The 144,179-nt window shown below is 39.7% G+C and overlaps 1 protein-coding gene, 1 long non-coding RNA gene and 3 pseudogenes across 7 annotated transcripts; 2 read left to right on the forward strand and 3 right to left on the reverse strand.

Annotated features, from left to right (window-relative positions):
- Nucleotides 1-1,272: 1,272 nt before the first annotated feature.
- Nucleotides 1,273-3,415, forward strand: LOC123474381. Of its 3 annotated transcripts, none has more exons than XR_006649190.1 (6): nt 1,273-2,028; nt 2,099-2,176; nt 2,251-2,375; nt 2,457-2,537; nt 2,597-2,716; nt 2,938-3,415. It is a non-coding gene; the product is annotated as an uncharacterized LOC123474381 (long non-coding RNA). The 3 variants fall into 3 exon arrangements; XR_006649189.1 differs by having other exon boundaries at nt 1,273-1,863; nt 1,924-2,028; nt 2,251-2,537; XR_006649188.1 differs by having other exon boundaries at nt 2,251-2,537.
- Nucleotides 3,416-7,372: 3,957 nt separating this feature from the next.
- LOC116923534 lies at nt 7,373-8,747 on the reverse strand (annotated as a pseudogene).
- Nucleotides 8,748-13,546: 4,799 nt separating this feature from the next.
- On the reverse strand, nt 13,547-14,736 carry LOC123466362 (annotated as a pseudogene).
- Nucleotides 14,737-40,645: 25,909 nt separating this feature from the next.
- On the reverse strand, nt 40,646-42,807 carry LOC123474117 (annotated as a pseudogene).
- An 11,746-nt stretch (nt 42,808-54,553) lies between these two features.
- LOC116927596 (chaoptin) lies at nt 54,554-80,019 on the forward strand. Of its 4 annotated transcripts, XM_045177492.1 has the most exons (12): nt 54,554-54,888; nt 68,760-68,899; nt 71,834-72,218; nt 72,553-72,721; nt 72,796-72,906; nt 73,094-73,212; nt 74,271-74,339; nt 74,404-75,000; nt 75,075-75,623; nt 75,697-77,294; nt 77,557-77,716; nt 77,788-80,019. In XM_045177492.1, exons 3-12 carry the CDS (start codon nt 71,849-71,851, stop codon nt 78,078-78,080), a joined length of 4,035 nt encoding a protein of 1,344 aa, XP_045033427.1. In that variant the 5' UTR covers nt 54,554-54,888; nt 68,760-68,899; nt 71,834-71,848; the 3' UTR covers nt 78,081-80,019. The 4 variants fall into 4 exon arrangements, with proteins under 4 accessions (XP_045033427.1, XP_045033426.1, XP_045033430.1 ...); XM_045177491.1 differs by lacking the exon at nt 68,760-68,899; XM_045177495.1 differs by lacking the exon at nt 68,760-68,899 and having other exon boundaries at nt 75,078-75,623.
- Nucleotides 80,020-144,179: the final 64,160 nt, after the last annotated feature.

Raw genomic sequence — 144,179 nt, forward strand, 5'->3', positions numbered from 1 at the left:
TTTAGTTGGCTTACAGCGGTTATTTTCTTAAAATTCCATGCTAAGGCTAATGCTTACAGCTATTGTTGTCCTAGTTTTTAGTATTTTCACGTGTCATTGTTTTGATTATAAAGTAACAACATCTAGTGGTCTAGTGAGAATTGAAGATGAATAACATCGACGAGTTCGAACGTCACCTTGATGTTTTGAACGAAGTTTTAAATAGTGACAATGACAGTGATGCGAATGAGGATGAATTGTATGAAAAACGAATAGAAGTGAGAAGGAGAATGGTTCCGTTTTATCGTCAACGTGCTGATATTTTTGATCTATTTTACGATAATAAAATTTACAAAGTATTTAGATTCGATAAAGCTTCTATTTGGTATATCGAAGGTATTCTCTATTTCATATTATTAGTAGTCTTAAGCTACTACAACATTTCCATGTGTATTAACTGTTGCATTGGCTGATTAACCATAGGACTCATTTCCAACAAATTGGGCCGCAAGTTGTTTGTAGACCAATTACAATCAACAATCAAGTTTACATTAAACTAATAAGCAACACAATTATAGCTAAGTTAACTTTCTTGCGATGTACTCATCAACTAAAGTTTCTATTTGGAATGACGACCACGCTTTTTTTTTTATTGCTGGGGCCATTTCAATCTCGTAAGTCTTTCACTAGCACAATAAACACAGTTCAAAATACCAAAACTGTCAATCAAAGAGTCTTATAACTTTAAAAATACTAACTAGATTCTAGCTCTAGCAGACGCCTTGTAATAATAATAAAGTAAACAGCATCTATTACTGTACGCAATGTCATGAAACGAATATTCTTATTGGTCGCTATAAGGTCCGCCCTCTAAGAAAATAAAAAATTCTATGCTTGAAAAATCTGATCTTAGAATTTGAACTTATACTAAGTTCAGAAATAAAAGTAAGAAAATTTAAGCTAGAATACGTGTTTATTGAAATGACGAACTTCCATTTTTTCCTAACTTACGTGAGGAAATTTTATAAGAAATTTTAGTAAGTTAAAGATCAGAATTTAAGCCAAGGCTAGAATACGGCCCCAGATCTGTTACAAATACGCCACTAGTATCGAAAAAATCATGCACAGGCAGTTAGAAGTTTTGCTAAATTGTTAAAAGCAATATTTCACAACCTAATCCTCACGTTTCAAACAATCGCTTGATGACCTGACCTGTTACCTGCCTTGAAGCTTAATACCAACACAAGTGTGACACCGCAGAGCTATTCAGTACTAAACACTGTGAAGCTTGGCTCTCCGCTTGAGAGTCGGCTTCCGAAATAAGATAGAGGAGAACTAGTTTTATTTAGTTTAACTTACAGAGTGCGAATGTCGAGCGGCGACTAGCAAGTGAGATACTGCAGGATAAAGCACGAAAACAGTTCATTGCGCGCACACACACACACTTACAAATTTAAAGATTACTTGTTCGGTTGAACACAAAAAAGAGGCTCAATTCGGTGGGTTTTTTAAGTGATATTTTATACGGAAAAGCAAGTTCAGGTTAATTAAACACATGGGGAAAGTGGAGAATATTATAGTGTAAATTTAACACTAAGGTATGAAAGGGTACCGGGTGAGGGTTTTTCGCGTTAAGATTCTCCGTAAGAACCAACGTTGCGCATCGGAGATGTGAAATTGGTGATGGAAAAGTTTGCGACTAGCCGTTCCTTACAATACAATGTTAAGTAACCTAGTATATATAACCTAAGTGTAATACCATATAAGGACGGCAACATTGCTTTACAACTTTTGGCAATATTGCTGTTCTAATTAAACTAGTAGTCTGTCAACCAGTAGGAAACACCGTGGTTCAGTAATATAGTGTCTCTTCATTAAGTAAAAGTAAGGTAAAAGGATAAGTGAATTTGGTAGGCTAAAATAGACTTCAACTTTTTTTTAAAGGTTGATACCATCACTTTTCTATGGGTGATGCTAGAGATTTATTCTCAACACTATTAGTTCACTCGAATTCTGTGAAGTATCCAAGAAAACGTACCAAATCCAACTGTAATGTTTTAACAACCGTATATTACAAGCATTCCTATATGGTCCTTTGTATCATGTTTATTCTATACAGATTCTTTGCAAGATTGTGCAAATTTCAGTGCAGCTGACACCAGTACGGATTCATTAATAAATTAAGCATCATCATAAGGTAAAATTTGAGCATTAATCGTAATATTTTCTTCGTTTTAAATCAAACATTTTATTTTTTTACATTTACACTAGAAAGTATTGACATTGGAGGTAACGTGCCAGCTGTGGTATCTCCTACTACAGTTGAAAGAAGATCGCTAAGAAAATCGCTGCACCGTGGTAAATGCTTAAATTCAGTGGAGGGACAGGAAAAGAAGGTTGGTTTTAAAAAATGACACTGGCTGTTAAAGAAAAATCAAAACTGGTTGAGATCCTTAAGATAGTTTTGGATAAATCAGGAAAAAAGGTGGCAGCATGAAATTTCGTAAAAGAATTTTAGCTGAACAAAAAAGGAGACACCAATGGGGAAATATGCGGGGGTGATTAACATTTTAAATCTGAAAACAATAATTTCCATTAATTAAAATGTTTGGTTCAGGTTGGTCAGTCGTTCAAATATTTTTAGTACGTTGCATCAACCATTGATTACTTGAGAAATGACGTCGTTAAACTTACCGAAAATCAACTTGAAGCTAAAATAAAACACCTAAATCATATGGTAGGTTTTCATTGGCAATTAAAAAAAATACTCGATTGTAAAAGTAGAAGTCCAAAAACTGATTCTTATATGTAAAAAATTAAAAAATTATTCATATTTTTCTATGTACTGGTTCTGGATCACGGTTTGAAGACAAATTGGAATTTGTTCTTTTAACAGACTAATTTTAGAATAACGTTTACTATAATAGAGTGTTTTTTTTTTTACATTTACATTTTCAGGAACAAATTGTAATAAAAACTTTCATTCAAAAAGGAAAAGCAGAGTTGCAGGCAAAGTGTGGCAGAAGGCAATCAATGCGTTACAACGGTGGCTTCATCATGCAATATTTGCTGCTAAAATTAAAGAGCAGTACTACTTATACCCATTTAAGGAAGAATAATTTCCTTTCTCTGCCTAGGTCTTTGACAATCCGTCAAAGACTTTGTTCTTCTAATTGTAAATTATGCTCCAACGATCTTTCGTTGGAAAACATCATGAAAGCAATGGTAAATTTGATTGCTGCCGATCGCTGGAGCTCCCTGATATGGGATGAAATATTTTCACACCCAGGGTTTTTACTTAATTAATTACGTTTGTTGTGAGGTCACAGTAAGAGAAATCAATTATTCTGCTTACTACTTTGACACAAGAGTCAGCAAAAAGCAATAAATATTCACTGTTGGTCACTAATTACATTATATTTTCACCCAAAGAGTGTCTACTATTCACTACACCAAAGCGAGCGAGCAGAGTTGAAACGAGCTTCACGAGAGCTTGAGCTTTAGCTCAAAAGCTCACTCATTTTGTGAGCTTTGAGCTTGAGCTTCGCTCTTTTTGAAAAAGTGTGAGCTTGAGCTTGAGCTTTTGCCTCATGAGCGGAAGCTCACGCTAGTGGCGCCATCTAGCGGCCAAAATTGAAAGTGGTTGCCAAAATGAGACAAGTCTCCACGTTTGGAGGTGGAAAGCTGTCTGTGCTACTTGCTAATAGTCTAGCCTATACTAGTTGCTTAAGCAGACCGTTTTCTAAACGAAGGATCTCTTAAAGCCTCCCTTAAAGATTTGGATCGTTTTACTACCATTAAGAAAATTTTGTGTAAGTGTCTGCCTGCTAACAAGTTTTTATTTATTTGTGACATTCGTCATTTTGGTAACAAGAAATTAAACATAATTTTAATATTCAGGGAATTCAACAGCGCGTCACCATCCTCCGCTGCATGCGAACGACTTTTTAGTACAGCAGGACTCGTCTTTGTACCGAAACGAAGTAATTTGTCTGATTCCAACTTCGATAAACTCGTCTTCATGAAACAAAACGGTGTGTCATCTAGGAAATGGAAGAGTTCTCCATCGAAGACTCATCAAAAATGATCAATGATTCGAACTTGGCGTATTTTATTAATTACTTTTCTCGGTCTATCCATTTGAGATTTGTCATTCTCATTCAATGTTAGACCATTGAGCATTGACCACTTTCTCGTGAAAGCACATCTGAAAAAAATACACCGTTTTGATTGTCAGTTATCAAAGGTAATCTATTAATAAAAAGAACTTGGAAATGAGCTTGAGCGAACGTGAGCTTGAGCGAAGCTCAACTTCTTTTGTGCGAGCTTGAGCTTGAGCTCCGCTCACTTTTAGGCCGTGAGCGGAGAGCTTGAGCTAAGCTCACGTTTCGGTGAGCTAGTTTCAACTCTGCGAGCGAGACTTAATAATTTATGGAAAAAATACACGGATTGGAATAAACTTCACTGTGTATTCATCTAAGGACATGCACATTAACACAAGTCCTAGGTATTACTCCCGTGACGAGACACTTGCGGATCCCATCTTTTATAGCAGACGTTCGTGAAAGGCACGAAAGCATTGCTCGCGGTGATGTTTCGATCACGTGATGGTGGTGTGATGCAGGTAGGTAAGTGCCTTCCTTGTACGGTGCGTCTACGGCGATATCGGCTTATCTGGATGATGGCTTAATGGCTTGACACTTCAGGAGTAAAAGATTTTTAGAGGCTTGAGCCTCGTTACATTCCTCCCTCTTTTAAAGAAATGGCTACATTGAATATACGGTGAGAGGGTGTCTTTATGAAAGAAGTGGCTACATATGGATAGGTGAAGATAGTCATCTTTTTTGATTTTTTACATGCTCTTTTTCCAAAACCGAAAAATTGACTTGCTACATGAATTGTTTCCTATGGTTTTTCGGTTAGGTGTTCTCTAAGCACGGTTCCACTGTTATAGCGTCTTCTGCTGCTGAATCAGCTGCCAGACCATTTCCCGTATGGGATTGGATCAATTGAAACGGTACGAGTTCTAACGTCATTAGATTCGGATTGAATATCCACGAATCGGTTCGATAAGCAAACGCGTCTTCTTCACGTTCGCATTTTTTATTCCCGTTTGGTTTTGCGTGAATTGTTGAATGCAATATCGAAAACTACTTAACATAATAAATCCATTAGGTAAAAACTTAAAATTTGGTCCACTATTCACTGTCCTATGATATTGTTCTTCTGCACTTGCCTTATCTTCGAAAACGCATGGGGGAACTGTAAATTTTCCGCTTCTTGGCATGTAAGCCAGACAACGATTAGGATCACTAGATAAAATTAATAATCCGCTGCCAACGTTAAGTTCGATGGTTCAATAATCATGTAGGACATAAGAATGTTTTTCTAATTCCATTTTTTTTTGCGTATGTTTGGTAAAATGTTTAAGTCGCTTAATACGTCTTGAACTTAAATTATCCTAGCTAATATTTATATGGTTTGATTACCTGAAACGTTCTTTTCGGATCTGTGAATTTGTTAGTACGTTTGTATTTTTCCTTTTTTTTACATAAGCTGCCATGTTGCTAATTCCGGACAGCAAACCACATACGTAAAAAAATGAACTAAAAAAAATGTAAAATTACTTCGGGGCCAGAGAGAACCAAACACTGTGAACACTGTGTTGTATAACATGCCATTTAGTCTATTTCTGTTGTTTAGAATTAGCGTCACAGTAGCTTATGCAAATAACCAGAAAAACTCGATGATGAATGAGTCGAATACTTTCCACCTGCTATAATTATGATTTTAACAGTGTTATAAAGTACACTTCACGGAATCGAATTGTATAAATATTGGTAGGGATAATATAAATATTAGACACATAAAGTGACTTGAAAATTTTTTTAAAAAGGCGAAAAAAATATATTAAAAAAGTAAAATTCGTAATTCCACAATCAGTATTGAACTACTGACCTTATAGTTAGGAGCAGAGTGTCTAGCAACTAAACTATTACAGACATCACATACTGAAAATGAATAGCATGTCATGTTATATGTAGTCTGCTTTCCAGAATTAGCAACGTGGGATCTTATGTAATAAAGTGAGAATACAATCATGAAGATTTTTCATGAAAAAAGGTAAAAAAATTCAACTACCTTGTGAAGGCCATTTTAGGGAATCCAACCACATAAATATTAGTAAGGATAATATAAATTAAAGACATATTAAGTGACTTAAAAATTATTCCAAATATACGCTAAAAAACGGAAAATTTGAAATATAACTTCTTCCATCCTCCGCGAGTATTGAACCACCGATCGTTTGTTTTGCAGCGAAGTACCTTTCCGCTAAGGTGTTATAGATATCTGAAACCTCAAAGAAAACGCATTTTATGCCGTCTGCTGCAGTTTGGTGTATAAAATTAGCAACATGGGAGCTTAAATAAAAAAAGAGAGAGAATACAATGACTAATTTGATGAAGATTTTTCATCAAACATAGTAATGTATTCAGTTGTCTTGTAAAGAACATTTCAGAGAATGTAATGATATGAACATTAGCTAGGATAATACAAGTTTAACACATAAAAAGCGACTTAATAATTTATTAAAAAATTCGCTAAAAAACCATAAATTGCAAAAAAAAATATTTCCTTGTTGACTTTAGAACAATCGACCATATTGTTGTCAGCCCAAAACCTTTCCATTATGCTATAAGAGACATTTTTCAACTAACATGAAAAGCATCTGATTTTGTGTTTTCTGTAGCAGTCTACTGTCTGGAATAAGCAACACGGGAGCATATGTAAAAAAATGAAAATGCAATCATGAACTAGATTAACATTATTCATCAAACATGGACAACAAATCAACGTATGCTCACAAACTTAAGACACAGGTTTGTCTTGGTTTTTCCCAAAGTAACAGAAGAAGGGTTGACTTAAGAAAAAAGATATTTTTTATTTTTTAATGGTTATAGACCTAACATGGTTGCTGCATGCAACAATTGATTTCATCACGCTTGGTTCGAGGTGTTTTCAGTTGCAGGACGGTATCATATATATCATAAATCATAGATCTTAAAACATAGCTTTGTCTTATGTTAAAAACTTAGTAATTTCATTTTTTTTCTTTTTTTCAAGGAAAAGTAATTATAAATTGTTGCTTTTATTACTTTGTTTTATTTTTATCGATTTAAAATCATGTTTTATTACTTAGTTTGCGAAAAAGAGCGAAGCGAGACTATTGTAGCTACTCTTTCTTAAGACATAGCTTTGTCTGAAGTTTATTTAAAAATTTAAGTTGATTAACTATAAATTTTCTTCAAGTTAAATTAATTTAAAATATTAGTTTTATTTATTTTTTTTATTTTCATAGATTTATAATTAAGTTTGTATTTTTTACGTTTATTTAATCATCATCAGAGTCACTAGAATGTGTTTCAGTCTCCTCATCAGAAAATTCAAATTTTGTGTAAGAATTGTCAGTTTCCTCATCAGAAGTTTCAATTTCAAATTCTGTGCCAGAATTTGAATAAGTTTCACGTACGAAATTCGAAAAATCGTTGTTTCAATTCAAATTAAATATTTTTAGAAAGAGTTGAATTTGTAAATTAAGATGCTCAATTTGTGAATGTGCCATGACTGCATTTCCTTTACAAAATGTTTCGTTCGCTTTCTCAGAATGTGTTAATTGTTTTAACGATGCTCGCTTGTCAGTCAAGAATCTAATGTAGTTTATCATTTCGATCTTAGTTAGCTCAACTTCCTCCTTTGCTATTTGCAAAAGTATCCAACAATCAACAACATGATATTTATCGGCATACGAAACTGTCGAAAATATGAATTTAATAATTTGTATAAGTGGTAGATTATGCTAATTTTTCGTTTACGTGTTGGAAACTTAGTGTCGTTTTCATTTATGACTGCTTCCCAAGGAAAAATACCTTGATTGAAATACTCGTAAGAGATTGGTAGGTCTTTATACTTTGAATTTAAAAGGTCAATCGTCTGTAAAACTTTTTTCTTAGTTTCAATTAAAATTCGCCTAAACTTTGTCCGAGCCTTCGAACTTTCTGTAAGGTTAAAAGTTTTTTTCTGAAGATAAAACATTTCTTTTTACTTGAAAAATTATTAATATAAAATAACTTGCTTCTTTAGAGATTTTAATGTGAACCGTTTTCAGCTGAACATAAAATCCTTCCAGCATTCTTCTTAATTTATCAACAGGAGTAGTCTTTGTTCTTCGTTGGTCAATGAAGCTTTTCTTTCCAGTTCCTTGTGAATCAATGGGAGATCACCATTTTCAAGGTTATATGACTGTAACAATTCTTCAACTTTTGTTACGCCTTTTCTGATTTCCTTCCTAGCCTACAAATCAAGGTGGTACTGCAAATATTTGCTTGTATTGTAAAAGTTACTCACTCTCTCTAATTTTTTGCGTAAGAGGAATTTCATGTTCTGAATTTTATTCCAGTTCCAATAGAGGATTGCTAATGTTAGAAAATCCGCTCTGTCTTCAGATTGCATTATTTCAGTTAAATATTGTTTAAGGATAACAGTTTAAGATGTCTTACTAATTTTTGACATATGCTTGAGAACATAAGCATAAAGATACAGTTTTGAGAATACTTGCTCGTGCTCCTCTCCTCTGCTTAATCGAAGTCCTTTTGTCCATCGGGGATTCCAAAGCACCTGTTATGAATGTTGGACTTCAGAAAAATATTTCTCTTACTTAAAAATTCAAATGGTACCTGGCAAGGTAATTGATGTGCCATTTGATGCATTATCGGTAAAATTCCTGTCATTTCTTTTGTTAGCATCATATATACTGGAAATTCCGGACCAACTTTCTGATGCATTCATTTCCAATATTGACACACAACATCGTAGCAAAAGAATGTAGCCTGACTCTTCCATGCTTCGTAATGCATAAATTCGTATGTGTCCACGATTCGCCTTTAAAACTATTGATGGCATACGGCCCTATACAGTGCTTGCAAGAGCGAACGACGAGCTCAGTCTCGTTATATTTTTTATTTTCGTTGGAATCTTATCTTGCAGCTTTAAAAGCCGATCCCCCACACATGTTTTTCTTTTTCGACTGAAAAAAGCAAAGAAACAAATTGCACTACAATAATGTTAAATTAATAGAATATTGCTTACTGTTTGAACTTTGTTGTGAATCCTTTGACGAAAACTATCAACTTCAACATCCGACTTGTGATGACGCCATCTGGCAACAGCGCACCCGTCGGCTCTATATATAGGGGAGAACTTCTTCCCTCTGGGTCAGTCTCTGTCTGCTCTTCATAGAGTACTGGTCGCAGGTGTATCCAATACACGTTGATTCAAGCCGCATCCTATTCTCTCATTCTAAGTTCATCACATGGCGCAGATGGTAATTGTTTCAATGTTAGTACATTTATCGTGACAATTTATTGGTGAATTTCCCGACCAGAGTGATTGTGTACTGCAGTTTATGTGTCGTCACGACAGTATCGTTTTTGACCGCATGACTGCGTACGGCACTGCCCAGTTGACTCTTGACTATTGTTTGGCCTAACATTTTGCCATGTTCTAATCCGTGTTCATCAAAAGGCATCTGACAGTTAACTATTGATTGGAGGTGAAATTCTCGCTCATATCGGTCCTTTTTCATGATAGCGATCGTGATTTATGGGCCATTGAGCTGTTTTTTGTTTTGTTTTTGGAACATTTTTTCGCCATGCTCTAGTCGGTCCTTGTCATGGTAGCAATCGTGATTGATGGGCCACTGAGCTGTGTATTTTGAGTTTTTGTCCCCACATTGCAGTGGTATTTGTCGGCAACAAGCGTCCGTCTTTTTTCCGAGCTGGAGGAAGTGAGTGAATGGCTTGACATTGGCTGGCTTTGGGGCAATTACCGCAACATGGCGACTACGGCATTCAAGCCGTATGGTAAACCTCCTCCTTTTGATTTAGATGAATACAAAGACTCCTTTGAATTATGGCACAAGAAATGGACCATTTTTCTCAGTTTGTCGATGATTGATTCGGCACTCGACGTAGATGATCGGGACTTATACAAGGTTCATACTCTGCTATCGTGTTTATCAACCGACACACTTCAAGCTGTACTTTCCATGGGCCTCACCGCCGATCAGCTTGACGACCATACGGTTGTCATCGACCATCTCCGTGCTCGTTGCAATGCCGGCCACAACCGCCACGTGTGGCGCCAACAGTTCGCCGCCAAAAAGCAAGGCATTCAACAAGCAGCAGACGATTGGTTGTGCGAGTTACGTGATTTAGCCCGTAAATGTGAATTTGCGACAGATTGTTGTGCTAGCTGTGAACCAACCCGCATATTAGGCCAACTAATTTTCGGCGTAGAAAATGACGAAGTTCGTGTTAAACTACTTGAACACGGAGCAACTTTATCACTAGATCAGGCGCTGACAATTATTCGAACTGCAGAAGCCTCCAACAAGCAGTCGAAGAATTTAAAGACAGGTGATGCTGCGGCAATTCAAGGCGCGACTTCTTCTTACAAGCGTTTCAAACAAAAATCCAGCAATCCGCCAGTAGATGGCAGCAGTTCAGCAGGCGCAAAATTCGCGGGCTGCCGGAATTGTGGATCAAAGACACGCTGTAAGCCTTTGACGGCCTGTCCGGCCCAAGGGAAAGAGTGTAAAAAGTGCGGCCTACTGAACCATTACTTTAGAGTTTGCCGGAACCCAAAAGCAGTTAAAAAACAACAGGGCATTTACATTGACCCCTCCCCTCCGACAGTGGGGGCTGTGAACGCGAGCGATTTAGTGGAACTGGCCGTCAATCCGGAAAAATGGACATCATCGTTAGTGATCAATTTTCTCCCAGATACAGGTGCTGACCTAGACGCCATCCCAGAATCCCTCTACAAGTGGAAGTTTAGCAAGGTGGCGCTGCAAAAAGGTGTACAACCAGTTACAGCAGTTGGGAGCCCGATTATCAACATTGGTGTGTTTAGTGCGGTTATTGTGTGGACGACACGTGACAAAGTGTCCCGATCAGTAAACACTGCCATTCACGTGTTGCGCGAATTGAAGCAGCCAGTGTTGTCCAAAAGGAGCCAACAGACGTTGGGAATGCTTCCAGCCGCCTATCCGCATGCATACGTTGGAATGGTGGCGAGCAAGCCACCTACTGACAGACAACGACAAGCCGATCTCAAAACTCTCATGAACGAATGCCCACGGATTTTTGACGGAACCTGCCACCAGATGTCGGGACCACCATGCCATTTCCAGTTGATGGAGAACTCGCAGCCTCTGGCAATGAGGGGCTCTTGCCCAATATCCGTCCCTTTGCTGCCAAGAGTTAAGGCAGAGTTGGACAATCTCGAATCTGCTAACATCATCCGAAGAGTGATAAAGCCCACAGCATGGGTACATCCGTTTATAGCTCTTCCGAAGAAAAATGGTGACATCCGTCTGGTAATCGACTTTCGTGAGTTGAACAAGTGCATAATTAGGCCAAATTTTGAGACGGCCACACCTTTTCAGGCAGTGCGCACCATTCCGCCCGGAATGAAATTCTTCACAGTGATTGACGCGCTAAAAGGCTATCATCAGGTACCGCTAGATGACGAATCGATCGACCTGACAACATTTTCTACTCCCTTCGGGCGATATCAGTACCTTCGTCTTCCGTTCGGCGTCTCGCATGCAGGTGACGACTACTGCCGTCGAGTGTCGGAAGTGTTTGATGATCTCCCGAATTGTCGACGCATCGTTGAAGATATTCTCGTATACTCCGCAACGTACGATGAGCACATCGAAGCGGTACGAAAATTATTCCATCGAGCAGCAGCTCACAACGTTGCCATCAACACCACCAAAATAGTGTTCGCCCAGCCCGCTGTTACTTTCGGCGGTTACGTCGTGGATGCTGACAGTTTTCGCCCGGATCCAGAGCTCACCCGAGCTATCCACGAGTTTCCAACACCCGGCTCGATTACAGACGTCCGTTCATTTTTTGGACTTTGCCAGCAAGTTGGCAACTTTTCTGACCAGCTGGCCGCTGCATTAGATCCATCATCTCCACTGCTCAAGACTGGTTACACATGGGAATGGACCACTCAACATGAAGAAGCTTTCACGGCAGCAAGAACACTCTTGTCTACCGTTCGTGATTCAGCGTTTTACGACTCAAAGCGCCCGACAAGTCTTCATGTTGATGCATCACGGCTTAATGGACTCGGATTTTTACTAAAACAGCTCGACGATTCAAAAGTGTGGCGTGTTGTGCAAGCGGGATCTCGTTTTCTCTCTAGTGCTGAAACACGTTATGCCATGATCGAACTCGAGTGTTACTGTTAAGTACTGCATGGGCTATGAATAAGTGTCGTCAGTTTCTTGAAGGACTTCCTTCGTTTGAATTAGTGACGGACCACAAACCATTAGTGCCCATTCTGAACAGTTACGCTCTAGACAAACTAGACAACCTCCGTTTGCTTCGTTTACGCCTTAAGATGCAGCGCTACTCATTTATTGCTCGTTGGGTGCCCGGAAAACAAAACTCCGACGCTGATGCCCTCTCTCGAGCGCCGGTCGATAAAGCAACCACTAGTGATGAACTGGGTGAAGGATTGACATCTTTTCAGGGAAAATTGCTCTGATGAGTCTTTCCGGCAATCAGCTATCACAAACTGATCCGAATCTCGACCCAGTGTTAGAAAAGATTAAGTGTGCTGCAGCCATCGATCCGGTTATGGTAAAACTGAGAAATCAAATCATCTCCGGTTTTCCAAACGACAAGTTTAATTTAGACAGTGACTTGCGTCCCTTTTGGAGTGCAAAATAACGTTTAGCAATCGATGACTCAGATGACATGATTGTAATAGGACCTCGTGTCGTTATTCCGCATTCTATTCGTGCAAAAATCCTGCGTGATTTAGTGCAGATGCACCAAGGTGCAACAAAAACACGTCAACGAGCCCGTTTATCGGTATACTGGCCGAACATTGATAACGACATTGTGAACGCCACCAGAAATTGTGAAACGTGTACAAAATATCTACCTTCACAGCAACCAGAGCCGTTTCGATTCCGTCCACCAGCAACGCGTCCGTTTGAACAAATCCATGCGGATCTAGGCGAAGTCAATGGCCGCCATTTTTTTGTGATGGTGGATTCATTCAGTGGTTGGCCTCATGTGGTTGCATTTCGTGACAGAAAAACAACAGCACACAATGTCATTGGCCATATCCGTAATTTTTTTCTAGCGTAGGAGCTCCAGTCACCTTTTGGTCGGACAACGGGCCGCAGTTTGGTGCAGCAGAGTTCCAGCGTTTTCTCACGGATTGGGGGATTACTTCCCTCACGTCTTCACTATATTATGCTCAATCCAATGGCCGGGCTGAAGCAGAAATCGACTCAATGAAGACGCTCATCCGTGAATCATGGATAGCTGGCGCATTTAACGAAGAGAAATTCGCCAAAAGTATCCTGCTTTTCCGAAACGCGCCGCGATCTGGTGGTGCAAGTGCAGCACAGTTGATTTTCAACCGTCCGGTGCGTGACTGTCTGCCAGCTCATCGCCTATTATATATATATATTCGATTACTAAGTTCTCGAACCTGGATTCCACATCGTCCATTCTATGGAAAAATTTAAAAACTGTATACCTACCATTGTCATAACTTATAAATAATGCTTACACTCTTTCATTTTCTAGTTTCCTCGCTTTTCCGGCAGAGGCCAAACGCCTCAGCTTAATGATAGCATCAGATGATCTCACTAAAGGTTTTGTTCCGCAACTGTTGCAATAAATTTTGTTCCTTTTAAATACTTCCTGGTCAATGTAGTGGCGACATGTTTCCCACTCTCTTTCCGCAGTAGTGAACAATGGTATATTGATTGGTCCACTCTGCAAAAGCCGAATCATTTTTATATCGTATCATGGTCTTTATTTAATTTTAGTGTGTTATGTTACGTACCCAGCCATATTCCTCAGATACTTCTTCAAGAGTGTGAGCGTATCTGTTCTTCGAAGAACCTGGACATTTGTGGGAAATGTGGTGGCATAGAAGAAGTGCCTCTTCTGAAAACAGGTATGTGACCGTTTCCGATAAACTTGCCGGGGAAAACCCAGAAAATACATAATGATCGATTGTTGCTTTCGTTAGATAATCACAAGTATCGCAAACGAAAGTTGCCCCCTTTAAAACAAATCGACCTGTTAAAAAGGTTTGCGAATATTAGAAAATATTTCTAATATAGTTTATATTCAGCGTAATTCTTACCTTACTCAGTGACAACCACGATTGATTCTGTAACATTGGGAATAAGTGACATCGATCCATGGCAGCTTAGATCGCAGCATTCATGAGGTACGAAGCATGGGACGCAGACATCTGTAAAATAACAAGAAAGTTAAAAGTTAGCTATGTTCGCTGATTTACCTTCTTATTCCCATACCTTTTGTTATAATGTTTTCCTCTGCATTGACAAAATGATCTGGTTGTAATATTTCTAAGCGGTCGCTAAGCCGTCGATGAAATGGCATACCAGAGTGAGTGTTTGTATCATATTGATAAAAAAGGTGTTTCTTGCAGGTCATACATCTTACAGAGCAATGGTTGAGGTCCTCGTGACACTGGTCACATTTTGAATAATACAGTGGCTGTCTTGAAACATTTTTTGTGAAAATTCTTCTTCTATCATGCCGTCCCCATGCAGCTATTGCTTGCCGTTCTTGCCATGTTTGATGGCGTCTAATCTGCATGCTATCTAAGTCTTTTTGAACCTGTCTCCTAAGGTCGTCTATAAATACACAATTTTAGATTATTAATAACCAAAATAACATTCTATTAAATTTTTCATACTAACCAAGAGCTTCTGGGCTGATGACTGATGGTACATCATCACACAGTGAATCATGTGCTGCACTGTTAGAGGGTGAAAAAAATGGTGGCTGTTATAGGGATGATGAACAATGTGGAAGGGCATCACCAAAACTAGGATCTTTTTTTTTGTCGACTTTTTCCCACATAAATAAAGCACTTTCCGGCAATAGGTTTTTGTACGGTTTTCGGTTTCTTTTTATTTGCCTTAGACTTAGAAAAAGAAGAAAAACCTCTCTTTCTCTTGGAATCAATGCACTTGCCTTTCTGTTCTGTTGACGAGGTTTCCGAATCACTGTCTGATGAGTTTCTGCATCATTTGATGATGAACTTTCTAAATCACTTGATGATGAACTTTCTGAATCTCTTGATGATGAACTTGCTTTTGTCATTGTAAATATATTTGTAATTGGGCGGAAACTATTTAACAAACGTATTTACGAGCCAAGAAATGAAAATGTAAATTCGTCTGCAGTTTTAGTTGTTACATTAATGAACCATAGATGTCGCAACCCTTTTAATACACTTGCTTTGTGCTATTTAACTAGTGAAAAAAAATTATTTTAACCGATCTCCTGCAAAATTATTTTCTTAAATGAGTTTCTTTTCAGTAAAATGTTATATAAATAAAAACCAAGAAAATGAATCGGTTTAAATATCGATACATTCTTCATGGCGGCTTTTTTAAAGAAAAACTGTACCGTGTACAGATCCTGCTCCCGTCAGGTGTCTAATCTGTCATTAGTTATGGGTATCAAGTGCAGTTCATTAAAGTGTACATTTTACATAGTGGGTTTTTGGTTTCTTGTAGGCAAGATCAAATTTTACTGGTTACAAACAAAAAAATACGTCATTCGGTGATATTCAACGGGTCGCACTCGTAAGTATCCGCTGCTCATCCGAAACATGTATGCTTGATTTATATCGTTCTCATTGGATACTAGAAGTACCTACCTCACGATAGAGAAGGAGAGTTTACCCCGCAATTATTACCTGAAGTTGTTAGAAGGTCCAACTGTTTTAAATCTTTATAAGCACATTTAAAACTATTAAAAGAAGATTGCTATATTTTTCACATTCAAGATTAAGTAGTTCCTGGAGTTCTAGCTTTTCCTTTTGTTCGCCCCAATAAATTTCCCCCCCCCCTTGGATTGCAATGAAATTGGCCTATGAGCGTAATCCTCATAAAATCGAGAGACATTCATCCTCTGAAATAGTAAATTGACCAGCATGGAACTAGAGAGAGTCAATCAGAAACTTTGTGTAAATTCTACGTTATTGCTGAAATTAAATCTTTTGAAATTTCTGTTTGGTATAGATTTTGCTGATAATTTTATATTTTGATCAACTTCTTTTCCATCTAGGTGCTTTAAAATTACCTAACAAAAACGGAACACGTATAAGCTACTGCCTCCATTATCTTGGCAAATTTCTTGAACTAGACTGGCTAAAATTGGAGCAAGCTCGGTATCTTCTATTAATAAAACATTCTCAGCGTTTTTATTATAATTGTTATAAAAATGGGAAGAAATTTTACAGATAGACAGATTTTCTCTGTTACTTTCTGTAGTTTTTCTACTCGTAGCCTCAAATCATGTGCCTATCTATGTATTGGTTCCACTCCGAAACTGTTCCAATTTTAGCCAGTCTAGTTCAAGAAATTTGCCTTAGCAATTGCTGTAAACATAGAAGGCAAGAAAGAGTTACTCTTATGAAAAAACAATAATAGACGAAAATGGTAATCAATCAAAAGAGTACTTTTAAACTTAAACCGAGCTATTAATCTATTGCTTTAAGAAAACTTTTCTTGAACTTAAAAATAAAATTTATCTTTAAATTTGCTATTAATCGCTTGAAAAAAAGAACATATAAATATCATAGACGCTCTGTTAGAAAAATTATAAACAAGCATGTCACAAAATTACTTTAAAATATGAAGCCTAAAACAATTTGGGGCAAAATGGGATCATTTACAACAATACACAGCCCTGGGGAAAGCCGATGGGAAAATGTGCGTGGACGCCCATGTAAAATAAGCAGATTCAAGTATTTAACATAATTACGTATTTCCACAATCTCCCTTTGATTATTTTCGATTTACTCGGAGCAAATCCAAATGCAAAAGCAATAGAAAGGAAATTCAAGTTAGGCATCATCTCATCTCATCTCTAATGAAAATGGTAAGAGGAAGTTAAATTACAGTGGTTTTTCCTGCTCTATACGGGCTGCGCTGACGGGTTAAATATGGAGAGACTACTCCCCGTTTCTCGTCTTTAAAAAAACGACGATCCACTAATCACGATATTTATTCAAGGGGAGTAGGAGGAAGCCAGAGAAAAGAGAACGTCTGCTAAGTGCAATATAACATCGATAGGGTATAGATGTACGCTTCCCTGTAGGAAAAGGGTGGGTTACAGATTTTTCTTTTTCAGATTGAATATCAAAAGAAACCTAGGAGAACAAGTAAAAAAAGGTAAAAAGAAATGCTAGACTGTAGACACAGTGTGCGGCAGGCATAAACTTTATAATAGCAGCTATCTCTACTCTTTTTTTACGTAACGAATAGTAAGAGAAGAATCGAGTTGGCCAAGGGTGGGGTCCCATATTGAACTATTTATTTTTCTATTTGATGTCGTAATGTTTGTAACATCGTTTGACGTTTTCTTCTTCATTCGTGTTGTAAACCATTTGTCATCATCGATATATGTATTCAACATTATATGACAAACTGGAGGGCGAATGGAATTTTACTGAACCACAATTCATAAAACCCTTTTATCATTTACCGCGTCGAATTCCAACACTTCTGACTCCTCCCATTTCCACGTTGACTTCCGCGCAGAATCGGAGAGTGACAAAAGTTGTGAGGAAGAACAAGACGTAGCAAGGAGGAGGCTGAATGAAGCTTTGATAGAAAAAAAAAACAGTTACAGAATTTAAGGAACATTAAAGGAAGAACAGTAAAACGGCGAGATACGGATCAACAACAGAGACTTACTGCGTTCAAGATAGGTTTTCGAGTGTTTTAATGCATTTTTCTTATTTGTATACTAATGAACGATGTTTATACGTCGTATAGGAGTCTTACAAAGGGAAAAAAGAGGTACCTCAAAGAAACAAGCCATGGTCGGCTCTTGAGTGGCAAAACCATTGGAACTCCCTCGATCAAAGACAACAGGACAATCTAGATCGCAAGAAGTCTCACTGCCATATAAGTATTGGTTCTAAGATTAATGAGATGGCAGCGAATTACAATGTCTCAGTAATTTGCTTAATCCGTTTCCCCAATAGAACTCAACACACCAAGTATGTGTTAGTAAGCGGAGGTGAAATTAAATATTCCAAATAAAGAGACGATCTTCTAAGTGAACAACTCTGGCATCGATATTGAAACAAAAAAAAGTAGTTACTTATATAACTCAGCCGTTAGTATTAAAAATATCTATTATTTACTATTTTAAATTATGTTTTTCAGACAAACGAAAACAGTTATGTGAGGAGAATGGCCTGTGGCTTGGGAGAGCCAGTAAAAGAAAAAGAAAAGAGAGAACAGTCGAAAGGACAGAGAAAGAGAAAAGTATGCAATCAGATTTTGAGAGACTAGAGAAAGAAGAAGACGAGGAAGTATGGGACAATCGAAAGGGGAAACCGTTAACAAATATCTACAAAATATACACACAAGTTTTAAAGATTTATATGTTATTTACATTAGAAAAAGAAAAAAAGACAATCCGATAATGAGAGCATAGAAAGTGGAGAAGAAAATAATGAAAGATTGGACAGCGGAATAGAGAACCAGGTAATAAATAGATACAATATATACAGTTTAATATAATTTAAATTTACAATAGCAAATAGGAAAATCACACAATGAAATAGTAGAAATCGAAGAAGAAAACGACGAAAGATTGGACAGGGGAATATGGAATCAGGTAGGAAGTATATACAAACTAAAAAAAACAAAATTTAAAAGAATTTTTAACACTGTGTGTACTTTTTGTGTGTGTTAAAAATATAACTGGCAGTAACCTAGTCCTTATTTTGATATTAATCCGGTCAGGCAAAAGGAATACAATGAATTCAGAAGCAGAAGATTTTTTAAACTTTTGATTTTAAAAAATAAAATAATACGTCTTCTTCGGCAGTATTCTGGGCTGACCGACGGACGAATTATTTATAATTCCGGACTAAATATATTTATTCTTAAGAAACAGCTTTGTCTTAAGTTAGATGCACGTTATTTTTTAAAAAGGTTGGTTCATCTTTGAAAGAAAATGTATTTGTAAAATTTTTTTTACATTCTATGAACCACAAATTTCACAACATTGTCAGCATGAGTTAGTAAGTCCTTCAAAGTCATTAATACTGGAACATTTTAATTTCAATTCGTTTGTAAATAGTTCATATTCAACCGCTAGATAACGAATGGGAAGAGAATATTTTGTTAAAGAAAATATATATGATGTAAAATCGACCATTCACAGGTATGAATGAATTTGATTGGCTAATTAAATTTCCTGTGCAATTTTTTCATCTGGTTAAAATTTTAGTAAAATGAAGGGAGACCCGGGTCGGATCGATTTGGCCAAAACTTGATCCTCAAGACGCCCCGAATGCCCTTATCAAAAACCCACCCAAATATGAAGTAAAATGGAACCAGTTTTTTTTAAATTACTTTACTTGAACGATTATTAATGAAATCCACAATTTTAAAACATAAGAAAGAGCTATGTCTTAAGAAAATATATAGCCTATGAAAGCCTCGCTTAGGGCGTAAATCGATAAAATTATTTAAAGTTAAAATTTAAAATTAAGGTAAGTGTGATGAAATCTCCTGTTCAATGAAGCAACCGTTTAAGGTCTATAATCATTTAAAAAATGAAATAATGTTTTCTTAAGACAACCCTTCTTCTGTTACTTTGAGAAAAACCAAGACAAACCTGTGTCTAAACTTGGTGAGCATGTGTTGCAACAAATTGTACTGTCTTGTAAAGGCAATGTAAGGGAATGTACCCCATAAATATTAGTTAGGATAACTTAAGTTTAAGACATACTGAGTGACTTAAAAATTATAAAAAAATACGCAAAAAAGGGAAAAAAATCATAAAATAATATATGCGTCTTAATGAGTATTGAACCATCGAACTTGATGTTTTTTTTTGTTTTTTTTTATGGCAGTAACTAACACTTTGATACAATCGCCCCGAGTTTTAAGTGAGTTTGCAAAATGGTAAACAAAATTTTGTTTCTTTTTTTTCCACACAATTAAACTGAGATTTCCAGCTAAAAATATTGCTTGGTTTTGGCTTTTCTTAGGTTTGTCGGGGAAGTCAAATAAATAAATTTGTTGTATGATAGACCAGTTTCGGATGCTGCGTTGCTAAATTTTAAAAAATCCAGGGGGGTTTCCATTGCAGGAGGAGATAGGAAAAAAGGGGGTTTTGATTTATTTACCCTAGTCATACTTTTCCAATTCAGGAAATGTTCTAGAATACTACACTTTAAGACATTCTGCGTCTTCTCCAGTTTTTATAAATAATTAATTATCCCTAGTTTATCCATTATCCCCATATCCACATTTGAATCACCCATGTTTACATATTTTCTTGACACTAGAAACGCAAAAAATACTAAACAGCATCCCTAGCCTTTTACTTGAATTAATTTTCATGGATAAACTAGGGATGATTAATTATTTATAAAGACTGGAGAAGACGCAGAATGTCTTAAAGTGTAGTATTCTAGAACATTTCCTGAATTGGAAAAGTATTTCTACCTATCCTTTTACTTGAATTAATTTTCATGGATAAACTAGGGATGATTAATTATTTATAAAGACTGGAGAAGACGCAGAATGTCTTAACGTGTAGTATTCTAGAACATTTCCTGAATTGGAAAAGTATTACTAGGGTAAATAAATCAAAAACCCCCTTTTCTCCTATCTCCCCCTGAAATCGAAACCCTCTGGATTTTTTTTAATTTTTCAACGCAGCATCCGAAACTGGTCTATTGGATGGTGTTGTAAATTGATGTTGTGAGCCTAACACCGTACCACTGAGCTATCACAAATTTCCATCTTCAACAATAAAAGCATGTCATTTTGTGTCATCTGCTGCAGTCTACTGTATGGAATTAGCAACACGGGAGCTTATGTAAGAAAATTATAATGCAATAACGAATTAGATGAATTTTGTTCAACAAATAGAGTAGCGAATTGAATAGTTTTATAAAAGACACTTTAGGTAATCTAACCATATCAATATTGGCTAGGATAATTTAAGTTTAAGACACATTAAGCGACAAAAAAAATCGAACAATTCGAAAAAAAAGGAAATCTGACGAAAAAACATAATCTCACATGAGTTTTGAACCGTCGAACTTATCGTTGCCAGCGCAACACCTTATCGGTATGGTGTTATAGATGTGTACTGTAACAGATAGCATTCTACTATTATTAATAGCATAGTTATTTTACATCGTCTACTGCAGTATACTGTCCAGAATTAACAACATGGGGGCTTATGTGAAAAAGGAGAAACGCAATCACGTATTATATAAATATCGTCAAGTTTTAAAAACTTCGATTTTGACTACACAAAAAGGGCAATTTCAATTAACTTGGTGATACTGATAGTGGTCGACGGAATGTCAATTGAGAAGGATTTTTTATGATTTTTAATATCGGACATTAAGCCATACTTGCTATAGTTTCAACGTGATTTAATTTAAAATTCTACCATTTAAATTTTTTATATTTTTATTTGTAAATTTCTATACTATTGGCTATTTTTTTAGATAAATTAATCGTTGTATTGATTAAATAGAATTTTGTGTTTTGGAAGGTTTCCGATCTAGTGTTCTTTGGGTTTGAGCAGACGACATTTTGTTTTGAAAGATCAATGTTATGGTTATTTTAATCATTAATTTCTTCAGTTTTTTCTCATTGCACCTCCTTTGTTGTCTTCAGCAATTCGATTCAGAAAAAAAACTAAATCGAATACAAAAATTAGTTTTTAAAACTATGACTGTCCGGAATTAGCAAAAATGTCCGGGGAATTATAAAATTTGTCCGGAATTAGCTGATCGGCCATGCAATTAGCGGTGTCCAAATTTGCGTTTTTATCCTATTTTGTCGTGCTCTGTGGAGCGTCTTATCAAATAATTCAGGTCAGATATCTTTTCTACTATTGTGAATGGACCACCCAACTGCATGTAAAATTTTCCTGTCTGAGATTTCATTTCTTTTAATAAAACTCGATCTCCTGGCTCAAAAGAACATTCTTTTAAAGATCGGTCGTAGTTAAGTTTTTCCGTAACTGTGAGACAGTTAGTTTACTCTTCGCTAGTTCTAATGCTTCATGCCACTGTTGAGTGTAAATATTGTTTTAGTCTTCTAAAAGACGATTGCTCATTGGCGGTATCAGATCAGTTGGCTCGAGGGTATCTCGCCCCTTTAGAAGATAGAATGGGGTTTCACCGGTGCTGGAGTGAGGCGGCCGGTTATAGGCCGCAACAACATAGCCGAAGTGCTCATCCCACACGAATGGGTTGTGAGCGAATTGAGAGATTAACATATTTCCTAGTGTCATGTTAAATCTTTCTTCAGCTCCATCAGTTTGTGGGTGATAGGCCGTAATTCTCAATTGTTTTACACCCAACTGCTTGCATAACTCCGTCATTACCAATGACTAGAAATTGGATCCTCTATCCGTTAGGATTTTAGAGGGCAACCCTTCGCTATTGACAAATAATGAAAATAAAGCTTCCCAGCTGCGTGAATCTTTTAAGGAGCAGCTACTAGAAAAGCTTCCAGCCTGCTATTTAAATGTGATAGATGATCTGAACTCATCTGGCAAGATAAAGGACAAGTGATTTACGACATGTGTGGGTACCTCATCAAAACACAGGATTTGATAAGGATAGATTGAGGGATTCGTGTAAGAGAGGTCTAGTCTGACGTCTGAAAATTTGGATGCAAAACACAGTCTTGACGCACACAAACATTTAGGATAACACAATGTTGCTAACTACTCTAATTAAACATAAATAGAAACTAAACAACATTACCTAAATTAGTATCTAATATCCGTAATTAGTAATAGATGTACACACACCAACACTGTCACAACCGAAAGAGTTACAATGATAAAAGTTTTCGACTGCAACTTGGAATTCTCCTGAGTTGCATGTATTATTTTGGAAGAATAAGTAAAATGTTTACATGCAATAATTTCATGCTATTAAATTATAAATAAAAGTGTTTAAATATAAAACATATATATGATGACAATTAATAATGATGTAAATAAAATTACTTTTTTTACAATAAATAAAGTATTGTTGAAAATTAAGATAAAGAATGGCTGTACCTTGTTCAACCGTAATTTATCTACTTAGACTGGTTTATTCATAACACAGCTAGAGTCGAACCATCAGTTAAATATTTTGCAGTACAGCGCTATACCACTGAGCTACCCAATACTGCTTATTCGTGATACTTTACACATTGTATAGAACCAATTTAAACATAATACAATTTAATGATGGCTAAAAATAATATATGTGTTCGTAGACATAATGAGATCATGTAAAATGAAATATCATGTAATAATGACAATTCATAATGATATAAATAACATACATTACAAGTAAATATATGTATCCATAAGTGTCAATGTCGCATAAATTATCTGCTGGAATCAATTATAAGGCCTAATTTTGTGCAAAAAATTCAGATAAAGTAAATTTTAGTATTTAAAGAAGTCCATTTTTGCGTAAATTTGTATTTTAAATTCATCTCTCTTACCTGTTTTTTCACTTCAACTGAATAGAGGTCCGGACCTCCATTCAGCTCCTCAATTCACTATACACCCTTCTAGTTTTTGGCTCCTCTTCTTTCATTTGTTGCAATGTTGTACAAAAAGCACACGAAAAAAACAAAAAAAATTCAGGTGAATTTGAGATGAATTAGGTACACCACTTTTCTCCCCATGAACGCCATGTTAATACCGGCATTTCCAAAAATATAAATAAAATACTTCAAAACATCCTTAAATTAAATTGTTTATGCCAAACAACGCGTTTTTCTTTACTCTATTAGAATAAAGTGCATATTTTTGAATTATTTTAACTAAAAAAATGCTTCCCTATACCCCAAAGATGTTACACTCAAATTGTGAGCATATTCATTACACCAACGAATTTTGGCGGAAAGTGATATGGTCTGACGAAAATACGTTTTCAACAGACGGTTATTTTCCTCAGTAGGTACATCGACTAACAGGCGGTCGATATGAGCCGTGCAATCTTTCTCGCAGTAGGCATAGCACTCGAAAAACCATTAATTTATGAGGCTGCGTTATTTTCCATGGCTCAGAGGTGTTACATCGTATTAATGGTAGGCTCAATATGCACAGTTACATGTACACTTTAACAAATCAACTAGTGCCATTTGCAAGAGAGATGTTTCCACTTCCTGATAATGAGGACCCGCATTTGCGCGAACTTCCTGAAAACCAGGTACAATATGGATTTTTCATGCATGACGGGTAAGAATATGGTTTTTTTGTTAAAAGTTTTAAAAAAGGGAAATTTTTTAACTTATTTTATTAAAGTTGTCCTACTCATAACGCAATCATTATTCGTGATTGGTTGGCTGGGGAAGCCTCCCATCCTCATCGAATAAAGAAATTATGGTGGCCAGCGTTCAGTCCTGACTTAAACCCAATTAAAATTTTTGGGGTTGATGGTGAACAGGATGGAGGCTGTTAAATGTGACACTCAAGAAGATTTGTGGGAATGGATCATGTAAGGTTGAGAAGATATGGCAGACCAAAGGAACTATTGGGAAAATTTGATTGACTCGATGCCAGAAAGACTGGCACGCGTTATTGAACTTGATGGTGACATGACAAAATATTAACATTTAAACCAATGTCAGTATGCTTTTTTTCCTTTTTATCAATTACAGATCCATAGCCACGGCAATCTTGCATTGAAAGCTGGTTGCGTAAACCCCAGTCTACACGTGAAAAAGGAAGGGTAAAAAGTGGTCGGAAAGATGAAAGACATGTAAGAAAAAAAAAGAAAAGAAAGAAAAGATGAAAAAGATAGAGCATAAGGGGGGTACGGTAAACACCCTGGTATACCTTCCATAAAGGTAAAATAAAATAGCATAGAGCAGTTTGTCTGCTAAAGAAACTTCCCGGCATGACTGTAAATGGGTCTATATCCTTTCATTTTGTTTGGACGAAGGGGATACTATGGTGCCTACCATAACCTCGTTTTCTTTCCATTCTTCTCTTTCTCTACGTTTCAGTCAATTTTCCTACTTTTAATGTTGCACCTTTTCGCGGGTTGCAAAGAAAGAGAAATAAGAATAGCATAAAGGGGTAAGGTAGGCACCAAACCATCCCCTCCATCAAAAAGAAATAGAAGGATATAGACCCATTTTCCTGCTAAAGAAACTTCCACGTATGACTGTATTGCAAAGAAACTTTAAGGAACTTAATGAAAATGAAAAACCAAAAAGGCAGAATGGTAAAGAAGATAAATGATTACAAGTTAAATGAAAAAAGAGAATTAGTTGATAAATATGACAGATTAGTGGTACCACAAGTTAAAATAAGGAAAATAGTGGAAGATAATCATGATCATATGTTAGCAGGACACTTAGGAATAACAAAAACTTTATCCAGACTTTAAAAAAATTTTTGGCCAAATATGCGTTCAGACGTCACACCACACGTTAACAGTTGTTTGATGTGTGCACGACGGAAAGCAGTTGGTACAAGTAATGCCTCATTGCAGCCTTTGCCACCCGTCAACTGGGTCTGGGAAAGGATTTCCATGGATGTCGTTGGACCGATTTAAGAAAGTGTGAAGGGAAACAAATATATTTTAGTTTTATAAGATAATGCCAGTCGATCTGTTTTTACATTTCCAATGAAAAATCAGACCGCCCAAACAAACGCAAGAATCTTAGTAAATAAATTGATAACGAAATATGGAGCACCAGACACTGTGCTAACAGACCAAGGAACGAATTATCTCTCACATATGGTTAATGAAATATGTGAATTATTTAAAATTAGGCAAATGAGAACTACAGCTTACCATCCACAAACTGATCGATTAGTAGAGAGGTTTTACAGAACGCTATGCGACATGCTTGCCTGTTACGTGGTAGATGAACCCCAAGAGTGGGACAAATATTTACCATTTGACACCTTTGCGTACAACACGTCCAAGCAGGCAACGCTTAAGGATAACCCGTTTTACCTTTTACACGGAAGAGAACCAGTACTATTGAATGACATTAAAATTAACCGGCATTTTGAAACGCATGAAAACGAAAGTGAAATGTATAATTATCAATCAAGGAAAGCGCAGGAACTAGCTAAAGAACATCTCCCTGAAGCTCAGACCAAACAGAAAAGATATTATGACGAGGGAATGAAAAGCATTAAATATGACATCGGAGATTTAGTATTGCTGAAAGTCCCAATATCCACAGGAAAGTTTATAAATAGATGGAATGGACCCTTTAGAATAACACGGCATTTTTCTGATATAACTTACGAAATTCAAAATATTGATAGCGAAAATCAGGAATCCATAGCACATGCAAATCGTCTAAAATTCTATACCCCGAGGGAACCCATAATTATTACAAAAAAGGAAGAAGAAGGCAAAGTAAAAGATACAAATAATTCCAAACGAAGCCCTAGAAGAACAGAAAACATCCCCAAACATAAATATATCTTAAGAAGTAATAGACATCAGTTAGGTAGTAACCCTACCCTAACTGGACGTTCAAAGGAAGCGCTACAGCAATCGAGTCGACTCTGAACAAAGCTGTGCTGTGGCTTGCTTGCTACCACCATGTTTATGAGATCCATGTTAAACATGTGTCAGATTACTTCATGGGTAAAAACTCTCCTTCTGAAGCGCTCTTGGTTCGATTCCAGAAAGAATGGTCGGAAATGGATCACGACACATCCTGTTTGATTATGATGTTGAAAAAGAACTTCAAAAAGTCGCCGATGAAGTGTTTGATCTGTCCTCCTGTGTCTGTTTTAATTGCTTGGTAAGAGTATGAGCTTGGAATTCGATCGCTTGTTGTGTTATGGTAGTTGAATGAATTAACGCGAGTCCTTGGTTCTTGAGCTCAAGAATTTTCTGCTCAGCTGCAGCTAATTTCTTTGAAACTAATTTATATTCTAGATCCTTTTCTTTCAAGCGGGTTTTTAATTCTTGTGTCGTTGTTTTATCCTTTTTTGTTGCTAGTTCTAGTTTGTAGCTGTTAATTACTTGGTTAATTCCTATTAATGCTGTTTTTAGTAAATTCCTTTCCTCTACTAGTTTGTTTTTCTTTTTGCTTGGTAAGCTGTCATTGAGTGGTATTTTGTTAGTTGATTTTTCTCGTCGCTTTCTTTGGGGCTACTATCTGCATTCTCCTTCGTTTAACTGGTATTACTACTCCCCTTTCCCTTATTTATATCCCTTCTGTTTTCTCAGCTTCTAACGATGGATAGACCTTATGAGTTACTCCTCTTGAGTCAACTGAACGTGGTCTTACTGGCCGCTTAATTGGTTTTACAATTTCGTCTTTTGGTGCTGATGGCTTATATATGTCTACTATTAAGTCTTCAGCTGACATTTAATTTTTCTTACTTTGATCGCGGGGAGTCTGAGACGCCTTGTAGTCGTCTGCGATTCTTGGTGTTTCCGTCGTCGGTGTTTGCCCTCCCGATGGTTGCTGGATTCGAGTCCGACGCACTTCAACAAAGTTCAAACTGGCACGTTCACCAAATGTGGTGGGTGTATAATTGATGGAACAAATACACGTATTGGAATGAACCTGACTAACTATTTATCTATGGATATGTACATTAACACAAGTCGTAGGTATTACTTTCGTGAAGAGACACTTGCGGGGCTCGTCTTTTATAGGTGTTGAAGACGTTCAGGAAAAGCCCGAAAGCATAGCTCGAGGTGATGTTTCGATCACGTGATGGTGGTGTGATGCAGGTAGGTAAGTGCCTTCCTTGTACGGTGCGTTTATGGCAATATCGGCTTTTCTAGATCATGGCTTGACACTTCCGCAGTAAAAGCCTTTAAGAGGCTTTAGCCTCGTTTTAAGACAAGAAGTGACACTAGACTAAATAGAAATTAGGTTAAAAGGCGACTAAGGTTAAATGATAGGAAGGGCAAGCTGGATGAATATTTCATGAGGCTATCTAGGGTTAGTCAAGCACACTATAACTTGTCATTTTTTTATATCCTTTTAAAAAAGATCGCACTTGGCCTCCCACAAAGTTAAAATGGCATGTCATGGTAGACTTCGGCGATGACATAGATGCAGAAGTACAGGATGGAACTGCTACTCACGCTTTAGTTGTTATATTCCTACCATGCAAGGGCAATTGGGTTCAACCGATTACCTGCTTAGCTTTAAAAAATGCAGCTAGTCCCAGATGCCTCCGTGAAATTATTATTAAAGCTATCGTATTGCTTTACAACAATAACACCATTGTAAAAATCGGGTTTGTGTCAGGGTTGCACGTTAGGAATCAGTGGGAAAGAATCAACAGACAGGGTCAAGAAAGACAATTCCTAATTCATTAATCCTCCATTGGTTTGATCAGTTAAAATCTACTGATTAACAGATGTATCTTATATATTGATGTGTACAAGGAACCATATTCTACAGCTTGCAGAAGCTCAGTTATATAAAAAAATCTTAAATGCTTTGCCATAAATAATAACGATTGTTAACTTTTAGTTTGCTGCTAGAACTGCTGACTATAAATACTACTGGTGGCTTTATGAATTAGAAAGGAAAAATGATTTTCGGAGAGCCCATAAACTTACAGAATTTCATCGGTATCGTCACATTCTGATAAAATGAATGTCAGAAAGGTGGTGCAATTGCTGACTGACAGTTGTGCCGGTAATCCAGTGATACCGATGCCACAATAGGTTTAAAGTCTTTTTAAAGGATCTGAAGCACCGAACAGTTTACTAAACTAGGAACGATATTTTTGACGTCTTGGATGACAGATTTTTCGGAGAAGGTATCCTACTAGCTAACTGGTGGAAAAAGTAGAAGATACTGCACACTTTTCTGACAGTCCTGGACATCACAAAAGAATGTTACAGCACGCTGAATGATCCAGATATACTTGTTAAAATGTTTGTATCGGACACTACACTTCAGAGTTGGCACGTGTCAGTTTTGAGTGTCATTAAACTGACCGAAGAAATGTTTGGTGCCAATTACATTACGGTTCTTACTGGTAAATTTAACCAAGATACGATTGAGGTAATAATAAGTTATTTCAGACTATATAAATATATAATGTAGCAAATACATATTCATGATTTTTTCAGGTCTTTTTTTAGAATCGTAAGTTGTATTGATGACACTCCCACTTCCTATTCATTGAACCAAATATTCAGAATTATTTCACTGTATACTGTGGCTTCAGGTCGTTTGAGGTAACGTAGACAGCGCAGAAAACATCCGCATACTAGTGAAGTACCAAGAAGGTTTGGTAAGCAATGTTAAGGCATGTGAAAATAAAGCTTCCCAGCTGCGTGAATCTTTTAAGGAGCAGCTACTAGAAAAGCTTCCAGCCTGCTATTTAAATGTGATAGATGATCTGAACTCATCTGGCAAGATAAAGGACAAGTGATTTACGACATGTGTGGGTACCTCATCAAAACACAGGATTTGATAAGGATAGATTGAGGGATTCGTGTAAGAGAGGTCTAGTCTGACGTCTGAAAATTTGGATGCAAAACACAGTCTTGACGCACACAAACATTTAGGATAACACAATGTTGCTAACTACTCTAATTAAACATAAATAGAAACTAAACAACATTACCTAAATTAGTATCTAATATCCGTAATTAGTAATAGATGTACACACACCAACACTGTCACAACCGAAAGAGTTACAATGATAAAAGTTTTCGACTGCAACTTGGAATTCTCCTGAGTTGCATGTATTATTTTGGAAGAATAAGTAAAATGTTTACATGCAATAATTTCATGCTATTAAATTATAAATAAAAGTGTTTAAATATAAAACATATATATGATGACAATTAATAATGATGTAAATAAAATTACTTTTTTTACAATAAATAAAGTATTGTTGAAAATTAAGATAAAGAATGGCTGTACCTTGTTCAACCGTAATTTATCTACTTAGACTGGTTTATTCATAACACAGCTAGAGTCGAACCATCAGTTAAATATTTTGCAGTACAGCGCTATACCACTGAGCTACCCAATACTGCTTATTCGTGATACTTTACACATTGTATAGAACCAATTTAAACATAATACAATTTAATGATGGCTAAAAATAATATATGTGTTCGTAGACATAATGAGATCATGTAAAATGAAATATCATGTAATAATGACAATTCATAATGATATAAATAACATACATTACAAGTAAATATATGTATCCATAAGTGTCAATGTCGCATAAATTATCTGCTGGAATCAATTATAAGGCCTAATTTTGTGCAAAAAATTCAGATAAAGTAAATTTTAGTATTTAAAGAAGTCCATTTTTGCGTAAATTTGTATTTTAAATTCATCTCTCTTACCTGTTTTTTCACTTCAACTGAATAGAGGTCCGGACCTCCATTCAGCTCCTCAATTCACTATACACCCTTCTAGTTTTTGGCTCCTCTTCTTTCATTTGTTGCAATGTTGTACAAAAAGCACACGAAAAAAACAAAAAAATTCAGGTGAATTTGAGATGAATTAGGTACACCACTTTTCTCCCCATGAACGCCATGTTAATACCGGCATTTCCAAAAATATAAATAAAATACTTCAAAACATCCTTAAATTAAATTGTTTATGCCAAACAACGCGTTTTTCTTTACTCTATTAGAATAAAGTGCATATTTTTGAATTTTTTAACTAAAAAAATGCTTCCCTATACCCCAAAGATGTTACACTCAAATTGTGAGCATATTCATTACACCAACGAATTTTGGCGGAAAGTGATATGGTCTGACGAAAATACGTTTTCAACAGACGGTTATTTTCCTCAGTAGGTACATCGACTAACAGGCGGTCGATATGAGCCGTGCAATCTTTCTCGCAGTAGGCATAGCACTCGAAAAACCATTAATTTATGAGGCTGCGTTATTTTCCATGGCTCAGAGGTGTTACATCGTATTAATGGTAGGCTCAATATGCACAGTTACATGTACACTTTAACAAATCAACTAGTGCCATTTGCAAGAGAGATGTTTCCACTTCCTGATAATGAGGACCCGCATTTGCGCGAACTTCCTGAAAACCAGGTACAATATGGATTTTTCATGCATGACGGGTAAGAATATGGTTTTTTTGTTAAAAGTTTTAAAAAAGGGAAATTTTTTAACTTATTTTATTAAAGTTGTCCTACTCATAACGCAATCATTATTCGTGATTGGTTGGCTGGGGAAGCCTCCCATCCTCATCGAATAAAGAAATTATGGTGGCCAGCGTTCAGTCCTGACTTAAACCCAATTAAAATTTTTGGGGTTGATGGTGAACAGGATGGAGGCTGTTAAATGTGACACTCAAGAAGATTTGTGGGAATGGATCATGTAAGGTTGAGAAGATATGGCAGACCAAAGGAACTATTGGGAAAATTTGATTGACTCGATGCCAGAAAGACTGGCACGCGTTATTGAACTTGATGGTGACATGACAAAATATTAACATTTAAACCAATGTCAGTATGCTTTTTTTCCTTTTTATCAATTACAGATCCATAGCCACGGCAATCTTGCATTGAAAGCTGGTTGCGTAAACCCCAGTCTACACGTGAAAAAGGAAGGGTAAAAAGTGGTCGGAAAGATGAAAGACATGTAAGAAAAAAAAAGAAAAGAAAGAAAAGATGAAAAAGATAGAGCATAAGGGGGGTACGGTAAACACCCTGGTATACCTTCCATAAAGGTAAAATAAAATAGCATAGAGCAGTTTGTCTGCTAAAGAAACTTCCCGGCATGACTGTAAATGGGTCTATATCCTTTCATTTTGTTTGGACGAAGGGGATACTATGGTGCCTACCATAACCTCGTTTTCTTTCCATTCTTCTCTTTCTCTACGTTTCAGTCAATTTTCCTACTTTTAATGTTGCACCTTTTCGCGGGTTGCAAAGAAAGAGAAATAAGAATAGCATAAAGGGGTAAGGTAGGCACCAAACCATCCCCTCCATCAAAAAGAAATAGAAGGATATAGACCCATTTTCCTGCTAAAGAAACTTCCACGTATGACTGTATTGCAAAGAAACTTTAAGGAACTTAATGAAAATGAAAAACCAAAAAGGCAGAATGGTAAAGAAGATAAATGATTACAAGTTAAATGAAAAAGAGAATTAGTTGATAAATATGACAGATTAGTGGTACCACAAGTTAAAATAAGGAAAATAGTGGAAGATAATCATGATCATATGTTAGCAGGACACTTAGGAATAACAAAAACTTTATCCAGACTTTAAAAAAATTTTTGGCCAAATATGCGTTCAGACGTCACACCACACGTTAACAGTTGTTTGATGTGTGCACGACGGAAAGCAGTTGGTACAAGTAATGCCTCATTGCAGCCTTTGCCACCCGTCAACTGGGTCTGGGAAAGGATTTCCATGGATGTCGTTGGACCGATTTAAGAAAGTGTGAAGGGAAACAAATATATTTTAGTTTTATAAGATAATGCCAGTCGATCTGTTTTTACATTTCCAATGAAAAATCAGACCGCCCAAACAAACGCAAGAATCTTAGTAAATAAATTGATAACGAAATATGGAGCACCAGACACTGTGCTAACAGACCAAGGAACGAATTATCTCTCACATATGGTTAATGAAATATGTGAATTATTTAAAATTAGGCAAATGAGAACTACAGCTTACCATCCACAAACTGATCGATTAGTAGAGAGGTTTTACAGAACGCTATGCGACATGCTTGCCTGTTACGTGGTAGATGAACCCCAAGAGTGGGACAAATATTTACCATTTGACACCTTTGCGTACAACACGTCCAAGCAGGCAACGCTTAAGGATAACCCGTTTTACCTTTTACACGGAAGAGAACCAGTACTATTGAATGACATTAAAATTAACCGGCATTTTGAAACGCATGAAAACGAAAGTGAAATGTATAATTATCAATCAAGGAAAGCGCAGGAACTAGCTAAAGAACATCTCCCTGAAGCTCAGACCAAACAGAAAAGATATTATGACGAGGGAATGAAAAGCATTAAATATGACATCGGAGATTTAGTATTGCTGAAAGTCCCAATATCCACAGGAAAGTTTATAAATAGATGGAATGGACCCTTTAGAATAACACGGCATTTTTCTGATATAACTTACGAAATTCAAAATATTGATAGCGAAAATCAGGAATCCATAGCACATGCAAATCGTCTAAAATTCTATACCCCGAGGGAACCCATAATTATTACAAAAAGGGAAGAAGAAGGCAAAGTAAAAGATACAAATAATTCCAAACGAAGCCCTAGAAGAACAGAAAACATCCCCAAACATAAATATATCTTAAGAAGTAATAGACATCAGTTAGGTAGTAACCCTACCCTAACTGGACGTTCAAAGGAAGCGCTACAGCAATCGAGTCGACTCTGAACAAAGCTGTGCTGTGGCTTGCTTGCTACCACCATGTTTATGAGATCCATGTTAAACATGTGTCAGATTACTTCATGGGTAAAAAACTCTCCTTCTGAAGCGCTCTTGGTTCGATTCCAGAAAGAATGGTCGGAAATGGATCACGACACATCCTGTTTGATTATGATGTTGAAAAAGAACTTCAAAAAGTCGCCGATGAAGTGTTTGATCTGTCCTCCTGTGTCTGTTTTAATTGCTTGGTAAGAGTATGAGCTTGGAATTCGATCGCTTGTTGTGTTATGGTAGTTGAATGAATTAACGCGAGTCCTTGGTTCTTGAGCTCAAGAATTTTCTGCTCAGCTGCAGCTAATTTCTTTGAAACTAATTTATATTCTAGATCCTTTTCTTTCAAGCGGGTTTTTAATTCTTGTGTCGTTGTTTTATCCTTTTTTGTTGCTAGTTCTAGTTTGTAGCTGTTAATTACTTGGTTAATTCCCATTAATGCTGTTTTTAGTAAATTCCTTTCCTCTACTAGTTTGTTTTTCTTTTTGCTTGGTAAGCTGTCATTGAGTGGTATTTTGTTAGTTGATTTTTCTCGTCGCTTTCTTTGGGGCTACTATCTGCATTCTCCTTCGTTTAACTGGTATTACTACTCCCCTTTCCCTTATTTATATCCCTTCTGTTTTCTCAGCTTCTAACGATGGATAGACCTTATGAGTTACTCCTCTTGAGTCAACTGAACGTGGTCTTACTGGCCGCTTAATTGGTTTTACAATTTCGTCTTTTGGTGCTGATGGCTTATATATGTCTACTATTAAGTCTTCAGCTGACATTTAATTTTTCTTACTTTGATCGCGGGGAGTCTGAGACGCCTTGTAGTCGTCTGCGATTCTTGGTGTTTCCGTCGTCGGTGTTTGCCCTCCCGATGGTTGCTGGATTCGAGTCCGACGCACTTCAACAAAGTTCAAACTGGCACGTTCACCAAATGTGGTGGGTGTATAATTGATGGAACAAATACACGTATTGGAATGAACCTGACTAACTATTTATCTATGGATATGTACATTAACACAAGTCGAAGGTATTACTTTCGTGAAGAGACACTTGCGGGGCTCGTCTTTTATAGGTGTTGAAGACGTTCAGGAAAAGCCCGAAAGCATAGCTCGAGGTGATGTTTCGATCACGTGATGGTGGTGTGATGCAGGTAGGTAAGTGCCTTCCTTGTACGGTGCGTTTATGGCAATATCGGCTTTTCTAGATCATGGCTTGACACTTCCGCAGTAAAAGCCTTTAAGAGGCTTTAGCCTCGTTTTAAGACAAGCAAGTGACACTAGACTAAATAGAAATTAGGTTAAAAGGCGACTAAGGTTAAATGATAGGAAGGGCAAGCTGGATGAATATTTCATGAGGCTATCTAGGGTTAGTCAAGCACACTATAACTTGTCATTTTTTTATATCCTTTTAAAAAAGATCGCACTTGGCATCCCACAAAGTTAAAATGGCATGTCATGGTAGACTTCGGCGATGACATAGATGCAGAAGTACAGGATGGAACTGCTACTCACGCTTTAGTTGTTATATTCCTACCATGCAAGGGCAATTGGGTTCAACCGATTACCTGCTTAGCTTTAAAAAATGCAGCTAGTCCCAGATGCCTCCGTGAAATTATTATTAAAGCTATCGTATTGCTTTACAACAATAACACCATTGTAAAAAATCGGGTTTGTGTCAGGGTTGCACGTTAGGAATCAGTGGGAAAGAATCAACAGACAGGGTCAAGAAAGACAATTCCTAATTCATTAATCCTCCATTGGTTTGATCAGTTAAAATCTACTGATTAACAGATGTATCTTATATATTGATGTGTACAAGGAACCATATTCTACAGCTTGCAGAAGCTCAGTTATATAAAAAAATCTTAAATGCTTTGCCATAAATAATAACGATTGTTAACTTTTAGTTTGCTGCTAGAACTGCTGACTATAAATACTACTGGTGGCTTTATGAATTAGAAAGGAAAAATGATTTTCGGAGAGCCCATAAACTTACAGAATTTCATCGGTATCGTCACATTCTGATAAAATGAATGTCAGAAAGGTGGTGCAATTGCTGACTGACAGTTGTGCCGGTAATCCAGTGATACCGATGCCACAATAGGTTTAAAGTCTTTTTAAAGGATCTGAAGCACCGAACAGTTTACTAAACTAGGAACGATATTTTTGACGTCTTGGATGACAGATTTTTCGGAGAAGGTATCCTACTAGCTAACTGGTGGAAAAAGTAGAAGATACCGCACACTTTTCTGACAGTCCTGGACATCACAAAAGAATGTTACAGCACGCTGAATGATCCAGATATACTTGTTAAAATGTTTGTATCGGACACTACACTTCAGAGTTGGCACGTGTCAGTTTTGAGTGTCATTAAACTGACCGAAGAAATGTTTGGTGCCAATTACATTACGGTTCTTACTGGTAAATTTAACCAAGATACGATTGAGGTAATAATAAGTTATTTCAGACTATATAAATATATAATGTAGCAAATACATATTCATGATTTTTTCAGGTCTTTTTTTAGAATCGTAAGTTGTATTGATGACACTCCCACTTCCTATTCATTGAACCAAATATTCAGAATTATTTCACTGTATACTGTGGCTTCAGGTCGTTTGAGGTAACGTAGACAGCGCAGAAAACATCCGCATACTAGTGAAGTACCAAGAAGGTTTGGTAAGCAATGTTAAGGCATGTGAAAATAAAGCTTCCCAGCTGCGTGAATCTTTTAAGGAGCAGCTACTAGAAAAGCTTCCAGCCTGCTATTTAAATGTGATAGATGATCTGAACTCATCTGGCAAGATAAAGGACAAGTGATTTACGACATGTGTGGGTACCTCATCAAAACACAGGATTTGATAAGGATAGATTGAGGGATTCGTGTAAGAGAGGTCTAGTCTGACGTCTGAAAATTTGGATGCAAAACACAGTCTTGACGCACACAAACATTTAGGATAACACAATGTTGCTAACTACTCTAATTAAACATAAATAGAAACTAAACAACATTACCTAAATTAGTATCTAATATCCGTAATTAGTAATAGATGTACACACACCAACACTGTCACAACCGAAAGAGTTACAATGATAAAAGTTTTCGACTGCAACTTGGAATTCTCCTGAGTTGCATGTATTATTTTGGAAGAATAAGTAAAATGTTTACATGCAATAATTTCATGCTATTAAATTATAAATAAAAGTGTTTAAATATAAAACATATATATGATGACAATTAATAATGATGTAAATAAAATTACTTTTTTTACAATAAATAAAGTATTGTTGAAAATTAAGATAAAGAATGGCTGTACCTTGTTCAACCGTAATTTATCTACTTAGACTGGTTTATTCATAACACAGCTAGAGTCGAACCATCAGTTAAATATTTTGCAGTACAGCGCTATACCACTGAGCTACCCAATACTGCTTATTCGTGATACTTTACACATTGTATAGAACCAATTTAAACATAATACAATTTAATGATGGCTAAAAATAATATATGTGTTCGTAGACATAATGAGATCATGTAAAATGAAATATCATGTAATAATGACAATTCATAATGATATAAATAACATACATTACAAGTAAATATATGTATCCATAAGTGTCAATGTCGCATAAATTATCTGCTGGAATCAATTATAAGGCCTAATTTTGTGCAAAAATTCAGATAAAGTAAATTTTAGTATTTAAAGAAGTCCATTTTTGCGTAAATTTGTATTTTAAATTCATCTCTCTTACCTGTTTTTTCACTTCAACTGAATAGAGGTCCGGACCTCCATTCAGCTCCTCAATTCACTATACACCCTTCTAGTTTTTGGCTCCTCTTCTTTCATTTGTTGCAATGTTGTACAAAAAGCACACGAAAAAAACAAAAAAATTCAGGTGAATTTGAGATGAATTAGGTACACCACTTTTCTCCCCATGAACGCCATGTTAATACCGGCATTTCCAAAAATATAAATAAAATACTTCAAAACATCCTTAAATTAAATTGTTTATGCCAAACAACGCGTTTTTCTTTACTCTATTAGAATAAAGTGCATATTTTTGAATTTTTTAACTAAAAAAATGCTTCCCTATACCCCAAAGATGTTACACTCAAATTGTGAGCATATTCATTACACCAACGAATTTTGGCGGAAAGTGATATGGTCTGACGAAAATACGTTTTCAACAGACGGTTATTTTCCTCAGTAGGTACATCGACTAACAGGCGGTCGATATGAGCCGTGCAATCTTTCTCGCAGTAGGCATAGCACTCGAAAAACCATTAATTTATGAGGCTGCGTTATTTTCCATGGCTCAGAGGTGTTACATCGTATTAATGGTAGGCTCAATATGCACAGTTACATGTACACTTTAACAAATCAACTAGTGCCATTTGCAAGAGAGATGTTTCCACTTCCTGATAATGAGGACCCGCATTTGCGCGAACTTCCTGAAAACCAGGTACAATATGGATTTTTCATGCATGACGGGTAAGAATATGGTTTTTTTGTTAAAAGTTTTAAAAAAGGGAAATTTTTTAACTTATTTTATTAAAGTTGTCCTACTCATAACGCAATCATTATTCGTGATTGGTTGGCTGGGGAAGCCTCCCATCCTCATCGAATAAAGAAATTATGGTGGCCAGCGTTCAGTCCTGACTTAAACCCAATTAAAATTTTTGGGGTTGATGGTGAACAGGATGGAGGCTGTTAAATGTGACACTCAAGAAGATTTGTGGGAATGGATCATGTAAGGTTGAGAAGATATGGCAGACCAAAGGAACTATTGGGAAAATTTGATTGACTCGATGCCAGAAAGACTGGCACGCGTTATTGAACTTGATGGTGACATGACAAAATATTAACATTTAAACCAATGTCAGTATGCTTTTTTTCCTTTTTATCAATTACAGATCCATAGCCACGGCAATCTTGCATTGAAAGCTGGTTGCGTAAACCCCAGTCTACACGTGAAAAAGGAAGGGTAAAAAGTGGTCGGAAAGATGAAAGACATGTAAGAAAAAAAAAAGAAAAGAAAGAAAAGATGAAAAAGATAGAGCATAAGGGGGGTACGGTAAACACCCTGGTATACCTTCCATAAAGGTAAAATAAAATAGCATAGAGCAGTTTGCCTGCTAAAGAAACTTCCCGGCATGACTGTAAATGGGTCTATATCCTTTCATTTTGTTTGGACGAAGGGGATACTATGGTGCCTACCATAACCTCGTTTTCTTTCCATTCTTCTCTTTCTCTACGTTTCAGTCAATTTTCCTACTTTTAATGTTGCACCTTTTCGCGGGTTGCAAAGAAAGAGAAATAAGAATAGCATAAAGGGGTAAGGTAGGCACCAAACCATCCCCTCCATCAAAAAGAAATAGAAGGATATAGACCCATTTTCCTGCTAAAGAAACTTCCACGTATGACTGTATTGCAAAGAAACTTTAAGGAACTTAATGAAAATGAAAAACCAAAAAGGCAGAATGGTAAAGAAGATAAATGATTACAAGTTAAATGAAAAAAGAGAATTAGTTGATAAATATGACAGATTAGTGGTACCACAAGTTAAAATAAGGAAAATAGTGGAAGATAATCATGATCATATGTTAGCAGGACACTTAGGAATAACAAAAACTTTATCCAGACTTTAAAAAAATTTTTGGCCAAATATGCGTTCAGACGTCACACCACACGTTAACAGTTGTTTGATGTGTGCACGACGGAAAGCAGTTGGTACAAGTAATGCCTCATTGCAGCCTTTGCCACCCGTCAACTGGGTCTGGGAAAGGATTTCCATGGATGTCGTTGGACCGATTTAAGAAAGTGTGAAGGGAAACAAATATATTTTAGTTTTATAAGATAATGCCAGTCGATCTGTTTTTACATTTCCAATGAAAAATCAGACCGCCCAAACAAACGCAAGAATCTTAGTAAATAAATTGATAACGAAATATGGAGCACCAGACACTGTGCTAACAGACCAAGGAACGAATTATCTCTCACATATGGTTAATGAAATATGTGAATTATTTAAAATTAGGCAAATGAGAACTACAGCTTACCATCCACAAACTGATCGATTAGTAGAGAGGTTTTACAGAACGCTATGCGACATGCTTGCCTGTTACGTGGTAGATGAACCCCAAGAGTGGGACAAATATTTACCATTTGACACCTTTGCGTACAACACGTCCAAGCAGGCAACGCTTAAGGATAACCCGTTTTACCTTTTACACGGAAGAGAACCAGTACTATTGAATGACATTAAAATTAACCGGCATTTTGAAACGCATGAAAACGAAAGTGAAATGTATAATTATCAATCAAGGAAAGCGCAGGAACTAGCTAAAGAACATCTCCCTGAAGCTCAGACCAAACAGAAAAGATATTATGACGAGGGAATGAAAAGCATTAAATATGACATCGGAGATTTAGTATTGCTGAAAGTCCCAATATCCACAGGAAAGTTTATAAATAGATGGAATGGACCCTTTAGAATAACACGGCATTTTTCTGATATAACTACGAAATTCAAAATATTGATAGCGAAAATCAGGAATCCATAGCACATGCAAATCGTCTAAAATTCTATACCCCGAGGGAACCCATAATTATTACAAAAAAGGAAGAAGAAGGCAAAGTAAAAGATACAAATAATTCCAAACGAAGCCCTAGAAGAACAGAAAACATCCCCAAACATAAATATATCTTAAGAAGTAATAGACATCAGTTAGGTAGTAACCCTACCCTAAACAAAAACCCTATCACCTCATTCCACGACCCACGAATGTCTTGTACTCATCTCCGAACCCTAAACCCTACAAACCATCCGACAAACACGCATTATAATTTACGACAAAGGAATTGGACGGATAAATTTTAAATGACATTATTTCTATTTTATAACAGATGGAAAAGACACTTCTATTCCTTTGCCTTTTAGCCAGGGTTGGACGCAGTAGTAAAAAAATTTACCGCTATGCGGTAGCTGTAACCGCAAGATTTGATTTTCTACCGCAGTTGTGGTGGTCGTTTGCGGTAGCGTGGCTAGCTAATAAAAAATCAACTCACAAATCACAAGCATTCAGGTTGCAATGAACGTTATTCTCTTGTATTTCGGATTGAAAAAAGTAGTTTATGAATCAATGAACTTGTTTACTTTTAATAATGGCATGCGTTCAAAGTTTTTGTCTGACAAACGACTCCTAAGTGGGGTAAAAATCCTTCCTGCAACGCTGAATAAGCGCTCGATGGAGGCCAACGAAGGAAATGCAGCATTGTACTTGATAAATAGGGCCTTCATGGTTGGGTATTTGTTCAGGCTGTTTATCTTTGTAGACTGGTCGGCAAGGAACAAATCAACCTTGATGGACTCCGCCGGTACTGTGGTTGTCAAAATTGATTTGAAGAAATCTTTCTTGGTCTTCTTTCTCTGCGGGCTGTAGTCCGAATCCTCGCTTTGAATACCATCGGCCGCTGAAGAAGACTGCTTCCTGGTAAAATGAAAATGAAAGCAATGTCCAGTTAACGAACACAGCACTACATCAGGGAACTAGTGTAACTGTATAGATACCTAATACACAAGTCCACCTGGTCCTTCTTGAAGGATCGAAAGACGTCTATAAGACGCTAGACATTAGCATCACGATCCTCGCATTCCGGCATCCATTTTACCTTGAAGAGATGATGTACCATGGCGGCGATGTGCAACTCTTCGTCAGCCAAACATTCAGCAAATCTTCGCTATCCATTGTGTTTAGGAGAGGTTCGCAGTGCTTGATGGCGCCTTTCTCCTTCCGGTTTTCCATCTTGTTAAGAAGGATGGTAAGCGTAGGAAGTAAATAAGCGATAGAGATGTTGACGTCTGCTTGAAGAACGTCCAATGCTTCTCAATCACTTTGACGTATTCACGAACGAATTCCTCTTCGGCTGGGCGGAAATACGCAATCCCGAATTGTTCAAAAACTGCTTTAAGTTCGGTCGGTTTCTTTGTGATGAAGTACTCGACTCGTTGCATGGCATTGAAGTACGAATTCCACCGAGTTTCATTATGAATGACAAAGAGTATCCCAAGGCTTTCTACGATCGTGTCAGAAGCCTTAGAGCTTCAATTTTGCTTGGCCCAGATAGCAGTCACTTTCTTCTCGGTTGCCTCCATTAGGATCTTGAGAGCCGGTTCTAGATCTTTATAGATGTCGTACTTGCAAATCAGGTTCAATGTGTGACATGCACACCGACGATGAGGGGGTAGGATGTAAATGTTGTTTGCGTCTTTTCCACTATCGAGGATTTCCGTTAAGGAAATTGGATTCATGTCAGCATCAGTATTTCTTGAATTTCGAATTCACTCTCTTGTTCCGTTGTAGATTCTCCTTGATCCTCCTTTTTGTTACCACGGTTACGATCAGATAACGACTTGATCTTATCATCGGTCTCTTCAAAATCGGAAAAATCATCCTCTAGAAGAGCGGCGATGTTGTCTTCTCCGACCACCTTGAAACAGATAAAATGAGATAATGATTATAAATTCAGTATCGACATTGTAAGAAAATGGTTGGTAGCCTAGTACCATCCTGTTTGACCTGTCAGGTTCTTGATGCAGTGTCGTCCTAGAGGTGGACGCGGTCTCAACGTCCAATGAAGCTGCCCTTGGAGGTGCATTTTGAGTCGAAGTGGATCGCTCGATGGTAGAGGGGAGAGACGAGGCTCCATAGAGACGAAATTCTTTAACAAAATTGCTTCCGTTGTTCGTCACCATTGCTCTCAATTTGTGAAGGATGTCGTACTCTTCGTACACAGCTTCTAGGAGCTTGGCAATCACTTCAAAATCGCAATTCTTTTATGACGCGCCTAACAACAAGGCATACGGAATGCCTTTTCAGGTCGGGTGCGATCCAGTGGGCAGTGATGCCGATCCACCAACAATCTTTCCCCTATGCTACAGTAACAATTACCGGAATGAATTCATCCAGGTTTTTCTATGTGACAGGTTTTTGGTAACCTCGAAAAGACAAGACCTGCTGCACGAGGGCTGGATTACGACCTGTCTCGTTCTTTTTATTCGAGTGGTCCCTGAGAGGTTGGACGCCCATCAACTTAGTAGCATCAATTTCCTTACAAAGTATGTTAAACTCTTCCAACTTTTCCTTGTGAGCCGTCTAAAGACAAACAAATGCATAAGAAAGACCATCTTCAACAAGTTGACGTACCAAGTACGTCATACTTTGATGTGAGTCCGCAAGTTTCCTCTAAAGTTGTTTATCGTTGATAGAGTCTTCCACATTCTGGGACAATCCTTCACTTGACAAACGTACAGGGAGCTTCCATTTTTCGTCGAGGGCTTATTAAACATGAAGAATGATTGTTGGTAGGAAAAACTTTTGACGTTATCCTCAGATTCCACAAAATATTGTGTAATCTACAGCAACATGACTAGATTGATTCTATGTATACCTTTTTAGAAGTGGACACTAGTAGCATCTTCACGATCCTATGTGTCACTTTCTCGGCTGGGACTCGCAGAAGACAGAATGCTGATGTCATCACGGGAAGTGTCCAACTCAACATGTGTGCCCATCAACTCCAGTACCTAAAATGAGAAAGATGAATAACAGGAGATGAAAGATTAGGAGCATTAAATGAACTGTTTGCTCACGCTGAACAGAGTGAGTACTGGTAGAAGCTGGTACTGAAGCTTCCTTCGCAGTGGCAGGTGCTGCGACAGCACCATCATGAGTTTGTGCTGCATCAGTTGGGTTGCCTGGTTGTGAATGAACGATTATTTTCAATACAGTTACAGAATTAAGAGTAAAGTCACAATTTGCAACTACTGAACTACCTGATTAATGTAACAAAACACTAGTTTCATTCCTGACTGGTTCACTGCGTTTACCTCGTTTGTTTTGCTGGGGTCGTTTCCCTCGACTAAAATAGAGTTTGGATACTTGCAATACAATCATTCATAGTAACACTGACAAGTTTGACTTACCCCATGATGATTAAAGACTATATATGTTAAATAAAACGTTTTTCAGTAACTGTATTGAGAATCACAATCTTTATAGCTGAACAGCAAGCGTCAGGGGCTGAGGAAATGACGTGCTGCCATCTATTGTTCATCGAAATGTAGTTCATTTTCTGGCTGATAGATGGAGTTTTACTACCGCTACCACGCGGTAGTATACATGGCATGCGATAGTGCGGTAGCTGTTAAAATTTTTAGCATGCCGTGGTAAATGATTGCGGTACTACCACTTACCGTGCGGTAGGACCCCGGTAGATTTTAACAGCGGTGGTCCAACCCTGAATTTTTAGCTATGTTTCAATCTGCACACACCATTTATTCTTCCGTTTGCGACTATAAAAACGTAAAAACAAGGGGAATACTTGATATAAACTCAACGTATTATTGTGACAAAGATAACTTAGAAATAAATCATCAGCGGAGATTTCCGACCAATTATACATTAATGACAAAACAAAAACCTATAAAAACGTGGAAAGGTTGGACTTCTAAACTAAAAAGATCACCAGATCATTTTGGATAGGATCATTTGACACTGTTTTTACACAAGAAACAAAGTTAATCACCTTTTATAATTCTGGGAAATGGTAAATGATAAAAAATGTGGTGGCAATAATATGCATTCTACCCCTACCACAATTAACTTTACAGCAACTCCAACAAGAGAAGGAGCATGGTACGCAACTAGAGAGTACATTGTATTTGTAAAAGGTTTGAATCCACCCTCTTTTGGATGGTGGACCTTTTACTAAATGAAGAGAAGAATAAAAAAGAGAAACGAAGGTGTTTTATCCACAATGCTAATATATTTTGGGTTAAGTCTAAGGCCGATAAGATTACATTTAGTAAATAACATACCCAATTAGAAAATTAGAAAGGGAAAGCGAAGTAGGGGAAGTGGAACTGGCAAGATGACTACGTTGAGAGAGTGGAAGAGTGGAATACTGGATTTGTCTTAAAGCAATTGATCCATTTGCAAGCTGTCACTTGACTGACGAAACTTCGCATTTCGTCAAGTCACCCAGATACTGATGGCACATGCAACCTCAGCACATGCAGACAATCAGAAGATGTTTACTTAAGAGATTGATTGTGACGCGCGTGCAACCAATCAGCCAGTTGTTTATTTAATCGCACGATATACGTTGCGCGCGTGCGTCAGGGGCAGGTGTTCAAATGGGTAAAGCCGAAGCGTCGATGACTAACAGCTACGAAGTGATTTTGCTACGCGGTTTACGAAATTTTAATTTAAGGGAAGAGAAGTAAAATGCCGTTATAATGAAGATATTTAATTGAAGGCTTCGTTACATATTGAATTGCCTGGAAGAAGAAATGTCATTAAGACAAGAATCACCCAACCTTGATCAAAAATCCTTTTGGAATTTTATATGTAACCCAACAAGATGGCAAATAGTTCAAAATCATAACACTTAAGTTTGGGGAGAACGATCAACAAATGTTTCGAGTTCACAATTTTTTTTTGAAGTTGAAGGATATTTGGAATAAACAAACACTAACACAAGCCATCTACTAGATAGCACCAGACAAGTAGAGATAATATTCCTTAACAAACCCGATAGAGAAAACAAAGAATTAACTCAACCCGGGTATAAAGTATAAGGGAAACATTTCTCATATTTCCACCAGAAGAAAGCACAAAGTTATACCACCTATACATTTTAACTCTACCCTTCTGCTTAGACCAAACTAACATAGATACAGGACAGGCAATGAATATAGTACCAATAAGAAACCCCAACCCTAACTAAATCGCATTAGAAATGTGATATTGACGACCCACTTCCTGTCAGTACTGACCTAGAATATATTTTAGACAAAACCAAAAGAATCCAAAAAACCAACTCCTGTATCACAACAACTAAAATGAACCAAATGATCGCTGAAAAATGCTCTGACAAAACAACGCGGTGGATACTGGATATGTTAAACTATCAACTTATATCCCAAGAACAACATCTGTGTACAACACTTCGAACGCAAAACGAGACAAAAAAAATAAATTGGAACTTGTCAAATGCAGCAGACCAGAAAACCTCGACGAAAATCAACAATGGGTTTTCGGGACCATCAACACAAACCCAAAAATCCTAGAAAATTTTCCAGAAAGATCAATCGACGAACTACAGTAGGTGCCAAAAGTATCCGAACACTTCGCGTTTTCGGACCATTTTAGCATGGGTTCAAATGACGGAGCGCGCTTAGCGCGATTGAGAAAAAGAGGGTTTAAAAATCCACCTAAATCAATGAAAATAATTTTGTGGCCTAATAATAGATAAAGGTATCTAAACAAATTTTTTTTAATTTTTATGACTTGTAGTCGCTGGCCGGCATATCAGTGAACAAGTATCCGAATGCGAGTTTTTCCGCCGTGCTTGCTTATGGCACTACGTGTCTTCTTAATTATTTTTTAAAATACACTAAATATAAGACTATCAAAGGCTAACTAAGTTTTTTATGTGTACAAATACGTAATCTACTCCTTCCGGCCACTTGTTCTGCTTAAACTTTAATCCATTTTTGGGAATTAATTTTTCCGTGGCAGGCTATGTGTCATTTTCTGATTTTTTCCTGTCAGAAAAATAGTTATGCATGCGGCAACTAGGGGCGCAGGTATGCGCCATTCTTTGTGAGATTTCGCGCATTTAGAGACAAAGGCTACCTAAATTTGCATGATTTTCAAGTAGAAAAACAACGCACTACACACACAACACTCTCTAAATGGTAAAGCACTACCAATTACCCCATCCATAACTATAAGAGACGTCAACGATGCGACGTTACGAAATAAAATGAGTGAACCTTTTAGTCATGAAACAAATCTCACGATGTTTACGACAACTGTTACCCCTAGTACCAGAATCACAGCAAAACCAACATCTACACAACCCAAACCACCAACTAACACGGTCAGAACCGTGACAACCACATCAAAAACTACAACAACCACCACAAGACCAACAATAACCACAACCACAAAACCAATCACAACAACAAAACCCACCACAACAACAAAACCAACAACACCGAAAACCACAACAACAGCAAGATCACCAACAACGACAACAAAAAATCCGACAACTACAACAACTAGGGCCACGAGTACAACATAAAAAATAAGTACTAAAACCTCGACATTCATCGTAGCAACAATAAATTCAACCAGGGTCACCACATCAACCACAAATACACAAGCATCACGACTGATACCATACCAAATTATCTCTACACCGCCAACAACAGAAAAAGAATCATGGCAGACTCAACAAAGAAATGGCAAAAACTACTTGAAAGAGCAACACCAAATTAGTTACGAACAAGTAAATATACGACAGAACAGATTACCAGAAACGTGGAAAAACAGGAGAGTGAAGCATTGAAATTAACAACGCTCGATGAAGATAGGAAGCCGGAAGCAAGGACGTACGAGTCACCGATCAATAAAGAATCTAATTACGGATTACCAAAATTGGTCAGCGAACTTAATAGACACCTTAAATTTGAAATCAGTCAAGCAATACAAGAAATCACGAGCAATACAAAATCAGCACAGAAACTGAACACGAGAACAAATTCGCTAAAGAAATCAGAGAAGTTTATTTCCAGCTTTCAAAAATTAAGAGAACATAGGCAATAATTTTGGCGCAAACAAACGGAATTTTAGCAGCTGCCGCTTAAGGAATACCAGTATGCAGTCGACTGTATGGTTTTGGACAAGCCATGACTCTACAGCAGTGCGAACCTAAAAGGATTTCACTAACCGCTAAAGAAACAAAGCGTGGGTTCCAACCATTTTTAATTATGGAACTAGCTATTGCACGATTCGAACGGATAAGTGGTCAATCCACCCGTATTCTGAGTGTTTTTGGAAAACACAGCTTGTAAACATCAATGGATACCCTCATGCCTGGGAACACAACGGAACAAACGGTAAATGGATTAAGCAGGAAGCGACCATACACACACCGAACTTGGATCTAATAAGAGAATTCGAGGAACTTCACTTAAACGACTTTGACTTCGCTCTAAAAAGTCATCCAGCCCATGATACAATGGAGATGCAGTAACTAAATATATTAAATGACCTAGTAGGACGACTACAAGAGGGAGAGAAAAAATCTCGGTAAAATATCATGGTGACCGAAGAACAAGATAATTAAATTGCGAATATCTTCTCTTGGTTCGACACACTTAAAATTATGGGATTATCCGTTATAGGATTTATACTATTCCTAATCTGCCTACGGATCTTCATAGTTTGCAACCCTTTTCCGTGAGTCATGCAACAAATAGAGAAGAAAAGAAAATTACGAAAATCAAAAGAAAATAAAGACCGACATGAAATGGGTGCAATGCTACCAGAGGGCGTGGGAGTGAAATCATTCACATGAGAATTTGCACCACTGCCTCTGGCATCCACTTCACAAGATAGAGAAATGACAAACAAAATAAGGAAACCAAGTGCGCCCAGAACGGAAAATTTGTGACATTGAATGACGGAGCTTAAAGGGGAAAATGAGAACAAGAACTGCACCGGCAGTCATACAACATGCACGTACGTCGTTGGTTACGGAATGGTATGGGAAAACCTATGCCGCTGCACTACTAACCCAGCCCAAACTATATAACAATAAGGGAAATTACGATAATAAGTGGCAACACCCATAGTTGCATACATCACAAAATGATGCATGCTTTTAATCAACTATTACCACAGCAGCAAAATCTTTTAAAAAATCGAAGGGGCAACACAATGAATTAAAACTAACACAACTGAATGAAGGACTGAAAATGCAGTGATTTTTTTTACTAAGTTGTTGCTGTATTTACAACAGGAAAAGACAAAGAGTAATTGAAAAAAAAATAAAGAGAAGAGACGAGACGAGATAGAAAGCAATTCATACGGCCTCGTAGATCAAGTTCAAGCTTATTTAACAACGAACATCGGAATGGGATCCAACAACGCAGACTACATTAAAGAGGAAGGCTAGTCGGACAGCAACAACGGCAACGACAGTGACAGTAGTACTACAACTGTTCCTTTATTAGTAGGAGAAGAACACGGAAGCGGTTATAGTAGCTGCACCGAGAACGAATTAAATAACTTTGAATCCGAAGAAGACAGCGGAAGTGATAATGTATATATGTTCCAGTATAGCCCGCTATCAGACGAGGATCAGCCAGAGGAAAAGAACGTCAACCCTGACGACGTATCGGAAGAAAGCCTACAAAGTCCTGTCTGTCAGGAACCTACAAGATCGTGCAACAATTCCAAAATGAAGACAGTACCCATTTTATCTTATAGAAGGACAGGAAAGATAAGAATGGAGAATGTAGCACAAGCCCAACAAAGAAATTGGAACTGGATCTACGGAATGATTTATGCACCTCAAGAAACCATCTGAGAATTCCTGTCTCTAAAAAGAAGAAGAAAAAGGGAGGAGAGAAACTGGAAGAAGCGTTAAGTGCCTATTTTGTCAACGGGCAAACTTTGTTGCATGGGACTGTAACGGAAGAACGGTTTGACGTAACGGATGTAATGCTAGAATTTGAAGCTGATCCAGACATTATAGAAGATGGACAAATGATAGTACACCGAGCCGCTGCAACAAACAATACACACCTTTTACGTGTTATAAGTTACAACAATTGCAAATTGCGCGTCTGGAATTCCCTGGGATAGACCCCGATCATGGTTGCAATTGCACCTAATCAACAAGAAAGCATAAGTTTCCTTTGGGAAACTTCACTCATCAGCCAATCAGGCCAAGCAGAAACTGTGTTGCACTATGCAGTTCAGTTTAACTATAGGGCCATCGCCATAGGAGCCTGTGATCCGAGACGAGGAGTCGACATCAATCAGAGATCATTGTCGAGAATTTAGTCCGCTCTAATGGTTGTATGGGAACTGTTACCGAGTTGCCATGGCAACTCGGCCGGGCTTCGCGCCCGCCTTTAATTACCCCCCCTTTTTTTATCTATTGTTTATCCTAATTCGCGCATCTTTATTCATTTGTTTTTGCGTAAGCGATCGGATGACGTGTATTAACGAGGCAGTCACATTTTTGCCGTTCGAGCTTTTATTATGTATTCGCGGCTACGAAATTTCTAAAAAAACTCCACTATTGTCTTTCCCCAAACAACGTTACACTGAAATGAAATTCGTAAACAATTCTATTTCCCATATTGGTGTGAGGAATGTTACGAGCCGAAAGCCGCTTTTACTATATTACACTCACACTATCTTTGCACTGAAGTTTGAGTGATGTGTAGTGTAAGTCACTCAACTAAGTCCCTCCCGCTTCACCTTGTTACGGTTGACATACGTCAAGGTCAACGTACATCACGGTTGACGTATGTCACGATTGACGTGTGTTACGTTCGACGGGAACACAAGCGGATGTTGCATCCGGAGGATGCACCATCGGTGGATTCACCACCGGCGGATGCACCACCGGCGGATGTTACCACCAGCGAATGTTACTATCGGCGGATGTTTCACCAGGTGAAAGCTGCCTTCCAGGAGTATATAAACTCGTTTCTATTTCTTGTACTTTCAGAGCTGTTTTGTACTCTCAGTAAAAACGTTGTACTGCGTACCGAGAACCAAATACATACTTAAAGCAGATGTTACAAAGTGAAGGGCTATTACTAATAGATGCCTTAATATCTTGCCACTTAAAAGATTTTGGTTAAATTACCTGCTTTCTAAGCAGGTAATTTAAACAGAATTGTTAGGTCACAGAGCTCGAAGAGGGGCCGAGATGGAACCGTAAAGATAACTAAAAAGGAACTGTGTTGTGAGAGGAAAGTCACGGTCTTTTATATGGAAAAGACGCGGTCGTGACCCGAATAACGAAAACAGTAGGAAAGATGGCTCCGTGCAATAGCCACCCTCGACTCTAGTTGACAGTTCTGTCAACTCATTTAAGTCAAATATTAGGGAGGTTAAGGGTTACCCATCCGCTAGGATGAGTCACGAGAGGGCGAGAAGAATTATAGTTTTAGGCCGTACGATTTACGGGAGAAAGCGTAAGTTTGAGATATAAATTAGTATTAAATAGTCCTGTGTTAAAGCCACCCCCGAACTGTGGTGACAGTTCGGACAGGTCACTTAACTAGGGTTTAAGTGAATAATTAGTAAAAATATTTCTATATTTAAGGGATATTTATGCATTGTGATTTTAATCTAAGAAGGGTATGAATATTCTGGCACGTGCGGTGCAGGTGCAAGAATATTCTAGAATTAGGAAAAGGTAGGAGGATGTTCTGGAAGTTTTCGGCTAGACGACGGTGCTCCCGTGTTAGTCGGCTGATGTAAGAATGTCTTCGGGCGGCGCAGGTGTCTTTTGGATATTCCATGGAAATAGGTCTATTCTGTTGCTGCTTGTGGTTTTAGGGGGGGTCTAGTGGAGTCTGTGTGACGAGGGATGTGAGGGAGAGAAAGTGAAGGAGCCATGCTTGCAGCACGATATAATAGGAAAGGTACACTCTCGGCTATCCCTAAGACCGGTGGGTGTTCAGTAAAGGGTCTCAAGATTCCCCGCCAGGTTTGCTAGTATAGGAGGCCCCTCGCCTCTCGGGGGTATAGTAAAAATTGGGGTTTTTGGTTCGTTATCTATAAAATTACCAATCAATGTGTCCAGAAATTGATTTCATTTAAGCTTAATTTAATTCCCTATCCTTAAATACCTAATTCATCTAGATTAGGCAATCATTTATATATTAAATTTGTGATTGAAATTCACAATTTTTTGAAATTTGCGCCTTTCGCAACGAAAAATATCCGTTAATCAATCACGGTATTCCGATTGAAGGACAAACATATTAGGGCGGGTTGGCGATCGTAACAAAGAAAAGTAAACAAAAGCATTGCCAGAGGCCTTGCCTAATTACCTAACTGATTTTTATCCTAGGTGTGGGGGACATTTTTATTTGTATTGTTTATGTAAGAATGAAGGATTCAAAAAAAATGTAGTTTTCCCTTAGGTTTGGCAAATTGGTTATCCTCACAAATAAGGATTTTTTAACGGGGAGGCACATTTTTTCCATTTTGGCCTCAAGATGAAGAGAATGACTGCAGTTGTTAATTTGCAATTATTTTTTCGACAATTCGACAATTGTAAAATCAATTTATATGGAGCGTTAATGGCCAAAAGTCCAATTCATATACATAACATATAAGATTTTAAATTCTATTAAAATTTTCCCGAAAATTTTTCTATCACCCTGCACATGTCTCACAATATAGTGCATTGTATAATGCACATACATCAATCAATGTGGCACAGTGGTAAAATATCAGACTTCTATGAAAAAGACGTATGGTGCTATGGGTCGAATCCCCAAATTACCACCAGCTCAAAGCTAAACGAATAGTAGTAGGTCGAAGAGAGATAATAGTTTTAAATTATCGACAAAAAATTAAATAGTTGGTATTAAATAAAATTATTAGAAATAAAAATTTTTAAGTTAATGTTATTCAATAACAATTAAAATAATGTCTTAACCGTTTATGATATTACAAAGTACTGCATGATGATGAAGGACGTCTGCACACATTTAGACAGACAGACCTTGAAAATACAAGAATGCAGTAGGGGTAGAAGGGGGAAACCAGACGTCTGGACCTTGAGAATGAAGGGGGTGGATACACCCCCCAAATTTTGGGAAAATAAAGATAAATCGACAATAGTATTCGGATTACCACTGTTTTCCCGATTTAAATTGTCGGTAAAAAAATGCCGACAAAAAAGTCTGGACGTTGATTACCGAGTTATTTCTCGGTAAAAACCTCGAGATATTTCTTAGAGAGCAGCACATCATCCTTTCTGGTTGGGAATATTCACTTTAATTCAAGCGCGCAGGATAGCTACTACCTAAAGATGATCCTATTTTGTCGACGCTCCCCAGTTGACTCATATTTATTCGTCCAACTTTTGTCGATTCGAGTTTTGGTCTTGCACTACACTCAAAGCACCCCTTTCCTTGCCACCCTAGCGGTCGATCATGTAATGGCACAGCCTAGATATAACAAACTTGAAGTAACAAAACTATAACAAAACCTTAGTATAGCCCAACTTGTGTCCATACAACTCGACTAGAAGTCATCAATCAGCGCAGACTGTACTAGTATCTTGGCGATTGACGCAAGGGATGGCGATGCAATTTACATTGCTTGATTGTACACGTTTGTCTACTTTGAACGCTAGCGCCTACGAAGATGTACGGAGACTGATGATTCCATTCAATTCTTTTGATGAAAGAAAGGCAAGAGAAAATAAATAAATAAAGGACCTAATAATTCACATAAATTTTTCACTGTCCGCTAATTCAAATGATGAGAATGAGTTTCCGATACGACCATGTAAAAAGAAATCCGGTCTTAAAATTGCATTACCAACACAGTACTCCACAGGTTGAAACAACAACCAGATGCGCTCTTAATAGGGTGTACCCTTTTCCATAAGCAAAGCAAGATTTCATTCATGATTCATCAATAACGCCAAAATTGTCTACCTTTTCCATGAATAAATCAACTAAAACGTCTTTGTGAAACTACCAAAAAATGCTGTTGGGAAAAAAAAAAGGCGAAACAAAAAATCTTTAAATGCGTTTTTCGGATTGCGCAGGTCCCCTTCCGTGAAAAACACGTTTCCTATGGCTTCAGTGGGCCCTCCCACAGGTCGCTCGTTGACTCTAAAAACACGAGAATATTTCGACGATCGTTACTTCTTCCAGTGGTGCAATTTTTCAAGCTTTCTCCCCCTAATATTCTTCGGTTTTTTCCGTAACCGTTTAGGGATAATTGTTATCTGCTTTCTGTGGTCTAAACGTTGTATTGGCTAGAACAGTTAGAGCATGTCTACTGAACTATATGATGCTCAAGGACGGGGAGATTTTGCTCCTTTCATCTCCCAATCTAAAAGCTTTAGAGCAATGCTATAAAACTGCTTTTGTATAAAGTAGATTGGATTTTCGAATAGAACAATAAGCCGAATTCGTATGGAACGCAAGGAGGATCCTTCCCGAATTGTTCTCTGCTCCCACGTGATGTTCTATTTAACTAGTATGACTTAGTCTCAAATGCTCTCAAATAATAAAGTATTGGGGCTACTTCAGTTCGAGAAATTTTTTTAAAATATTCGAAGTTCTAAATATTAAAAAATAATAATAATGAATTTAGAAAATAGTGTTGGTTTTTGTTCTTTTTCTTTTTATATGTTACCTTTTGTCAGGTCGATTCCCAACAGATTTTCTAATAAGATTTTACGTTGATCTTTTTAATAGTATAGCTTTCCAGCGTCAAACAGAGTAGCTACTTATAAGAAGATGAACCGATTAAATCAGAAGATTGAATCAGTGGGCAACTTACGCCAACTGATTTAGCCTAATTGCTACATAACCGATGGTGTGGCAACATGAAAACGAAAACATATGGGATTCTTAATTTCTCTTTGGGATTTTAGATCTGTCATTACGAAATCTGCTGTTTGCATTAGTTTATACCTTTTTATAGACAGATCGTAATTTCAACGTGAGAAATGAAACTTATCAGCGGTGTTTTATTCGCTAGCGTTCGCACAGCCGACTCAGGGAATGGTATTGATCGGATAGATCCCGTTTTATTTCTTCGACGTATCGCATCACATAGGAACTATTGAAATATGACATAGAGATAGCTTAACTAACTTTTGAAGAAGAACGTTGGAATACGAGGCCTACAGGTGGGAAATGACATACACTTTTCCCAAAAAAGGAAAGGTAAGAAAAAAAAACAACAACAAACTATGAGACTAATGTATGTTTGCGAACGATTGTAGACGATTGCAGTACTGCCTTTAAAAAGCAAAGAGTAACCCACCGTCCTGTGTACGGAACTCTGCGGCTCACGTAAATGCGTGTGGTGCGCATTCGGCGCTTACCGTGCGCTTGCGTAACTTCGTTCTGCATTGAGTCACCACAGTCCAGTCAGTTAGTAGGCGATAACCGCTCAGTTCAGACGTGCTTGTCTCTGTCTGTGTAGTCTGAATACAAAACTTTGACCGATAATAATATACATTATTCTTGAGACAACCAGCTTTAAAATCTATTTAATGGTTCTCGTCTTTCTGAACGAAGGTGCTATCCATGTGTCTATCCAAACGACTAGCTGTCGGTGGCTAATATCAACCGGTACCTGACAAAAAAAGAACTAACAAGGGAGGGAGTAGTGCAAAAATTTTGAGGGTCTCACTGTACCATCCAAATTTTATTGAGAAGTTCGAACAAGGTAACGTGACTGACTCTGCCCAGCATCCAATAGGGAATATCAGGTAAGATCGGTGTTAATAACGTTTACAATTTACAGCTTAACGTCAAGCGTAAGATGCTGTAGAGTCGAATTAAGACAACTATACGATTTCGCGTACATGAAAATGTCGTGCACTCGAAATTGAAAATTTGCTATTAGTCCACAACTTCATAGCATTGCCGGATAGTTAGTGGTAAGAGAAAGCTCGCCAGTATTGAGTTTCTGTTAGTTCCGCTTGGCTGTGTTGTTAATTATCTATTGCCCAAAGCTTACGTGTTTCCGCGGAGAAGCATACAATGGAATATCAAATGACAAAAGCTCGATATTGAAAATGTAATATTTAATGAGCGACGTGTTTTATTAACATAGCGTCACCTCACGACTGGCTGCAGTATAAAATGCACAGGCTGTGTGGGCCATTTGGGTTGCTTTCCGCGCATATGCGCAACAAGTACAAGCAGAGGTACTACCGAACTTCGGAAAGAGCCTTTTTCTACCTTGTCTCCTATCGAGGTCTTTGAACTTGGTCAAAGCAGGCACTTGCGCGAAGCTTTCTTCCCATTTTGTTTCGTGAGGGCAATTCATTCTTTATCGATCAACCGTGTTTCAAATTGAATAGTAAACAAGGAAGGAGCACGGATTCGGATTGCTTTAGCTTAAACAATCGCAGCGACGTTTTCCTATTTTATTCTAAATCCAGTTCCACATAATTTGTCATTTTCTGGACTTTGTTATATACAAGAGCACTTCTCTTAATGTTCTGAATGCTTACAGTTATTACATTTGCGTGAAAGTGAGATTCATTTTGCTTCTGACTTGCAAGTTGGTTGTACGCAGACAGACGAAAACGATATTAGCAACCGTGATTATTGTGTAACCAAGTAAGCAAAACGAATCCCCAAAACCTGATAATCTGGCAAGGTAAACGCTAAAACCTTCCTGTTATGTCTTGCTCGGCAGACGACAGGTCTTTTCATAATTTAGTGTCTTTCTTTCACCATGCGCATACAACGCGACCAGCCGGTCTGCCCACTCTTTAACTCCCACACAGGATTGACAGTTAATTACTTGTTCAGTTGCTTCTTTTCCACCGTTGGCATACGTACAAGGCCAAACAGGCTATATGGTCCGACGAGCATTATACTGACGTCATTTGCCAGCTTGTGGACGCTGCCTGTACATTTTTTGTTTTTGTTTTTTGTTTTGTTTTGTTTTTTTGATTTTTAAAATTTTTTATATACATATTTATTTTTTTTGCCTCTTTCATCAAATGGGCATTGGTTGACAGGCATTCGAACATAAAAGGGGGGACGACTAAAATCCACTGTGACTTTGGGAGACCGTGAGGTAATATGTCTCAAAGCCTAGCAGGGTCGTAGTTCTTACCCGACTGCTAGTTCGTTTTTGGCTTTTGTCCAAGCGATGAAAATGGCCCCTGCGTAGTTTTGAAACGACATTTGCATGTTTTTCTTTTCTTTTTTTCTTCCCCCATTTCACTGTGTCCTTTTGGATACAGATTTGGAAATGGCAGGTAGTGGCAGTACAGACAGTTGTGCACCGTGCTATAAAACCGCTACTTGGTTTGGAAAGGCGTCTTGCTTTGGTGCTGGGTTGGCGACCAATCGATAGTAACATTGTCAGCGATTCGGTGATGTTCGTTGATCTTTCTTCAGGACATAAAAACACTGGACCTTCGAGGGTGGGGCAGGGGATGTAACAACATCGGAGACATACACTATTCGCTAGCTTGTCTCCAACAAAACGGAAAATAAGAAAAGGTGTGGCTCCTGTTACCGGCAAAAAAAAACCTTCGTTTTTCCTCACCCTAAGGTGATACGAAAGGTATATTTCGTCTCCCTCCCGCTTTCCCAATATTTCCTATTGTTCTCCACGTTACACATGGCATGGCTGGGTGCGGATCAGCCTACCTGTATCGACCTAACAAGGCCATTTTGCAGGAAAGCACTCCCTTTATAGTGCTGCTGAATCCCCAAACTCAACCGTAACTCACAACAACGGAGTGAATGCAACAACCTGACGTACGCCTGCATTTATATCAGTCTCGTACGCAAAGCTTCCCAGAAAAAAAAAGAAAAAAAAAAAAAAAAAAAAGAAAAAAAAAAACTTTGAACGCTGACTTGGAAACATCAACCAAAAGCAACGAACATGTATTGAAAGAAAATCTTAGCGTAGTTTTGTATAGTTAATTCAACAACTTCGCTCTATAGAATGGAGATTTTTATGATTTCATATTTTTTTTATTTTTTCTTTTTTTTTTTTATCATGCAATGTTAATTAATTTACGGCTGACAGCTGGACTATGCAATATTTGATAAGGAACGGAAATTTAAAATTCTATCATCAATGGCCCATCACAATGACATATTGTCAAATTTTCGAATCCAACTGTTGTCGCTATCGCATTACAATAGTTGACAGTCCATTTGGGTAAGGCATGGTTCGTAGGAAAACCAATTCGTTACTGCGTCACATGGAAACAAAGACTTTTGGCTAACAGCAACTATGTTTATAGAAAAAGCGAGAGAGAAAAAAAATGTATGTCGTCTACCACGGGCGAACGATTTCGTGAAACGCTGTTTACAACGAGCAAAGAACAAAAAAAGATAAACAAGCAGGAATAAAGAAACCCGAAGGTGACATCTTGATAAGGCGTTTCAGCTTTGGTGCCAAAAATTCTTTAGGACGACGTGCACAAGTCTCGCCAGAGCGGGAATAGCTAATGAACAAAAGGGGACCGTTATGCGGCTGCAGCGTTGCATGTTGCAGTGCAAACTGGCCTCATGCCTCAAACTTGCGAATCATTTTTGGTCTTTTGCCCTCTAGACATATCTACCATTGAAAAGCTCAAGTATGTATTGACTCAGCTCAGGCTCGTCTCTGGCTCGTCTCTGGGCTGAGCCATATCTCTCCTTTTTTTTTGCCAGCATCGTTGATGTCGACTTATCCCAGATCCCAGTCTTTTGAAAGAAGAAAAACGAAATCAACACCTGTTCATCCCCACTAGAAGTCCCGTATAAAATATCATGTCTATTTGCGATCCTTTAGCGCAAAACTTGGCTTTGGTTCTCTAAGTTTCCTTCGTCTCGTTTGCTCCATTTCCGACAGCCACGTGCGTGTCCTTCCCTGATTTTTGTTGTTGTTGCTAAAAGTCATGATGCTCACCAGGCACGCAGTGGTACGTAGTAGAGCCACAAAACGTTATCAAGCCGGACAGACTACTGCACGCGCAACATTTTTTAGAACAAAAAGATATCCAGCGTGTCTTTTAGTTTCTGTTTAAAAGAAATTGGTAAATTGATTGCGCCCTTGTATGGACTGCGCATGCGCTCCATTCAATTGTGGAGTTAATGGGATTGTAACGAAGTGTTACTCCCACGGAAACAGATTAATATACTCAAGATAATTTCTGAAGAAATGGCACTGAAACTCATTCAAGCCGTTTGCTTGTAACCCTAAACCAATCAGTGATTCACCAGCACACACCCTAAGGCGACTGTCAGGAATGTTACGCAAAGCCCAGAATTGACATAAGGCTAGCATATACGATCGACTAACAGGCCGACTTCAAAGAACAACATTTACGACATAGTTCTATGGACAAAATGTTAGCATATTATGCCTGAAATATCGCATGTGCTGTACCAATCACAGCACCGCTTTAATTAACGATTGAATTATTACACTATAAGTGTCTAGTGGATAACTGAGAAATTATTTCGTTTGGCTTCTCTTGTTGGTATTTATTACCATCAACGCACTCTAGTACGCCTATCAGCATCTCTTTCGTCATAGCCAAAATAAAATATAAAATTATTTGCGAAGAGTGGGTCATGAGGAAGAAGTCATATATAGCCTATCCGACAATGTCTTGTGCTGCAGGTCGCTTCGCTGCTATAATGGGATGTCGCGAAGCGTTTAATTGAATTAGCAGCTGATTGTTGACGTATTCGACGACTTTCACTCGTTATTATAAAATAACTGTGCAATCTACTGATTTAGTTGATTTTCCGTTTCTCAGGCACGTGATTTAATAATAAATGAATAAATACGGCGTACGATGGAAAAGAATAAATGAACCATCTGGTCCATCTCTTACAATTTCAATATGATAACTTGACTGGTGCGCATGAAAATCGACATTTAGAAAGCTTTCGAAAAGCTGGTCGAAAGGTGACAAATCTCAGGATATCGGCGAAAAGCCAAGTTGCACTGGGAAAAAGTAGGCTAGTAGAAAAAAACGTCTATAAAGGCTAGGGCTCGGCCCCGATCACATTCTAATCGGGGACACCGCTAAGCTTCCCCGATTAAAATGAATCGGGGAAGTTCGGTGCGGGGATTTCTTTTTTCGGTGCAGAACGGTGCTATAATCGGTGCTGCACCGATAGCACCGCTACAGCCATAGGGGGTTAGTCTTACTAGTGACCTTGAGTTCTGATAGGCCAACGAGAATCACGTGACTTGGGTCACATTTTTTTCTTGTTGGCCGTAGGGCAACTGCCAATTTAGAGCACTATTCATTGATAATCGGGGAAGGCACCGATCACCGATATCACCGCACCGAGCACCGAAATCTCTTCCCCGATTAAGATTATCCCCGCACCGGATCGACTAAAAAACTCCCCGATTAGCGCGGGGCCGAGCGCTAATAAAGGCTGACGTAATAAGTTTTAAAGTTTATTGCACATTTTCGAGAGTTTATTATAGGGCATAGTTCCAAGGTAAAACGAGAAAGTAAACAAAAACGTTTTTAACATGGAAAAAGCGTTCTTAACGAAAATGATGAGGGTAAATGTAGATTCCCATTTCAGTTTCTCTTATCATTTTAAAAGATCAGATTCAATGTCTAATTCCCGCAGGCCTCCTGAAAAAAACAACAACAAAAAGAAACCTACAGTGCATTTTGTTCTTGTTCCACCACTACACATTTTGAGTCAGTTGAAGATGTTGACCCCTGTGTTGTTGTTGTTGTTATTGACAACCACCTAGTCGATATAAGTTTCAAAGAAAAAAGTAAATAAAATGTATACAGTACTCTAATTTAGTGTAATGGCATTTTGAGAAAAAGTGCGGTTCATATCCGACCCTTGTTCGTATCCTCTTCCTTGTTGTCAGATCCAATCGATGTTTGGTGCCATAAGAGAAAATGTGCGACTAGCGCGGGTGGATCTAGGCTAGTTTCCATAGCTCGCGTAAAAAATAAATAAATAAAGTAAATATAAATAATGACGTAGAGCTCTTTTTCCGATTTCGTTACTAACCAAACTGTCAAGCTGAAAGGCAAAATGGGAACTTTCGTGACATATGTTGATAACTGGAAAGACGGGGAAAAAATGATGCATCAAATTGCAAGCAATACAAGCTATGGCATCAGCGGGTGTCATGATAATAAATAGGTTTAGCGTAAAAGTTCTTCTTGTTTTGACGTGAAGAAGTAAGTGTAGGCCTTTCCCTAATTTTTTTTTTTTTTTTTTCTTTTTTTTTATAAAACTGGAAAAGCTTTTATCTGCGTAAGCGACCTGAGAAGTGATGAAGAAACGACAAATGATTATCATGTCCTAACGTATTTTGGAAGACGCCGGGAAGAAGAGATGCGTCATACAAATAGGCCGGGAAAGAGCTCCATCCCTCCATCATCCGTTTTTGCATACGACGCATACAGCTATGAAGGTTCCAGGGTATAAGAAGAAACTCATAAAAAAATTAGAATGTCAACTTGGAAGTAGCGAGGATGAAATTTAGCAGGATATCGGAGTTGCGAAAGCCGAATCTTTTCCTATTCTATGTGCCATTCTTACTGACTACATTTTAACACTTGCGCAAGGATTCTCTTCTTGGACATAACGAATAACCTTTGAACTATTATTGACACATAAATAAAAGCGAGATAAATTTCGATAAACTATTTGTTGTAAAAAAAATCTAATTAAATGCACCGTGGCCATTCCACATTTGTTTTCATGATGTCACCACAAAGCTATACGCCATGTGTTTATTTGCGTACCAGCTTCACAGGCTAGTTGGTAAAATGAAATTTAACGTTCTACGAAGCATTGAGAACTATTTCTGAAACTTTTTCCATGCGAAGATAACAAGGCGTCTACGTGAAGTGCACGCCAATGGAGAAAATCAGAAAGAAAAGCAAATCGAAGTAAGCGCGCAGAAGGATTTGGGAGGGTGATGGCAACTTATTCCTATTTTCTATCAGACTCCGAGAGTGATTTTGAATTTCAAATAAAAATCGTTGAATTGTAAGTCAAAGTTCAGAATCTGAAGCAGCAGACTTTCCGTACGCTTGGCATTTCAACAACGGAAACGAGCAGTCAGGGATGAAGGTGTATGAAAATAAAAAAAGCGGAAAACGATGTGGGAGCACCGAAACTGGAACTTGGAAAAATAGGGGATTAAAAGCACTCAAAATAAAAATAACTTTGAGAACAATGGAATGCTGTATGTAGGCTATAAGCCTATACTATTCTCGCGGCGGCGGCGTCGCGACTCTCTTTACTAGCAACATCCCGTGTTTTCTTTCAACTGAAACCATTTGGTAAGCGACGGCCCTTAACACTTCATGGGGGAAAAAAAAACGGAAAAAACAACAAAACAAAACAAAAGATGGGTAACAATTGAGTTCGCACGCACATCGGGAAAAGCAACCTTTTAGGTAGGGTTTTGTACTTTCGTTTCACGTTTTTTTGTTTTTGTTTGTTGCGAGCCAAAGTGCGTCCCTCAACCAAGACAGTCATTTTCTATCTCCCAAACATTTAATATGCAGAAATAGCAAAAGGATGTCACAGTATTATCAGCTAACACAATTTTCTGTAGAAAACCATGGTACAAATTTAAGCGGCTAAAGATAGTCAATGCAACCGAAATAACTCACAGCTCTATCATTCGCGAGTCACGGGAAGAACAACGCATAATCGGCTTTAACTGAGAACAAGCTTTGAGAGATACTCGAGGCTATGGCCTTTTTCCGCCTTTTTTGGCCCACACTCAAATTCATGTCACTGAGTTGTTCACTTGTTAGAGCCAGCAGACGTGCACCATAAAAAATTCTGACGCATAGACTAATGCAAAAATTTGAAAAAAGCATGACAGAAAAAAAATTAGTAAAAAAAAAAAAAAAAAAAAAAGTGTTGGCCATTACATCGTGAAATTTTTCAGAACCCAAAAAAGACCTGAATCGCTAATGGATCACATTTATCTTGTTGAATTTTGTCACCAATATTTCACATTCCTGAGACCAATACGACAGAGCTATATTTGGGAGCTCTATACTTCGTTTTCCTCCTTTTTTTTTTTTCCTGAGGCCTTCGCTATACACTTTTCTCTACACATACTGAAATCAAAGTGATATGCTGGGTGGCTAATCCCTATTGGGCTTTTGGGGTGACCGTCCTGCAACACATAACTTTCGTGCTTTTCATTTATTTTCCGATTTACTCATTGCTTTCCTACGGTTTGCTTCATTTATATCTATTAATGTAATAATATTAATGTTATACCTATTAGTGTAACATCCTCCATCAGCTACACAACACTTTTAAACAATTTCAAATGGACCAAACAGCAGCCAAAAATGCAGGCATGATACGCTCCCCTATGCTCTTTGGGGAAAACCGAAAGTTGGTAATCTAAGCCAACAGTATCAGCATGATAGTAAAAGAAACACGTACCAAGTTGCTCTAAAGTGGGCACCATCCACCATCTCCTGCTTTTAGGTGAGCGAAAAGGGCACCCGGCACTCTAGAGCTAAACACCAGATGACAGTTTCAAGTAAAAAACCCTTCGTAGATTCATGAAGTTCGTCGCTTTTCAGGAAGAGATATCTGACAGTAGGGCTCGGCCCCAGTCTACCCATGGATTACTCGTGAGTAGCTTAATACCGGGCGAGACACAAGTAAAATGTATTTTTTTCTTGTTTTTTTTTTTTTTGTTTTTTTTTTTTTTTTTTTTTTTTTTTACCTTCGTGCAAGTACTTTCCGGTAGTAAGCTGGTCACGAGTAACCCGTGGGTAGACCGAGGACGAGCCCTATCTGCAAAAGCAGATCGGTGATATTTGGAGGAAGTCAGCGCTACCCGCGGCAGCGGCCATGTTTCAGGTCGATAGTTTCAAGATTGACTTTTTTGCGCTTTTTCCCCTAAACCATGAACTATGAGTGCATGAGCAAGTACGAAGGAGTACAAAAAGCGAAAAGTGCTTCTAACTTCCAAGGAACAGAAAAATGTTGGGAGGAGCGGATACTGTCCGGCACAAAACCATACGACTGTTTTAAGAAGACTTTCCATGCATCTACACTGTTTCACTGTTTAAGGCATTGTGCTTGAATGAGTGGTGAAGCCACTTTCACGACTGAAACAAGAAGGCTCTTTGACGTTTCTTTCCGTTTGGAGCGATTTCTTCTTCTTTGTGTGTTTAGAACCTAAAAACACTCGTCAATCGCCATGTAGCTTTCGAAGCCTTTAATCTAGGCAATTCGGATTCTTTTTCCTTCGTTCAAACTACCACGCCCATAGCCTCATAAATTCATTTCCTTAAGTTAAAATGAAGCTCTTATCCCAAATTTCGCCAACCACTTGCATAAACTACAGAAGTATTCAGTTAATTGTTATTATTAATATTTTTTATTTCTCTTATTTTTTTCTTCCTCTTTCTATATATACAGTATATATATAGACATTTTTTTCTTTTCTAAGAAGAATTTATTTATTTGATTTGATTTTTGATTTCAGACCCATAGAATCTAGGGTATTTTTTCTGGACGTCTTTCTTTGAAATTTCTCCCCCTCCCTCCCCCCCCAAAAAAAAAATTTGGCACTGCACCACAGACTAAGAGGTAAAGACTACGATCTGCTATAAACCCCTTGAAGACATGCACGTCCTATGCCGTATGGTGGCGCGTCGATCAGATGATCTGAAAAGAATTATTTTTCCTCGTCTCCCTGCCGACTTGAGTCTTCACACACCGTAAGTTTGTAATTAAACTACTTAACATTCCAACAATGTTTTTTTTTGTAAATAGAGCTTAGATATTCCCCATTTAGTATTAATTATTTCATATTTTTATGTGTTGTCTACACATGGTCCATAAAATACTTTATTACACCCCCTTTTTCCCTTTTTCCCACCCCCTTTTTCCCTTTTTCCCACCCCTTTTTTCCCATCTGAAAATGGGAAAAAGGGGGTGTAATAAAGTATTTTATGGACCATGTGTAGACAACACATAAAAATATGAAATAATTAATACTAAATGGGGAATATCTAAGCTCTATTTACAAAAAAAAACATTGTTGGAATATTAAGTAGTTAAATAACAAACTTACGGTGTGTGAAGACTCAAGTCGGCAGGGAGACGAGGAAAAATAATTCTTTTCAGATCATCTGATCGACGCGCCACCATACGGCATAGGACGACCATGTCCTTGACCATTCCTCTCAACCCTATCCCAGTTCGTAGTCTTTACCCTCTTAGTCTGTGACTGCACCAGAGATACGCATTCTTATGGAGCAAGAACACTAGGCATGCCACATGGCTATATGGCTCCTTTAGTTATGCCGGAAAAATGCGTAGACCCTATCTGGAAAAAATTTCAACAATAGTTGAAACCCATCATCAGTCATTTTGCCGCATTTTGCTATTTGTTACTGTTGATTTTGACCGTTAACGGCCTTCTTCGATAATCCGATCAACGGATTTTTACGTGTGATCGGCGATCGAATCATTTGTCAATGATTTGGTAGTCGATCAACTTTTTACCGGTCATTTTTCCGACGACATTTTCTTACCATTGCATTGCACGAACCAATCTAAATGTCAACTAAATTTAGAAGAGGTTCTATTTTTACTGCTAGGTGGCGCGCATAAAATGATCGCAGGATTGATCGGATCGGCGATCAAATCCCAATTACTTTTGATGATTTTACGAAATGCAAAATTTGATTGCGACTACGGCAAGCATTGACAGCGCATAAAATAAAACAAGAATCGTTTAAAATGATTTTAATTTCCATTCTCATGATTATAACCTTGTTTGAAATTTTGATTAAAACAGTCGACACGGCATTTATTCTACATTTTGAATCAGGCTTAATCACTAATGTGGAAACGACATTCTCGTACCGAAGAACAAAAGAAAAGTTTCAAAATTTCAATTACTTTTCGTCCCATGATAACGAATTACACGACATATTGGCATTGCGCAATATTGCACGACAAACGTAGATCATTAACACATGTATATACGAACATATTTGCATCAAAGGAACTATTTCTTAAAAAAAAAAAAAAAAAAAAAAGTCAGACAGCATTGCCAACTAGCCGCGTCACCATTTAGACTCCTTCAAATGTCCCAAAATGTGCTATGTTGGCTGTCTTTTGGTTGGATTATACTTGACGTGAAAGCATTTAACGCATTGAAAGATTTTCATAATTCAAGGAATTTTTTTTTCATTTTGCTCCATAACTATTGTTAACAGAAGGGAAAATTACAAGAAACCGATTAACAGGCCTCGAGATTAACGCGCTAATTTTCCGTCAATAACGGGTAAAATTAATTCAGAAAACCTTTGAATCCAATTATCATGCCAAGCCATAAGACTAATTGGAAATTAATAGAAACTGAAAAGTGGAGGAAGGAGGAGGAAGGAGGAGGAAGGAGGAGGAAGAAGGAGGAAGGAGGAGGAAGGAGCGGGTAGGGGGGGAGGTTAAGGCGAAAAACAAATGAGTGAGACTGCTCGGGAAAAGCAAATAGTTTTATTAACCGCTTCATGAGATTAGCTTATGCTAACGTTTCTGTTCTATTCTCACCGTATAAAAATGTGAAAGATGTGGTCTACGAGAAAAGAGTGTATTTTAAGAGTGTAAAAATGATAAGTTGCCCTCAAGGAGAACTTAACAACTGCGCCCGTATTCATCTCCATAAGAAAGAGTGACGTCACGAACGTATAGTGATGCTAAAACTTACGAGATAAGTTTTTACAGCAATGAATTCGTTAAAAAAACATGTCGCAGGAAATACGTCATCCGTCTTCGTAAAATGGATGAAAGAATTCCGGCAGAATCCATTAGATAATCTACTTTACTTTTTTATATTGAACAGTAATTGCATTGTGCTATGCTTGTTTAAAATCTTGGAGCCGTGCACCAACCCTCGATATTACGTTTGATCTAAACGTTTGCAGTACATACGTTTTTAGTGTTAAACGTTATACGTTTTCTTTTTTGTGTTAAATTACACAGCATTTAGGAAAACTTGATCTACTTGGCTGAGAGGCACAGGCTAAAGGGCGAGAAATTTCATTTCTATGATAACCTCCTTTTGTTTTTTATTAATAGCTTTGGTGCCGTTGGTTCGAATCTTTGTTCCCATGCTACTCATTTATGTAAACGCAAGCAATGCGTAATGACAAAGAAACACAATTTTTCTTGAAAACTTGGGAGAAAAAGTCACAGCTACGGAAAATGGCAGATCTCTGCTAGTTCGATATTTGGGTACCCACATTTAGTTGTTGAACCTAATAGCTTTCAAGCAAATATTGAAATACTATGCTAGATTCCTTTGTTTCAATTTTCTAAAATTTGAGTTGACATTGATTTCAAAGGTAACCTAAAAATTTGTTATCGAGCAGTTATTTTAAAACCAAGTATAGACAATATTGTCACGGGATATTCGGCACAAAGGAATAGAGTCGAAAGAGTCGATGGATCTGGTGACAATTCAAGCAAAAGCGAAGGCTAAATTTGTTGCTGCTAGCAAACGGATAACAGCCAACTCGCTCAGCCTCCCCTCATTGGCTAATACACGACCAAAGATAGAGTGGATCTAACCAATTCATTAAAACAACAATGAAGTTACCCAAAGTTAGACCAAGGTAAGAGAAGACAACTAAGCCTTACTTACTTCAAGATCAGAGTTATAGACTCTTGAAAAAGCACACTTTTCTCTTGCAAGTAGGGATGGGGTTGGGATGCTGAAAAGGTAAAACGTTGGTTTATTGCAAATTTAATCGTAAAGGTTGTCAAAAGGACTTTCTCCGGAAAAACCAAAGAATGACCTCGGCTACTTGTCTAGATAGGAAAAGAAGACATAAAATTCATTGAAATGGCATAAGCATTTCATAACATGACAATATCTTATTCATTAGTTAGGATTACTATAGTTGACTGATTATTTAATTCTGACATGCCGACGATAGCACATATTTTTTTTTGTTTATTTATTTATTTTTTTTTTTCGTAGGGGTCTATTTCATAGCAATGAGGCTACTTATCCGATTACGTAATGTATGGAAGTCAAGCTGACAAAAAATTGTGGCAATTTTTCCAGCCTTGTCTGGTTGGAAGATTGTGACTTCGTAGGCACCAGCACCTATCTGGTTGCCATGGCGACTTTGCCGCTGTTTACTTCTAAGTATTACTACAAGCTCTATATTTAGCCTGTTACACAATGTAGTTAGGCTCAACGGCGGTTACTAGTTTTTTTTTTTACTGGGCAAACAGAATTTTTTTTACATACTGTTTCTCATTTCTGACTTTTTCCTATGCAAAAGCATTGTGTGAAACAAAGAGTTGCTGTCATTTCCTATCTCAATAATAGTTAATTTTTTGCTTCTTATTTTTATTTATGCAATATAATGTGTTTTATATTTTGTAAATCTTGTTATATTTACTGGTTTATTATTTAACTAAGCAAAGTGGTATTTTGGGAGATTTTTTCATTTTCCCAGCTTTGACTTTAATTATAAATAATTCTATAAACATTTAGAATTACATCACTACATTTCTTGTAGTGATGTATGTGTTATGGAATGAAACGAAGAAATATAAGAGGTATTATGTCGCATAAATATAATTTTTTTTTAAAGCAGTAAATGTTGAGATAGGCAATGACTGTAACGCCTTGGTTCACCCGTAGCCGTTGCACGAGGAAAGAAAGGTGCATATTGAGGAGGTAATAACATACCAGCGCGTCCGAGCATGCTAAATACTGAATTTTACTTGCGCACCCATTGAGGACAGGTTGCATTTGCTCTCTAAGGCCGTTCTCATACACTTTGACTAGGGTAAGACTTAGCCTAATGTCCAGAATAAGTCTTCTTTTTTGTAAACGCGAAACCCCAAAAATGGCGGAAGCGTCGTCAAACGTTTGAAAATTCAGTACAAGGTATAAGGTAAGACGATTTGTGTGTTATTTTCAAAAGCAGATGAGTTTTGCGAGGAAATCTGCAAGAGAAGACAGAGTGAACTTTCGTCTTTTTTCCAAGAGAGGGTCGATTTGACGGGTGTTACGAAATATGGAATTTTAGCGTAGAAATGTATATATTTCTTATATATAAAATATAACGAGAGATAGCATACTGAGCAAAAGGAATTCTGGAGAATTGGTCTCGTTGGAACTGGATTGTTAATGACTTGATTAACGTTTTGCGTGTATTTTTAAAGCACTGTGCCGATTGTTCAGGTCGTAATGGAACCATTTAAAATATGTTTACTATACTATCGTCGGTCTAGTGAGAAAAAGACCACACGTGGAACTCACTATCAGTACCCTATTATGACAAACAAGAACTCGATAAATTCAATTACAATGAGGTTTTTTTAGCATACTTTCGATAAACCGCTCAAGAAAAAAAAAATGGACGATACAGTATATAATGTGCTCCTATTTTATCCATTCGTAAAACCCCGTCATTTAAGAGACTATCAATGATATTATGTAAAGACATTCCATTTAAGGTTCCTTTATGTTTTTAAATTTTACTAGCGCACTGGTCAATGAAAATCAAACCTTCACTATTGCCTAATGAAATGGTTTTGATAAGTATAACTTGAATACAAAACGTTAACATAATGAATTTTCATTCAACTTCAGAAATCAGTATCATAGATATGGAGTCGTTGAAAGAACTGCCAGAGGCACGAAATATACCCCAAAACAAATGGTTTTGTTAACATACCGAAAAATCCATCAAGAACGACAGCTATTGATTTGCTGGGAAAGTCTATTGGATAGTAAGTTTATGTTAGCTTTTGATTACTTCCACCCAGAGTAAAGTGACAAAAACATGGGAGCATTTGTTAGCGTTAAAATTGGGGGCAACAGTAAACGGTATAAGGGGTGGTCGATACCACTATAGGTGACATTTGTTGAACGGGTCAATCGTTCCTACGCCGGTCAAGATAAGCTACATAAAGAGTTTTAAGCTATCGATCTCATATAGCCAACACGTAGCCACCAGCGTACAAAATTACAGCAATGAATTCATTTAATTTCTGCTTCTCATTTTCCAAAAATGTTATAGGGGAGAGTGGGGCTAGTTGGCAGGAGGGCAAGTTTGCAATTCTTAATTTAGACAAATTGTGTGAAAGAGGTTTTATTGAAATAATTCATAGTCAAAGATGTTTATCGTTTGCACATTTGTGCAAAGTTTTATGAATTTATCCCAAATAGTTTAGGAAATAGAAAATAACGAAATTTTTTGCGTCAAATCCACAATAGTTGCGTGCTTGGTATTCATCAATTTTATCTTTTCTTGGTATGCATATAATTTTTAAAAAATATTAGTTTTATAGAAAATTGTGTCCTCTATCGAACTGTAACAATGGATTTGTTTTAATCAATTACAAAGGAGTAATAAAAATTTTTATTTGAATAAACCCCGGGTTGGGGCAAGTTGATACATTGCAACATGGGGCATGTCGGCATAGGCATTATACATGCATATGTATAGTACATGGCCTGTCAAAATGTCAGGGAATTGTTAGTCGAATTTTTGCTAGATATGACTTATGGTGAACAGTGGTATGCATTAAGGGCCAAAATTTGGCAAATTTTAAGTGTTTCTCTTTATACGATGTTCACCTGTGAAATGTTTGCCTGAATTATGTATATTATTTTTTATTTTTTGCATTTAAGGCTATTAATCTTTATGTAAGTTATCACAACTTATTTCTGAGTTTCCCACTCTAAAATAACTATAGGATTTTTGTTTATTGTAATGTTATTCTAGTTTGTTTACAACATCAACATTTCACTGAAATCCGTATTTAAAATACATGGGGCCAACTTACCCCACTACCACTGCCAACTTACCCCGTTAGTGGGGCATGTAGGCAAATTTTTTTTAGCTTTTTGAACGTTGATTTCGATAAGAATTCTTCAACGTAGATCAAATTAAAAAATAGCACGAGAAAGCTGGTTATCTGAGCTTTCTTTTACATTTTTTTAGGTGTCAAAATATGAAAAATTAAAGAAACCAGAGAAGAAATTAAAAAAATTGTACCAACTAGCCCCACCCTCCCCTACCTACACAAAAATAATGTGTTCCTAGAAAAAAAATGTAATGTATTCTTAAACAATTTTTGCGATTTCTCACTCATTAACATAGTTGATTGATTCAGATGTAAGGTATGTCACTTCCGAAAAATTTCCGGTGTTTTCGTTTTTCACTCCATCAGCCCAACCATCGTAGCAGATTCAACAACTGGGATTAATCCCGCTTTGGAGATAGAAATTTGGTAGGGTTTTCGAATGCTTATCGATCGAGACGCTTAATATTTTGATGAGCTAAAAGCTTAAAAAAAAAAACACAATATGGATAATACCTTAAATGGACATTTTTAGTAAATCGTCGAAAACGAAATAATTTCAGGAGTAGACCTATTTTTACGCGATTCCAACATAATCGTATTCTGAGAAGTTTGCAAAAGACAAAAACCCCCGAACGCCTGAAGGTCAGTTTTATCAGTATAGATGTAGGCCTACAATTAGTAATTAATGTCTTATGACGTACCATCACCTACCACATACCTTTTTAAAAAAACCTCTGCGAATGTGGAAGTCCTCGTTCATTGAAAATTTCTTTCCTCGGCGTGTTGGGTTCGTATTTTAGTATTGAAATGAGCAAATGACCCTATTATCCTTGAAGTTTTGTTGGGATATTTTCCTAATCTTGAGTTTGCCTTACTGATCATGGTTGATGCCGTGGCCAAACTGACTGACGAATCAGTGTTATATAAGGCAGTTGCCTATCCTTTTCAGTTTTCTGATATTGTTTCACCATTTTATTGAGCAAACGTTTATTTTTTGAGATTGAGCAAACGAGGAATTTTGCAGAGTAAACGTAATATAAATAAATATACTGTATGTATTTTAGATCTATACTATTTACCGTGTCTATATATTTATATAACCACTTTTTTGGGGAAGTAATTGCGTAACTCCTGTTGCGTCGAAAATAATTATATTTTCCAAAGTCTATCTTCATAGAATGAAGAATAACAGAGGAAAATATATTACTTTTTATTTTTTACATCTTTATTTTCTTGTGACAAAAATAAACTGAACCGCATAGAATACTATAGTATCTCGGGCTTGCATTGCAGCGATACATTCTCTATAATGTAAACATGCCTGTCGCGGGAAATAGCTATATTTTCATGCCATCATTCTCAGGTTCATCAAAGGTTCTCAGGTTGCAAAAATAATTGTTGGAAAACTTCAAAAACCAAAAGTGTGTGAAAAGAACTTAACTCCATGAAGTTTTTCTATGAAACTAAAAAAAATTTAGTTCAGAGACTTGGGGCTTTTGACGTGGTGTGTGAGTCTTTGGGGGCTTACTGGTGATAGGACATGTTGTTTTACGTAGGCTACGCGTGTATCATAAACTTTTTTTCTTTTTTTTTCAAGAAGCAATTAAACACTTTTTTGTAACCTTAATTACTATATTTTGAAGAGATTGGTTGGTAGGGAATATGTTAAACGGCGATGGTGTCATGAAAACATTGTTTTCATTTTTCCGTGTCGGAGACGGAAAGTTTCCGAAAGGAATATTGTAACTAATCGTTTCAATTTTACCTATAACAATGGTATTAACGGGTAGCCTATTACGCACATTTCCGTCTACAGACACATCTCACAGCCAAGATATTATTAAAATTATACAGGAAAACAAAACATACATGGAATATACTCACGCTAATCCCATGAAGAAACTAATTCTACCGACATCAATTGCATTGCTGCTGTTGCCCTGCCTCTCTTTACTATTGCTGGCGGTGACCGTGAAAGCGAATACGCAGTATGTCGTTCCTTGCAGTTTCAACCCTATGTGTTCGTGCAAGATGTCACAATCGTCACTCATGGTCAAAAGAGACGACTATTTGAGGGAAATGGATCTGCAAAACCGAACATCATCCGAGTTAGCTGCGGATGCTGGAACACAGAAAGAGAGTAGACTGGAAGATGACATGTCCACTGTCATGAAGTCTGGAAGCATGGAACAAGCATTCGACGTGTCATGTGTTGGCGTCCCGTTTGCATTTTTACCAGGTACGAGAGCGCTGACAGCTCTAATCATCATTCAAATTTCCTTCTCCAAATCCTTTTCTAAAAACAACTATGATCCAGAATTGAGGTTGAGAACCATCATTTATTATTAGCCTGTTAACCTTATTGCGGGCCTTGTTCTATTAATTTAATATCAGCTGCTTTGACTTCGTCCTCTTACTGTGAATAATTTCCATAGTAGCCTACATCGAAAGATAAAAATTGTTTTTTTTATGTTAACATAATCTTAAACGGTTATTGCAAATCCGTATCGCTTTATGATGTATGTGCTGTGTGAATTATACATTCTATTCTGTTACGGGTGGTCGCAATTCAGCGTTGCCATCTGGAAAGCTTTCCCATGTGGACATAGTTAGCTCTGGGCTAGAAGTCGCTGAGCTTATCTCTCCCTCGAGGATTTCTTCTTCCATTACTCCCCGTATCCAAATCGAATCATTACGTCTTATGAGCAACAAAATCTGCCACATTGGTGATAATTTATTTAGGTAAACTATAGTTCATAAAACGTAGCCCTTATCTTAAGAAAATTTTGATGAATGGCCATTTTAAACAATTTCAGAGGTATGGAAGACGATCTGAAATCGTTGGATCTGAGTTATAATGAATTGGATGAGATTCCAGTTGGTCCGCTACATACTCTGCGGGCCCTGGTGTGGGCTAATTTTCACAGGTAAAAGTTTTTTTTATAAAATTTAAATTAAACAATATTTAAAACAATTATCTTTTTAAAAATGTAAATCCTAATCCGGCAGCAACTGTTCATTTTAAGTGTTTTTTTTTCTTGTTTTTTTTTTTTTTGTTTTTTTTTTTTTTTTTTGTTTTTATATCTTAATTTTTCTTTTTTTTAAATGTTTTAGTAACCAGATTTCGTCACTAGAAGGGCTAGGGCAATTATGGACTCACTTATCGTCCAGCTTAGACGCCCTTTTTCTGGGAAACAATGACATTATGGCCCTTCAAAGATCGAAAAACAATGGTAAATATATTATTTTGCTCATTAAACGTCTCCTAGTCAAAACAAACTATTCGTTTTCCTTCCCTTCCCACAACTTCCGACATTGATCGATCAAATATAACTATGCAACTGTTCATTACGCAAAAGGGTCAAAGCACAACAACAAAATACACTTAACTAATGTTAATGTGGCATGTTATATGCTCACATTCATAGAGGTAGAAGACCAGCTGGGAATCGAGTTTCCTATACAGATTACTAGATTGAACATTTGGCCAAACTGGTAAAGAGTACCAATATCTGGCACACGTAGGCTAGTAGAACATTTCTCAAAACATCGAGAAGTATCCAACTGGAAGTATAAACAAGGCGATAAACTGAGGTTAGAGAGAAGTCATTTTACTCGAGACTCAGAGACAGCCAACAGAAAAAAATGTTGTACACTTCTTAGTACTTGTAATACTATTTACTTGATAGGTATCATGGCAAGCTACGCAGAAAATAAAGCCTATCTACAGGTGCCCTATTTGGTTTTCCTAAAGTTTCTCAAAAAGTTAACTAAAACCGATTTTAATAATGGATGAGGTCCATTTGAGCCTAAAGAATTGGGACGCATTGCTAAAGGTTATCGATTAAAGCAGCAACAATAAAAGTAATCAACGAAATAAAAGTAATTTTTGCTGCATACTATCGTTACCTTTACGTAAAGTTCGTGCACAGGTATGAATGGATAGCGATTGAAATTTTATCCCCGCTTTAATCATTAAACCGTTGTATTTTGTGTTTGACGTTGTTGACAATCGTTGGATTGTTAGTTTTGAGACTTCCTAGAGATTTTGATCGGATGTTTTTGTTTTCATTGTGTTCGTTCTGATTCCACGTTTTAAAATTCTAAGATGAAAATATTCAGTGTTTTCTATTTCATTTTTAAGAGTATTCAGTAATATTCCTCGCGTATAGCTATGCACGTCGCAGTAGGATTTCATTGTGCAATGAAACAATTTTCATAAAAAAAATATGTCCCAGGTTTCGAAGTTAGTAATAAAAATTTTACGATTTTTATTTTTTGTAAATTGAAGATCAAGGATGGGACGGCTGGGGCCATTCTCTTGCATTGCTTCGGAATCTTAACTGGCTCAACTTGGATGGTAAAACGCTAAATGTATATTTTAACAGTTAGTTCAGCCAGTTTTATTATTGACCAAAACTTAGGCAATCAACTAACCGATCTACCAACAGACACTTTACCACGCCAACTTCACACACTAAGTGTTGCGCATAATCGCATAATAAGGTTCCCGAGCAAGTGTGTTGAACAACTTCGTGATTTGCGATGGCTAGATTTGCGCGGAAATTTCATCAGTGAATTACCGATTGACACCATTCGTACAGAGCCGGGCTACAAGCTGCGATTGAAAAAGTTAGATCTAGGAGAGAACTTGATTAGTTCCTTGCAAGGAGGAGCAATGTTCAACCGCAGTCTTCACGTTCGCGATCTCTACCTCGACTATAACCGAATACCTCGAATACCTGATTCGGCCTTTCGTGGTACGAACGTGAAGGGCTTGTATCTTGCTGGGAATGGGCTGTTTAGTATTGACGAACGGGCGTTCCACTCATTATCATCAACCCTGACACTACTAGATTTGGATAGGAACAAATTGAATACTTACCCGGCGGCGCTCGATCATCTGAAGAAGTTACGGTTCCTTTATTTGGCAAATAACCGTATGTCTTATTTACCTCATGGTACTTTTGCTAGCTTCGGCTTGCAGCTAGAAGAATTGAATTTAGCAAGTAACAGATTAGGTAAGCTTTGGTTCATTTCAAATAACCTTTGACACGCTTCAACATGTTTGACTAAACCGTTTTGAACTATCTAGAAGACTTCCCAGCCACTGCGCTTCGAAATTGTCCGAAATTGATTCACCTAAACCTAGCTTACAACATGATTGAAAATGTAACGAAGGACATGTTTTACGGTTGGGCAGAAAGCCTGGAAATTCTGAATTTGAAAGGAAACCAAATCAAGGAATTGCCTTCACGTCTCTTCCAACACTCAGTTAAGATTCGCGAACTTAGCCTGTCTTTTAATCCTCTGAAGGCTATCAGTGATGATGCGTTTGTAGATATCGCGGATACGCTAGAATCACTACAACTGAACATGGTGTTTGAGGAGGCTTTGTTCCCCGTTGAATTGCTGAGATCTTTACGGCAACTACGATGGCTATCGTTGGAATCTAATGGCATCGTGTCATTACCAACTTTAACGATGGATCTTGATAAACTCCAATACCTGAGTTTAGAGGGAAACCGGATCGCTGCATTAAATAGCAAGTTTTTCAGAGGTGCAAAGCTACGTTCACTTCAAGATGTGCGTTTATCGCACAATCGCATCCACATTCTACCTAAACATGCTTTCCACAATCTGGGTACTGATTTTTTCATATTTAATGTTCATATTTTTACGGTATGTAAATGCTCGTTTTTATTTTCCTTATTTAGAAGCAGTCACTAACGTCGCACTAGCAAGCAATCGCATTCAAGTTATTCAACATTCTGTATTTGATCACCTACCAAAACTCGTAACACTGAGTTTAGCAAACAACCAAATCGACAGACTGGAAGCCGGCGCCTTTCTACGACTTCCTAGCTTACTCAAGATTGATCTTCAATCCAATAAACTTCAAGAATTTAGCTGGGATGCCCTATCAAATTGCACTAATGTATTCATGGCGGCAAGTCTCAATCTATCAGACAATTTGATCACTAGTCTCCAATCCGGTGGAGAACTCGAGACCAACCGGCTCTATATAAAATCCATCGATTTGAGTCATAACATGCTAGCGATTTTTCCTAACACAGATTTCCTATCTGTAATTGCCGTTGGTGGCTTAAAGAGACTACTACTTGGGTATAATAAGATCAAAGCGCTGCCTGATCGGATGTTGTCTACAAGTTGCCAAAATTTGCAAGTGCTGGATGTGCAACACAATCTTATTCAAGATGTGGGGCGATACACCTTGACGGGCGCCACTAGCTTACAGAGCGTTGATTTCAGCGGAAACTTGCTGGAACAGCTTCCAATGGGCTTCTTTGCTAACCTAAGACGATTGCGCATTGTTAACCTCTCGAATAACCGAATACGTTCAATTTCCAACGACATCTTTGACGGAACGGTCATCGAGACGTTAGGTATCGCCCATAATTACTTGACCAAATTCCCCAGTTCTCTGTCATCTATATCTTCAACGTTAATTAACCTGGACGTTTCACACAACCAAATCGATCACTTAGATGCCGTGATGCTATCCTACACACCTAACCTGGTTTCCTTGAACTTGGCGCACAACAAATTGACTTTGTTGTCCGACAATGTTTTTTCTTACCTGAACGGACTGGTATCTCTTGACTTGAGTTACAATGCCATCAGGGCTAATTTCAAAGAGTTGTTTCATGAAATTCAACATGTCAAAAAATTGAATCTGGCAAGTACTGGTGTCAACAACTGGCCGCATCTGCCATTACCAAGTTTGATTGCTTTAAATCTATCGTACAATGCACTGGATTGCCGGACGATTAACGAGATCCCAGCCAACACAGTAATTCGCCTTGGACGCATAAGAAGTCTTGACCTGTCGCGGAATCGCTTCACCGTTGTTCCAAGCTTCCTGTGGCAATATATGCCTCTACTCAAGCATTTGGACCTTTCGTTTAATCCCATCCGTAGCATCAACCGTGACAGTTTCGCCGGCTTAGTCAGAGTACAAACACTTAATCTTCAATCAGTTGGAGTTCCAGTGCTCGAAAACGTCGACAGCGATTCGTTGCATTCGCTTTTCTCTCTGACTCAAATAAAGATGCAGACGTGGCCTGGATCACATCTTTCCCAGATATTGGGCGGATTGCGTGGTTTGCGGAAACTGGATATTGAAGTAAGAGGACCTGTTCTTTCCTCCCAATTGAACTACATCGCCACAGTTGACGCAGCACCTAAGTTGAAAGACATTGAAGTCTCTGGATCGTTTCTCAAGACAATAAATCCAGATGTTTTCGCTAACACTGGAATTCACACATTGCCAGAATGCAGCATTTCCTTCAAGGTATTGAATGTTTTGGTTTTACTTTTAAGTGCTTGGATAGTACCGTAGTCTAGCCTTAAAAATGCGGCTGTTTTTATTCGCGTAATAATGGGTTGAGAAGTGAGGGAAAGGGAAAAGGGTGGAGGGTGGCCCCCCCCCCACCTTTTTCCCTCATTTCTCACTTCCTCTCTCTTCTCACTTCACGGTGAGGAGAAGACGTTTAGGTTTAAAAAATTTTTTTTATACAAATATTAAAAACACTAACATGTTTTTATGTATACAGCATACTGCAGTGAGGTATTTACCTGAGGGGTTTATAAATGGCCTAGAAGGATGCACTGCCCTGACTTTAGATTTGAGGAGAAACGCCTTGCAAACTATCGGCTTGCAATCTATTAAGACTAATAATTCGCTTTCGGCGACGTCCACCAAACACCTCGCAGGTAAAAACTTTTAACACATACACTGAAAAAGGAGAGTAATTTTTCGTAATTTTCTGAACCCCAAATAAAAGGTGGCCTTTGGTTGGAAAGCAACCAACTGACGTGCTCCTGCGAAAACGCTTGGATTGCAAAATGGGTGACAAGATGGAATTTAGAGACAAATTCCATGGGACGTTTAATAACAAGATTGCCTGATGAAATTCTTTGTCGAGATCCTGTCAATCTCAAATTCAATAATCTATTTGATCAACCTGTCAGCATAGAGACATGTAGTAATTCAGCAATCACTACTCTTTGCTTATCTGTTCGAGAACAATTTCCTTTTGTATTTCTCGCTTTGGTATCCATTCTGTATGTTTTGTGAAAATCGTAGAAAGTTCAGCGTAAAGGAGAACCTTCTGCTACCCGATTGACACTCAGAATATGAACAATTTCATCTCCTTTGACGTCTAAACAACAGGCATGCGTACATCTTGGTATAGGTGTTTGAAATCTAAAAATCAACTAGGCCGTGAACCTTACCAAGTATTTTAATGTACTGTACGTAACATATTTACATTTAACCAAAAGAAGGTTAATGCAATATTAGTAGAAGCATTCATTTTTGACAAGCAAAAATAATTATGTGTATACTCGCATATCTGTTTTACAAAAAATAGCCCATGGTTTGCGAGTAAGTTTAAAAGACAAATCTCTAAAGAGGTTAGACTTTTCCACTTTGGGGAGAAATGGAGGAATCTATACTGAATTTTTTTGCTAATGTTATGAGAACACTCATTTCGGATTTTGTGAGGTATTAACTGTATTTACCATACTACTATAAGTATTTTGGGATGATTTATGTTTAAGCCAAAGCGCAGATTTGGAGGATGGGATCAACAACTGACCAAGCTCAACAAACGGATTAAGAACAAATTGTAGAACTAACAATGCGGATGTTATTCGCCTTTTTCATGGCAGTCAGCGTTGATAACTGAGCCGTCCACAGGGAAAAGTCAGCAGTCTTAATTTTCATTTAGAGTTTGTGGATTTTTCAGGATAATGAACATTAATATTTGCATTTGCATTAAGACGAAACCCACTTAAGACAAGAATTCGATAAAGTTCATCATAGAAATAAAAAATCCTCAGCAGAGATATAACTAATGTGACGGAAAAAATTATTTCTTAACTTGTTTTTGCTCCAATTTGGTTGTTATTTCCCAACAAGATAACTTGAATGTCATGTATTTAAACTTTCCGCACCCGTTTTTTCCAAATCTGACTTTTAATTGAAAAGAAAACAAAGAGAAAAAAAAACTACAAAAATAACCAAAAAACCAAAACACATAACACAAATAAAAAAAAACAAAAGAAAAAAAAACAAACAAAAAACAAACCAAAACAAAAAAACAAACAAAACAAAACAAAAAAAAAAACAAAACAAAAAAAAAAACAAAAAACAAAAACAAACAAAAAAACAATAAATCAAAACAAAAAACAATAGTGTTGTTGGTATAATCGTCCACTTAACTCAACTTCTACAACTATCCATGCGATTTATCTGGTAATGATTTCTTGTTTTCTTTAAGCCTCTTGTGTTCTACTGTGTACGTGTAACCTAAGATAAAAAAAAAACCTATCTTTAATGATCGGATAGTGTTTTTTTGACAGTCAATATCTTCATAGTTCTTTCTTTGTGAAAAGAAAAGCTGGGATGTTCTATTCCCCTTTGCTTAAAATAATTTCCGAAAATAATGTATATGTTGATACATTTTACGTTGGTTTGACAAGCCTTTCGTTATTCTAAGCCTTTAGACTGAGGTCGACATTGGTAGTTTTTCAGACTTTTTTATGGTACATAAAATAGAAATTGCATTACTTATGCTGGCTATAGGCAAATATTTATGTGTCACTAACGCCTAATTTAATATTTATTTTACCTATTCGCAAAAACGTCGGTCTGGCCTATTTCATCTCCGATTTTATTTGTTACGAAGGCAACTCGACCAGGATAAAATTTATTTCGAATTGCTTCGCCATTTGTAGTTCCGGGAACTGGATACATTAATGTTGTATATGTTAGATGATCTCTGTGTCTATGATTTGCTTGAGCACACATTTCACTAATCACTGAACCATTTTGATTATAAATTAGTATTCAATGTCATAACGGTGCAACCCTGTGATATATTTATGAAGTGTTGAAGCATACACTGTACTAACCATTTCTATTTTCACACTGTATATAATAGCAAATATGAAATTATTCGTGCTATAGAGAAAATGTAAACAAATAAATCAATAAAATATCTCAGTCGTCATCAACTTTAATTATTTGAAATGACATTTCCAACATTTTTATAAGAAAGTTTTCCAAGTCCATAGTCAAGATACTATAGACCAAGATCGGATGCTGAGTTGCCAAGGCTGAATTCCGACCTGCGGTATTTGTCCTCTCGGGCCCTATAGAAGGGAAATAAAAAATAATATATTTAATTAAGTTTTAGTTAGTTTTATTACAAAATCTTTTGGAATCGTGTGCTATACCTCTGTGCTGATATAATACAAAAAATTTTATTTTAAGGATCGGCCTCGAGCCAATCGGGGCGCTTTTTTGCAAATCGGGTTTCTCATTTCGGGCCATCGAGGCGTGGCTCAGGGTGGAAAATTCTTCTCCCCGAATTTAATTGGGGTTTGCAATCAATTGGATTGCAATCAATCAATTCATCAATGCAAAAAACATTATCGATTGACCCGATCTATTCGATAACAACCCCGATAATAGCTCGTTCTACCCGCTTGCCCCGATTTTTACTCTGAAACCGAAAGAACGGCATTTTTTTTTATTGCTTCGGGGCAACGGGTTAACCTCAAATTTTTCCCCGCACCACCCCGGTTGAAAAAGTCGCACCTCATTTCAACCCCGAATGCACTTTATCGGTGCGGGGCGGATAACTCGATTAGAACTAATTGGGCCGATCACTAAGTTTCATTATTAATTGTCAAAATTTCTTGAGAGGGGGAAAACTTAACCGTGTTCAAATTTTTCCCTTGAACGTATTTTTATTTGAAGTCCAGCATTTAAAACGAAAAATAAAAAAAATAAAGGAGTAATTATCTATTTGCCGGATGGTTTATTTTAAAATTTATTACAAAAAATGAATAAAATATATGAAAGTCGTGAGTTTGTTTGCACAAGCTTTCCGTTTAGCTTACGGGAACCAAACCATTGAAAATTAACTCACAGAAAATAAATATTATTCGGCATCTAATAATATTAAAAGCAAGTATACTTATGATAGGATTATAATTTCAAATAATAAAAAACTACTTTAAACTTAATAAATCATGCTGAAGTTTAAAATTCAAAAAATATTTAGCATAAATTGTTTAATTTCAATTTATACACCTCTGGTTTAACCTAAGTTTGACATCATCTTGACTTCTTAAAAATGCTGTATGTGATTTGTTATCGAAAAAGCTCAAGTGTTTTACAACGATTCGATTGTATTGTTCGAAAATGGTACATAATATATCTATAGATTGGCACAGTGGTTAGTTAATGGAGTGGTTTCCGGAAGGGGAATAAACATGTATGAGGTAGGTGCATTTTAAAATATTACTAAAATTACATAAATAAAATATGTGGGAAAGAATCTACTAATCTACTGGGTAGGGAGTTTCTACGGGAAAAGGGGGGATATCCTCAGCTTCGGGGTTTGGTGCACCATGATGGAAATGGGCACACACCATTTCCATTGATCCCTGGATCGCTGCCAATCGGGCCTTGAATCGGAAGGCACCCCAGGATCTTCCGTTGATTCCGAGAATCGAACGGATTTCGTCGTTCCTGGGGTACCATGATCCAAGAGACCCGACAACCAGGGGGAGAATCCTCCCATGCGAAGAATATTTATCATATTTCCGCTGGTAGGCATTCTCCATACTCCCTGGTTGGTCATAGCAGACCACGACGTCGACCATCACCCGGGAACCGGATAGTTGAAATTCAACATCCGGTCTTAACCTTTGCCCGGGGATGGCATTGTTGATCGTGACGTCGTGTCCCTGCTTGACTAGCAGCCACTCCAAGAGATCTTGGATGGTGTTGTGCCTCTTGGTGGCGAGCTGGAGACCTTCTTCACAGTGGTTAAGCACATGAAACCCGGTCTCGTTTTCCTTTCCGCATCGGCGGCAACTCGTATCTTGCTCCTGTGAGCAAAACCACGAGTGCCCCCGAAGAGGAAGGATGTCGAGCCGGGCTCTGTGAAGATATCTCCAGTCGCGGAAGGAGAGGGGCGTACGGCAGGATACCAGGCGAGCCATGTCTTTCGACTTGTCTTCCAGGGAGAGGCCAGTGGCAACTACTCCCTGGTGGCTCTTGTCGGAAATTAGGTTCCTGGTATAGCGCTGCCGAGCTACTTTCCGAAGTCCCCGGACTGCCTTGACTGGGCTTACGGAGACGTCATCGGCGACAATTTTTAGATTTTCGTCGCCGGATACATCAATCCGCACTCCCAGTCGTTTGGCAGCTTGGCGGGCAAGAGTCCAAAGATTGGACCCTGCCTCCGCGTACCTCAGTCTGTAGAGCCCCCCATCCACGGATCCTGAAAGATATTCCCCAACTGGCAACACTCCTGGATGCTCGTTTCTGAACCCTCGCCGGATGGTGTCATGGAGCTGCTCTCGGCATATGTTCCTCACTGTAGGGTCTCTACAAGTGAGGAGCTGAGCAGCCCTGGCGATGGTCCAGATATCGGCATCATCAGTGAGGCGGCATGTTCCTAGGCCCCCAACCCGCCGGTCCGCGTAGAAGAACGGGACCGTTGCGTGATTGGGAAGGTTGCAAATAAGGCCTAGAAACTTCCTACACTCAGTGTCCAGTTGGGTAAGGCAGTCTTTCAGGACCCGACCCGAAGCGAGGTGATGGGAAAGGGAGGATTGGCACAGTGGAATAATATTCGTCTGTGATGCGGGAGACCCGAGTTCGAATCCTGGTATAGGCTAATGATTTTTCAAGAATAGATGTCCAATACATGTCATATTTATAGCCAAATGAAAGCCCGTTCGGATATCCTTAGAATGTCTGACGGCGCTGTTGAGGGCGGTTAAAACAAAAAAAAAATACATCCATAGGACATCCAAATCGGATATCGGGCTGTCCGGAGGATATCAAAAAGATGTACTCAACATCCGACCCCGACATCTGTCGGACATCCGACGGACTGCCTTGTGTTATGTGGGTGAGTATGAAGTCAGGAACAATGTACGTTGGTCTCTATATATCGATATAAAAGTCGTGACCTCCCACCCCCTTCATGTATATAGTCCGCGTACTCTTCCCAGTATAAAACCGAAGCCGTGTAACTCTTGTTGGTGGACAAGAGTGTGTAGTGTATTACTTGAGATGTTAATATTGCTTAAAATGTCTTTTAAATAGTATCGGACAACTTCCGATCTATTGAATAAATGAAAAATGGAAATTTGACGTTTTTATGACTTAAGTCATGACTTTTGACGTAGGGAAATTGTTTGATGACGTTTGACGTTTTGACGTTGACTTTTTACGGAGGAAACTTCCGTGACGTATGACTTTGACGTTTTTTTTAAACGTCAATTTTTTTGGTTGACGTACCATTCACTGATCCATACTAAACGGCTAAGTATGAGAGGCCAACCGGAAATCCCTTCCGAAACCGTACTCCTCACGTTCACGTCCCAAATCCTAGACAGGGTGAAAATCGCCGCAAATAGTTTCAGGGTTCAGATTTCAATCCCTACCCCCTTCCGTTGCAAAAAAGTGCTGGCGCCTTGGCCACTCCACCTCCAACAGTCTACTGCAAAAACTGCGGGAAATTTCAATAAAGTGACTCTACGTGCTCCACAATGTGCATTAACTGCAACAGCCTTTCCCACGAAGCAGATAGTGAAAAATGCCCGGAAGATCTCGAAATGAAAACTATTTTGAAATTATCCGTTTGCTAAGGCATCTCCGTCAAAGAGACCCGCGCTCATCACAACAGATCCTACAGTCATGCGGTCCAAACAAGCAAACGTAACCCGATCCGACCAGCACCCTCCCCCTCTCCAACACACGAAACTATTCCTCAACTTGCCGTCCTCCAAGCCGAACTACTACTTGTCCGGGATATAACAATCCCGAGCATGAACAAATCTATCAGCAATCTCTCTTTCGACCTGGGGCCGTATTCTAGCCTTAGCTTATTTTCTAGTCTTGAACTTCGAAAATATTTTATAAAATTTTCTTACTCAAGTTAGAAAATATTGCAAGTTCAATATTTCCGAAAAACCAAATTCCAGCATTTTTTTCTTGTTTTATTTTTTCAACTTAAACCCAGTTAAAATTATAAAATCAAATTTTTTAAGGATGGAATTTTTTTCTTCTTGGAGGGTGGAGCTTGTCGTAATAAGAATTTTCGTTTCATGACATTTTGTATTGTAATAGATGCTGCTTAGCTTATTGCTAGAAAAATTTGCAAGGAATCTCCTAGAATTTTTTGTTCAGGTTACAAGACTTTTTGAATCTGTACAATTTATTGTAATTTGAACTTGTATTAGTATTTCATTGTTCTAGTCAACAAGTAACGTGAAATAATGGACCCAGCAGCAGTTAAAGACAAAGCATGGTCCGCCTTATAAATAAAACTTTAGATGATTAATGTATTGCAAGAAAGGTATTTTTTCATATTTATATATTGTCGCGGGGGGACAATAGCAGATGTACTTTATCTCATCCTAGAGACGCTACAGCCGACGCTGTAGTTACGAATATTAAATCTTGTTGTGATGTCATTGGGCATTAGTCGGTAATAAGTAGAAATTCCAGAATAGAATAAGAAAGTACATTAGAGTCGGGTGACCTTAGGGAAAGGGCGTATTTTCAAGGCTAGTATAAAACCCACTATTTTCTCTCTCATGATTGCTCTTCTTCCACTAGACGCGTAGACGTTCGGTTAAGTGTAACTCTTTCATTTCTTATTCCGTGTATTCTTTTTTCTGTGTCAAGTAAATACAGTGTTGTTGCCCACATTCACGTGCAATGGAACGTGAGAACAGAAATGAGGGATGGAGGGTGAAATAATGACAACGAAAAAATGACTTAAGGGGAAAAAACGAATGGCTTTATTCACGACGAACCGCGGAGCGTCCGGTTGGGAAACGGGTTTGGAAGCTGGCTTCTCGCGTTGCTTACGTAAGAGGGAGCCAACGTAACTGCTAAGCAGGGTTTCACGTTCAGAAAGGAAGTGAACGTGCACATTTTTCAGATCCTTTGCGTTTTCCTTCAGCTTCTCGTCGAGTTTGACAACAGCCTTTTGGTGGGTTAGAACCACATCGATGGCCGCCGTTTGGGCCTTCAAAAGATCCTGCCGAAGTAGCTGCAGGTTACTCGCACACTCAACTTCACGTTCACGGGACTTCTTCAGTTTTTCTTTCACCGATGCAGAAGATGGAGGTGAATTCTCGGCCATGATGCACGTTGAGAAAGGGAGGTCAATTTAACGTGTGTTCACTACAAGTTCAAGGAAAAAACTGTCGTCTACTAGTCTGGAGAAACTAAACAGTTTCCCTAAGTGGTCAAGGGCTAAGCAGTAGGCGACCTGATTTTTGCCTTTGCCCTTTGAACTGGATACAGATGGCTTTGCTGTCGGAAAATTTTACACCGTTCTTGCAGTGACCTCTACGATATTTACATTAGGGATAACATTTTTTTTTACAGTTTTACATATGGCTTTATAGTAATTTTACATTTAACGATTTCGACATTTGACAATTTTGACAACTCATACCTTATTTACATTTCATACAGAGAATTTTCCCTTTTATACAAGAATTTACTATTTACACTACATTTTTTACTTCACGACACCAATTTTGACTCTGGCGACCCAATATTTTCGTTTCTTGCGTAAACGTCCTGCTCTTTGGCCGTAGCCATAACACAGAGCTTAGTCACTGGACGAATGGGTTTCGATGATCTCCGCTTGCAAGGCCAGCAGGTGTTGACAACCGATTTGATGACGTTACGTCCAGATATTATCCAGTAACGTGAACGTAAATCTGCCAGCAATCTTTCAGATTTCATGTAGAGATTCCGCGTGTGATGATCCCATACAATCCGCTGCGTAATGAGTTGATCGGCTGGAAGCAGGATGGGATGCTTTGTGGAATAATCCACTGGAGCCTGCAGTATACGTCCGTCTACATGTAGCTGTCATGTTTCATCCAGGAAAGGGCTGAACGTGCGTAGTTTCGACTTCAGAGGCAACTCCAAGCTCTTTCTTAAAGCGTAGATTTCTTCCGCAAATGCCAGTTCTTGAGTACGTTTAATGCAGAGTGCGAGGGCCGTCGACATTTCTTCGGCCGTCAACTCTCCCACGGTTGGCTTGCAAATTTCCATCCTTGCTCTGGCGTTGGTCGCGAACTTCCTGCACCAAGCGATAACTCTTTGGATCTTCAGTAAGCTGGAGTATCTTCTTACACAGTCATAAATCGGGTGAGTTTCATCCTCCGTTTTGACGGCGAAGACTCGAACTACGTTTACGTCACTTTCCTCCGGCTCTGCGATCTCTTTCCAAATATCCCACTCCGACGGATCGAGTTTCAGGAACGATGGACCTTCGTGGAATTTCACCAACTCGTCGACGTTCTTCGGGTCGATTCCACGACTACACAGGTCCGCGGGATTGTTAATTCCGGAAACATGACGCCATTGTCTTCGATTCGGGTTCCGGAGGATCTTGCCAATCCGATTGTTCACGAAGGTTTCAAATCGGCAAGTGCGGGAATAGATCCAACGTAAGACTGTTTGAGAGTCGGTGTGGAAGGTAACTTCACGTAAGTCGATTTCGAGTTCCCGACAGATTACTAAAGCGATGTTTAAGCCTTCAGCAGCAGCCTGCAATTCTAATCTTGGGATCATGAGTCCTTTTACTGGTGTTACGTGAGTTTTAGCCATGACGAAGGATACGTTGATCGACTGATCCTCGAAGATGAAACGGAAATACGCCACAGCTCCAAATCCTTTTGTGCTTGCATCCGTGAATACATGTAGGTGCTGCTGCGTCCAACGTCCACGTTGATGTCGAAAACATCTTGGTACCGTTAACAACTCCAGGTTATCCAGATACAACCAGTAGTGAAAGCGTTTGCCTAATTCTTCGGGGATAGGGTCGTCCCAGCCGATCCTTTTCTCGTACGTCCATATATCTTGCAGAAGTGACTTCATTATGAAAACAACAGGAGCGACGAGCGAGTCCCAACGGGTCGTAGACACTGGATATAAGTGACTAAGTGTCACTTACAGTGCTGCCCTCACGGGCAGGAGAATGAAAATATGAATTGCAAGAAATTGGTTAGTGTGCGCAAGACTCCCAAATGACTGGGAAGATACAGCAGCACATCCGGCTGCTGGAGAAAACCCGGCTACACCCGTAATACCCGGCTTACGTTCGGTGTTTCTAAAAGAATTTCAGCCAGATAATTACGGTCTTTTTCAAGAAACGAGACTCAGAAGTAGAACCCAAGGAGTGGATGAGCCAACCATTAGGTACTACTACGAAATTCTTAATCTTTGCAGACTGGTTGACTCGAACATGTCAGAAACGCACCCGTTTGGAACATCTTTTTCGAGGACTTCGACCAACGCTTTTCAGAAAGAGTTATCCACTGAAGCCCAAAACATGCGAAGAATTTTTGGCGCTAGTAAAATCCTATACAGAAGCATCACTCATGTCAGATACACGAGGATGGAAGGATACCACAACGGAGCCGCAGAAGCCTCACGAGCAGTTGCCAAACCTTTCTGTGGTCTCTCCAGACCAACAAGCAGATTTTATGAAGACGATGCGTGAATTAATTCAGGACACTTGCGAGAAGTTCATTTCAAAAGAGAAAAATGAGCAAGTGAAATCAAGGGGACCTTTTAAACCAAAAGGTCGCACCTTAACTGGAAAACCGCAATGCTTCTATTGCAAGAAGTCAGGACACATTGCTCGCAACTGTTTCAAATATCCGGAATCAGAACAATACAAGGGTCCACCCAATGACGCTGCCTCAGGAGGAAATCTTCCCATCAACTTAGCAGTTCCAGATACGCTGGAAGAAAAATTTGATCACCCAAAAATTTTCGTGTTCAACTTGAATCCTGCGAGATTAATTAAGGAAGCAGAAAAGTGTGGGAAAGTAACTGCAACAGCGCTGATCGATACAGGAGCTGCGGTCACAGTAATTTCACCCGAATTACTAGAGAAAACGGAATTTGTCAAAAAACCTCTTGTTGGACCGAAGATTCGTCTTGTAAATGGTCAAACCCTGTCACCACAGAGTACAGCGGATATAGCAGTAACCCACAGAGGCAAAACTATAAAAGGTAACACAATAATTATGCCAATTTCAGGTTTTGAACTACTGTTAGGATATGACTTCCTGCAACATTTTTGAGCTATCCACATTAATACGAGTCAGAAGAGTCATCATTTACGACGGGGAAATCACCGCTTTCAGAAATCACTTCTCTCTAAGTAGAACAGTCACAAGAAAGCCGGCTGATCTCAAGAGATAGTCAAGAAATACCAGCATACACGGTGAAGCAAATTCCAGCAACTGTTTCCAACAAAATAGAAGGTTTATGTATCTTGACACCATCAGGTCCCCTGTTGGCAACAACAAGCCTGTCTACTGGTCCCGCAATCGTACGAACGGACTTGGAAAATATTCCAGTGGCCAACCTGTCTCTGAAAACGGTATGGCTAGAAAAAGGAGTGACGTTGGAAATCCTAGAAAAACATTCCGAAGCTAAAGAGACTGAAGAAACTCAAGAAGTTTCAACACTAGATGATTCGGTGGACGACCAAAACTCAGACACAGAGAAAGAAGAATGGTTAAAACATCTCAAAGGAAGAATTGGGGAAAATCTAACAAAACAAGAGAAAGAAGAGACAGTAAAAATCCTCAAGCAATTCGTCCATTGCTTTGCACTAAACGGAGATGATTTGGGATACTGTTGTTTAGACCAGTGATTGTTGGGAGAAACCGTGTATTACCTGAAGACGTAATCGAGAGACGATGGGCGCACAATGTTATGCGGGGACGAGCTAGTCCAGACTGACCCTCCGCTCTTACTAACGTCGTCTGCTTCACACACTCTGTGAAGTCAACACAACTGTTCAGTAGTCAAACACGACATCAATACCGCTAATGCGCCCCCAATCCATCAGCTTCCATATAAGAGTGCCTGGAAAGAACGAGCTGTTATTCAAGATCAAGTGGAAGGAATACTGCGTCGAGGTGTCATAGAACCTTCTGATAGCCCTTGGTCTTCCCCAGTGGTTTTAGTCAAGAAAAAAGATGGCACTTGGTGCTTCTGCGTGGACTATCGCAAGCTTAACGCAGTAACGCTAAAGGATTCATACCCCATCCCCCGTATTGCCGATACATTGAGTCGGTTGGAAGGCGCCATATTTTTCTCAAGCATGGATCTTCAAGCAGGATACCATCAAGTCCCAGTTGTTAAGAGTGATAGACCGAAGACAGCTTTCATCACTGCAGACGGATTGTACCAGTTTCGTACTCTTCCGTTCGGTTTAACAAACGCCCCTGGTACTTTTTAGCGAGCCACGGACATCATCTTAGCTGGACTTAGTTGGACGACGTGCCTCATATACTTAGATGACGTCATAATTTACTCAGCAAACTTCCAACAGCATTTGCAAAAGCTTTGTCTAGTGCTGAGTTGCCTTTCTCAAGCTGGGTTGAAGTTGAAATGGTCAAAATGCTCATTCATGGATCACGCACTGAAAGTGTTGGGACACCTCATCTCAAAAGAAGGTGTGGCACCAGATCCTGAAAACTCGAGGCAGTTCAAAGTTTCCCATCACCCAATGAAGGCCATTTAACAGCAAACAAGGTGAAACGAGTACAAAGCTTTCTTGGCCTGTGCTCGTACTATCGACGTCACAATCAAGGTTTCGCATCAATCGCACGTCTGCTTACTACACTAACGAAGAAATAAATTCCCTTCACGTAGGGAAAAGATCAAATTGGCAGCTTCAATGCTTTGAAACAAGCACTTACTTCGGCACCGGTATTGGCGAATCCCAACTATGGTCTATCAATGGAAATCTTTCCCGATGCCTGTGGTTACGGCATAGGAGGCGTTCTGGCTCAACACATTAAAGAAGCAGAACGTCCTATTGCATACGCCAGCCGCCTTCTAACAAAATCAGAAATGAACTACTTAATTACCGAAAAAGAGTATCTTGCACTAGTGTGGTGTCTTTCCAAGTTCCGATGTTTTGTGTGGGGTTGCAAAGTGAAAGTGGTGACCGATCATCAGGCTCTTTGCTGGTTAATGAGCAAAAGAGACCTTGCAGGCCGTTTGGCACAATAAGCTTGTCGCTTCAGGAATACGACATAACTATTGTATACCGCAGTGGGAAAACGCATGAAAATACAGACTGTCTTTCAAGATATCCGTTTCCAGTTGCACAAGAGCTAGAAGATGATCGTTGTTTTATCGTGGGAGCAATCACTTTCCCTGGCCTTTCCGAAGACGAAGACGAGTCATTGGCCGAAAAACAGAAAGCCTGTTGCAATTGGAATCAGCTAATTGTGAAACTCTAGAACGGAAAATCAAGAGTAAAAAATTTTGTAATTCACAACGAAAAGCTGTACAGGGAAACTTTAAAAAATGGAAAGAACTACAGAAGACTGTGCGTACCTGTCGATTACCGTGAAAGAATACTACAGACATACCATGACGACGTTGTGTCTGGTCACCTTAGCATCAATCAATCAATCACCCAGGCACTCTACATAAGATTTCTGATCGTTTCTTTTGGCCGAAAATGGCATTCGACATAACTCGTCACGTATAGAGCTGTGTCCATGGTCAAAGCAGAAAAGCAGTCCCAGACAAACCTGCAGAACTCTTACAATGCATCAAAGTAGAGAGACCATTCCAAAAAGTAGGCATTGATCTACTAGGTCCATTCCCACTATCTACCAAAGGAAACAAGATGATTATCGTGACAGTGGACTATCTAACGAAATGGGTTGAATTGAAAGCCATTCAAACTGGAAAAGCAGATGATGTCGCAGAATTTTTTGTTAATCAAATTTTTCTACGTCACGGAGCTCCAGAACCAATCATAACGGATCGAGGAAAGTGCTTTCCCTCAGATCTAACGCAAGCTGTTGTCAAGAAATTGCACACAAACCACAAGACAACTTGAAGTTACCACCCTCAGGCAAATGGAGCGGTGGAAAGGATGAACCATACATTTGCAGCTATGCTTTCAATGTACGTCAGCAATGACCAACGTGATTGGGATCGCACTCTACAATACGTATGCTTTGCATGCAATACAGCAAGACAAGAGTCGACGAGGTATTCACCATTTTTTTTTTGCTCTATGGACGTGAACCCAGACTTCCCATTGATTTGGAATTGGATGCCGATCCCAACCCATTGCTGACAGAAGAAGACACTGCAATAAATTATGCAGATCGCCTACAAGCTGAAACAAATCTAACCGAAGTAAAAGAAATCGTAAAGAAAAGAATGGAGCGAGTTAAAGAAAAACAAAAAGGAGCCTACGATGCTCGCCATAGAGAACTCTCTTTTCATACAGGAGATCTAGTTCTGGTCTACAAGCCATTTCGCAAAGTAGAAAAACCAGAAAAGCTTCTTCACCGCTGGTTGGGACCATTCAGGGGGTTGAGACAAACCAAACCAGTGAACTACGAAGTAATGTCCACAACCGGTCGGGGAAAATCAGATATTGTTCACGTCACTCGAATGAAGTCATTTCACGAAGCCACTTTGGAATGGGAGTCACCGCAGATATCCATTCCAGATAGCACTGAGAAAGCCGCAGAAAAAGACCAACAGAACAATGGTGAACAACAGGAAGAAGCACAAGACCTACCTGATTCAGTTCATCCACAACCTCAGCCTGAAGAATAAGTAACAGTACCTGAGGAAATTAACGTGTCACCTGACACTACCGGTAATGAAGTGACCTCCTCTCCTCCAGACCAGATCCCTGGAAATGCATCCCGAACGCCCATGCAAAAAAGAAGACCTCCAGCTAGGTATCTTACCTTTTTAGTGCCGTTCTTTATCTTCTTGCTGGCCCCCTCAACAAACAGCTCACTAATCCTGAGAGAAAACGCCATTTTTAAACCACAAGCCGATGTTGCTTTTAGTGAATCATCTTGGACAATCGTGACTGACCTTGATTTTGGATTACCTGATACGTCCACGGTGTACCTAAAAGAAAAAATTCTGCAACAGCAAGAAGTAGCAGAAAGATGGAAGAATCAAGGTTCAAAAAAAAGCAGCCAAGAGAATCACCAGCAGAATGCAGTCTTTCCTGAAAGGAATGGAGAACGCGGCAGATCGATTATCGAACATTAAAAAAGCCTTGAATACAAACCAAAGAAATCGTCAAAGTTTCGTCGACGGGGAGGAACATTCCTTAAATGTCTTTTTGGGGTGTCGACATAGAAAGATTTGAAAGAGCTGAATAATCAAATTCAACTTCTCTCCCGAAATCCACATTGTCGACAAGCAAGCAACAGTTTTGAATGAACCACTGTTGGAAACAAGAACTAACGCAAAATTAATTAGAGAACTACGAGGCCAATACTCCAGGCTGAAAAATGTGACCACAAACATAATGGAAAAAATACCTGACATGGAAGACATAGAACTGGGTCACTTCGAATACTTTTTCCAACTGGATCAAACATTTGAAGCAATGAATCAAATCTTGCTGTGGCTACAACAACTGGCTGATAGCCTCGACGTTGGTTTTAATCTCCTAGCCAACGGGCATTTGGCCCCTCAAATCATCTCTCCAGCTAAATTCAACGAAGTCATCAAAACCATCAATGGTCAATTATTAAGAGGATGGTCTATTTCTAGCAACGAACTTTGAGTCGCTTACCGGGAGTCTACTGTCTCAGTTGCGGCCATGGAAAATTCATTTCGCCTCTTCATACATGTTCCTATTTTTTACCACGCCCAGCAGTACAAGCTCTTCCAGATTATCAACCTTCCAGAAGCAACAGATAATGGAACTCATGGCGTCTTGTTCGGAAATTTACCAGGTTACCTTGCTGTGTCCGCAGACCTCGAAACGTTTTTGGAACTTTCCAAAGATGATGTTCAAGACTGCAGCAAGATAGGACGCCCTCTCTGCAAGTTCCACACCGGCATCAGTAAAAGAACTGGTCGAAAATCCTGAGCAATAGCTGTGTTTCTGATAAATACACCCAGAATTAACACACAATGCAGGAATAAATTTTCGGAATGGAGCGGCCCTGAAGTCGTTTACATGGGAGCCAACCAATGGATTTATTCAGCAATAAAGCCCCATGAAATTGTTTTTTCGTGTCCATCTGGTGGTGAGCAGCCACCACTAAGAACAGCAACATTACCGCCTGTAGGAATGTTTGAAATACCTTTGGGATGCACTGCTCGTACAGAAGAGAGGTTTTTCCTAGCTAGTATGGAAGGCAACATAATGGCACCAAAATTAAAAAACAGTTGTCCTACCGACAGTTAAAATTTTCTCTCAAGATGTAAACACTACTGCGAGCAAAAAACATACCTTCGTGGAACTTCCACGAGAAAAGACATCGTCAATAGACATCATCAGTCAACTGTTACATCGCAATGCTCAAGCCAGCATTTCAACGGAAATGACAGGGGAGCAAATTCACAATCTCACCATTGCATCTGAAAAACAGAAAGAAACGTCTTCTATACGTTACCCTTACGAATTGGTGACTGCAATCTTACTTCTTGCCTTAGGGATAATTTCCCTAGCATACAAATCGTATACACTCGGAGTACGATTAGCCGCACATGAGCTGTACGACAACCCCCCCACCCCCCGGAGACAGCGGGAGGGAGGAGATAGAGACGCAAGAAGTGTAGCCATTTTATTGTGCTGAAGAAAGGAAAAGACTGTTTCAGTAAAAAAAAAATATATATGTATACGTATTTTTGTTAAAATTCACAGAAGAATTTACATCACTCTTCGTTTAATTGGTCTTCGACATAGTCGAGGAGAGAAGCCAAACTATGGGAAAACTCCCGTAGTAGGTGAAAATCTTCCGCCCCCGGACTTACCATGTTGAACGATGTCAAAACATCGTTCCATTTTTGACGCGCCGCGAGACGGTTGTCCATTTCAGCCTGTGTAATTTCAGTGTAAAAATCGGTTTGATGCGGAGTTGGGTGGTAAATTTCTTCATCCGATTCAAACCACCAGAGAAGACGCGCATGCGTTAAAGAAAACAACTAGTGATACTTAGCGTATCCGGAATACGTGCTAGAACAAAAAGGAAAAAAGAAAAGCTTCTATTAAAAGAGAGCAAGAAAATTGAAAAAAGAACATTTTTCCTTACCTGAAGTAGTAATCGCCAAACCAAACGGTGCTTACAGATGGCGAAAAATTCAAGCGAGCACCAGTTCGTTGAACTTCTGCAAGCACCGTAAAGAAAAACACACGGTCACTTGAACACTCCTGTAGCGACTCCGAGGATTATCAAACGTCGCGTCAACAAACGCACAAGGGCGCACTCAAACACACGAAGATTCTCTAAAACGTCAGAGTACGTGAGCATTTTACTGTGGAGGCTGAAAAAACACTGAACAAGGAATCTGGAATTGTCATCTTATTTTTATTTTACTGTGATTCATCCTTTCTGATAATCTCTTATCAATGTTTACTTATGACCTTCGTCTTAAAGATGTTTCATCTCGCGCTATTTCCTCTCTTCAGCTATCCTTTAATGACTCTAGAAAATTCTTCGAGTTCTTATGCTGTTTCCAGTTTCCGACCTTTTATCATGTTGTTCCACTTTCCATACTATTTGTAGTACAGTCGGGTCGCCTGTCAGTCGGGGGACCTGTCGCGAAGGGACAATAGCAGATGTACTTATCTCTTTCTAGAGACGCTACAGACGACGCTGTAGTTACGAATATTAAATCTTGTTGTGATATCATCGGATATTGTTCGTTAATAAGTAGAAATTCCAGAATAGAATAATTAAGTACATTAGAGTCGGGTGACCTTAGGGAAAGGGCGTATTTTCAAGGCTAGTATAAAACCCACTATTTTCTCTCTCATGACTGCTCTTCTTCCACTAGACGCGTAGACGTTCGGTAAAGTGTAACTCTTTCATTTCTTATTCCATGTATTCTTTTTTCTTTGTCAAGTAAATACAGTGTTTTAAAGTCCAGTGTGACAATATATTTATATACGTTTTCATATTTCATTTTTCATATTTATATATATTTGCATATATATCCATATTTTATTTTTCTTATTTATATATATATTCATATCATATTTATTCACAATATCTCACGATACCATGTTACTTTTGGTTTTAAAGAAATGTTTTTATTGTATTTGTTTGTAGTTTTATTGTTGTAAAATTGAAAGTCAAAACATTGATACATGGAAAATGCTATATTTAAGGAAATCAAGGACAGCAGTAGCTTTTGGCATTATTCAAAGCAGGGAATTTCAAGAAAATAGTCGCTGTAAGCCAACTATCAGTTGGCTTACAAAATTTTTCTAACTTAAGCATAAAAACACAATTCTGAAAGATTTCTGAAGTAGAAAATCTAAGCGAAACAAGGCTAGAATACGGTTTCTAGTAAATTCAAGCATAAATTGGGTTTTTAAGAAAAAAACTGTAAGTTAAGAAATAAAACCTGGCTTAAGCTAAGGCTAGAATACGGCCCCTGGTGGCAACAAAGAAAAAATTATCGAATTTTTACTCGCGCTTCGATAATCTAGAAAAGAAACAATAATCTAACGCAGCAACTCAGTTCTCCCGCTTCGATAAACTAGAGGAGCTTCTAACAAATTTAGCACACGCTTTCACAACACCCGCTTTTCATCTTAATCCTTCCCCTCCCGTGTATGGCAACAAAAGATTCCCGCTTGCGTCACCAAGCCCCAGCCAAAATCCCCCTTACTACTCCGCCAACTTCACCCATCCCCTAGGCAGCAAATATCAACCAGCCGAAGAAATCGAATGGAATCAAAGTGATGACACTAATTACTAAAGAACTTAAATGTATGCAATGGAATGCTAGAGAGCTGACAAAGTCAAGACTGGAAGAACTCCGTTCCCTCCTAAACACCATCGTCCCCGACCTAGTGTTCCTCAATGAAACTTATTGGAGTTATTACTTTTGTGTTAAATTTAAGAACTACCACGTTATAAAGAAGAACCGTTAATCTCGCCGAGGTGGAGGGGTAGTTCTTTTATTTTAAAAATCCTTACCAGTTAGTGCTCAACCCTTCCCCGAATCTTGCTCCACTGAAGTTATTTGTGCAAGAATTACCACCGAAACGGGATCAGTCGAATGTTTTTAAGTTAACTCTCCCAGAGGCGACTGCTTCCCAGATATCTTAACTCCCCTACTCTCAAGTCCGAATCCTTTCATCATAGCGGGGGACTTCAACGCCCACCACAGCCTATGGGATTCGAACACAACCGATAAGGCCGCAGGAAAAACAATATACACCGCGCTGATAGACACCCGGACGCAACAATCATTATTCCTATCGACTTATTAGGTACTAGAATCGACCCTGGGTCCGACAAATCCTCCACCATCGACCTTATCATTGCTTCTACCCAGTTTGCCCTGAATTCCAACATCACCCTGGGCCCATACTCAGGAAGCGACCATCTACCTATCATCACCACACTAAATGCTCACCCTACCCGCCTTATCAATAATCCATCATCTTGGATCTTCGAAAAATCAAAATGGCCCCAATGGAACTCCGAACTAGATTGCTTCCTCACCGCAAAATCTTTCCGGAATCTCCACCACACCACGGGATCTCCCCCCCCCCACCACCCCAAAAGAACTCCGAGGCCCATGGTGGAACAACGAATGCCAAGCAGCAGTAGCCGCGGCCAAAAGAGCCGAAAAAGTATGGAGCCAGTCACCATTTTCATCCGACAAAAGATCTGCATGGAAAAAGTCTGAAGTCGTAAAAAAAGACCGATTCTCAATGAAAAAACGAGGTCTGATCATCCTTTATAAGCAATCTTAACACCCAAGATAGCCGAAGAACAGCATGGACGTTCATGAAAGCCACGATCGGCCGAGGAAACAACGACATCCCTATAGCTCCCTCAATAAAAAATTCTGGAGGTGTTACTATGACATCAACCAATGAAATCGCCGACTAGTCCCTGGATTACTTCGCGACAACTCCCATTCTCCCTCCAGCCGACATCGAAGATAAATCAAGATTGGATCCCACAATCCAATCCTACATCTTAAACAAATCTCCCCACGCCATGAATTCCCCATTTCCCCTTAACGAACTAGAACGCGCACTTAAAAAAACAAAGAACAAAGTGACCGGACCTGATCTAATCCACAACGAAATGCTCGCAAACTTCTCCCCTAAAAATAAATCGAACGTCCTCCGTCTCTTTAACATCCTCTCCATTAGCACCTTTGTCCCTGACGCTGGAAATCAGCTATAGTCATCCCTCTACTTAAGCCAGGGAAACCGGCCAACAAAACCAGCTTCTACCGCTCTATTAGCTTTAAATCGTGTCTAGGGAATGCATTTGAAAGAATAGTCACCAATCGCCTCAACTAGTACATCGAGCATAACAACGAACTCGGCACAGAACAAGCTGGCTTCAGAAACAACCGCAGCACTACCGACTACCTCGTAAAAATCGACCACGACATAAAAAAGAGCTTCAAAGAAAAAAATCAACCGTTTCTGTCTTCTTAGATATAAATAAAGCTTATGATACGGTTTGGATCCATGGCCTACTCTACAAGATAACTAAAAAAGGTATCCACGGAAACTGCCTGGGATGTCTGCACAACTTTCTGCTCAACCGCTTAATCTGCGTCCGACTCGGCTGCAACACTTCCGGCCCTAAACAAATTCATAAGGGAGTCCCCAAAGATGCCGTAATTAGCCCCCTTAGGGTGTCCCATTCCCGCATTATTTTTGATATTGAAAGTGGGATTATGGTAAAAGTGTTCGAAAATATTTAAAAAAAAAATTATACTTTTGTTTTCTTTTTTTTTACTTTTAGGGGGTGCTGTTTTAATAAAAGCCAAAAAAGATATGTTTTTTAATTATTTTAATTTTTATTGACATCATGAATTAATTTTTAAGTCATGGGGCTGGGATATGTCATTCCCTAAACCATAACCTATATTTCCCCCCTTGATTTATCAACCTACTCCTCTACGCAGACGGCGTAACCATCTATGCCCCGGTTAAGCACCCAATGGACGCCAAACTCATCCTCCAACCGTTAATAAAAAAAGTTACCAAATTGGGCCGCCAGTGGAAGTTCAAATTCTCGGCTAGGAAATCAACTACCGTCACGTTTACCCGATCCTACAAACCAGGTGACGACGCCCTTATATTTCTCAACGGAAACCGTATCCCTAACGCACCAAAATTCAAATTCATGGGTGTTTCTCGATTCCAAACTACTTTGGAAAGATCACATCTCCCACGTCCTAAACAACTGCATGAGACTTAAGAACGTGTTTACATTATCATTAATCCACCTACGCATCACACGCACCCCGCCCTAAAATCTGCCCCATGAGATCACTCTGCAACCTATTCAAAAGTCTAGTTTGCAGCCGTACGGATTACGCACTCATAATGAATGGCTCAGTCTGCAAAATCAACCTAGTGAAGATCGACGTCATCTGCCGAACCCTACTCAAGATGATATTGGGTTCCAGATCCTCAATCCTCACCGAAATCATTTATGCGGAAACGGGCAGAGAATCTACTGCTGAAAGAAGAGATTGGCTGAGCACGAAGTACACACATCAACATCAACCTGAATCAAAACCACAAAGCCTAACATACATGCTCGCAAAAAAATGTTCGAGGACAACGAGTCATGGCCTAAAAGATGTACCCCAAATATCAAATCAGCGTGTTTGACTATAAAAAATGATAAAATAAAGCTTTTCGAGTACCCGCCAGGAGTTATGAATCAGACATTCAAACAACCCCCACCATGGTCCCCACCTTCTCTTAACACAAAATGATTCCCAATGGGAAAATGCAAACCAACCGCAAATCCATAAACAGTTTCAAACTTATTCGTCAAGCTCCGCTCGAACATCATGGCTCCTGACATCTGTGTTTTCACTGACAGCTCCGTCTCCCAAAACCACACGATATCTACATGCACCTTCTACATCCCCAGCCTCACCATGTCCCGATCCTGGCGTTTAACACAGGGTTCAAGCATATTTACAGCTGAGTTCACGGCATTCGCAAAGCACTAGCTTCCATTTACTCCTTTGACCCACCAGCCTCCAGCATCCACATCTTTTTTTATTCCAGCGCCACAGTCAAATTCCATTCTACCCCCCCGAAGAATCGATGCGTCGCAGAAATTATAAATTCTCTCGCCTGCCTCAGGTCAAGCAGATCCAATACTACCATACACTGGATCCCCAACCACTCAGGTATAGACGGAAATATAAAGGCGGATAAACTTGCCTCGGAAGAATTTATCACCCCATCAGGCAATGTAATCACTAACAAACTCTCCCCATACGGGGAACAAATATCAATCATGAGATCACCATGGGAAAACAAAACCCTCCTTAATCTCCTTAAATGCAAAAAATATAGCATCCAGATAAAATCCAGACTGGGAATTATTCCCTGGCACTACACCAAAGCCAATACCACTTCAACATGCCTCCACCGACTTCGACCCGGCCACACACACCTTAACTCTTTTCTCCATAGAATTGACTCTGACGCCGACCCTAGCTGCAGGTTTGGCTGCCCTGCCATCGAGAACGCTAAACATGTCCTGATAGATTGCAAAAAACAGGACTTACCGTAATACCGTCAAAAACTGTTTTGCTTCTTCCATTTAGCCAACATCCTCTTTAATATACACAACGTATTGGGCCTCTCAGCTACATTTAGTCCCACCACGCAGTTCAAGATTAGCAATCTCCTAGCCTCCTTTCTCACCAAAACTGACCTCTGTTTTGTAGCCCAAACCCTCAACTGGTCACCTCCAACCAACCACAACCTTAAACTAGGGGGTAGAAATATCCATGATGCCTACGAGCATCGCCTCATAATACTAGGGGACCAGGCAATTTTTTCGGTTGTGTGGTTTCAACCAAACTAGACGGGGTGGAATTCCTACCACTCACTTCCTGCAAACAAAAAATTTGAAATAGTACCTCGCAACTTACCACCATTGAGTTCAATCAGGCAGCCCCACTCTTTTACCCTTCAAAATATCATCAAGTAATTCCATTCATTACAATCAAACCAGTAAATTCAACAAAAAAAAAACAATTAGTCCAATCTCTCACAATAAGAATAACTTTAGACAAAACCCTTTCTGGAAAACCTAACTTTAGACAGAACTCTTTCTGGAAAACCTCCACCGTTAGGGCCAACCCTGTACAGCTAACTGTCCAATCTAACCATCCTGAAATCGGGTCTACACACGTTCGCCAAATTCTCGAAACTAGCTATGTTTGTATAGCCTAGTTAGACGCGAGAGAACCTTTTATAGCCCGGTGATTCGCCTACGCGTTGGCGAACCAGCGCTAATAACGCAACAGCGTTGGCAAATACAAATTGGGTTCGTCAACGCGTTGGCGACCGAAGAAGCCTTCGCAAACGATGTGGCAACTAGCGACACTACCGCAAAGCAGCAAACTGCTGAAGCTTTGGCAAATCGGACATGCGGTCCGTTTTAGGAGTGGCGACATTTTATAATTGGTTCACGAAAGCTTTGGCGAATCCACTTTCCGCACTTTTTGTGTCTCAAGGGTGCAACATCATTTTAAATAGCAGTATACCGAAGCCACGGTGGCTTGGCGTCTTGGCGTCTAGCGTATGCTGGAGGAAGAAGGGGTGAATTAAATTTTATGTTTTCAAGAAAATGGTAAGATTTTTGTTTATATATGGGTTTGATAATAATAAAATTCAAAACACTAGTAATAGTAATATTTTTGAAATCAATATTAGAAATTGAACCAGAATATAAAAAAGTGAAAACTGTGAAGACAGGATCATCTATTGGCATCTTTCAAACAGGAAAACCTGAAAAATTGCAAGTTTACTGAAATGTCATCGTATAGTATACAACCACTGTTTGTTTTATGTTCATTTTCCATGTCTGATATGATATTTATAACTTTTCTGCAATTTATTTAATGAGGATTAATTGATTTGAGAGGATGAGGATTGATTAATTTAATGAGGAACCTGCAATGAAGCGGCCATTTGGTTCAGTTTTCAACATTACTTCGGACCTTCCTGTGTCTAGTCTTTCATCATCCCACTATATTCCTACTTCCGAGTTGATTTTGAATAATAATGTGCCAATTGGAGAAGGAGCTTCTGCCAGAGTTTGCTCTACTATGTATCGAAACCAGTAAGTTGCTCTGAAGCTCTTCATGTTTGACAATCCAAGACTTCCCCAAAGCTCATGGTTACTTATCAAAGAGGCAGAAGAGCTGCTGAGATTGAAACATAATAATGTTGTCAAGTGCTTTGGTGTCTGCACTGAGAAAGTAGGACTGGTCTTAGAGTGTGCTAAAAAGACGATTACCCCTGGTACACTTGAATGTGACATCCACTGTTTGAGGCAACTCATTGATACAGTTTTCGAAAGTTTTCCTCATAATTTGAAGCAAGAAGCTGTCCAGGCCTCATGTGGTCTGGTGTATCTCCATAAAAAAACAATGTAGGTCATGGAGATTTGAAAAGTGCCATTGTCTTGGTAACTGAAATTATGACTGATTTTTTAAAATCTTTAAAATAGTCCTATTTCCCTTTTGCCAGTCCTATTTCTCCTTAGAGTTAGGCCTTTTTTCTTATTCTTACTCTTACATGTTTCTGGACAATGAGCCTCCAAACCGGTAGGCAAAATGGGAGGGAAATGATCGAAATAAGTGGGTTGGCTTATATCCTTTAGTCAATGAAAAAAATTTCAGCGCTTAATTCACTTGCAGCTTAAGAACTCCTTAAAATGAAAATTTTTTTCAGTATTTTAACCGAAATTTTTTACAATATATTTATTTAAAAAAAAAAGAGAATTTATTCAATTTAAACCATCTGATAAATGAAATTAGTTTAATATTTCGTCCACCAGCCGTTGGCTTCAATGCATAATTGAAGTCTTTTGGTCATTGAAAGCGCTAGTTTTTCACGATAAGCGTGATTATCAGTAAGATTTTGCCAAGCGGTCTGTGCATGGGCAAAAACTTCTTCTTTGTTTCGGGAATCTTTCGCGTCGAATTCACGCACAATATCCCCCCACACGTTTTCAATGGGATTTAAATCGGGCGAGCGGGCAGGCCACGGGAGAACCTCGATCCTTGGATGGGCAGCAAACCAAGCTTTTATTACCCTTGCTGTATGGATAGGGGAATTGTCTTGAATGAAAGGGATGGTTTCTTCCGGCCCATAAGTTTCATTGATCCAGGGCAGGAAATTGTTCTCTAGGATCTCAAGATATTTTTCTTTCGTAAATCTGCCTTCTATCGGAATTAGTGGGCAAGACCCAGCGGCAGAAAAACAGCCCCAAACAGGCATTGTCTTGCGTCCACTCCTATTAATTGTCTGGATATGCTCCCGTTGAAATATCGTGCCCTTTTTCCGGTAGACAAACACTCTACCGCATTCGTCAGACCTTTTTGGAATAGTGAAATTTTTTAAGATAACATTACCGTAACGTAATTTTAATAATAATAATACCCGAAAGTTTTTTCATCAGAAAAAACTACTTTTGACCAATACACAGGGTCCTTATTAATAAACTCCGCCGCGAAATTCAAACGATTTTCCGAGTTGCGCTGCGTAAGATCGCACTTTTTTGCGGCAACGCAAGGAATAATGCCACGATTTCTTAGACGACGACTTATCGTTTGGGAACTTATAGGTATTGCGAGGGAATCTAAGCAGAAAAAATTGGTCTGATGAAGCAAAAATAAAAAAAATAACGCTACCCTAACCTGCAATAACACTAGCCTTAACAATAGGGTTAGCAGAGGCAAAACGCACTATTGCGTTATCTTGCTAGAGTGTGGTTTTATTCTTTAAGCCTGTCCCTCTTTTTCTTTTGACATTTTCTTCTTCAGAAAAACGATTTTGCCACCTTTGGACGGTTGATCTTGAGCAACCAACTAAATTAGCGATTTGCGCTTGGGAATGCCCGGCTCTAGTCAAACCAATTATTTCACCACGCTGTGCTTCACTTAGGTTTTTTGGTTGATTTGCACGATACATTTTAAAGAAGCACCGCTATTCTAATCACTTTTTCTAGTCACTTTTTCTAGTCACTTTTTCTAGTCAATTTTCCTAGTCACTTTTTCTAGTCACCTTTACTTATTTCTAGTCTGAAATAGTCTGTCACTTAAACAATAGCTTTTCATTATTGAAATCACACAGCTTCTTTGCAAAGGGTTGCAATGGTTTCCAATAAGTTTTCATGTTGCGAGAAAATATGGAAAACGGAAAACTTGAGAAAAAAGTCGGGTTGGGGGAAAGGTAACAATTCAGAGGTTAGCCTTTCCCCGATTTTTTTCTCAAATTCTCCGTTTTTCATATTTTGCTCGCAGCAAAAAATATTGAAATCATGGCAACCGTCTCGCATTTGCAGTCAAAACAAAAAAAAAAAAATTGCATGCTTTTTTTGTTTGTATTGTGCAATGAAAAACAATGCCATCTAGCGCTCACAAGGAATTTTTATTTTTTGGGCTACCGGGGGGGTGCCTCTTTTTTGTGGAGGATACTGTACGAGCTACTTCATCCTGCCTATCTACATCCGTGGGAATCAAAATTTCCTGTAGATTGTGCTGAAGGACTCCCTCAGGCTTTGCCTTTGTCAATCATCAATGCTGTGAAACGGGGTGAGAGGCCAGTGGTGACGGAAACTTCCGATTATGTAACTTTAATGCAAAAGTGCTGCGCTCAAAATCCGCAGGATCGACCAACATCAAGCGAGGCAAAATAAGCTATTCAAGATATACAGGTAAAATAGATTGATTATCGATGGGAATAAGCCTACTTTGTATGTTGTATAAAATAAGCTACCCGAATCAAATAATAAAAAATCACTTTAAACTTAAAAAATCAGGCTGTTTTAAATTTAAAATGCACAAGTTTAAAATTTAAAAAAAAATTTAGCCTAACTTGTTCAATTGCAATTTATACACTTCTGGTTTAACCTTAAATTCGACATTATCTTGACTTTTTTAAAATTTTGGTGGTGATTTGATATCGAAAAATGTTTTACTACTATTCGATTGGATTGTTCGAAAATTTATTTTGGAACAGTATGATAAGATTTGACTGGTGCGGGAGATGCAAGTACAAATCTGTTGTGTTATTATGTGTTTATGTTTATGTGTGCCAGATGTTGCGCGGCTTAGACTGTAAGAAGCAGCGGGTCGAAGTGGGGCAGTGTCCTTTCGGTTCGGCGAGAGTTCAGAAGCTAAGTTCTTGTCTCGCTGAATACAATTAATTAATCTCGTGTTTTGCTAACAAGACTAAACAATCTAACATGACGCAGTTGGGTAAACTTTCCTACAAGTACTTTTAGTTGGCACAACTTTCGTTGACATTCCCCAGCCGAGACTTTAATTTTATGACGCCCCATTGTACGTGGCTCATCTCGCTGAAGCTTTGGAAAGCCGTAATTTTCCCCCTTTGTTCTGTTTATCCCTTCGGGCCCGACTCGCGCATGGTGCCGCCATTTTGTAGTCACTGTGGAACAAAGAAATCGATCGCCTTTCGTGCATTCGCCTCCATCTTATTCAGTTTTCACATTCTTGCCGTATTGTTTGCTGGTCCCTATTCATGGCCGTCGCTCTCTGAGCCATTTCGGTCTGAATATCGTTGGGACACTCATGTTAATTCAGTGATTGTCGTTCATGTGCATTTTTCTCTCTGCTGGCTGTTAATTTGTGGTGAACCCTGTTCCTAATTCATGTTCTTCGCTCTTTGGGCCATTTCGGTCTGAACATCGTGGTCCGCCGAGGGTTCCCCCATTCGATCTTTATGCCACGTCGTCGCAATAGTGAGCTGAGCCGAGCTCTACGACACGCAGACATAGAGGAGAGACGTGTAGCCGAAACAATAGATCGTGAGCTGGCGAGACAACATCGACGGGTCGTGATTCGTGAACCAAATCGGCGCGTGGCGTTCCGGCGGGAGCCACCTGCTGCTTTACCACTCGTCACATACATTCCATCCTAGCCCCCCACATCAATGGATCACAATTCAAGAGCCAACCGCCTGCCGGCAACTTGCTCCCCTCGTGGCGGCCAGAACTCCTACGCAGGGCCAAGATATAGCAACCTTTGCACACGACACCGAAGCAATTGCGCACAGTCTCTCCACGGCCGGGCATTTTCCTGTCGCCCACGGAGACCGAGTAAATGCTGACGACACGCTACAAATTGCAGTAGACGATAAGCCATTGTTTGACGAATAAGATTACACATCTCATGGTCGTCCGCCCACATGGGCCATTCGGTCTGAGTGTTACATTTAATCTAATGGTGTAACGTTTTTATTCTTCTTCTACAACAATATAATTACTCAGCCAGTTCTTGATATCTGCATTTCATCAATTCACATCTAGACATACCATCCAACTTCCGTGCATGAGTCACGAGAATCATTTGCGTGCGCGCCAACCACAGCAACGTAGTTACGGCGCTTCCCGGCCCGCTCGTCTACGACACCGACGCACAATGGCGAACGTGCAAGACGCTCTCGACGCCGTGGTGGCCGTAGGGATCGGATTGACATGATGGAGGTGGGCCAAATTAACATGACCACGCAGCTGGCAACTATCACGCAACACTTGGCGACTTTAATTGGCGTCCCACCTCCTCCCCCGGCCCCTGGTGCGGGAGTTTCGGTACCGCAGCCCAGTCCGCGTTGACGTCTTGACCTCATGGAAAAACTGCACGGGGATGCATCCACCCCCCTTCTTCGTTCCTGCCGCAATCGATGGGACGATTATGCAGCACTCAATCAGCTATCGTCGTAACCAGAGTTGAACAGATGACAGCACTTCAGATGTGCCTCAACCCGTGCACCCCCCTCGACCCGTGCAGCAGGTAGTGGAAATCGTATTGGGAATCGTACCCACAACGCCTACTACGCCCAACGACGAGTTGGATCTCATCGCGAACTACGTACGAGGAAAACGTAACGTGGCCCTGGACAGAGTTGCTTTCGAAGAACATCGTCAAGGCTTGGCAAAGTAATTCGACGATTTTTATATTAGCCTCCGGTAGCTCGCAGACGCCACAGATCTGTGTGGCACTTGCTTGGATAGTCACACGACTACCCGCATAATGGCGGGAATTCGTGATTCTGAAACAAAGAAGAAGCTCCTCGCCCTTAGCCCATTCCCGACGACCCAGGCAGCAGTTAATTTATGCAAAAGCGAGGAATCGGCTCGGACCAACGAGAAGGTCCTCAGCAGCCAGACTGGTGTCGCCTCCATTCAAACCAAACTGGGGGGATGGCACTCGGCGTCAGATACCCCCTCTTGTGCCGCGTGCGGACGTTCGTATCATCCTGCCGGCCAGACCTTCCCTGCCATAGGGAAGACATGCCACATTTGCGGCAAAGCTAATCAATTCGCTCCCAGTTGTCCCGTGAAATCCAGCAAATCCAGATCGCCCGGCAGCAGCAATGGTTCTCGTCAAGAGAGTGGTAGTGGTGCCAGTGGCCACGGAAACAAAACGGATGGCGGCATTGGTCAGAAAAGCAAGATGACACACATCCACATTGGCAATGTGAAAGCTACGCACCGTGACCGCCGCAACTCCATAATATCTGTGGAACTATTAGATGGTAACGGAGTTTCCACGCGATCATCAGATAACGTCACCCCTGATCCGGGAGCGGAAGTTAGCGTAGGCGGGCTAGATTTTCTATCCGCAATGGGGCTGATGGAATCAGACCTCTCATCATCATCTTTCGATATTGTTATGGTGAATAAATCGGCCCCTCTCCTCTCCATCGGCCAGTGAAAATTCCGCATCCGCTATGGCGACCAATCGGCAACCATCACGTTGGTCATCTGCCCGGAAATACAGGGTGTTCTGCTGAGCTGGCTGGATTGCATAGCCTTGCGCATGTTAAACATCGATTACCCGCTCTCGCTCCCAACCTCTCGTTTACCAGCATCGGGACAGACAATAATGGAGCCCGCGTCACACCCGCTAGAGGTTGACTCCGTTTTTCTCGGAAGTTTAGACATCCCGTCTCCGTCTACCGAGCAGAAAGCAGACATCAAAGCGGCCATCGTTAATCATTTTACCGAAGTTTTTAATGGTTATTGTCAGATTCCCCTACACTCGTCTTGCCAAATTCTCACGACTTTTATAATCCCTTGGGGCCGATTCAAATTTTTGCGGGTGTCAATGGGACTTATTTGTACTGGCGACGAATACAACCGTCGGCCTGACATGACTTTCGTCGACCAAGTCAATACCGTGCGCGTCGTGGACGATTTACTCCGTTTTGACCGTTATTTTCCAGTACATGTGAAGGGAGTGTGTTGTCTCCTTTATTGCGGCCCGGAAGGCCGGCGTCACCCTCAACCTGGAGAAGTTTCAGTTTTCTCAGCCAAAGGTATCATGGGTGGGATACGAGATTCAACATGGTGGCATCACCGCCGACCCCAGTAAGCTGCAGGCTATCTCCCGTTTCCCGCGCCCAAACAACATAGTGGAACTCCGAACCTTCATGGGACTCGTGGAGCAACTTGCTGGATTCTCGGCGGATGTCGCCGTCGCCAAAAAACTGCTCCGCCCGTTGCTATGCTCGCGAAATCTCTATATCTGGACTACTGACCACACAAGGCGTTTTAGGCAGTCAAGAGGGCGCGGCTGGCACCCCCTATCCTGGACCACTTTGACCCTTCACGGGAGACATCCCTCCAGGTGGATGCATCCCGAAAAAAAGGGATAGGGTACGCCCTCTTGAAAAAACACGATGAACAGTGGCGACTAATCGATGCGAACTCCCGCTGGTACACGGACACCGAGTCCCGCTATGCAATTGTTGAACTTGAACTGGCAGCGTTGGAATGGGCCATTCGGAAATGCAAGTTATACTTGATGGGCCTCCCGACGTTCACGCTAGTGGTGGACCATCAAGCGCTAGTTCCCATTTTAAATAATTACACCTTAGATGCCGTAGAAAATCCGAAAATCCAGCGCCTGAAAGAACGTCTTTCCCCTTTCATTTTCACAATCATCTGGCGCAATGGAAGGGAGCATGCTATCCCGGATGCCCTGTCCCGGGCGCCAGTAAACGACCCTGCTTCTGACGACGAAGTGACCAATATGGATGTCACAGCATTCTTCCATCAAACCATCATTACCCGGATCGCAGCAATTTTCTCCGGAGAGGAAACGGATTTAGGCACGTCGGATGTATCAGACATTCATACTCACCTACCCGACCCCTTAGTTTACGAGATCCACGCAGTAGCTGCGGAGGACGGGGATTACTCCGCGCTAATTTCAGCAATCGATTCCGGGCCGCTATGAACGATGGGGCGTCGCTGTCAGCAATTCCACACCAAATTACAGCCAAAATAACGGCCACGCCGAAGCGACGGTCAAGGCCGTTAAAGAGCAGGTCGAAAAAATTTCCCCATCCGGGTACTTGGACACCGTGGAGTTCCAGCAGGAACCCCTGGAATTCAGAAATACCCCTCGCGAAAACGGCCTTTCGCCCGCACAAATGGTGTTTAGACACCAGCTTCACTCAATTGTCCCGGCGCATTGTTCGGTGTATGCGACGTGTTGGAGTCTGTCATAGATGCGAGGGATCGCCTGGTAGTCGCAACCGCCGACTCCAAGATGCGGTACGATCTTCGCTCACGCAGCGGCACATACGTACGCGTGCAGGACCCTGTTTCGAAGCTATAGAGCCATGTAGGAGTCGTCGTGGAAATCGGGGGTTATCGCGCATACCCCTTCAAATTCGCGAGTGGTAGCGTGTTGTGGCGAAACCGGCGATACCTGCGTCGTCTAGTAGAAGCCGACGGAGGCAACGGCGGCGACGGCGTAGCCCTGGATCGGGCGGTCGACCACGGAAGCGACGGGCATGGTGACGCGTCTCTAGCCGCGGAAGAGCTGGACATGGATGGAACCGATTCGACAATGGTAGTACCGCGCTTCTCGCCCCTCATCCAGCCCCGCAACGTAGTGGGCGTAGTCAGAAGCCGAGGATAATTGTCTTCATGTAATCCACGAACATATCACGTGTGCGTGTAAACTCCCGTATTCTTCACAGCGTGCTTGTGTTTTTTTATTTCTTTGTGTAAAAAATGTCACGGTCTATTTTGGTTGTAGTTGGGTTTTGTGGCCACCAGATGTCGCGCAGCTTAGACTGAAAGAAGCAGTGGGCCGAAGTGAGACTTTCTCCTTTCGGTTCGGCGAGAGTTCGGAAACTAAGTTCTTGTCTCGTTGAATACAATTAGTTAATCCCTTGTTTAGCTACCCGGACTCAACAATCTAACAAAATCCAGACACAGTCTAATGTTTTTCCAAGATTAGAGATGCAACAGATGTTACATTTATAGGCAAATGAAAGGCAGTTTGAATATCCTTAGAATGTCCGACGGCACTGTTTAGGTCGGTCAAAACCACTAAAAGCTACATCCGTCAAACATCAAATTTGGATGTCGAGTGGACATCAATAAGATGCACTCAACATCCGACCTCGACATCTATCGGACATCCGACGGACTGCCTTGTGTTTTGTGGGTAGTCACATCACTGTAGCAGGCAACGGTTTTACATTGAACACGCCAAGAGCTTTAAGTTCGACTTGGGCTCGTAGTGTGCATTATCGGAAGAATCGCGCTTAGACTTAGAATGCTGGGTTGCCAACTTCAGTGAATCAAAAGATAAATAGTTTTTCTCCAAAGTACCCGACATAGAAATTTGCTCCAATGCCTCACTTTCTAGCTGTGGAGCGTGCTGCCATGCGTAAGGAATCGGGACTCTTGAACCCTATCCGATATGCAAAATCATGTTGATGTGCTAAAACTAATTGCAGCTATCTACGCTATTCAGTCGTACGCTGCTTCATCAAGAGATATTGCTGTTCGCGTTTCCTAGACAACACAACTGCCGTCGCATATTTAAACAAGTGTGAGGTATAAAATCTGTCGCACTTTCAATGGCAGTCAAGGCTCTAACGGATTGGTTTGGAGAGCGAAGAGTAGCCGTAGAGGCGGTTTACCTTGCCAGCAAGCTCAATGTGGAGGCAGACGAAGAATCACGCACAGAGGCGGATGCATGCGTTGGAGGCTGGATCTGGCAGTCTTTGCATTCATTAGTGGGATTGGGCCATCTGATGTTGATCTGTTGGCCAACCCTTGGAATACGCAATTGCCTTCTTTGATTTCCTAGAGACCGCAATCGGGAGCTATGGCAACAAATGCGTTGACTGTGAATTGGGGCGGGTTGTAAAGTTACGCCCTCCTCTTTTGCCTGATTTTCATTTGTTTCGACAAAATCAGGCGTGAAAAAGCTTCTTTCGTTTTTGTTTCCCAGTTTGGACTGGCCAACCCTGGTTTCCACCCTTGCTGGAACTATTGTCCGAAATTCCTTGGATATTACCTTCAAGCCAAACGTTTTTGACATCCACTCTGGAGGAGGCGCCCTCTCTGTTAGCTTCCAGCGCTCTACACCTGGTCGACTGGAATCTCTCCGTCGTATCTTAGAAGAGCGAAAGGTCTCACCGCAACTGGACGGGTTACTCGTGGTAGGGCGCCATCCCAATAGAAATGCTGCCTATGAGTCGGTTTTGCACAATTGAATGCATTGGTGGATGGGAAGGCACAAAAATCCCATGTTTGAGTTTCTGATGGACTAGCATGCCTTGAGCAAGTCCTACAGCACTTTCGACGTTCACCGTTCCATGCTTTAAAAAACCCTGAACAGTGTAGAAGGATCTTCAATAGGACAGACCCGCTAGTAGTCGAGCTATTAAGGTGTTGTTACAACAAAACTCCCCCTAAACCTAGGTGTATTGTGACGTGGGATCCGAATCAGATTTTTCCGTTCGTCTCGTCTCTGGGAGAGAATCAGCTTCTACCTCTATCAGTGCTGGGTTGCAAAACGGTTGGCTTGGATGCTTTGGCGTTTCTAATGTGAGTGTCAGAAATCACCACAATGGACTGATACTCCGTCGTTTTTACGCAATATTACGCCTTTTACTCTTTGGTGTCACCAAGGCCACTTCAGTTTCTAACGTTAAAAGCCTGATCGGGACTAGAACCTATGCCCCTTTCGGGCACTAAAATGTTTTAAGGAAGGCACTTAGCGTTTCAGAAACGAAATTAATAGTGTCCGAGTTGTTATTGGCCTTACTGCACCACATAAGTATTTTCTGAAAGTCACCGGGATCAACAGTGCCATTTTCAGCGCACATTCGACTATTAGCACTGCGGCCTTTAAGGCCCTTTAGGGTGTTGTCGCCGTGGACATAATCTTACGGGTAGGGCAATGGAATAGAGAGTCCACGTTTGTCAGTTTTTTCAAGAAAAGTGCAGGACCGTCGGTCAGCACAGCGTTTTTTGGAACGCAGCCTTAATTTAACTTAGGGCTTTGAAGTCACCCTTAGTGTTTAGCAAAATGATTTTTGCTATGCAATTGCGAATTGTGAAGGTAACGCAAAGCGATCCCTATAGAAAATAAGAATTGCATAAAAAACAAATGTAGAAAAGACCCTAAAGGTATGTTTTCCCACCCGCACCCAACCAATGTTTATTCAATTATTTCTTGAAATTAAATTATTTTCTTTCCGTGTTTTGCTCTTCCCTGCATCGAGCCAGGATACAATCGACCAGGGCGAGCAAGAGACTAAACTACAAAAACCAACTAAACACTCTTAACTTATATAGCTGCTGGTGAATTTGTGTAAAACATGAGAAATGCGAATATTTTGCTGGCTCATTTATTATACTTACGAAAGTAGCCTACGTTCGACCCCAAGTGCATAGACGCTGTATTTTAGCTATTTAAAGACATTTCTTACCTCGCCCCCTGCATCCGCTCCCTCCGATCAGAGGTTTTTAGCTCTTGTCTAAGTATATCGCAAAATTTCCCTCGTTCGGGGCTTGGTCGATGTGGTGATTCGAGAAATTTTCGCTAGTATTTTAACGAGCAAGCTCTCTTCAGTTACGATGGTTATCGCCAACGTGATCATTTTTTCAGGGACCGTGAATTTAGAAAGCGCGCGTGGCACTAGCGCCAGCTTCACCGTGATCGCATTGTTTTTCGTACCAGATCACCTAGAAGAAGATTACACTTCAGCTTCGCTGATGAGTCATCTTAATTTTTTTATAGGAGTGATAGGATAGGTGATAGGAGGTAAGCAGTATGATTCTTCATTTGAGCCGAACCAGTTATCGGTATATTACGACGACTCTTATGCCTACGCAAGCGGCGGTGCTGAAGCCGATGCGGACTGCAATGGAGATAGGCAAGAGGTAACAGACAAGTGGTACGAAGAGGAAGAAACGGTGGAGCGTGGATGTTCGTAGCGCCCCGGTTGCATTGAAAACCCACCTACTGAAGCTTTCCCGAATAGGCCTTTGCTGGCGAAAACGGACATCGCCTTGACAGTGTCACCTCCCCCACAGCCGCTAGCTGAAGCTTCACAAGAAGCGGCATTGTTTTCTACTCCCGTTGTTCCTAAGGAAATTTGCCGTGAGATTGCATCACTCTTGGCGGTTGGCGTTTCGACGGATCAGTCTACGCTGGTGTCGAAAGAATTTCCGTTTCGGTCTGAAGAAGAAGATTTTTCTCTAAAAACCCCAAAGTTAGATAGGTGGATAAGCAGACGCGCGAAGGAGAAGAACGTCCTGAAGACTGTCAACTCAATGAAGGAAATGTTAATTAAAACTCAATTGAAAATTATGGACATCGACCCACCATTGATCGATCTGTACTCGCGAGTGTCAGCTACCCCGGATGATATACCAGCAGGTTTTCGTTTGCACCATTCCCTACAGGCGACTTTGCAGCAGTGGGATAGGGCTTTTGCGCACATTTCAAGAAAGCGAAGATAATCAGTTGTCAGCGCCACATCTTCTTAAAGACGAATCTGCCTTTACTACCGGAAAGGAGACCCGCGAGCACCTTTTTACAGGTGAATTTCTTAGCCTTATGCTTTGGGAAGCAAACCAAGATGAGACTAGCAAAACGTGATTAAGCGGCAGCTGCCGCTTTCCGTTGAAGAAGAAACTCGATAAGAATGGTTCGGTACAACGAATTCGTAGATAATCCAGCTCCACGAGATTATGGGGGAAATTATCGCCCAACAGTTCGAGGCAGAGGCAGAAGAAGAAACGATGCCGAAAGGCGTTGCGACACGGCAGCTCAAGAGGAAGGTTTCAGTTGTCAATTCCGTCATTTTCAATTCAATCATCAAGTCATTTTTCCCCAGCGGTTCCTTAACTAAAAACAGTGGAAGTCGGCGCTAGCTTGCGTTATTTTTCTGAGAGTTGGCCATCATTTACTAACGTCCCCCTTGGGTTCTCTATGCGGTAACAAGAGACGTAACAATTGTTTTTATTTCGCAACCAGTGCAACGCGTCCCCCCATGTAGGGTGGCCATGTCGGAAGAAATGCAGGCCGTCTGTGATGCTGAAGTAGCCAACCTGCTAGACAAAAAAGCTATCTCCGAAATCACAGGTGATTCAATAGGTTTGGTGTGCTGGTTCTTTTGCGTACCAAAGAAGGTTGGGGGGGGTTTCGGTCGATTGTGAATCTGAAACCCGTCAACAAGTTCATTAACTATGAACATTTTAAAATGGAAAGCTTGGAAACAGTCCTGTTTCTCGTTAGGGAAGGGGACTGGTTCATCAAGCCAGATCTGAAGGACGCATATCTAACGGTTCTGGTGCATGTTGCTCACCAAAAGTACTTATGAGTTTTGCTGCATGGCCTTTGTTCTTTCCCCTGCCCCTCGAATTTTTACCAAACAGCTGAGGGTAGTGTTGGCCTTTCTGAGACGAGATGGACTCAGATTAGTTATTTTTCTCGATGACATTCTACTTTTAAACATTTCAGAAGAGGGGGTTCGCACTGATCTTGTGAAAAGGTTGGACCCTTTGCAAACTTTAGGTTTCATTATAAATTGGGAAAAATCCTTAATCGTCCCCACCCACGTGATTGAATACTACGGTATGGTTATCGATTCTGTCAAAATGTCATTCGCGCTTCCAGTCTCAAGGTTCGGGAGGTAAAAAGGCTGTGTGAGGAGACTTTGGACGCTAAAACGTTATCCTTGCGTAAGATAGCTTCCATCTTGGGCAATTTTACGTGGACCATTCCATCCATTTCCTTCGTCCAATCGCACTACAGAAGCATGCAGCGCTTTTATTTAGTGGAATAAAAAAGGCAAATGGCAATCTTAATGAGAAGTGCAGTCTATCAACTGAGGCAGTGGCTGCCTTGAAATGGAGGATCGTTAATTTAGAGCTTTTTTTTAGTAACGAGAGCTCTCGGTGGAAGCAGTTCATTTAGCGGGCGATCTGAACATAGATGCGGATAAAGAATCCCAATCCACCTTCGACACCAGCGATTGGATCTGGCGACGATGCAAATCCCTTGTCAACTACTTTAATCTTCGTATTCGAGTTCCTAATAGAGCTTAATGCGGCCCGGAAATCATACAGCATGATCAACGTACATCGGTTGATGCTGTCTAGAACGCTTCCACTGGTCGAGGCTATCCCGTAAGAAAGCGGTCTTGTTGGCCTTAGCATAGCTTCTTCGGGTGTCGCAGCTAGCATCTATTAATTTTTCATCCGTCATATTCTCAAGTAGTGATATGAAATTCTCGTTACTAAAACTAAGGAAGGCTCAACACAGCGGACCCCAAAGATCGTACGTTTAAACTACCGCTCCTTTTAGAAATCATTCAAACATTAACTCCTTTTTTGTCTCGTTGAACAAGCCACGTCGTAACGTTACACCCAACATTATTAGTGGATGGATACGTTTATCTCTCACGTCCGCCGGGGAAGAAACGTCGGTATTTTCTGTGCACTCTGCGAGGGGGCCGCGTCTTCGAAAGCGTTTACTGCCGGTGCGTCAATGGATTCCATCCTTAAAGCTAGTCATTGGGGGTATGGAAGCTGCATTCAGTAAGTTATACAAGAGAAATTCAGTTTCGTCGGTTGCCGCAACCATTTTTAGTTTGGCAATTCGACAATGTTTCGGCGCTCAACTTGATTTGAAGTCACTCTTAGGGTCAAAAGTAGGTTTCTTTTGCAAGCAAAATTGAGAATAACCAGAGGGATCACTCAGCGATTCCAAAATATATATATATACCCACCCATCCCTCCCTTAGTCGTTACTTAGGTGGTACGCCATACATTTACAACATTTTTGATTGTTCATTAACCTGCCGTTCTCAATCTCGTCCAGCCAGACGGGTAGCATGGTAACAACCGGGTTCCCAATGGATAAACAAGATCGGCTCCAGTTATTTCTTTTCACCGGAAATCAAGTCTTTTTCTTGATGTTCGTTTATCTCGGCTTTTTTTTCTGTTGTCACCAGTTTTTTGCCATATGAGAAATTTTCAGTTTGCTATCCTTTGTTTATCCCCTGTTTTTTTTTTTTGTTAACAAGCAGGTTTTGTTGTAGCTGGTATGTTACTGGTTTATTATCACAATTATTTTGCTTTCCTCGCCACCATGTACAGTATCCTGCACAAAAATCCGAACACCGATTTAATTTTTGAAAGCCACCTATTGGCGGGGTAAAGGGTTTTTTGTTTGTTTTTCTTTAAGAGGGAGGGTAGACGGGTTGATGGACACATAGGGCAGGGTTGGGTAAGTCTAGACATTTTTTTTATGCCTTAAGGTATTACGCTTTAAGGCAAGTAACAGGTCAGGACATTATTGCAACCCCCAGGGTGGTGTGTTTTTTTTAAACGACAGTTGGAAATGTTGGACTTAGGCTGTGTAATACTCCTTACCCAAATAAATTATATAGCTGCCTGTGCACAATTATATCGATACCGATGGCATATGTGTAGAGCCTCTGATTGCGACGCCGTAGATTAGTGTTCGATTCCCAATAAGGAATTTCTATATAATTGGTATCGTTATAATATTCTGTATTCGAATTTGCTGGGAATATTAATTTCTCTAGAACGAAGGAGATTATTATTTTTAAAATTATCTAATAAACAAAAAAAGCACATATTGTTCGATGAAAATTTGTTTTATATATAAACGACTAGTAAGTTTCTGGTAAGTTAACCATATTAACTCATCACCTCAACTGGAATCGAACACCAATCTCCGGCCTCACATTCAGAAACGCTACACCTACGCCATTGACAGCGACGTAACCATTTACAGGAAGCTGGAACATAAGGTAAATTCTTTCGGTAAGCAACATTGCCAAGCCCAAGCCCTAAATTTCCAACTGTCGTTTTAAAAAACACACCACCCTGAGGGTTGCAAAAATGTCCCGACCTGAAACTTGCCTCAAAGCGTAATACCTTTAGGCACCTTTTTAAAATGTCTAGACTTACCCAACCCTACCCTGTCGTGTCCATCACCCCGTCTACCCTCCCCCTTAAAGAAAAACAAACAAAAAACCCACTACTCTGCCAATAGGTGGCTTTAAAAAATTAAATCGGTGTTCGGATTTTTGTGCAGGATACTGTACCTGCATCTTGGTTACTTGCCTTTCCTTAAAAAAGTCCGATCGGAGGGGGCGGTTGCAGGGGGCGAGGTAAGAAAAGTCTTTAAAAGGCTAAAATACAGCGTCTACACCCTTAGGATATCTCTCATTACTTCTCGTATAATTATAATTACCTTTCGGGATCGCTGAGCGATCCCTCTGGTAATTCTCAATTAAAACGGTGAAATTGACACTAAATACGTCTGCTTGTGCAAAGGGGAAAGCTAAAACAACTGGCCTTTGTCGATATCAGCCACCAAAAAAGCTCTGTTTCACAGTGCCCCTGGCAGCCTACAAAAATTAAAAATTTTCTAAATGAAAAATAACAGGTCTTCTAACAGGCCTCCCAGATCTTGGTGTGTCTGCGTCAGATGGCAGTTGGGAATCCACAATATCCTAACTAATCGCGTGTCTCTTCTTGCGATCCCAATTTCTTCTTGCGGAGTGGATTTTTCTGGATAATTATTGGTGGATCGATGAGTAATTCCTTAAAGGCAGAGTCTAATCTTCCAGTCCTTCCAGTGAGTCGTTATTGTGACTCCCTAATTTGCCAAACTGTTTCGATATCGCAAAGCAATTTACACATGGTTTGCCTTTTTGTAAGGACACGTAGATTTCCGAAAATTCTAGTTTCTGAATAGATATCTAAATGACGTTTCATTATTAGTGGTTTCATAAACAGAGAAGCATCGTAATTCTACTCCCTTGATCATTTCTATTACCATACCGGGCGATTCCGTTCTAAAAAGCCTAAATATCCAGAATCGTAATACTCGCAGATAACTGCCCACTCTTGATAACAATACATCAAACAAACCTGGGGTACTGTTAACTGCAAAGATTTTCTTTTTCGGCTAGGATCTTCCATCGATATCCGTCTACTTTATTTCTTCTGACGTCGGATTATCTTGTTGCAGCCAATCCTTCTTTTCATATTTCATGTTATATATATTTCATATTTCATGTATTCTTATAGTCACAAATAAAGTCGAAATTGATGTTCAAAATTTGATTCTAAAAAAGTCCTTCAGAAAGCCAAGAACAGTTTTTAATGTTTCGTTTTTTATTGACAAATTTTTTTTTTCAAACTAAGGGGGACTTAACAGTGTTTAAATTTTCTACCACAACGGGTTTGGCTTGATACACGGAAGAGCTGGCTTGGGTTTGTGGGATTTCAGACAAACTCTTAGCTTTATATAAAATTTTTGGCAGATTAAAGTTAAAACTATTTATTATGAGAAGCTAGGTTACACGATTTCATTTACATTTTTTAAAATTTCGATTTGCTCGATAATTTGTATGAGTGATTCGTAGTAAAACAATAATAGCAAAACAAAATAATAAAATGAAAAGAATACAAGTCTATGCCAGTTTTTAAAATTTTTCTAAGCTGATAACTATATAAGACAGCTGTCCCATCAGCAAACATTTAACAAGTATTTCACTATATTGAAAGTGAGTAGCAAAATAAAGTAAAAAGAAGTATGAATTTTGATGGCAGAATGGTTAGTTTTATAAAGGGGTTTCCGGAAGAGGAATAAACATGTATGGGGAGTGGAAATTTAAATTATACTAAAATGAGAGAAATAAAATGAATTCGAAAAAAAACTACTAATCTACTGGGTATGGATTTTCTACGGGGATAGGTGGGATATCTTCAGCTTCGGGGTTTGGTGCACCATCGTGGAAATGGGCAAACACCATATCCATTTATCCTTTGATTGCTGCGAATCGCGCCTAGCATCGAAAGGCACCCCAGGATCTTCCGTCAATTCCGAGAATCGATCAGATCTCGTAGTTCCTGGGGTACCACGATGCAAGAGACCCGACAACCAGGGGAAACATCCTACCAAGCTAAGAATATTTATCGTATTTCCGCTGGTAGGCATCCTTCAAACTTCGTGGTTCGTCAAAGCAGATCACGACGTCAACCATCACACGGGAACCGGATAGTTGAAATTCAACATCCGGTCTGTAATGTTACCCGGGGATTGCTTTGTTGACGGTGACGACCATTCCTTGCTTGACTAGCAGCATTTCCAAGAGTTCTTGGATGGTGTTGTGCCTCTTGGTGGCGAGCTGGAGAACTTCTTCACAGTGGTTTATTACGTTAAACCCGGTCTCGTTCTTCTTTCCGCATCGACGGCAACTCGTATCTTGCTCCTGTGAGCAAAACCACAAGTGCCCCAGAAGAGGAAGGATGTCGAGCCGGTCCCTGTGAAGGTATCTCCCGTCTCGGAAGGAGATGAGCGTACGGCAAGATACCAGGCGAGTCATGTCCTTTGACTGGTCTTCCAGGGAGAACCCAGTGGTAATTATTCCCTGGTGGCTCTTTTCGGAAATTAAGTCCCTGGTATAGCGCTGCCGAGCTACTTTCCGAAGTCCACGTACTGCCTTGACTGGGCTTACGGAGACGTCATCTGCGACCATTCTTAGATTTTGGTCGCCGGATACATCAATCCGCACTCCCAGTCATGTGGCAGCTTGTCGGGCAAGGGTCTAAAGGTTAGACCCTGCCTCCGCATCCCTCAGTCCGTAGGGCCTTCCATCCACGGATCCTGAAATATATTCCCCAACTGGAAACACTCCTGGATGCTGAGTTCTGAACCCTCGCCGTATGGTGTCATGAAGCTGTTCTCGGCACAAGTACCTCACTCTAGGATCTCTACAAGTGATGAGCTGAGCAGCTCTGGCAATGGTTCAGATGTCAGTATCATCAGTGAGGCGGCTTGTTCCTAGGCCCCCAACCCGCCGATCCGCATAGAAATAAAGGGACCGTTGCGTGTTTGGGTAAGTTGTAAATAAGGCCTAGAAACTTCCTGCACTCAGGTTCCAGTTGGGTAAGGGAATCTTTCAGGACAGGACCTGAAGCTAGGTGATGGGAAAGGGAGGGTAGAAGGTGACTACGGAAAATCTCATGAGTTTTCCATGGTGCAAGGTGGGAGGTGGAAATCTTGTCCAGGTTAATGACAAGGTCAGTAGGAGGTCGGAAACGCAATTTTCCGCCGATCGGTGTACCAAGATATGTCTCTTGGTCGTCTGGATCTAAGCAACGAGTAACTGATCACCAATTCGGCACTGAGCGTCAAACGGCTTGCCTTTGTCAAATATAAGGCAAGCACACTTCCCGGCATTAAATTGCAGTCCTAAGGTTTCAGCGGTAAGAGATAAAACATTAAAAATATTTTACAGCTCATTAAGAGAATTTGTAACCACGGCAATGTCGTCAGCATATGTCGTGGTTTTGATGAGCGAGCGATTTAGTAGCAAAATTTACATGTAATAAATATGAATGTGATGGCAGAATTGTTAGATTAGCTTTTTAAGGTGGTCTTGAAAGGGGAAGAAACTTCTGTGTTGGGGGCGCAGTTAAAAAACATAAAAAAAAGTCTATTAAAAAATGCGAGATGCTAAAAAAGTGAGGTAAGAGAAATAAAATAGATATTTGCTAATCTACTGGGAAACACACAAAAAAATTAACTAAAAGATCCAGGTATCAAACATTTATTTCACATGAATATAAGATATCCAATATGAGTCCGAGAGAAACTATTATAGAGTTAATTCCGTTTTGGCCTAAGTGAGCTCTTTGACCTTTTTCAGACGGGGCAACGTGTTGAAATGAACGAATATGGCAAACCCTTCTCTTTTATTTATAATTTTTTAGGGTTATTGCATATGGACGCAGGGATGCTGTATAGCCTGACAATTTTTTCTTTCTGTGCCAAATCGGCCACTAACAGTTGTTTACAACTTTTCCTGCTCTCGTCATAAATTGGATTGACTTCTTTCTACTCGGTGGGTTCTTTATTGTGTTTAGCTTGCATCTTTGCCATAGGTGATTGTGTATTTGTGCATTGGCTCTGTAAGGGAATGAGGTAATTATGCATATTTCATTACTGCTTCTCAATTTTATTCTCAACACAACATCCCACCAATGAATGGTCTAGGGTCATTCCATCAAAATACAACCAATTTTTTCGCGAACATCTTGGAAAAATCTTATTTTTTATAGGGTGTTTTTCAAGACATAAGAGAAAAACTGTCAAATTTTCAACTTCGTCCTTGAAGCCGGGAGCGAAATATGAAGGTGAACAGTTCCCCCCTTTGTGTGAACAAACGTTGGTAGATGCTCGTCTCCATGATATTGTCGATGCAATTGATTTATCAGAAACCCAACAACACTTGATAGACGAAGAAGATACTGACGTGGCCGAAGAAACCAGCGAAGAAGTTGAAGCAGATATGTCGAGGAAGGATCCTCCTGGTGAGCCTATACCAGCATTTAACATTCAATCCTGGAAGGCAAGTTGGAGGCGAGCTTTTTTTTACAGACTGGAGGTGAAGTAAAAGAAAGGAAGGCGAAGCTCAAGTGTGGGCTCATTGCAAAACTGGACAATGTCAAATGAAAACAAACCCACACTACTACGCTGGTGGAACGTCCTCATTCACTAACTTTGAAAAGCATCTAAATTCTTGCCATAAAGAAGAGTACAAACAGTACAATCCTTTCTCGTCGAAGGATTCAAACCAACCTTCTCTACTGTCATTCAACGTTCAGCCAACCAAGACGACGAAGCAACGCCAGATAAAATTGGACACAGAACTTGCCTTTACAGTTGCTGTCGATAATATTCCAATAAACATATTACGGTGACCATGGTTTCGCCAATGGGTAGAGGTAAGAACCAATAACTTTATTCCGAAATAGCAACTTGACTAAAACTGGTTCATTTACTGTAAAATTTAGTCTGGCATGAACGGTTACCAGCTGCCTGGAATTGATCGGATGAGAAACAAACTAATACCAAGCTTGATGGACAAGACCAGATTGGAAGTGATGAAGATCCTGCAAGCGTCGACTTCCTTTACAATCATCCTGGAGATCTGGTCATCAAAAAACATGTTTGACTTCATTGGGTTCACGTGTGTGTGCGTCAAAAAGGAATATGAAAGACGGACGGTTTTTTCGTGATTGGAACATTTCTCATTCAAAGGTTATTAACTCTTTAATCTTATGGGAGCGTTACATATAATTGTATTGTATCATTGGTTGGCTGGTATTTAAACGTTTTATTGCGATGAATTCAAATTTTAGGTGGCCATGGTAAAAACGGATGGAGGCATGAACATAGTAGCAAATACATTCGTTAACAACATCCCCGGATGGAATGACGAAGAGCAGTTTCCCATTGAAGATTCAGTCTTACATCCGCCCATGGCATCAACAAGAACAAGCAGTGTAAATCAACAAGAAGTTGAACCTATGGTCGAAATTGAAGTTTCTACAACGGATGATGATAATGAAAATGAAGAGGATCCACTTTTGCAGTTGTTTAAAGAGATGGGTGTTTCAAATGAAATGATGGAGGCTCTTGTGCAAGATGTAGAGGAAAACGGGGAATTTCAAGACGTAGAAGTTGAAATGGAAGAAATGATGCCCTCTACCGATTCCATACCGTGTGTGATCCTTCCACTGACGGCAAGTTCAACTGGGCAGGAAACCGACTACATCCTGTATTCGAAACTCCGTTCTGACTGTGTAGCTCATAAGCTACAATTAGTAATTAAAGACGGTTTTAAAGCACTCGTGGTAATAAAAAAAGAAATAGTAAATTGTAATTATCAACAATATCGTTCATTATTTTTTCTAGGGCGAAGCGGCGTTAGTGATTTCCCATGTCAGGAAACTCGTCAATTACGTCAGAAAAAGTGTCCTCAATACCGAAATGGTCTTCACTGCAGTTGGCTTCCGCCTCTCAGTCAAAAATGTAGCCAGTTGGAACAGTACCTACTTCATGTTCATGTTGATGAAGTTTCTCCAGGCGATAGATAAAGATCCTACTCTTTGTAGTCGTCTCAACGCGGTCAAAAAGCATGGTATCCTGATAGCCTTTCAACTTGTTTTGTAACGGGAGATGGTGGCCGTTTTAAAACCATTTGTTACCGCTTTAAACCATTTCCAGGTTGACTTTGAAACTATTGGAAATGTGATTCCTGCTTATATCGGACTGAGGAACAACCTCACTCTGACTATCAAGAATCGAAAGGAAGTGGTGAATCCGGCAAGTCAACTGGCGTCAATCGTAAAGAAAACCAAAGACTTCGTGCAAGCTCTGCGTGAATCTTTAGAACTTCGCTTTTCCCCTGTGCTATGTGACGTCAATTATGTTCTGGGTATTATTAAATATTTTAAATCCCTAGCTTCAATATCATTTGTTATCTATCTCGTTTTCATATCATAGAAACGATCTTCGATTCAAGATTCAAAAAGGGATGGATCAAGTTCTCGGGATACTATGAAGCTTCAGTGATGGAGGCGGTCATAGTGGAAGTTCAAATGCGATATCGAGTTCTCCGTACGTTCAAAGAGTGAATCATTACACAATTTCAATTTAACTATTCTCGATTGATCACAGGTGAGTGTATGGATGACCAAGCTGTGCATAATTTAGTGCAACCAGTTCCCTCAGCAAACGATGCAGCTGATGTCGCGAATGAGCGTGCTAGTCGACCATCGATCACCAGGAAAAGAAGAGCAAGCCAATCTTTGTATTCATCTGTTATTGAAACTCCTAGACCAGGATCATTTGGCCCTATAAAAGTTATTGATGAGCTTGACGCGTATTTGAATGAGCCAGGTGTTCCCATGGAGGTTACCGTGGATCCTGTTGACCCCGATAGTGAATTGCGTCCCACAAACCCTCTCGAATTTTGAAAAGTGAACAGTTGTCGATTTTATATCCTCAGCAAAATTGCCAGAGACGCTGCGTCCGTCGCAGCCTCATCCGGTTCAATTGAGCGGGCTTGTAGCACCGCTTCCGACATAATGTCGGCAAAGAGAAACGGAATAAAGCCCGATCTGTTTGCTAATTTTATGTTTATTAAATGTAATGCTTCACATGCTCAAAATTTGCAAAGGAAGATGATGAAGTAGAATTTCGATATTCTGAAACAGTTTTTCAGTTTAATGATATCTCATTTACACTTTTGCTTTACTTTTGTGAAAGAAATGTCCAGACTGCAGAGGTGCAGTGGCGAATAAAAAATTAAGAATAATAAAAAAATGAAGTATCTTGTATCTTGTATCTTATCTTATCTTATCTTCTACTATTTTGGAAAAAATCAAATCTATCTTATTTTATCGGTTTTTTCGTAGATACTATCTTGTTTTTTTTCTTAAATTCTGTGGTATCTTTTCTTATCTTATCTTTGAAAAGCTTCAAACAAAGTATCTCTTTCTTCAGGCTACAAAAAAGATAGGACGCACTGGTCGGGACAAGAACTTCAATCGATAGGGAAATTTGAATTTTCAGTTATTATTAATGATAATCATATTATTAACCATCACTTTAATGTTATGAACAACCTAAATGAACAATACATCTTAGGATTAGATTTCTTATCTAACAATAATGTGAAGATTAACACTAGAAATCGTAAAATATGTTATGATCACTTTGGAGTAGAACATAATTTTGGAAGTAATACCATGCCCATTTATAGCGTAAAATTTAGCAAAGCAGGCATCCATATACCACGAATCCCAATTGATAGAGAAAACGAAAATCTTACATAACAAGATTATCGTAACTTAGAATCCTTCATTCAATTAGACTTTAATAATAAAACTAAGCAGATAGCTAGGATTGATAAAAAAGTAGAACAAGCACTCAATGTATCAGACAAGATACGAACTAAAATTGAAATTTTACTAAAGAACCACGAAGGTCTTTTCGCAGACCAAGAATCCGACTTGGGTCTAGCTACACGAGTGAAACATCAAATCAACATAGGCCATAACGATCCCATTAATCAAAGACTACGAAGAACAACCGAATCCCTTAAACTTGTTGTTAAGACTAAGATAGAGGAAATGCTAAGTAACAAAGTAATACTAGAAAGCCACAGTTCTTTTGCTGCAGCAATAGTAATGGTAACTAAAAAAGATGGAGAGATGCGTATGTGCATCGATTACAGAGCTTTGAACAAAATTACTGTTAAGGATAAGTACCCTCTACCTAGGATAGATGACACCATTGACGCGTTGTGCGGATCTGTTTATTTTTCAACATTGGACTTACTAAGCGGCTACTGGCAGATAGCAATAGAAGAAAGTGATAAACACAAAACAGCTTTCATTTGTGAATTTGTCCAATTCGAATTTAATCGGACGCCGTTTGGTTTAACAAATGCTCCGAGCACTTTTCAAAGAGCAATGAATAAGATTTTGAAAACGGTATTGTACAAATTCGCATTGTTTTACCTAGATGACATCATAGTGTTCAGTAATTCAATTACTGATCATGTGACACACTTGGAAGCAGTTTTTAGACTTCTGAAACAAGCGAGTCTGAAGTTGAAAAGGAAGAAGTGCGAATTTTTTGAAGAAGGATTAGATTATTTAGGATACATCGCGTCCGGGAAAGGAACGCCAAGTACAAAGAAGTTAGACGCGATTATTCAATATACCGCTCCCAAAAACGTAAAAGAATTGAGCTCATTTTTAGGTCTAGCTAGCTACTACAGAAAATTTATTCGGGCTTTTGCTGATAAAGCCCACCCACTAACTGCGCTCATTAGAAAGTCAGCGGAATGGAAATGGGGGGAGGAAAAAAGGGACGCCTTTGAATGTATTAAGAACTGTCTCATCACTAGACCTGTTCTAGGTTATCCGGATTTTTCTCGACAATTTATCATCTACACGGATGCTTCAGGATATGGAATAGGAGCCGTCTTGGCTCAAATACAACCTCCACCTCAATCAGCGGATTTAGCGGAGTCCGACCGACAGTCCCACCGTGAATCAGACAGCGTAGAAGTCGTCATAGCCTATACCTCTAAACATCTGAACGACCGTGAGGCCAAGTGGTCAACCACAGAGAAAGAGGCATACGCAATAATCCACGCCATAGACGTGTTTAGTACGTACCTATACGGGCGTAAGTTTACCGTATTTACAGATCATAGACCTTTAGAATGGCTAATGAGTAAGACAGAACCAGCAGGAAGATTAGCTCGATAGGCTCTTAAGATCCAAGAATTTGATATCATTATTGGGTACCGACCAGGAAAGTCACACCAAAATGCTGACACTCTTAGTCGCACACCAATAGTGCCGTTAGCGAAAGTAGAAACAAGGTCAACAGGTACAAAACAGAAATCAGAAGCAAAAAACGAAAATGTAGAAGCCAAGGAAACTAGAACAAAACAAGTAATTTTTGAAATCAAAAGTGATCAGTCCAAGGACACGGAAAAATGGATCGAACTCCAACACAAAGACGAGTATTGCCGAGCAATATTACAAGAAATGGCAAAGGCCAATCCAAGTAAGGACGTTAAAAATAAACTTAAAATAAACGAAAAAGGATTATTAGCAGATGTTAGAGGAAGAACTGTAACGCCAGTAAGACTGGTACCACAAATTTTAAAGAAAAATCACGATCACATATTGGCAGGACATTTAGTAGTAGGAAAAACGTTGGCTAGACTTCAAAGACAGTACACATGGCCGTGCATGCGTACCGCCGTAATAGAATACGTTAAAAGTTGTTTGATGTGTAATAAAACAAAAACGGTAGGTGGAAGTATAGCACCATTGCACCCTTTGCCTTTAGTAGAAGAAGTATGAGAAAGGATTGCAATGGATAAAGCGGGCCCAATTCAAGAAAGCGCTAAGGGATACAGTTAGAGTACCTACAACTACAACAACTAAGCCTACAACTACAACTACTAAGCCTACAACCACATCATCTAAGAACGACTACAACTACCAGGCCTACGACTACAACTACCACGCCTACAACTACAACTACCACGCCTACAACTACATTTCTTAAGCCAACAACTACAACAACTAGGCGTACAACTACAAATACTGAACCTACATTGCCCTCAACTACAACTGAAACCACGTTCACTACAATATCATCAACGACAACTAAGGCAACAACAACAACAACTGAATCAATAAGCCATTCAACAACACATCACACAACAACTGAAAAAATAAAAGATCCTCCAGTCACGAAAGATCACACCATTACGGAAGTTGCAATAATGGAAATTATTGATGACACAGAACAAACAGCTCAGCAAGAAATACTCGAGGCAGCATTTTTAACACTAGAACAAATACCGGAGGTACCAATAAAAGGACACAAAGAAAGCGGTCTACCCGAAAATATAGATGAATTCAATTACAAGATCAAATTCGAAATTTCAAAAATACATAAGCAATATATAATAAGTATAGAAACAGAACACGAAAAGAAACTTGCCAAAGAAATCCGAGATGTATATTGTCAACTTTCGACGATAAAAAGAACTCAAGCCGTGATTCTGGCTCAAAGTAACGGCATTCTTGCTGCTTCAGCGCTTGTGTTACCCATTTGTACGAGACTGCAAGGCTTCGGACAAGCGATGACACTTCAACAGTGTGAAACAAATTGGATTTTTAAAATAATCCAAATGTGGATTTCAACCATTCTTTACCTACGAAGATTGCTTTTGGAAATCTCATTTGGTAAATTTAAATGGATTCCATCACACCTGGGAACACAATTCAACAGACGGAGAATTGGTAAAACAAAAAGCAAACATCCACATGCCGAACTTAGACCTGATCACGGAGTTCGAAGAGTTACACTTGAATGACTTCGATTACAGTTTGAAGAGCCATCAAGCGCATGAAACAATGAAAATGGAGCAATTGCATATCCTAAACGATTTAGTAGGCCTAATGCAAGAATTGGATTCAAAATCAGTTTCTGACATAGTGATGTCAGAAAAACAGGATAATCAGATAGGTACCATGTTTTCATGGTTCGACACATTAAAAATTCTTATTCTATCTATTATCGGATCCATTACATTCATCGTATGCCTACGCATGTTCATCATTTGTGACCCTTTTTTAAAGAATGATGGAAAAAATACACCAAACTAGAAGATTAAGAAGATATGGAATCAATATGGAAAAGACACACGAATTAATTTCAACGATTCAAACATTCAACCATCAGAAGAAATAATAGAACAACCATTCACTAGGATGACGGCTTCTACACCCCTTACCATGGAAAGACCCTCACAATCATGCCCAGCTCAACCAAGCGCACAGAAACAACGCAACATTTACCCTATTATGGAAGAAAACTGGGAATCAGACCAAGCTCGCAAATGCACAGGAAAACACACGACGTGCACTTTGTCCCACCCACACGTTGTGGGTTATGGAATGGTATGGGAAGACCTTTGCAGTTGCTCAACGGAAAATGAATAAAAAAACAACTAACCTTTACAAAAAATAAAAAAAGCAACAAGCAACAAACAAAACAAGCAAACACACAAAACGAACGTAGAAAGAAAAACAAAGGACCGACGTAAAAGAGCGCCAAGAAAAAACTAAAGGAAAAAAAGAAAGGAAATGCAGACAAGAAAAAAAAAATTGGAGGACCAATTTCTTCTTGTCGAAGGGGCAAAGGAATGTAATAGACCGCAGCAACTCCTCCTAGCAACAGCAACCCCACCCAGCAAGAAGGTCGTTACGAATGCAACCTTCCCTGAGGCTAACTGTTTATGATAAAAGTAAAAGTTATTGTAAACCCCTCCCTTCTTAACCTTCAATCTTCGGTATATAAGTGCATGGTTGTAACATCTTATTCAGAGTTGTCTATTGGCAAATACACAGCCTAGAAACCTTTACAGGGGATTGAAACCGGAGATTAAAATCGTGGATTGAAATCGAAGTTTCAAATCGGGTATTGAAATCGGGTATTGAAATTGGGGATGGCATTACATTGAAAATCAGGAATCGCACTGAACACGAAAATCACCGCAGTGAGGACAAATGCCCCGCATCGAATAGATGGAAAAGCTCCCGATCTACGTGGGGTCGAGCCCTAAAGGTGCAACATGGAATTGACGATTATTGTACTTGTAGTTGGGAGATGGTTCCCTCCCATTTCCCACCATATTATCCCACTTTTTTTGGCTTCTGTTCACCCCTCGCATTCTTTTTTCCATAACATTTGCTTGTAGGAGTCATTCGTGTGTGTGTGTTCCTATAAAGGTTAATCGGAATCCATGTGATATAGATTGTTGTAAAGAGGAAGCTACAATATTGTCGCGGGTGAAAATGGGAAACGTTTATCTCTTCACAGAGATGATTTACCCGCTCATTGAACTACGCTGCGACCGTGGGAATGAATCATCTCAAATAATCAGCGATAGAAGTAGATATGGAGACATGCGCTCCGGAAGATTGTAATTAGCATAGCAGTATAAATACGAGTGTAAAATTCAGTTAAAGAGGAGTTCCCTGGTTTCCCTAGAGGTCTTCAGACGCTTCTTCAACTTTTGGTAATGGTTATCCCCTTTTTGTTTAAGTAAAACCATTCTTTAGATTTAAGTCATCACTTGTTGTATTCATTTGTGCTTGTTCAAATACAACTCGTGTGACAATTGGTGGAGACGCAGCTCGTTACCCGTAAGTGACGAATTAGTGCTGCAGTGTGGCCATTGTTGAAGACGCAGCTCGTTGCCTAAGAGTAAACTAAGTCTTGCTGCAGTCATTCTTAGCCGATGCAGAAGAGGAAAAATACACGGCTACCTAGTTGCCCAAGAAACACCAACCGACGATTACATCCGCTTCGACAACTGTCAAGCGTTCCAGTAGAAACTTCGCCTACCCCAAACTCATCATTTAAGAGTGGAATTGCCGTTGGTGGTGAAGCCCAAAATTTGGAAGGTCCTTTTTCAAAAGACCATTCGATCGAAGAAGCTGACAGTGAGGGTGAATCAGTCAAGACTGCCAGAGACTCAGACTCGGATCCAGAAACTGAGGTCGATTTGCGAGCTGGAAGTCCAGTTATTCCAATCGGCGGACAACAATTTCTAGTGCCATCAGGGCATATTGTGCAGCCACAAATACAAGCTATGGCAGCTGTCAGAAAATTTATTAGCCCGCCTTTCTTTCGACGTATTCCGGATTAAGATGCGCCCCAATGGATGGAGCATTATGAGACCATTTCTTCCCATAATGGATCGAGCAACGATGAAAAATGTAATAATTTCAATATGTACTTGGACGATACTGCAAGAAACTGGTATCTGTGTGCAAGAATACCGAACGACTGGGAAGATACGATGACACAACCTGCAGCTGGAGGAAACCCCGCCACCCCTGCAGTTACCGGTCTTCGTTCGATGTTTTTAAAAGAGTTTCAATCGGACAACTAGGTCCTTTTCAAGAGAGAAAACTAAGGAGTAGATCACATTTTATGGATGAGCCAACTGTCAGGTACTCTTATGAAATCCTCAACCTTTGCAGAATGGTCGACTCGAATATGTCGGAAGCACACCGATTGGAGCATCTTTTTTCAGGCCTCTGGCCAGCTCTTCTTAGAAAAATTTATCCGTTGAAACCTAAAACATGCGAAGAGTTTTTAACACTTGCAAAAACTTATACGGAAGCGTCGCTTATGTCAGAAGCAATAGGATGAAAGGACGCAGCAATGGAACCACAGAAACCTCATGAGCAGTCACAAAACCTTTCCATCGCCTATCCAGAGCAGCAAGCAGAATTTATGAAGTCAATGCGTGAGTTAATACAAGACCCCTGTGAGAAATTAATGGCGAAGGCAAAAAAATGAACAAGAGAAAGCCAAAGGGCCCTTTAAGACAAAAGGGCGTACTAAACGGTAAATCATACTGTTTCCATTGCAAGAATCCGGGACACATCACCCTAACTGCTTCAAAAATCAAGAATCTCCAACTTATAAAGCTCCGACACGGGTTGCAGCACCAGCTACGACGTCAACGGTGAATGCAGCAGTACATCTGGCAAACCAAGCTCCTAACATACAGGAGGAAAAACACACACATGTTAAACTTTGATGGAACCAACTTGATTAAAGAACCTGTGTTTTGCGATGAGGTGAATGCGGCAGTGATTGATACTGGTGCAGCAGTGACAGTGATCTCTCCCGAATTATTAAAGAAAACACAATTCGTTCAGCAGCCATGGGATGGGTCCGGAATTTTTCTCGCGAACGATTCACTCACATTCACGACTCACGGAGAAGCCGAAATCATGGTGACGCACAAAAACAGATATGTGAAAGGAAAAGCAATCGTTAAGGCAATGTCAGGAATAGAACTTTTGATGGGAAAGGATTTTCTCCAGCAATTTGGATCTATACCGATTAATTACCAGGTGGAGAAACCTCTTCTCACTATGGGTGATTTACTGCTAATGGAAATCTCCCCCCTTTCGAAAGACGAATCAGAACATACCGTGTAAGTATCCAATCAACGTCAGGAAATTTCAGCGCATTCAATTTAACGAGTTCCAGCGAAAGTTTCTAGCAAACTGGAATTCCAAGAAGCGGAAAACACAGAAGAATCTGGTGAAGCTTCAGAAACAGATGCTGCGATTGAGAAAATGGATCAAAAAGTAGAAAAATTATTGGATAATTTGAAAAGCAGAATTGGAAAAAACCTGCAAGAAGATCATAGAAGTGAGGTGCTAAAAATTCTGAATAATTTCATCAGTTGTTTCGCATTTAGTGAAGATGATTTGGGGCACTGTACGTTGATGGAACATAACACTGGAGTTATCCTCCAATTCTCCAGCTTCCTTATCAGAGGGCCTCGAAGGAACGAGCCGTGATCCAAGAACATGTGGAAGAAATGTTGTGTCAGAGAATAATTGAACACTCTGACAGCCCTTGGTCTTCGCCTGTGGTCCTAGTAAACAAAAAAAATTGAACTTGGCGTGTTTGTGTTGATTATCGCAAACTTAATGCAGTGACCGTAAAGGTTTCATACCCGTTGCCTCGGGTAGCTGATACATTGAGCCGCCTGGAGGGGGCTACAATTTTTTCCAACATGGATCTCCAATCCGGATATCACCAGGTGCCAGTAACCAGCAAGGATAGACCGGAACGGCTGGAACGACTCCAATCAGTGCTGGATTGCCTTGCAAAAGCAACCCTGAAACTAAAATGGTCAAAGTGTTCATTTGCTAAGAATACATTAAAAGTATTGGGTCACGTCGTTACCAAGGAAGGTGTTGGTCCGGAACCTGAAAAACTAGAGCCGGTGGAAAATTTTCCACCTCCAGCAGTAGACCATTCAACAGCAAACAAAATCAAAAGAGTGCAAAGCTTCCTGGGAATATGCTCCTATTACCAACGTCACATCCAGAATTTCGCAGCCATCGCACGTCCGCTCACATCTCTAACAAAGAAAGACATTCCATTTATTTGGGGAACGGATCAAGTTAATAGCTTCAACGCTCTAAAAGTAGCACTTACATCAGCTCCAGTGCTAGCTCGTCCAAACTACGATTTACCGATGGAAATTCTACCGGACACCTACGGTTTCAACATAAGAGGTGTACTAGCCCAGCGCATTGATGAAGTCGAAAGAAGTGTGGTGTCCTACCAAGTTTCAATGTTTTGTGTGGGGTTGTCAAGTGAAAATGATCACTGAACATCAAGCGTTGTGTTGGTTAATAAGCAAGCGGGACCTCGCCGGAAGTTTAACACGTTGGAGTCTCTAGCTTCAGGAGTACTATATAACTACCGTATATCGTAGTGGGAAAACTCACGACAACTCTGACTGCTTCTCACGAAACCCATTTCAGCAGATAGAATTAATGGAGATGATCAATGTTTTATCGTTGCAGCCATTGAACCAAACGCATCGGACATCCTTTCTCCCGAAGAATATGGCTTTTTGTCAGCGAACAAAGAGCTCGCCGTGATTGGAACGAAAAAAACTCGAAGCTCGGTGATGGAAAAAAAGAGTGAAAAACAGAAAACGTTAGAAACAAAGAAACTGTTAAAGATGCAAACATTACAGAAGATTATGTGTACCTGTGGATTTTCGTGAAAGAATTTTGCAAGGTTATTATGATGTCATTATTTTTATGTCATTGAGGTATCAAACGGACTCTCCATTAAATTTTCAGTACCTTTTGAGAAAATGGGTATGGACCTGCTTGGGCCATTCCTTTCATCTCACAAGGGTAACAAAATGATAATTGATGCAGTGGATTACCTGAATAAATGGGTTCAGCTGAAAGCTATGCCAACCGACAAAGCAGATGATGTCACTGAATTCTTCGTTACCAAATTTTTCTACGCCATGGAGCTCCAGATCAAATTATCACCGATCGAGGAGAATGCTTCGTTGCTTAGTTAACTCAAGCAGTGGTAAAAAAAATTACACACCAACCACAAAACACCTTCCAGTTATAATCCTCAGGCAAACGGGGCTGTGGACAGAATGAATCATACGTTAGAAGCAATTCCTTCCATGAATGTTAGTACTGACCAGCGTGATTGGGATGAGACTCTAAAGTACGTGTTTCTCGTACAACACAGCCAGGCGAGAATCCACAGGATATTCTCCATTCTTTCTCCTCTATGGACGCGAGCCGAAATTACCAATCGACTTGGAGCTTGGCGCAGATCCAAATCAATTGTTGACAGAAGATCGCCTATTGATGGAATTATCGACATCTAGAGAAATGGTTAAAACTAGAATGGAAGAGGTGAAAACAAACAAAAGGAGAAGTACGACTCACATAATAGGGATCTATCCTTCCAATCAGAAGATCTAGTGCTAGTGTTCAAGCCATTCAGAAAAGTGGCAAAATCCGAAAAACTCCTTTGCCGATGGTTGGGACCTTTCAAAGTGTTGAGGAAAACCACGCCGGTGAATTTTGAGGGGATATCGGCAACAGAACGAGGGAAAACAGATAGTGTGCACGTCATTCGTTTGAAGCCTTTCTTTGAAGCTTCAAATGAATGGCAGCTCCCACAAGAAATAGCTCCAAACAATTTAAAAGAGACCGCTTAAAAACAAAAACAAAGGGAAGATCTTGAAATTGAATCACAAGATGTACCTGTAGTTACCAGCACTCAAGCGGTAGCATACAACGAAGAAGAAGTTACCGAAAATCCCACAGCAGATGGCGTCATGGTCACGCTTCCACTTCAACCAAAGTAGCACCAGCTCAAAGGCCCATCCGTAACAGAAGACCACCTGCTAGGTAACTAACTTGCTTGGTACCATTCCTGATGCTCCTGGTTACAGTCTTCAATCCACCAATGGTTACGGCACTGATCCTGTAAGAAAACACAATTTTTAAAGAACATAGATGAACGTAGAGGTCGCTTTCAGTGCATCAGAATGGACAATCGTGACTGACCTCGATTTAGGGACGGCTGGAGCTGCAATAGCTTACTTGCAACAGAAAATTCTCCAACAGCAAGCAGTAGCAGACAAGTGGAAGCAGCAAGGGTCTCGTTCCCAAACAATAGCAGCCAAAATAATTTTCAGCAAACTACGAAGTTTCTCGAAGGAACTGGGGAGTGTGACCAAATTCACGACCGTGAAAGAAGCCTTGAACACCAACCCAAGAAACCGACGTAGGTGGATGAGCTCTCAAATGGCTTTTTGGCGTTTCAACACAGCAAGACGTAGAATAATTAAACAGTCAAGTGCAACCGGTTAAGCTGAATCAAAAGGAAATGATACACATTATGGAAAAACAAGCTACCATTCTGAACGAATCATTGTGGGAATCCATAGACAACGCTCAGACGATTAGAGAGCGCCGAGGCCAGTTCGCGTCCTTGCAAGGCGTTACAGCACAATTATTAGAGTGGAATACTAAACTAAAAGAACTTGACTTAGACCATTTCGAGTATTTCTTCCAGCTGGACGACACATTTGAGGCGCTGAATTAAATACTGAAATGGCTACACCAACTTGCCGATAGTCTCAACATAGGATTCAGTCTATTAGCAAATGGGCATTTAGTCCCTCAAATGGTTTCCCCAGCACGATTTATCGCAGTGATTAAAAATGTTAACCGACAATTACCTAGAGGATGGTCAATTTCTAGCGATGAACTTTGGGTTGCTTATCGCGAATCCAAAGTCACGGTGGCGGCACGGGAACATCATTTCAAGATCTTCATTCAGGTTCCTATCTTCGATCATGCTCAACAGTATCAACTGTACCAGATCACCAATCCGCCGGGGGCCACGGATAATGGAACGCATAGTGTCAACTTAAGTAACTTACCAACTTTCTCGCAGTAGCCGCTGGAAATTCCAGGAATTTTCAAAGGACGAGGTCTGGGAGTGCAGTAAAATAGGCCGATCGTAATGCAAATTCCATACGGGCATCAGCAAACAGAACGCTCGCAAGTCCTGCGCCATAGCAGCATTTATGAACGGTGTACCTCGAATCAAGACGCAGTGTCGGAATAAATTTGCGGATTGGCGAGATCCAGAAGTCGTACACATTGGAGAAAATCAATGTGCTTTTTCGGCGACGAAAACCGCACGACATAGTACTTTCATGCCCATCCAATGTTGGATAACCGCCCCTAAGAACAGTAACATTACCAACAGCTGGAATATTTGAAGTACACTTGGGTTGTACGGCGAGAACAGAAGATTGGGTCTTCCCAGCCGACATGCAAGGAAACATAGAACCCTTGATCCTGCAAGCGGTGGTGCTGCCATCTGCCAACGTTTTTTCGCAGGACCCAGCCAGTAACAGCAGCGGGAAGCAGATCATCATCGAAATCCCGCAGGAGAACACGAGTTCGATAGACATTAGTGAATTACTCCAACGAAATGACCGCGCAAGGTTGGCAACTGAAATGACGGGGGAGCAAATTCACAACCTCGTGACCGAAGTGGATAAACAGATGGAGACATCTTTTGCCCGATATCCCTATGAATTAATAATAGTAGCTTTAGTATTGAGTATGGGAATAAATTTTTGGGGTATAAAATTTACCTACTTAGTTAAAGATTAGCTGCTCACGAACAGCACGATGTGGTCAGCCTACCACCCGAACACCGCGGGAGGGTGGAACTGGAAATGCAGAACCTGTAAAACAATAATTCCCTTTCCCGTAGTTATTATGTACCTGTAGTTATCATGTGCCATTGTGCCAAGCTTAGCCCATAATGCCCTCTAGCGTAGGAACAAGAGAAAAAAAGAGTTGTGTTTAAAAAAATGTATGGAAATCTCAAAAAGTAATACCAGATTGCAATTGACAAAGGAAAAAATTATATGGCTTCGGATTCCGTATTCTCCCCCCAGAAGTCCAAAACATGCAGTGTGACCAGGCGGACTGCCAGCCGAGCCTACACCATGGAGAATAGAAATTCTGGATGAAAGTCAGAGCGTTCTGGGGTCGGATGATAAACATCTTCACCTGACTCAAGCCACCACAGAAGTCTAGCATAGTTGTGGGAATAAAAATCACGATACTTCGCATAGCCGGGATACGTGCTAAAAGAGGAAGAAAGCAAAAAACAAAGTTAAAATCATAAGGAAGAAACTGCCCAAAACACAAATCGAAACGTACCTGTAATAGAAGTCCAATTCCAAAACTTCCACTGAAAATGGCGTAAGATCGAAACAGGTACCCGTATCCTTAGCCTCGTTTAGGAGTGTCTCAAAAAGCCTTCGATCCCTCACGTTGAGGCGACGATACCGGCTCACCGGATTACGAAGGCAATCTCAGCGAAGCGCACAACGGAAACGTCGAAGTACCGCCAATCAGAAATACATCGGAAAGGGTGAAAATCTTAGAATACCTGTATCACACCAAGATAAAAAATGAACTGTGCCAGCAGAAGGGATGTACCCTATTTTTATTCAGTTTCAACAACCTTCGCGGATCACAATCATTGCCTGTCAATTCAATTTTGTACAATTTTTCATTGGTGTTATAGTTACCGTTTACAAGGGTGACCTTCCTGCTGTTATCACAGGTAGATTAGTACAGTCGGGTCGCCTGTCTTGAAGAAAGTGGACGTGTCGCGGGTGAAAAATGGGAAATGTTTATCTCTTCACAGATATGATTTACCCGCTCATTGAACTATGCTGCGACCATGGGAATGAATTATCGCACAATACCAGCGCTAAAGGTAGATACGCAGACATGCGCTCCGGAAGGGACTCAATTAGCATAGCAGTATAAATGCGAGTGTAAAATTCAGTTAATGATGAGTTCCCTGGTTCCCTAGAGGTCTTCAGAAGCTTCTCCATCTTTTAGTAATGGTTATCCCTTTTTTTAAGTAAAACCGTTGTTTAGATTTAAGTCATCACTTGTTGTATTCATATTCATACAACTCGTGTGACAATATCAATTCATTAATCTTAACCTCCTGTTACATAGTTCATAATTTTCAGTTCATTAATTCAGGAGGTGATGGTATGGCGTTAACGTGGCAGGTACCTCTTGGTTTTTTTTACCCCGAAGAAAGGGTTCATTTCTTTTTGAAATAATGTCAAATACACATAGTCACGCACGACTAGTTGAACAATTGAGACGATAACACCTGCACTTTTTCAATGAGTATAGTCGACTGTTATAGACTAGTCGTCGTATCGTAGTCGACTGTTTAATGCAGCCTTGAGGTCGGACAAAAGCAGACGACACATTTACTAGCCATCATTAAAAATTCCCTCCTCCACCCCTAAAAACATTCATTTATGTTATTGCTGCTTTTCAGTGATTGTAACAATGGAAGTTCTTTTTTGTTCGTACCTTCCATATTTGTGATTGTCACCCGCGCTACACTATAGTTGCAAATTTTGTAGATTTTTCTACACTTTTCAAAGGGTACAACAATTTGCGCACTAGTTAGCTACCTATAAACCATGTATAATCAAAGACTCAAAGCCCTCAAAACATGTCGCTACAGTAAGCTAGGTACACTTTAATATTAACTGAGTGCCTCTAGCCGTAGCTTTCTAAGCAAATGTACATGGTTAAAAAACTGAAATCATTGTCATCCACTAATTTTCGCACGAGAAACCCCCCCAAAAATCATTAGCTAAACGTACCTATGCGGATATTATTCACTGTAAACGAATTGTGCTGGTTTTTATGAATCAACACTGTTAGCCAGAAATTACATTTGTAAAGATAGAAAAATTTGCTCAATGTTAGTGACCTCCTAACCGACGAAAGCCGTTACAAAAAATTAACAGTGAAGACGTCACTTTTTACGGTACCTTGATATTGTCACATTGGACTTGATCTAACTATTCTATTTTTCCCCGATACGGAATAGACCAATACAAGGTGAAACAATATAGTGAAAAAGAGAAAAGAATAAAACGTTACTCAACTTCTTAGTCGTCTAGCAAAACTCTCGCTAAGAAAAATTAAGATGGGTTTTATACTACTTTTGAATTTACGCCCCTTTCCTGAGGTTATATAAATTCACTGTGTTTCTATGGCTATTTAAGAATTTCCTACTTATCTAGGAGTAATAAACGATTCTTCGTGGAAAGTTTTAGTGTTCGTAATTACAACGTTAACTGTAGCATCTCTAGGAAGAGAAACCACATCTACTATTGTCTCCTCTCTTCAAGACAGGTGACCCGACTGTACTAACCAACGGTATGAAAGTGGAGTAATGTGATTTAAAAAGGGGGAATAACAAAAGAACTCGAAGAATTTCCTGAAGGCTATTGATGGATAGTTGAAGACAGGTAACAGCGCGAGATAAAACAAGGTTGCGACGAAGTTTGTAACCAAACCTTGATAAAATATTATCGGAAAGAAAAATCAATAACACTATGAAATAAGAATCCGACTGTTCCAAACTGAGTGTGGAGTGATCTTTTAGCTTCGATAGGAAAATGTTAACTTATTCTGACGTATTAGAAAAGTTCGTTTTTTTAGGGCGCTCTTGTGCGATTCGTTGACGCTACGTTTGACAATCGCCGGATTCGTTACAGCCGTCTGTATTCTAGTGGCCGTGCGTTCTTCCTAGACGTGCTGGCTGAAGTTAAACGAACTGACGCCCAGCTGAATTTTTCTCCACCCTTAAGTACGGTTTGGTCAGGGGATTTTCCTACAAGTAAGAGACAAAGTTTTTTATTTCCAACTTTTCTTTAGTAAAAACTTTTTTTTTATTTTCAGCAAGTATTCCAGGTACTCGAAGTATCTGGAACTGGTTTTCCTGACTTATGCGCGCCTTCTTTGTTGGTTTAAATCTGATTAAGACATTTACCACCCGACTCCACACAAATCTGAATCCTCTATGAAATTATCCAAGCTGAGACGGACAACCGCTTCGCCGCGCGTCAAACGTGGAACGACGTTTTGGTATCGTTCTACACCGATAATCTGGGACCAGGCGATTTTCACTTGCTGCGGGAGTTTTCCTATAGCTTCACTACCCTTCTTGAGTATGTAGAAATCAGTTAAACAAAGAGTGATGTGGGTTTTTTCTATGTCGAATTTTAAAATACGCTTTGTTCGTTTGGAAAAGCATTTTTCTTTCTTGAATACGAAATGAGTTGTTACACCTCTTACATCTCCGATTCTTCCCTCCCGTTGTCTCCGGCTTGAGAGCTGTCATACTTCTCATGGGCAGCTAATCGTACACCAAGCGTATACAATTTGTATGCCAGGGAAATTATTTCTAAGGCAAGACGAAAAATTTCTGTTACTAATTCATAAGGGTAACGTAAAGGAGACCCTTCTTTTTGTATTGTTATTACAAGGATCAGATTGTGGATTTGTTCTACTGTCATTTCCGTTGATAGGGCGGCTTGAGCGTTTCCATGTAGCAATTGGCTGATGATGTCAACTGAAGATGTGTTTTCTCGCGTTAGTTCAACAAAGGTATGCTTTTTGCTGTCAGTGGTATTGAAATAAGGAGAGATAATTTTTACTGAAGCCAGGACAACTACTTGTAATTTTGGCGCCGTTATGTTGCCTTCCATACTAGCTGGGAGAACCCATTCTTCTGTACGAGTGGTGCATCCCAAAGGTACTTCAAACATTCCTATTGGTAGTAATGCTGTTGTTTTGAGTGGTGGCTGCTCGCCACCAGATGGACATGTAAAAATAATTTCGTACGGCTTTGTTGCTGAATAAACCCATGGATTGGCTCTTATGTAAACGATTTCAGGACCGAGGAATTCGTAAATTTCTTTCTATATTGTGTGTTAATTCTTGGTGAGTCATTCAGGAACACAGCTATTGCACAGGATTTTTTAGCAGTTCTCTTGCTAATACCGGTGCGAAACTTGCATAAAAGGCATCCTATCTTGCTGGAATCTTGAACATAATCTTTGGAAAAATCCAAAAACGGTTCGAGGTCTGTGAACACAGCAAGGTAATCTGCGAATTTCCAAACAAGACGCCATGAGTTTAATTATTGGTTACTCCCGGCAGGTTGATCATCTGAAAGATCTTGTATTGCTGGGAGTGGTCAAAATAGGAACATGTATGAAGTGGCGAAATGAATATTCCATTGCTGCAACAAAGACAGTAGATTCTCGGTAGGCGACCCAAAGTTAGTCACTAGAAATATACCATCCTCTTGGTAATTGCCCATTGATTGTTTTGATGACTTTATTGAATCTAGCTGGGGAGAAGACTTGAGGGGCCAAATGCACATTGGCTAGTAGATTAAAGCCGACGTCGAAACTATCGGGCTGTTGTTGTGGCCACATTCCGATTCCTCCTTAGATACATTCCTTCAAACTTTTCATCCAGTTGGAAAAAATACTCGAAGTGATTCAGTTCTAGGTCTTCTATGTCAGCCCTTCTTCCCATTATGTTCGTCGTGACATTCTTTTAGCATTGAGTACTGGCCTCGTAGTTTTCTGATTCGTTTTGCGTTACTTCTGGTTTCCCATAGTGATTCATTTAAGACTTTTGCTTGCTTGTCGAAAATGTGGATTACTTCTCGTTGATTTCAAGAGAAAATTTATATTTGACCGTTCAGTTCTTCCAAATCCTTCTGTGTTGATACTCCAAACAGCCATTCAAGGATTGATTTTTCCCCATCGACGAGACTTTGACGGCTTCTTTGATTCGTTTTCAGTGCTTTATTGATTTGTGATAATCGATTGGCCACGTTCTCCATCCTTGTTATGAAAGATTGCATCCTGCTGGCGATCCTTTTTGCAGTTATTTATTTTAGGTCTGGAATCCTGATTCTCCCATCTTTCTGCTACTTCTGGTTGTTGCAGTATTTTCTGGTGACTGCCACTCCATAGTGACTTCGGGAAATAACTTCATTCGAGCAACGTGAATAATATCTGATTTCCCTCGACCGGTTGCCGATATTACTTCATAGTTCCCAGGTGTAGTTTGTCTTAACACTCTGAACGGTCCTAGAAAACGATGAAGAAGTTTTTCTGATTTTCCAAATTTGGGAAGGGCTTGTAGACCAGCACTAGATCTCTTGCTTCGAAGGATAAATCTCTGTAGTGAGCATCCTACACTTCATTGTATTTATATTGAACACGCTCCATTCTTACCTTTACCATTTCTCTTGCTTCAGTTAGATAAGCTTGTAGGCGATCTGCATAACTCATTGCAGCGTCCTTTTCTGTCAGCAATGGGTTGGGAACGGCGTCTAATTCCAGGTCGATAGGAAATCTGGGATCACATCCGAAGGAAAGGAAAAATGGTTAGTACCCTGAAGACTCTTGTTTTGCCGTGTTGGATGCAAAGAATAGGTATTGAAGAGTGCGATCCCAATCACGTTGGTCACTGCTGACGTACATTGACAGCATTGCTGCCCATGTATGGTTCATCCTTTCTACCACTCCATTTGCCTGAGGGTGATAACTTGAAGTTGTCTTGTGGTTGGTATGCAATTTCTTGACAACGGCTTGCGTAAGATCGGAGGTAAAGCGTTTTCCACGATCCGTCATGATTTTTTCTGGAGCTCCGTGACGCAGAAGAATTTGATTGACAAAAAATTGTGAACCCTTATCTGCTTTTCCGGTGGGCATGGCTTTTAGCTCAACCCATTTTGTTAGACAGTCGACTGCAACGATGATCATCTTGATTCCTTTAGTAGACAGTGGGAACGGGCCTAGTAGGTCAATGACTTTATTTTGGGATGACATCTCTACTTTTATGCATTGCAGAAATCATGGAGGTTTGTCTGGGACCCTTTTCTGCTTTGACAACGTACGTGTACAAGTTATGTCAAGTGCCATCTTCAGCAAACGATAAAAAATCTTGTGTAGCGTACGGTAGATGGCAAGGTGACCAGACACTACGTCGTCATTATGGTATGCTTGTAGAATTCTTTCGCGGGTACACACAACCTTCTGCAGTTTTCCACGTTTTTAAATGTCTCTTTCTATAACTTGAGACTCTGGACTCTCCACTGGCGATCACAAAATGCTTTACTCAAGTTTTTATGTTATAGAGTTTCAAAATAAGCTGATTCCAATTACGACAGGCTTCCTGTTTTTCGGCTAACGTCTCGTCTTCTTCTTCGGTAAGTACCGGAGAAGCTATTGCTCTGACGATGAAACAACAGTCTTCTTCTAACTCTTCTGCGTTTGGTAGTGGATTTCTTGAGAGACAGTCTGCGTTGCCCTGTGCTATTCGATAGTTATATCGTACTCCTGGAATGATGGACTCCAACGTGCTAAACGGCGAGTGGGGTATCTTTTGCTCATTAAACCACATAGAGCTTGATGGTTGGTGACCATTTTCACTTTGCACCCCTTACAAAACATCGGAACTTGGATTACACTAGTGCAAGACACCCTTTTTTGTAATTGAGTAATTTTTTTCTGATTTGGTCAAAAGCCGGCTGGGGTATGCCATAGAACGTTCGCTTCTTCTATGCGTTGAACCAGTATGCCTCCTAGGCCGTAGCAAGAGGCACTAGGAAATATTTCCATTGGTAAGTAGTAGTTGGGGTGAACTAAGAATAAAGCTGAGGTGAGTGCTGGTTTTAGGGTATTAAAGCTGTTAGCCTGATCTTCTCTCAACGTGAAAGGAATTTCTTTCTTTGTCAGCGTAATAAAAGGGCGTACGATGGATGTGAAACCTTGGTCGTCGATAATACGAGCACAAGCCCAAACAGCTTTGCACTCGTTTAACCTTGTTTGCGGTTGATTGGCCTTCAGTTGGGGATGGGAAGTTTCAAACTGCTTCAAGTTTTTCGGGACCTGGTGCAACCTTTTCTTTTGTAATGAGGTGTCTTAACACTTTAAACGTGTGTTCGATGAATGAGCATTTTGACCATATTAATTTCAACGATCTAAAACACGAATAGCAGCCAAATGACCGCTGTAATTTAAAGCTAAAACAAGGTAAATCAAAAGAATGAAATATAAAAAAATTGAACACCTGCCATCAATACGAAACGATGACGGTCACCCTACCACCTGGTGGCAAGATTGCGCACTGACCAATGATTATTGAAACTTCAAGACTGCTTTTCCATCTGTAAGGAGCGGACGGCTCCCTGTAGGAGTAGCTCAGTCTCTCTCTGCTCTTACAAGAAGATAAAGGATAAGGATCCAGCCGAACGAGAGACTTGGTAAGTATGGTAATGGAAAAAAGAAAAGTGAAACTTGAGTAGGAAGAAGGTCGGTTTTGGGAGTAGCCATCCCCCACTAAACAAGTAAATTTGACGTGAGTCCCAGTTGCAATCCCGATAGTTTCGAAATTAACTACCCACGGGGTAGTAACTTAGAAACGATTAGGACTGTGCGAAGCTTCGCGTAAATGGTCAGGTGGGGCTTTCTTCTGCTTAGAATTGGGGAAGCAAATCGAACTTTTCCAGTTTACTTAAGTTTCCACACTCAATTTCTTTGTGTTCTTTGCGTCCATCAGCAAAAACCATAATTCCATTCAATGAGGAACTTCCTCCTCCATCTACGGACCAAAAAGGAGCACGGGCAGGGCCTCGGGGACAGTTCCCGAAGGCGCTCAACCGTGAATACTTTAAGCTTATTCTAGTTCAAACATAGGAAATTTTCTTACATTATAAAATTGTTGCTATATTATCTTTGTTCACACGCATAAAGCAGTAGATCCTCTACTTATGAAATTTTTGCTCATTTTGAATATTCGTTTAAGTATTTCTTTTTATGTTGTACTGTTTATTTGGCATACCTCTCAACATTAAGGAAGGCCATGTTTCATTAATATATTGAAGAGAAATTGATCAGATACGGACGAGGAGTAGTTACAGAACGTGCAGAACTCATTGAATCATCATCACTGGAAGTGCAGGATAGTTCACTGGTGCAAGGGTAGGTTACGTAGCTGCAGGATAGCCCATTGCTGCGGGTGATGTAGGGGCCAGTTGGGCAGGAATGCTTATTGCTTCAGTCATAGCTGCCGGTGGTTGTCGGAAATCCCGACGGACGAAGCTCACAGCCCTCGTCCGGATGACAACCCTTTGGCCAAAGCAGGCTAGACTCAGACGAATTATCCTCGGTGGAATGCCGCGCCACCGAGGATAGGGAACTCCATCAGCGGAAGCAAGTGACTTAAGACAGTATACGGCTCGCAAGAACCGTAGCTAAGAGGCTGGAGCGCGAGACTGTGTTATTGGAACTGCCTGAGTGCTTTTCCATATATATGGAGACACCTGTTGAGGGTGAAAGGAACGACGTGAGGGTTGAGCTCATTGATGCGGAGCCTGCAGAGTTAAGGAATATAGGTTTAGTTCCCGCAGGGTTATCGAGAAGGTTACTGATCGATAACCGGCAATCATCAGAAGCTGATGCCCTCTATTCCCGGATCGGACGCTCGGATAAATCAGACAACGGTGTAGTTTTCCGTGTAGATAAGGGGCTGTCAAGCCATGCAAATAAAC

The sequence above is a fragment of the Daphnia magna genome, linkage group LG7, assembly GCF_020631705.1.
Source record: "Daphnia magna isolate NIES linkage group LG7, ASM2063170v1.1, whole genome shotgun sequence".
NCBI classification, from domain to species: Eukaryota; Metazoa; Arthropoda; class Branchiopoda; order Diplostraca; family Daphniidae; genus Daphnia; species Daphnia magna.

Excerpts from the sequence above, each read along its gene's own strand:
- LOC116927596 (XM_045177492.1), top strand. The coding sequence starts at position 71,849 with ATGGAATATACTCACGCTAATCCCATGAAGAAACTAATTCTACCGACA. Across the intron at positions 72,722-72,795 it reads ATTGGTGATAATTTATTTAG|AGGTATGGAAGACGATCTGA; the intron begins GTAAACTATAGT and ends AAACAATTTCAG. Across the intron at positions 74,340-74,403 it reads TAACTGGCTCAACTTGGATG|GCAATCAACTAACCGATCTA; the intron begins GTAAAACGCTAA and ends ACCAAAACTTAG.